This window comes from Artemia sp. Qi Xiang Cuo, chromosome 14, assembly GCF_049724085.1.
Source record: "Artemia sp. Qi Xiang Cuo chromosome 14, ASM4972408v1, whole genome shotgun sequence".
NCBI classification, from domain to species: domain Eukaryota; kingdom Metazoa; phylum Arthropoda; class Branchiopoda; order Anostraca; family Artemiidae; genus Artemia; species Artemia sp. Qi Xiang Cuo.
Window position 1 is genome coordinate 13,400,377 of NC_142807.1, and position 144,179 is coordinate 13,544,555.

General features: G+C 34.1%; 3 protein-coding genes across 8 annotated transcripts in view; 1 reads left to right on the top strand and 2 right to left on the bottom strand.

Moving 5' to 3' along the window:
• Nucleotides 1–19,963: 19,963 nt before the first annotated feature.
• Nucleotides 19,964–71,930, bottom strand: LOC148944162 (uncharacterized). 6 transcript variants are annotated; one of them, XM_089100040.1, is made up of 3 exons: nucleotides 71,707–71,930; nucleotides 21,027–21,973; nucleotides 19,964–20,103 (listed from the first exon to the last, which is right to left on the bottom strand). In XM_089100040.1, exon 2 carries the CDS (start codon nucleotides 21,827–21,829, stop codon nucleotides 21,029–21,031), a length of 801 nt encoding a protein of 266 aa, XP_088956166.1. In that variant the 5' UTR covers nucleotides 21,830–21,973; nucleotides 71,707–71,930; the 3' UTR covers nucleotides 19,964–20,103; nucleotides 21,027–21,028. The 6 variants fall into 6 exon arrangements, with proteins under 6 accessions (XP_088956166.1, XP_088956165.1, XP_088956167.1 ...); XM_089100039.1 differs by having other exon boundaries at nucleotides 21,027–21,976; XM_089100041.1 differs by having other exon boundaries at nucleotides 21,027–21,976; nucleotides 71,796–71,877.
• A 16,428-nt stretch (nucleotides 71,931–88,358) lies between these two features.
• Nucleotides 88,359–129,116, bottom strand: LOC148944163 (uncharacterized). The gene is made up of 8 exons (XM_089099728.1): nucleotides 128,986–129,116; nucleotides 119,249–119,980; nucleotides 116,642–116,797; nucleotides 111,424–111,964; nucleotides 97,919–98,207; nucleotides 94,351–94,482; nucleotides 92,348–92,640; nucleotides 88,359–88,595 (listed from the first exon to the last, which is right to left on the bottom strand). The coding sequence occupies exons 1-8, from the start codon at nucleotides 129,114–129,116 to the stop codon at nucleotides 88,464–88,466; spliced, it is 2,406 nt and encodes an 801-aa protein (XP_088955854.1). The 3' UTR covers nucleotides 88,359–88,463.
• Nucleotides 129,117–140,149: 11,033 nt separating this feature from the next.
• The window catches only part of LOC148944164 (uncharacterized), a 29,439-nt gene continuing 25,409 nt past the window's right edge, over nucleotides 140,150–144,179 (top strand). Inside the window, exon 1 of the mRNA XM_089100162.1 lies at nucleotides 140,150–140,246. The gene's annotated coding sequence lies outside the window, so the exon portion shown is untranslated. The remainder of the gene's footprint in view (nucleotides 140,247–144,179) is intronic.

A 144,179-nucleotide genomic window follows, 5' to 3' on the forward strand; every position in this document is an offset into this window, starting at 1 on the left:
AAAATTCGAATTTTTGTAAAAAAAAATTTTGACATCAAATTTTGTGTTTAAAATTTAACCAAATCAAAATAGCGTAAGTGTATCCAAGCTATCAAAGAAATTAAACAGATTTTTTTGCGAATGGTATCAAGTTTTCCATTTCAGGTCAGCTAGAGGAGGTATGAAACTAAATTAAACACCACTATTTGTGTCCAGATTTTTAAGGGGGTGTGTGTTGTTAAAAATTCCTGAAAATTTTTCTCCAGCATACAAATAGCAGGCCAAACTATAAATTCTTAAAAAAGTGAAAAGATTTAAAGAATTATTTTATTTTTCCCTGAAAAGACTATGTCAATATAAAACAAACAGAAATTAATCAAAAAAACTTTTTTCACAACATAAGCTTGTTAAATGAAAGTAAAGAACTCCATTAAACAAAAAATGAGTAAAAATAAAATTAAATAATCTACCAAGCGTTAAACTACCACAAATCAGCATTAATAAATTAAGGAAACCCAAACGAACAGAAATTATAATAAGTAACTGAGTCAATCTTCCCAAGGCCAGAACATAATTTGTAATTTACTGAAAAATACAAATGAATGTGCATTGTCAGTTTAATATACATATACTTATATTTGGTAATCAAAATGTTAATATTATTTGATTTATTAAAGTTATAAAAGTAAAAACATTTATATTTTTTTCAGTAAAGTGCAAATTAAATTTTTTTTCCGAGTCAAGCTCAAAACGAGCAGAAATTAACGTAAATAGGGCTCAAAACCCCTATGCCTTCCAAAGGCCAGAACATAATTTGCACTTTACTGAAAAAAAATACAAATGAATGTGCATTGTCACCTTAATATACATATACTGATATTCAGTAGTCAAAACGTTATTATTATTTGATTTCTTAAAGTTATAAAAGTAAAAACATTTATATTTTTTCAGTAAAGTGCAAAATATGTTCTGGTCTTGGGAAGGCATAGGGCCTTAGAGCCCTACTCAAGCCTAGTTCTGCTTGTTTTGAGTCGGCTCCGTTTTCTGTGACAATTTCTGTTCGTTTCTGGTTCATTTATTTATCGATGCTGATTTGTGGTTTTTTCACGCTTGGTAGATTATTTGATTTTATTTTTGCTCATTTTTGGTTTAATGGAGTTCTTTACTTTTTTTTGAAAAACTTATTCTGTGGAATTTTTTTTAATTAATTACAATAAATAGTCAAATCAAACTCAAAACGAGAAAAATTTAACATGAGCGGGGTGATGACCCCCCGTGCCTTCTCAAGACCAGAACACAATTTGCGCTTTATTGAAAAAACAAAAAACATGACCATGGGTTGTCAGTTTAATTGACATATGCTTATATTCCTTAAAGTTTTTATGATTTTTCATTTATCAAAATAGGAGAAGTGAAAACATTTCAAAATTATTTTGTTTTCAGTAAAGCGCAAATTGTGTTCTGGTCTTGAGAAGGCATGGTCATCAGCCCTGGTCATGTTAATTTTTTCTCGCTTTGAGCTTGACTCGGCTATTTATTGTAATTTCTGTTCGTCTTGAGTTTCATTTATTTATTGATAGTGATTTGGAGTAGTTTTACGGTTTGAAGATTATATGACTTTGTTTTTCCTTATTCTTGGTTTAATAGAGCTCTTTACTTTTCTTTGAAAAACTCGTTTTTTGGAAAGTTTTTTAAACCAATTTCTGTTCGTTTTTATTGACATAGTCTTTTTCATGAAAAAAATAATATTTTATACCTTTCCAGCTTTTTTCTATAAGAACCCATAGTATGGGTTGCTATTTGTATGTTGTAGAAAATTTTTCAACAATTTGGAATCCTGACACAACCATTTTTTTTTAATTTTATTTTATAGCTTCTGAAGTTGACCTGAAAAATTAAACTTAACATGATTCCCAACAGATTCTATCTATGCTCTATGACAACCTGGATGTATTTACACTCTTTTTCTTCTATTTAAACTGTAAGAGCGGAAGTAGTAATAGTTATCAAAATTACCACAATAATCAAAATTATCACACAAAAGAACACTACTTTCATGAGTTATTAAATTAACAATTAAAATTAACACTTCCCAAATCAACACTTCATTCAAAAATTAAATAAAATAAAATAAATTAAGCTTCGTGTGCAGCTCTACATAAATTATGAGAAAAAACATTTAAATTAGATAAAAATATCTTTTGCCTTTTCTCCAAAACATCAACAGGGTTTCTTATTTTATATGTATTCATTAAAAAAGTATTTGATTCAGATTTAGAAAAGCGGCAAAGGAACTTAGCAAAACTAAAAAATGTGGTTTTTACGTCTGCAATATTACTAATTCTAAAAAACGGGAGAAGCAATGAAAAACTAAAATTTGAGGCTCAGCGACTGTATTATATACCCGAGCCAGTGATTTCCGAGAAAGAATATCGCGAAGACATCTTTTGAACAGAGAAAGTTATACATTCGATTTTAAAAACATCGCTCCATTAGTTTAGAAAAACCCGAAAGAATAGAAATGGGTCTATAATTCGAGCAATTAGTCTGGTCACCATTTTTATATAGCGGTAAAATTTCCGCTTTTTGGAAAAAATCCGGAAAAGTTCCCGATCTAAATGACAGATTTATTAAATGACACATAACTTTATTAATACTAGGTAAAATGGCTTTAACAATATTGGTCGATGATTCATCAATCCCCGGGGAATTTCCATTCTTTAAAAGTATACCAACCTTAGCAAGCTCTTCCTCTGTTACCGGAGTTAAAAACAAAGAATTTTCAGAAGGAATTCCTAGGTACGTACGATAATTACAATGCCCATGGGACATATTACGTTGGAGCTTATTAGCTACTGACTGCCCGATTGACACGAAATAGAATTTATGTAATTTGCCATTTCTAGTTCCCTTTCAATTGTATTACCATGGGCATCCCGTATGTTTGAAGGTGAAGAAGACGTCCGCGATTGACTTAGACATGAGTTGATTAGTTTCCAAGTTTTCTTTGAGGACTTACTTACTTCATTAAAAGAATCAAAATAAAATTTCATTTTAGCATTACGTGTTATTTTTGAAAGTAGGTTTTTATAATTTTTTAAGGTTCTTCTATTTTCTTCACTTGGGAAATATATAAAAGTTTTATAGAGATTGTTTTTATGTTTTATTGAAGTCAAAAGGGCGGGCGATATCCATGGTTAGATAGGTTGATTATATTTCCGTTTTTTTTTACTCTTGGGAACGACTCATCAAGTGCAGCATTAAATCCTTCTAAACAATAATCCGTCGCAGAGTTCATTTCATCAGCATCAAATACAGAAGACCAATTAGGCAAATTCAGTTTATCCTTTAAACATATAAGATTTTTATTTATTAATAATTCGGGTTGCTGTTTCTGGTGATTTTATTTTATGAGTCAGGTATCTCACATCAGAAATTAACAAAAAATGATTATAGAAATCCGTCAGAACAACCTGTGAAGACGTGGCTGGTTTTGTTAAAAATATGTTGTCAATGAGAGTTGCACTAGTCGATGCAACACGCATTGGAATTGTACACGAAGGAATTAGGGAATTCGATGTCATTAATGTAATAAATTCTGTTGTATGGGTATTTTCTTTAAATTCCAGTAGGTTTATATTAAAATCCCCCATAACCACAACATCCTTATCGTCCAAAGATGCTAGTAACGACTCCAGAGATTGCAAAAAAGCGGTATTGGGGCTGGCGGGGGCTAATACACAACACAAACTGGATTCTTTTTAGTCCCAAGTCGACATTCAACAGCCAGTATTTCACACACTTTTTCAACATTATATTTTTCCAGTTCTGGCAGTCGCTCAAACTGCGCTCCATCATTCAAAAATAACCCAAGGCCACCTTTTTCATGGACTAGTCGATTCTTATCAATGAATTTATATCCCGGGATTTTCACATTATACTTTGTCTCATCATTAATAAATGTTTCACAAATCCCCAAAATGTCAATTTGATTTGCTGGCAAAAAATTTTTTGTTCATTAATAGAACTCATGAGCCCTTGTACATTCACAAACCCCATTCGCAATGAATTATCTTCAAGTCTATTTATTTCATCAGGAGAAATGTACGATGACGGTCTTATTTTAGAAAAAGTGTTGTTTTCTCTTTGACCGAAAACATGAAAAGTTTCAGAAAGTAAAGATAGGTTAAGGGGGTTTTCCCTCCAAGGCCACCAGTCCATTGGTCCCCCTCCGCACCTGCAAACTTTAAAGTCAACTAAATAATATTTGAAAGATCCCACCCCGTGCCATTAAGCCCGCGTGAAAAGGAGCCCGTACCACTGCCGAGTCATGAAAACCTATTATGCTTATCATCCTTCGAGAAGACCTAAGTTGAGAAGATATAAGTAGAACAGAAATAACTGGCGTAGAAATAATCAAAAGAAACTTGAACCATGCTTGCCTAAATAATACATAAAAATAAAAAATCATGATTTCTCAAACACAAAAACGAAACAATTATCAATCTAGAGCGGGATTGATCTAATATCTATACACTAGTCGCCTTTAATATCTCTTATGCTTTTGCCCACTGCGACTCAGTATCCGATTTATACTCTAGCCAGAGCTTGGCCCCTTTTTGTTTCACTCTTGTGAGTTATGCGGATCCATTCTCTCGCAGCTCCTTACCCTTAGACAGTAACTCGCTTCTAACAGAGTTTAATTTGGGTGGCAAATCCGTGTAAATCCGGACCCCAGTTCCTTTCAGCTTCGATATCGAACTGTAGATTGATTGAATATCTTTTTCTGACGACACTGTTACGAAAACTGGAGGGGCGATCGGCTTACGGCTAGATACATTTGACTTTGAGACACCCGGTAGCACTGTGATATTTGAATTTTATCCGTGATTTCCATTTTTGATGTCAGTAATGTAGCCACATTCGCGAGAACTGTCTGTTGGTTTTTCTCTTTCAGTAATCCGAAGATGATTAAGTTGAGTTTTTGGTCTTTTACTTTGATTTCCAGCAGTTTCGTTTCGATTGTATCACACTTTGACTTTTGCTCCTAAAGCTGGCTTTCTAGACTAGCAATCTTTGCATCACGAGACTTCGATTCATTTTTCAACGTCTGAACCTCATCCAAAATCGACGACAGTGTAACAGCAAACTCTTTTTGTTGGTTAATTATGAAATCCAGTTTCTTTCCCAGTGCCTTCATTCCATCATCAAACGTTTTCTGGCTGACTGACGACATATTTCTTTAGCTATAAAATCTGCTCTCGGGTGACATTTATGCTTCCATTTAGAATTTCATCAAATACAGACTTACTGGCAAGTATCCAAGCAGTATCCAAATGACAGATGTACCGTGAGTAAAATGTGATATATTTAAAATAAAAAAAAAATAAAATCTTTTTCTTTCTAAAGATACGTAATTCCGACTCTCTCTAATTAAGTTTAAATCTAGTTTCAAAAAAAGAAAAGTTCTTAATCAGCAAAAAGAGAAATTGCATTTTAGCCTCAGCCAAAGAACGACGCTATTCGGTTTTGAATTTCGCTAAGATAGTTGGTAATAAAAAAGATGCTAGACACAATGTTTCTCAGGAAGTTTAAATTATAAGAGCAATGTAAACGTTTAAATCATCGAAATATTTTAAAACAAATCATTGGATAGATAGTCCGCATAATGTAGTGAGTTTGCGAACATAATTAAAAAATAGTGGCACACTCCACAGGACTTGGGCCAATCGTGAAAAAGCTGGTGAAGCGCAGAAGTTATATTTTGTGGTATTGTGAAAAAAACTGTTTCTATTATGGATTGTCTCTATTGCCATCAACATAATTTTTGAGAGCCAATTTAATCCTTGCCCTTGTTGTTGTCATTTGAAGTGAAGCACTGTTGTACACCTAAGTGTAAGTCTCAATAAAACTATTGCTTTTCTATTTGTGTTTATTTTATTTTATATGTCTGTATCTAATCGCAGAGCTGGTAACTAATTCGTATTCCTCCATAGGTACGTTCCCAGGGATCTGATCTCCAGATAGCTCAAAAAAAAAAAGGTTACATTTATATAGTTACATATTTTATTTTCTCTCTAAGAGTGAGAGTGGCGCGGTCGCGCATTAACCTTGCTTCCTATTGCTGTGGTGCAGGCCTCGATGGCACAGTCTTTAGTGCTATAAGTGGCGCTATCGGAGAACTTATAAGGTTTAAGTTCACAGCTTTAAAGCATAATATTACTTTTGACGCGGTCAATCTTTATTACCACAATAAACACAGTTTTTTTTTATCGCTACATATGGCACGGTCGGAAATTTGGAGGAAGACACGCGAACTGTTAGTCTATAAACTTTGTAATTTAAATTTAATCATTGGAGAGATACAGACATATAAGAAAATGTAATTAGGCCTATAATTGCTAAGCTATAATATGAAAACCCTTTAAAATATCTCATAGGAGATAGTAGCCTTCCCCAAAATAGGTTAAATGAAAAAATAAATTTTTTTTGAGTTAATTCAAAAGCAAAAATGTCAGAAGAATTAAGCGAACTATTAATGGCGCAAAAATTGGTCGCGAAAAATGTAGAAATAGCAAAATCTATTCCGCAATACGATGGGCAATCAGATATCGGCAACTTTAATATCCAATTGGCCCAGTTTGTAGAATTAACAAAAACAGAGCTAGAAACGTTAGTCGGCATGCTTCTATTAAGAATAAAAGGCCAGGCCCTAACCTTCCTAAAGCAAATTGAAGATACTATAGGTGATGACGCCAGCTTGCCAATAAATATGGTAGAAAAATTGTTAACGGCATTTAAAAATAGATTTATCGAAAGTAGTTCCACAAATAAATTAAAACACTGAATGGTATGCTTTGACCATTCACAAAACGTAAGAGAATATCTTGATAATATACCGATTTCAGTAGAAGCAAAATACGGAAAAGGTTCAGGAGAAGTGTATGAAAAAGTCTTACTAAATACCTTTTTGCAAGGGCTACCCCCAAAACTATATAGAATGGTAATATCCAAAAATATTCAGACGTTAGACCTTACAATTCAGGAGGTAGGGCGATTGATCGAAGTCGATAAGATGGTGGCAAATCACAGTAAAACGAAAATAAACAGCCTAGGCGAATCAAACACAAACCTGACCTTCAAGGGCGACCTCTCAATTTCTTTTCAAGGAATAACTCCCTAGTGCCACAAAGAAATAAAACGCAAGAACCCGCTAGGCAGAAAACAGTACGTTTTCAGCCCGTCAAAGAAATTAGTCATGAAAATAACCTGACGATAATAAGTTACTATATTTGTAATTAACATGGAGACAACGCGAAATAGAGCTGTTATGTCCCCAATTACATACCGGATATTCATGTCGATTGCACACAAATTCATGGCAACCATTTTTCCGAAAAAAAAAATTTTAGTATCAGTGGTGCACTAGGCTATAGCCAGGGAAGATTGTGCCAATCAGTACCTTACAACGCGTACCAACCAAATTTGTACAAAATTCCCCCCAATAGACAAATTAATTACCGATTTGAAAACCCAAATACTCGCCAAAGCCAATATAATGCGAGAATGGTATATAGAAATCCCGAAAATTTGCCGACGGGAAATGAAAATTTTTCAAGCCGACGGCAAATAGTTAATTGGCCGACGGGAAATGAAAACTTTTCAAGCCAACGGCATTGGCAGTCAGCGCCAGCAGCCGGCACTGACGCAAGAAACCCAAACTACCGTAATAATTTATGGCAAGATCGGCAAACAAATATAAATCAATTAGCTAGAGATTCCATGAACATATCCGAATATCTATTGCAGGCACCGACGCATGAAATAAATCCGCAGGGAAACGTTTCAGGCCCCTCAGAAATATAAATTGGACCCAGAGGGCGCCTAGAATGTTTTATAGGTCCAAACCGATAGTAGTACCGTCTTGTAGTGATAGTAATAATAAGTTACCTATATTTAATGATTTTTGTGTGGCAAATATTTACTTTAAGGCTTTAATTGACTCTGGTGCTACCGCGAACATCATAAACTCACGCGTATTTAAGATGTTGCGTCCGCATATTATGCAACAAAGAAATTTTAATAATCACAGTTTAACTAGCGTGACAGGGCATAAATTGGATGCAAAAGGTTCAATTCGCCTAAACGTAAAAAGGGATAATAGAATCTTTCCGACAAATTTTATAATATGCGATAACTTTCCGTACGAAGCCATTATCGGCGAAAAATTTTTTAAGGTCTAATAGAGTGCTATTAGACGTGGCAAACGAAAGGCTTGTCTACCCGGCTAAGGTAGGGAAAGGAATTTCTACCTTTAGAAACTGTAACAGAGGTTACGAAGAGAACGTAACAGTAAATACAATTTATATCGGTAAAATGTCACAATCTTCTGAACCTCATGTCTCGCAAGGAGGACATGGCATAATCAGAAATTTTTTCAATTATTCTGAGAGACATTGCAGAAATGAAGTAAATTTAAATAATAAGTGTAGTGAATCTGTAAAAATAAAAATAGTAGATATGCGACAGTATAGGTCAAACGAAATAAAGAAAATAGCGGAATTATGGAAAAACATAGTAAAACCCAATTTGACGCCGCAAGTCGCCACATTGACGCAGCATAGCGCCAGTATGAATCTAATAGACAATAATAGTGAAGAGAAGTTGTACGGATTCACGATACGGAAAACAAAGATCGCTCCCAAAATAATGCAAGGAATTCAAATATCACAGATGATGGAACCAGTTGATAGCAAATCTGAAATATGGTTTGCGACCCCGTCAAATGAAATTCCTGAAAATCTGTTATGCGAGGAACAGATTATATCTTACGACAAAGGAGAAAGTTTTATTTGGGTAACTAATAACCACGAAAATGATACAATTACAATAAAAAAGGGGGCGTGTTTAGATCAAATCCAAATTTTATCGGAGAATGATTTAGATAGATGGGAAAATTCCAAGAGAAACCTAGTAAATGGCATTAATCTTTCAACTAACAAATACCCTCTAACTAAATTGCAATTCTTAAACAAATTTAATATGGATCTTATTACGGAATTAGAACTTAATAAAAAATTTTGCTAATTATTTTGGAACTTTAAATATGTATTTTCCGCATCTGATGATGATATTGGACTGATACCGTTTTATTAAAATTAATTTTTAACGACTGGTAATGCCGTAGCGAAGCGGCCATATCGTGTGCCGTATAAGCACAAAGAATAGTTAAAAAAAATTCATGAATTAGAAAAAAATGAAATTATACGCCCCAGTATAAGTCCTTATTCTGCCCCAGTGATCTTGGTACTAAAAAAGAATGGTGATCTTAGACTTGTAGTAGATTATAGAGCCCTTAACAAACAAATAGTCAGCGATAAATGTCCTTTACCAAGAATAGATGAAATTCTTGACTCTATTTCTAGCAAAAACAAAATTTTTACTTCTTTGGATCTTACCCAAGGCTACCACCAAGTGAAAATAGTCGAAAAAGATGTCCATAAAACTGCATTTTATACGACGGAATTGGGTTCCTACGAATATTTAAGAGTAACTTTTGGACTTAAGACAAGTTCAAGCGCACGATGTAGACCCTTATTGCATCTATTAAGAGGATTTAAAAATATCATTCATTTTGTTGATGATGTCATATGCGTGAGAGAAAACGCTGAACAACACTTAGCAACATTAGCTAATGTGTTCTAGAAATTCAGACTGAGCAATGTATAATGCCGGTCTGGAAAAGTATATTTATTTCAACCAAAAATTACATTACCAAGAGTAATGGTGGCGCAAAAAGAAATGCATTTAGACTCCGATAAAATAAAATTTGCCTAAAAGCTCAAACTCCCAAGACCTATCAAATAATTAAAAAGACATCATGGTTTCACTTTTCACTATAGAATACTTGAGTGCAAGTACGCCCAACCTATAAAACACCTCGCGGAATTAACTAAAGGGAACTACCAAAATGTTATCTGGTTCCAGGAAGCTCAAATTTCCCTACACCGTCTCAAAAAGGCACTCACTTCTGAACCAATATTGTCGCTACCTGATTTTGAAAACGGACAATTTGTGGTCACAACTGATGCCAGTTCAAAGGGCATTGGAGCTATTCTTTCGCAAATAATCCCGTTAGATAACCCTAATCTTCTAGAGGGAACGCCTAAACAAAAAAAAAGAAAAAGTTATATGCTACTCGAGTAGAACCTTATCAAAAGGCGAAAGTAGTTATTCCGCCACAAACTTAGAATTATTATCTATAATCCACCACGTGAACAAATTTAGATACTATTTAATTGGTAAAAAATTTATGCTACGATCGGACCATAAAAGCTTGCAGTACCTGCGCACATTTAAAAACCCCACGGGAATTATAGCTAGACGGATTAGGAAAATCCAAGACCTAGATTACGAATTTGAACATTTAAAAGGTAAACAAAATGCAGCTTGTGACCTTTTGAGTTGATACCCGGAAAATATGCCGTTGGAAACTGAGGAAAATGAAGTTAACGCTATCAATGTTAAGAGCAAACATAAATGTCAGAAAAACAAATTCAAAGACACAGTAAAAGAAAATAAGGATAACTATTGTCCCTTTTCTTTAGAAAATATAAAAAGAAATAAAAAAAGGACGAAATGTCTGTAGCACTTATTCAGTATTTTGTGAACGATGATCCGTTACTAGATAAATTCAAAACTCTTAGAAAAGAGATAGATAATTTTTACTATGATCTTGATGAAGAAATACTATGTAGAATCATGACCGCTGAGGCAAATAGAAACCAAATTTCATTAATACCTGTATTACCCCAAAACTTTATAACACCTGCATTCGAATATTTTCAATCAGATATAGGTGGACACTTAGGAGTAACGAAAACTTTCCATAAATTAAAACAATATTTTTACGTGCTGTCGGGAATAACAAAACTCAAGGAATTTGTAAGTACATGCGAAGCGTGTAACTTAAGAAAAAACCCCAAGCTTATCCTAATCCTCCAATGTGAAGAGTCCCGGTAGCGAGATTCCCCTTTGATATTGTCTCATTTGATTTATATGGAACCATTGGAGGCTTACCTGTTTCCAACAGAGGCCACAGTTGTATTCTTTCAGTTATAGATCACTTTTCCGGATTCACTTTTGCAAAAGCATTAAAAATTCAAGGCGGTTACGCCACGAGTAAAGCGTTAGTGAAATTATTTTTCAAATTTGGCATTCCAAATAAGGTTTTAAGTGACAACGGAAGCAATTTTGTTTCAAAGGTAACAAAAAACCTAATGAGTTTTCTTAACATAGAGAAATTGGTGACATCCCCATATCACCCACAAGCTAATGGTAAAATAGAAAATAGGCAAAAAATATTTTCGAATGTATTAAGCATTTACACAAAAGACAGCAGGAACGATTGGGATCAATTCTTACCTTATTTAACTAACGTAATCAATACTGCTTATTCAGAAACAACCAAAGAAAACCCTTTTTATTTACTTTTTGGTCGCGATTTTAGAATCCCCTATGATGAGATTATGGAATCCAGGCAATATTATAATAACTCAGAGGATTATAAACAAGAATTCATAAATAGGATGAGGAAAACTTATAAGATAGTTAGGCAAGAGTTGGAAAAATGTAAAATAAACCAAGAGTTAAGAAACCAACCCAAAGTCAAGGGGAGCATAGATTTTAAGATAGGAGATTGCGTATCCTATCTTGTCTTTTAATAGATTTCAAAGACGGAAGGCAAAAAACTTTCCAACAAACATTCTGGACCGTACAGAATAGTCAAAAAGTACGATAACGATTGTACTTTTAAAATGGAGAACCCTGATAGTGGAAGAACTTACAAGGTGCCTGTTAGCTGAATAAAAAGAACCAAATTTCCAGAAAGATGGGTATCACGTCCTCCGTCTACTGATTCGTCAGATGCAGGAAATGAGCCCCCTAAATCAAGATTGCAAGAGATAAAACCCTTTAATTTCAAGCAAGACTATTTAGAGAATGAGAGTGATGAGGAAAACTTTGAAGAATTCTTAGCTATGAAAAATCTAGTTATCTCTAAGGGAAAATCCCTAATACCAGAGAGAAAAAAACGCCAAAAGTTCCAAAAAGTTCATCATGAGAGCGCACAGGAGAATTAGATTATACGATATCTCCAAAAACCCAATTTTTCTCTGATAGAATTTCGACCCCTTGTCCCCCCTACAGATTTCCAGACGATATGGTTACCCCCGAAAGGCCAATAGAGAGGCCCCTGTCCTTACAGGAGGAATTGAACAGAACGGTAGAAACTCCGGGTATTATTGTAGAGAAAACTCCTCCCAAAGATTCAATTAAAACAAATCTGCGAGAAGCTGTGGATTTAATAAATTTCCCAGTAAAAAAGAATGAAAGTACATTGCCTAAAAATCAAAATCCTAAGGATGACCAGCAAGACCAATACCATGAAATAACTGTGTCCAAGGTCAAGCCTAAACAGTGGATTTCATGGAGGGAACCCCTAGTGAAAAGAATGTCCCATCCCCCTGAAGACATGGCTTTTAAACAGTGTAGGAATCCTGCAAAAACTTTTAATTCCTCTCAAAGCTCTCAAGAGTCTTTCAAATCTCCCGAGTTGAAAACTCAAAGCGAGGACTTAGAGAATAAACCTTCTACTTCCAGAGGAGTAGAAATTTACGACGGAAGGGGAGGTGATACCTCAAAAGTGCGAAATGTCACTTCTAAAAGTTCTAATGTGGATTTGTCGGAAACCAGTTTCGAAGAGTCTGGCGGTGAATCAGACAATATAGTAATTAAAGAAACAGGAAAATCAAAACCGACTTCAGCAGCTGCGCACGTGAAAGAAACAAAATTAAAAGGGCAAGAATTTTTGAAAAAACAATTCAAAAAATTTAATCTCATTTCGCTAGCAAAGCCTAAAAAGAAAAAACCGTAATAAACAGAAGAAAACGTAACGACACAGTCAGGTAGAAAGGTTAAGAAACCAGACAGATTAAAATACCCATAAAAATACAAAAAAAAAGATTTTTATGCTTGGGCATCACAAAGGAATAATAGCTTAAAAACTCAAGCTCACAATATAAAAAGTCTACCCGTACCATTCCAGTACGATGTATCCAGTCCAACTGAAAGAAGCCGTGATAGGGAGTACTAAACGAGAAATATTCATACACCTTAGAAATGATCTTTGGTTATTTTCTGTTCCACGAGAAACTGTTGGAACTTTGTCTTGTTATAATAATACAGAAAGAATAAATCCAAGTTACAGGACAGAATTACTATTACAAGATGTGGGTACGATAACCACAAAACAAGGACGTCGACTTGTAACTAACGAGTCAAATGTTCAAACGCCGTTAATTATCACAAGCGCAAATGTAATAAGTCCTAAAATAATCAATTTTAAGGCACTTAACCTGTCGTACACTATTCCAAATATAGAAAGTGGGGAAATGAAAACCTCGATATGGTACAAAATAGAAAAGAATAAAGGGACATTAAGGCTTACAAAAATAAGAGAAGCATTAGATTCCCAGATTCCCCTATTTACAAAAGAGGACCAGATATTAACGTATGTGGATATCAGATACGGATTATTCTCAACCAATTTCTGGTGGAACATACTACTGACCGTATGTTTCGTATTTGCGATTTCCCTGACCATGAGAATTTTACTGACTTTTAATTATGGAAAAATCCTAAGACTAAGGAGGCAAAATCCAAAGGAAGAACACGGGGAAACGGCTGAAATGCAGAAGTTAAACCCGGAACCCCATGAGAACGTCTAAGCCAAGAAAAAGGGAGAACATTAGAAAACAAGTGGGTATAGAGGTCTCCACTCGTCCTTGCTATGTCTTGTTCCCTCATAGTAAGTGTCGTTTACGTAAAACCGTGTGGCTATGACGCTGCAACATGCGTTTCTTAAACAGCACCGACGTACGTGAACAATGAAGGCATGAAATATGTTGTAAACTGAGACCTCAAATTTAACAATGTAGGGTAACTTATTTTCAAAGGATTGTTTTAAATCTAAGGGAGAATTAAATAAGTGTTGAAGAATTAAATAAGCCTTGTATCGTCGTTTCCTTTCTAAAAACGAATTAAAAGAAATCTATGTTTTAGATTTCCCAACGAAAATAGTTTTATTTGAAACTGACACGACAATGACGTTGTTTTGTCAAAATCGAATTATTTGTATCAATGTATTTGTTTAATATTGTCTTGTAGTGTAAAATTCACCACAACAGTAACCAATTATATTGCTTATTATGTATTATGACAACTTGTTTTAAAGAACGTGTGATTCTGCCTCGTTATTTTTATTACAGGAAGTGGATTGACATATTGGAAATCAATCATTACAATGCGTTGTCCAGTGCAGATACAAACTAGTAGCATCTATTTTCATCATACCTCAACCAACGAAGAGTACTCACCGTAGACTCCAGGCAATTTTCATCCCAGCTTCGTTTACGAAAATTATAGTTACCTTTTGATCGTTGTTTCGTCGACCACATACCATATTACGTATCAGGTAACACTATAATTGAATCTCCGTATCCAGTGCATTATCGAACTATATAATCACATAAATCCTGAGAACCCGATCGACCAGTACAAGATATAAGTACACAAATATCACCTTTGATAATCATTATGGATCCATATACCATACGACTGTATAGTTATGATATTTGATGATCCTAAAATTTATTTACGTGTCGCAGATTCACGCGTCGAATCCCTTTCGAACAATTCTCGGAATCCATCCTATTACTTCTATGCGAAAAGTTAATATCTCTGTTATCCCATAAATGTTACGAGATAATTTCTGAGATAAATGGACCTGGAAACCAACCATTGAATTACAAAAACCAAAATTAACCCCCAGTGACTAACCCCTCAGTGGCAATATACCCCTCCCACAAGTTAAAGACAATATTTTGAAGGAGTCACTAAAGTTGGATGTCGGCCCATTCCAAATCCAAACTTCAATTCCCCTGTGATTAACCAAAGAATCACCGCAAAAGTTAATAGACGCAAGCCAGGCACGAACAATTTTATAAGATAACTATAATCACTAAGTACACAAATGAACAATTTTATACGAGAATTACATTCCCTATGTGCTTTAAAATATCCCAAGAATGATATGCTGAGAAGAAAATGAACGCAGTCCCAGTGTTCAACCCCTTAATGATAAGACACCCTATGAACTATCCAAAAACAGCAGGTGAGAATGAACTCTGATATCAAAATTCCACACGCCTGTACCTGGGTATATCATTTCCCATTTGATAATTAGAGAAAGCTTTTCGTGCAAGATGAACATAATCATGCTCAAACTTTTCTGTGAAAAAACTATATCGTAAGTGCTTTAAAAATTTTGCCAAGACGAAAAGAGTGAAGGACCATAATTTACAACAGAAGGATTGAGTACGCTATGAGACATGAAGGTGATGAAATAGGTGTGAATTTACATATGGTACATTTTAATAACTTCGATAACTTAAAATTTCCAATATCCTATCTTTAATATTACATAGCAAACATCCCCAGTGAAAGTGCTCTAATGTTTACCAGTGAACGTGGTAAACATAATATTGTGTGTTTTAAATCGTTCTTATATGTAGTGTTAGATGTTCAGATAGAGTTATGTGTAGCTTTGTCGTATTATTCATTTAATTTAGCGTAGATAAAAAGCAGTGTGCCCTATAGTCAGCCAAATAAAAAAAAGCTTGTATTGTTTAGTATCAATAAAATGATTGATTGATTGATTGTAAAAGGTGAATTCTCAAAACATCTTAAGTAAAGGTAGAATAGCCCCAACCTTGTTGGAAATGTTAAAGTCATCAGTGTTAGATGAAAATAAAGAAAAAAATCTTTAGTATAGTAGCTAGGCTAGAACCATAAATAATCTTAGTCTAGTAGATGAACTTTAGATAGGGATGCATAATAAAATAACAAAATAATAGAGAAAATTTTTAGCACTCCTGATTAAGCTAAAATAAAAATATAAAATAATACTATGTCAACGAAAATTATTTAGAATAAATAGTTAATAAATAGCGAATATTTCAAAAACCCAAGGGCAAGCAAGTCCTAATGACGGGACGTCATTAAATAATGGGAAGGGTAATATGTACCGTAAGTAAAATGTTATATATTTAAAATACAAAAAAATAAAATCTTTTTCTTTCTAAAGATAATTTCGACTTCCTCTAATTAAGTTTAAATATAGTTTCAAAAAAAGAATATTTCTTAATCAGCAAAAAGAGAAGTTGCATTTTAGCTTCTGCCAAAAAATAACGCCATTCAGTTTTGAATTTCACTGGGACAGTGGGTAATAAAAAAGATGCTGGGTACAATTGCTATTAGGCAGTTTTAAATTATAAGAGAGATATAAATGGTTAAATCATCTAAACATTAAAAAGAAATGAGTGGATAAAGAGTCTCCATAATGTAGTGAGTCTGCAAACACAATTACAAAATAGCAGCACCCTCCACAGGACTTGGGCCCATCGTGAAAAAGGTGGTAATGCGCAGAAGTTATATTTTGTGATATAGTGAAAAAAATGTTTTTTGTTTCTATTATGGTTTGTCTCTATTGCCATCAACATTATTTTTGAGAGCCAATTTAATCCTCGCCCTTGTTGTCGTCATTTGAAGTGAAGCACTGTTGTACACCTAAGTGTAAGTTCAATAAAACTATTGCTTTTATATTTGTGTTTATTTTATTTTATATGTCTGTATCTAATCGCACAGCTGGTAACTAGTTCGTATGCCTCCATAGGTACGTTCCCAGGGATGTGATCTCCAGAAATCTCAAGGAAAAGAGGTTACATTTATATTGTTACATATTTTATTTTCTCTCTAGGATTGAGAGTGACGTGTCACCCATTAACCGTGCTCCCCATTACTGTGGCGCAGGCCTCGATGGCACAGTCCTTAGCGCTATGAGTGGCGCTATCGGAAAACTTATAAGGTGTAAGTTCACAGCTTTAAATCATAATATTACATTTGACGCGGTCAATCTTTATTACCACAATACAGGCCAGTCTATTTTTTTATCGCTACACAGAGACTGGTCTAACGCCGGTATAACTAGTGAAACAAGGTCACTCGTTGATAGATAATAAAAAGATTCTGACGTCACAGCTATAACAGTTCGCTAATACACAGTAGTGGTCAAACTAGTTGGTTACGCCAGCTAAGCTGTTGAGATTTTAAGCATGTGTTTTATCCGACTGAATTGAAACTTATTTAGCTGTTAACTCTTTGAACTCTAATTCAATACTGCCCTCCAATCACTTTCGACTATTAAAAAGGCCATTAGCCCTTTCAATTTTCAATCGAATAAACCCTTTTCGGATATTCTACGACACCTCCTTTGATAAGAAGTGCCCTGGTCTAAAACCCAAAAAAAGAAAATAATAATAATGCATTGTGCCCATATCGCTCTTTACTTAGGCAGTTCTATTGCTCTGCCTATGATTTTCATATTTCAGGCCCCCTTCATCTGAGAAATTTTGATGGGGTACAATTTTTAAGAGATGATAAAGAGCCTTCCCTAAAAGGATCTTGGTAGAAAATATTCAATGAAGTTCAAAATGTGTTAGAAAGCTAAATCCACTATCTGCAAAACGAGAGATTTTTGATTATCAGATAAAACTAGTTGTTAGTCAAGATAACTTAGTCACAACCCCCCCCCCCCCCCGCGGGTACGGCCTTGCTTTGGCTGCATGAAAATATATTCATTTTGAATCAAAATTTGTTGATTATATGCTGCTTGTTTGAGAGACTTCGTGGAAACTGCGTGTTTTATGTGTTTACGAGGAGGGACTAACGTAAGAATATTGAAAATCACTCTACCTGGTAATTTATATACAGGATTTAATAGCCCAAAATGTACTTAAATTTATTAAATGTCATTTCAATTAACTCTTTACTTTTTTTTAGCTTAATAAGTTCTCGAAGGATGTATCAACTCGATTGGGACTCTAAGAACACCGTTTTCAAGCACTTTTTTCTACTGCCTTATATACGATGTTCCAATGTGTCATTTTCCTGTATCTGGAATAAAACCTTAAGTAATCGATTCCATCATTTTTTAAATCATTTTTTCTACCAAAATTTTCTATAGAGTAAATAGTTGAATCTCGGATGTTAACTCACTTCACCCAAAGGTGAAACACATTTCGCATAGGTGATTACACATAGGTGTTTTTGGCTGCATTTTGGACAGTGGTACAGTTTGTGACGATAAAGACTCCGAAGTGGGCCCTAAGTTAATTACCAAGCGATAGTAAATTAAAAGTGGTTTAATATGGTTAAAGTGTGAGGGGTAGAGTTTCAGTTAATATTCGAAGCTAATGTACTGAGGAGTGCATAAAGCCTTTTCCTATTCCTCCTCTTTGCCTTGTTATATCAGCTTGACTGTATTGAACATCTTATAGGGACTACAACTTATATGTCCGAATAGGGACTATTTAATCTGGTAGAGATCCCAACCATTTTGGAGCGTTCAGGTTCTTGAGGCCCTTTCCTAGCGATATTTTTTTTTTTCGTGTGTCGAGGGAATTCATGTCGAAAGCCTACCTTCTTTAATTTTAACTCTCTTCATAGTTTTGATAATGATGGATGTATTACCAAGGGTAATAAACAGGGATATACATAAATCCCCCTTAAAGAGGAATACATTTTTGAAGTGTGGTTTTTCCATTGTTAAAGAGAATAGTAGAATGGTGAGATAAAATATTTTTTTATGCCTTACTTTTTTTAGTAATTAATACAGAGAAAACGTAAAAATAGAAAATAGGTTGTTACAATACTGAATAAATCCCTCAAAAACAATTCTGGACATTTTGGGAATGCTCTCGAAATCCTATTTTAATGGCAACAGACAATTAAAATTGAATAAAGTTAGCACTTCCAGCAAGTTTTATTCTATAGACTAGGTATGAACTTAAAAGAGTTGTGAATTTTGATCTGTTTCGTTATATAAAGGGTTTGCAACCCTTTTGTCCATGCTGACTTTATTTTACCGTGAGTCATGATTATTTTTCTTAAGTGTTGTTTCCTATGCTGGAAGCATGCCTAGGAGAATTTCAGATGTCGAGTGATTAGTCAGGAGTTGTCTTTTGTGATTGACTTGAGGTTAAGGGGCCAATTGGGGAAAGGGAGCAAGGAAAATCTTAAAATATTCTGGCTTTTGCCTAGATTAAAAAAAATACATTTTTTGGTATAATGCCCCTCCCCCTAGATTTTGATAAATAACCTTTTTGCTCAATTCACCTTTTTTATATCTATTTGAAAAATGAAAAAAATCCTTGACCCCCAATATTTTCGGGAATTAGCACACCTGCTTGGGGTCAGGAAATCTTCCTTCTAAGTCCCTGTGTTCTTAAATATACTCGTCAGCCTTGAATCAGCACTGTATTTATGGCAACAAATTAATTTAGTTTTACTAATATAGTATTCTACTAACCTTTCTCAGTGGCTTCTTTCGTTTAAATTTATTCCTTGCAAATGGGAAAATCATTTGGATAAATGAAGGTTTCATCTAGGTAGTGTAGCCTAATCAGCGTTGAGTAACATAGAAATGGTGCTCTTGACTTGACTTTGAGGGACTTAAGGGGGTGGTAGTGCCGATTTTGCGTGAGGTGATTTATAGTCGTTTTGCGTTTGACATCTAGTTCAAACTATTTTGTACTTGCTCTTTATTCTTCATAAGAATATTTTTCCCATAATATATTTATGGTATTCTAAGTTCTTATTTGCTAATTACCCTATTTTTGAAAGAATTTGATTATTTTTGTCAAGAAACTTCAACATCAAATTGGTAGCCAAGAATTCCTATTTGGGTAGATCGGGATATGCCCAAGTATTTATGCTTAAAGATTATTATATTTAAAGCGCAAGAAAGCATTACAATTTTTGATTTGCCGTAGAGTTGATGTCTGTACACCTATGTACAAACTATGGTATTTTATTGCACTAACAAATTTCCCATCTAAAATTTATTTTTCTAATCATCAAATAATTGCTACATTTAATTGAAGGTTTAATTGTGTGATTTCCGTCTGTGATGTCGTTTACGTGTTCTTGTTTTGCCCTTCATTGGATCTGGAAGAAAAAGAAAGATTATAAAGAACGAAAATTATCAAATTAAGTAAATAGAAAGGGTTTCACTTATGAAAGTCAAAAATAACAAAAACATGTCCCTGGACTAAAATATATTGTTATTATATGCTATTATACTCTTGTTTAGGTCTGTTGTTGTTTATATTATTTTCCTCAGTGTTGCCATGTTTAACTATCAAAATATATAGATAAAAATAATTGGTTAAATTTGACAATGCTGTTTATCCGTAAAAATTCAAACCTAAACAGTCTGCAGGTTCCCAAAGACAACTACACCCTTTAGTTTATTTATTTTATTCAGTTTATTTTTGTAGATATTTCCCCTACGTGTTTTGTCTAAATTTGGCACCCATTCGGGGTGGCACCCAAAAGTTGCATAAACGAATATGGCGCCCTTTTCGATTAAAGATTGGATTGACAGTTTTTCCTAGTAAATTAAGAAATACTTAATAAGAAATATCTAGTTGGGAAATTTCCCCTTAACCAGCTTAAGCAATCAGAATTCATTTTTACTTTGCTTGGCGCTTTAAATACTAGCTTTGACGGAAAGAAAAAATAAAAAAGGAGGCAACAGGAAGAGGGGGTTAGAGACAGAGCACGTTCAATGACAAAAAGTGCCGGAGATTTTACTAGTCAAAATTGTTTGTCAACTAGAAAAAAATAGAATCAGGGTTATTGTCACCAGCTGTCAAAATTTGTAGTAGGCCTAAGCTGTTTAGTCTTAAAAAAGGAAAAAAAATCAAATTTCTATTTTGCTTGGTAATCGGTAATTGACCCTTTTTTTTAAGAGTTGATAAATATTTTTTTTAGATGTATTTTCTTTTTTTATATATTACTCTTATATATCGCTGTTTTTAAGAGGTATATCTATTTATTACTCGATGCTATGTTTAAGTTTTACTTACCTTTAACTGCCTGTTCTTCTAAGTATCTTCCTGGTCTCTACCTGCTCCTGCAGTTGTTGCAGTAGCTGCGATGGCTCAATTACTAGACTTCCAGCTGTTACGTTTAGCATCAGTTCCGTTTCCTCATTATAATAATTTACTTCTGCATTTTTCAATGCTATAGTTTTTTTGGTTAAATCTTCATATTCAGTAGCCATTCCCAACCATTTCCATATTTTTACTTTTATATTTTGATTAGAAGCATCTTCAACATTTAGGACTATTCTTGGATATTCTTCTCCTTCGCTGAACGTTACCTGATCAACAACTACACCTTGTACATCAACAATGTCACCTACTTGGCCTGAACATACAATGTCTCCGATTCTCACAAAGTTGAATTCAAACTCGGGTATCTGGAGTATTTCTTCTTTTTCTTTTATAGTAGTAAACTCATTTGCCACTAGTTCTTTTTGAACTAAGCCTTGCCGAAAAAAAGGGCCAAAGTGGTCATAAAATCTATGAAGATTTCTCCTGATAATATCTGGGCAGCAAACCTCGTATATTTGACCCAATTGCAAAGACAGGGCATTTTCTTCTATAAGCTTTGTAACGTACTTATTCCATAAGTCCATAATGATTATACCAGTGTCATCTTCAAACGCAATTCTCACCCATTTTTCAAAACCTGGGGCAGGTCCCATTATTGGAGACAGTTGTACAAGGCGTCCAATAACCCGGAACTGTCCAAAGTTTTCCATTTGTTCAAGTTGTTTAATTGAATATTTAACAATTAACTCACTTTCACATGAAGTGGCCATCATATATCGTAATGTTGCTTTTATCAATTTAAGTTTTCTCTACGGCTCTTTTCAGACTATATGCTTGTAGTTTTATCCAACGTTGATGTGACTACAAGAACTGAGTTTATTTATTTCTTTTTGACAATGATATTCATTCATCCAGTACTACTAAAAATAGAAAATAGTAATGATAAGATGGATGATAAGAATAAGTCAGCGTTGGAAGGCATTATGATTTAAGTGAATTGAAATATTCATGGTGCAGCCTCATACATAAGAAGAGGGCCTATGGGTTTACTTCTCTCTCCAAATAAACATAATCATAAAAATGGATTCTTGCTATGCTTTATGATTTATTGTCCGTTTTTAAGTGCTTTTTTGGCAACTGGCAAAAGATTTTTTGGGAACTCAAAAACATGGCTGCTTAGAGCAGAATCAAAAGAATCATGAATACTATTAGAATTAGCACTATATAACTAAGGCTTCAAATTATTTAAGTTTTTTAGTACTTTTAAAAAAGCTTCTGATTTTGATTAAATTGTGTCTTTCAGGATTCGCTTTTAGGTAATTGGGAAAAATTTTAATTGAATTTCTGATCGTTTTTCAAATAATGTCTGGAAATCTACCCTCCCCCCCCCTCTTCTCCATAAAAATTCCCTACCCCCATGAAAATATTTCTCTGTGGAGAGTTTCTCCCGTGTAAGATCCCCCTGGGAGATTACCCCCGGACAATTCTATATTTGCAGCAAATTCCCCTAGAAAATTTCTTGCGGATATCTCCACCTGAAATATTTTCCTTAATATATTTTCGTTTGAAAAAAGACATTTTTCTTTACTTTTTCAGATTTTTTTTAGTCATGCTAGTAATTCTTTTTACGCGGGAAAATTTTACCTGATATATAACTCCTCCCCCCCCCCTTAATAGAAAGTTTTTCCTGAGAAAACATTTCCTATGGAACATTTCTCCTGGTGACAATTCCTCCATGGAGAATTTTCCCATGGAAAATGCCCAAGAGAATTCTAACCCTGCTGAAAATTTGCTCCGGGCATTTCCTACAGAAGATCTTCACATGTAAAATTAAGTCGCCAAAGAGAAAGTAAGACAAAAAAAAGTGAATTTCGTAGTTAAGTTTTGGTAAATTCCCCCCGTTTAAAATTTCCATTGCAAAGTTCATCCCCCGGAGCTTCCCTCCCAACGGAAAATTATCTCACTAGGAAATCCCTCTCCCCCTCAAAAAAGTGTTTGAACCCCCCCCCCCCCGCCCTGAAACGGCTAGGGATGTAAAGTTGAAAGTTAAAATGTATGTTCAGAGCCATGTTGAAAAAAGAATGAAGAGCAGTAGCCCTTCCATCCTCTTGCCCTTTTAGATTCTCTTTTTAACACTGATAAAGATATTAAAAACCATTTTATTCGAAATACTCTCACCGTCTAAAAGCTGAACCTCTTGGGATGCCATGCCGCTGCACCCCCAAAACAAGAAGTGTAAATTTGGCAATCTGACCCCTTTTTTACATGCAGGATTGATCATTAGAAATGTAGCGATAAAAATTTTTTTGTCATCTACCGGACTAAGATTATTCATGGTTCTAGCCTAGCTACTATACTAAAGATTTTTTTTCTGCATATAACACTGATTACTTTTACATTTCCAACAAGGTTGGGGCTATTCTACCTTTACATAAGATTTTTTTAAGAATTCACCTTAACAAGTTTTTTTTTTATTTTGCTGACTATAGGGCACACTGCTTCCTATCTACGCTAAATTAAATGAATAGTACGATAACGACACTCATAACTCTATCTGAACATCTAACACTACATATAAGAACGATTTAAAATATACAATATTATGTTTACCACGTTCGCTGGTGAACATTAGAACACTTTCACTGGGAATATTTGCTATGTAACATTACTGATAGGATATTGAAATTTTTAAGTTATCGAAGTTATTAAAATGTAACATCTGTAAATTCACAACTATTTCATTACCATTCATGTCTTTTTAGCGTACTCAATCCTTCTGTTGTAAATTCTGGTCCTTCACTCCTTTCGTCTTGGCAAAATTTTTAAAACACTTACGATATAGTTTCTTCATCGAACAGCTCGATCATGTTTAAGCTCATCTTGCTTCTCCAATTGTCAAACTGGAAATGATGCTCCCAGATACAGGTGTGTGGAATTTTGATATCAGAGTTCATTCTCACCTGCTGTTTTTTGATAGTTCATAAGGTGCCTTATCATTAAGGGGTTGAACACTGGGACTGCGTTCATTTTCTTCTCAGCATATAATTTTTGGCATATTTTAAAGCACATAGATAATGTAATTTTCGTATAAAATTGTTCATTTGTGCACTTAGAGATTACAGTTCTCTTATAAAATTGTTCGTGCCTGGCTTGCGTCTATTAACTTTTGCGGTGATTCCTTGGTTAATCACAGGGGAATTGGTGTTTGGATTTGGAATGGTTCGACATCAAACTTTAGTGTATCCTTCAACATATTGTTTTTAACTTGTGGGAGGGGTATATTGTCACTGAGATGTTAGTCACTGGGGTTAATTTTGGTTTCTATAATTCAATGGTTGATGTCCAGGTCCATTTTTCAGATATTATCTCTTAACATTTATTGGATAACAGAGATATTAACTTTTCGAATTTAATCGAGGTGATAAGATAGATTCCGAGAAACGGTCGAAAGGGATTCGACGCGTGAATCTGTGACCCATAAATAATTTTTTGGGGTCATCAAATATCATGACTATCAAGTCGTATGGTACATGGGTCCATAATGATTATCAAGGGTGATATTTATGTACATATATCTTGTACTGGTCGATGGGGCTCTCAGGATTTATGTGATTATATAGTTCGATAATGCCCTGGATACTGAGATTCAAGTATAGTGTTACCTGATACGCAATATGGTTCGTGATCGAGGAAACAACGATCAAAGGTAACTATAATTTTCGTAGACGAAGCTGGGATGAAAATTGCCTGGAGTCCATGGTGAGTACTCTTCGTTGGTTGAGGTCTGACTAAAATAGATGCTACTAGGTTGTATCTGCACTGGAGTATGCATTGTAATGATCGATTTCTAATGTGTCGATCCATTTCCTGTAATAAAAATAACGAGGCAGAATCACACGTTCTCTAAAATCAAGTAGTCTTAATACATAATAATCAATACGATTAGGTGCATTTTGGGGTGAATTTTACCCAACAAGACAATATAAAAAGATACACTGATAATACTACATAAACATTGGTTTTAATAAAACGACATTATTATCATGTTGGTTTCAGACAACCCAAGGAAAAGAGGTTACGCTTATATAGTTACACATTTTATTTTCTCTCAAAGATTGAGAGTGGTGCAGTCATAAATTTACTTTACCCCCCATTGCTGTGGCGCGATCATAAAGTTGGAGGAGTACCATAGTAGTCGTTGTAGCCCTTAACGGCACGAGATAAGCTATAGCGGCTCAGATGATGCGATCGTAAAATTCCCCGGCGGAACCTTTTAATTTTCTCATTATTTTTTTAGCTTGCCTAGCCTATTAAGTAGCTTAAAAAAATCACCCCGGAACAAATGGCACGGTCGGAAATTGGATGAAAACATGCGAACTAGTTAGGCTATAAACCTTGTAATTTAAATTTAATCATTGGAAAGATACAGACATATAAGAAAAGTGATTAGATCTATTGCCGCTAAGCAATTATAGTAAAACCCTTTCAAATATCTCATAGGAGATAATAGCCTCCCCCAAAATAGGTTAAGTGAAAAAAATTTTGACTGGTGTTAATTGTGGTAATAAAGATTGACTGCGACAATGTAATATTATACCTTAAAGCTGTGAACTTGCACCATACAAGTTCTCCAATCGCGCCACTTATAGCGTTAAAGACTGTGTCATATGTAATATTATTCCTTAAAGCGGTATACCGATCGCGTCACTCGCTTAAAGCGAGAAAATAAAATGCATAATTGTAGTAGGTTAGAAATCCTCCAACTATCAATCCGGGAGCGTGACCTCGCTTCCTCGAGTATCTTTTTGTCAATTACCTCTAATGTTATGTAGAAATCAGATTCCTGGGAGCGCTACCGATGGAGACATACGAACTAATTACCTGCCGTGCGACTAGATACAAACATATAAAATAAACACAAATAGAAAAGCAATAGTTTTATTGAGACTTACATTTAGGTGTACAACAGTGCTTCACTTCAAATGACGACAACAAGGGCAAGGATTAAATTGGCTCTCAAAAATAATGTTGATGGCAATAGAGACAATCCATAATTGAAACGAAAAACAGTTTTTTTCACTATATCACAAAAACATAACTCCTGTGCTTTACCAGCTTTTTCACGACTGGCCCAAGTCCTGTGGAGGGGGCCGCTATTTTGTAACTATGTTCGCAAACTCACTACATTATGCGAACCGGTCGTCCAATAATTTGTTTTAAATATTTCTGATGATTAAACGTTATAACTTTAGCTTCCTGAGAAACATTGTATTTAGTGATTTTTTATTACCGAACTTCTCGGCGAAATTCAAAACCGTCTCCCGTGATTAGCGCCGAGGTTTGGCTGAATCTAAAAGGCAGTTTTTCTTTTTGCTGATTAAGAATTTAGACTCTTGGAAACGGGATTTAAACTTAATTAGGGGAAGTCGAAATTATCTTTAGAAAGAAATAATTTTTGTATTTTAAATATATCACATGTTACTCACGGTACAGAAAAAGGAGTAATGTTTGATCTTGAATGTGTTCAAAAAGGCTAAAGTTATTGATGAAAAAATTCGAGAAATGTTGAGGAGAATGTCGAACTAAATAAAAAAGAACCTATGTGTATCCAAATTATCAAAAAGGCCTATATCCAAGATCTTAGGAACAAGTGAGGGTATTAACTTGGAACTTTCTTCTACTACTACTACTGTTTTTATTGCAGCTGCAAATAAGGCTAGTTGTGACTGCAGCTTTGACTACTTTCAACTGTGACCTCGACTTCTTGCAACTGCTGCTACATCTATTGGTGACTACTTCCAGAGAATCTGGAGGAAGATGTTGAGCTTTGAAATTTAATGCTGCCAAAAAAACACCACTTTAATGATTTGATACTTCGATGTTGAACTTGGAATTTTGATAATAAAACACAAGCAGAAATTAATTGAAAAAGCTTTCCAAAAATATGTTTTTCAAAGAAAAATGAAGAGCCATATCAAACAGTTCGTGGTAACGAACAGTAAGTAAGGAGCGACCCGGCTCAATAGTAACCGAAAATCTAAAGAACGGAATTTTGATACCAATAGATATATCAAAAGAATTGGATTTTTATGCAAATTTCAAATATATAAGTTTCATTAAGTTTAGTCTTACCCATCAAAGGTTACGAGCCAGAGAAAATTTTCCTGATTTTCGAAAAAAGGGGGAAAGGTCCCCTAAAAGTCGAGCAATCTCAATGAAAACTACACCATCTGATACAGCATATCAGAGAACCCTACTGTATAGAATTTAAGTTACTGTCTGCAAAAATGTGGAATTTTGTATTTTTTGCCAGAAGAAAGATCACGGGTGCATGTTTATTTATTTTATTATTATTTTTTTCCAGGCGTGATCGTAACGACCCAGTCGTCCTAAAATATCGGGAGAGGGCTCATTCGAACGGAAATTAACAGTTCTAGTTCAGTTTTTAAGTGACCAAAAAATTAGAGGGTAAATAGGCCCCCTCCCCCTTTTTCCCCAAAATCGTACGATAAGAATTTTGAGATGACCATTTTGTTCATCATAGTTAAAAGACCCAATAACTATGCCTTTTGCGGGAAAGGGCTTTAAAGTATAGGAAGTATTGTATTAATGAGTTTAACAGGCCCTATGGGGCTATTCTATAGTCATTTAAGATCATGAAGAAGGTTTAACGGCGATTTCCCCAGTGTTGCCACATACACAACCAAAGTCATAGATGGCTTTATTGTTAATTGCAGTTATAGATGGCGACAAGTTTTCTTTTCCATCAGTATATACTGTATGCACTACAAGTGGGCACTACCCCGGAATCTCTGTATGCACTACACGCGGCCAGTACCCCCTTATTGTGTCAATCTAAGGTACAAGACAGTACTCCCATCACACAAGCGGTGCCCTATTCCAAGCAAACAGTACCCTCTTATATTATTAATACGTACTAGCAGACAGCACCCCCTTATTGTATTACTACGCACTAACAGACAATACTCCATTATTTTATTAAAACATTCTAGCAGAAAGTACCCCTTACTGTGTATGCCGTTTAAGCACACACTACCCTTGGGATCACTGTATGCACTCGAACAGGGCAGTACCCCGACCTTACATGAATAAACATAACCAACCATGCATCAGTATACATAATCAAGCTTACATCAATACACAACACTATCAATACAATAACATCCACACATCCATACACATAAACATCCATTCAATAAACATCAAATAAACACCAATACCATAAACATCCTTACATTCATACATATACCTCCATACACATAAAAATTCGAATAAATACCTCACAATACACATAAACATCCATCCTTCATTTCTTTGGAAACAAATTTTATCAATGCCAGAAATGATATGTACTACGACAAGACACATAGGTAATTATTCCGACAAGAAAACATGTTTTGTAGCTTCTCAGCAACTTCCCATTGATCTTATGAAATTTTTATTTGATGTAGGAATCGAACGTGAGACCCACAAGTTCCTAAGATAAAAGACCGTTATGTTACTAAACTGAGCAAACAAGCCATTGAAAATATTATGATTTTAGAAATATATTCAGTGTAATGATTCCGGGACGTTGGCTAACTGATGTTAAGCGTCACAATATCGTAACAAGTTATTTGCAAATGTGATTTATCAATTGATTTTTTGGTAGATGCTAACAGTGATCTGTTTCGGGGCATCATTTATTGCATCCTCCTGAGAATATAAATACCAAGATGATTTGAGATGCATATTGGACAGACAATATCCACAACCCTCCCCCCTCTTCCAGGGGCCCGAAACCTCAATCCCCCCTCAAGGCCCCTCCACGCCTGCCCCTCCAGGCCCACTCCCGCACCCACCCTACTTTTTTTACATTGTTTTTTTTATTTTTTTTTCTATGTCATAAAATCACATCAAATATACATTTAGCAAACAAAAAACACCCATAATGTTTTAAAAGTAAAAAAGAAGGATTATATAAATGTGTCTGTCATGATTTTTTTCGATTAGAAAAATAATGTTTGTAGTTTCATTTACATGAGATTACCAAATCTTGAAAAGTATTACACAATCTTGTATTGCATTATCAAAGTCTTTGCAAGGTATAATGATTATCCTCTCACCTAGACACTCAGGCCTAGAGAGTGAGAGAGACAAAAACGGATACAAACACATAAATTCAGATATAAAAACCGCCAAAGACAGACACTGGGACAGGCAAACACCCAAACAGACACTCATGCAAAGACAGTGTAAGAGACAAAAACATATACAAATACATAGATTCAGACATAAAAACCAACAATGAAAGACACTGGGACAAGCAAACACCCACCCAGACACACAGGCACAGAGAGTGAGAGAGACAAAACACATACAAATACATAGATTCAGACATAGAAACAGACAAAGACAGGCACTGGGACAAGCAAAGACCCGCCCAGACACACAGGCACAGAGAGTGTGAGAGACAAAAGCACACACAAGTACATAAATTCAGACATTCAAACAATCAAAGACAGGCACTGGGACAAGAAAACCCACCTAGGCACACAGGCAAAGAGAGTGAGAGAGACGAAAACACATACAAATACTTAGATTCAGACATAAAACCGACAAAGTCAGGCACAGAGACTGGCAAACACCCGCCCAGAAACACAGGCAGAGAGAGTGAGAGAGTAGAATCAAAAATTAATAAAAGAAAAACACTTTTGCATAGAACAAACTCAACTACTTGGTAAAGTCCAAATCTTTTAATTGATTTGTAAGTATAAAAAAATATTAAAAAAAAACACTTTTGCATAAAACAGACTCAGCTACTTGGTAAATTCCAAATCTTTTAATTGATGAGTGAGTATAAAAATTAATAACAAAACACATTTGCATAGAACAAACTCAACTACTTGGTAAACTCTAAGTCTTTCATTTGGTATGTGAGTATCAAGATTTAATAAAAAAAACACTTAAGCATAGAACAAACTTAGCTACTTGGTAAATTCCGTTTCTTTTAATTAATGACATAGTATCAAAAATTAATAAGAAAATACATTTGTATATAACAGAAGTCTTTTAATAGGTGACTAAGCATCAAAAATAAAAAGCACTTTTGCATAGAACAAACTCAACTGCTTGGTAAATTCCAAATTCTTTAATTGATGACAGAGTATCAAACATAAATTAAAAACACTTTAGCACAGAAAAACTTTCCAAAATTTCAAATTCAAAAAAATTCAAAACTTGGTAAATTTCAAGTGTTTTTATTGATGAGTGAATATCTTAAATTAATACAAAAAAACCTTATACATAGTACAAACTCAGCTACTTGGTAAATTCCAAGTCTTTTAATTGATGACTGATTGACAAAAATTAATGAAAAAAACTTAAGCATAGAACAAACTCAACTATATAGTAAAAAACTATAGTAAAAAAGAACTTTAGCATAGAACAAACTCAGCTACTTGGTAAATTCAAAGTCTTTTAATCGGTGAGTGAGTATCAAAAATTAATAAAAAAGGACTTTAGCACAGAACAAACCCATTTACTAGGTAAATTCCATGTCTGTAGTGAGTATCAAAAAATAATAAAAAAAAGCACATTTGCATAGAACAAACTCTGCTACTTGGTAAATTCCAAGTCTTTCAATTGGTGAGTGAGTATGAAAAAGTCATAAAAAGCACCTTAGCATTGAACAAAATCAACTACATGGTATATTTCAAATCTTTTATTTGGTGAGTGAGTATAAAAAATTAATAAAAAAGAACTTTTGCATAGAACAAAACTCAGCTACTTGGTAAATTCCATATCATTTAATTGATGACAGAGTATCACACATTGATAAGAAAACAGTTTAACATAGAACAAACTCTACTACTTGGTAAAGTCTTTTAATTGGTGACTGAGTATCAAAAATTCGTATGAAAACACTTTTGTATAGAAGAAACTCAACTACTTGTTAAATTCCAAATCTTTTAATTGATGACTGAAAATCAAAAATTCATAAGAAATAAAATTTATGCACAGAACAAAGTCAACTACATGGCAAATTCCAAGTCTTTTAATTTATGACTCAGTGTCAGAAATTATTAAAAAGCACTTTTGCATAGAAAAAAACCCAACTATTTTGTAAATTCCAGATCTTTTAATTGATGAGTGAGTATCAACAATTAATAAAATAGCACTTTGGAATAGAAGAGACTCAGCTACTTGGTAAATTTCAAATCTTTTAACTGATGAGCGATTATCAAAAATTAATAACACATTTGCATAGAACAAACTCAACTACTTGGTAAATTCCAAGTCTTTCAATTGGTGAGTGAGTATCTAAAATTAATAAAACAGTACTTAAGTATAGAAAAAACTCAGCTACTTTGTAAATTCCATGTCTTTTAATTAATGACATAGTATCAAAAATTAATAAGAAAAGACTTATGTATATAATAGAAGTCTTTTAATAGGTGACTAAGCATAAAAAATTAATAAAAAAGCACTTTTGCATAGAACAGAATCAACTGCTAGGTGAATTCCAGATCTTTTAATTGATGACAGAATATCAAAAATTAATAAAAAAAACACTTTAGCACAGAACAAACTTTCAAAAATTTCAAATTCAAAAAATTTCAAAAACTTGTTAAATTTCAAGTCTTTTAATTAATGAGTGAATATCTTAAATTCATAAAAAAAAACCTTATGCATAGTACAAACTCAGCTACTTGGTAAATTCCATGTCTTTTAATTGATGACAGAGTATCACACATTGATAAGAAAACAGTTTAACATAGAACAAACTCTACTACTTGGTAAAGTCTTTTAATTGGTGACTGAGTATCAAAAATTCGTATGAAAACACTTTTGCATAGAAGAAACTCAACTACTTGTTAAATTCCAAATCTTTTAATTGATGACTGAAAATCAAAAATTCATAAAAAATAAAATTTATGCACAGAACAAAGTCAACTACATGGCAAATTCCAAGTCTTTTAATTTATGACTCAGTGTCAGAAATTATTAAAAAGCACTTTTGCATAGAAAAAAAACCCAACTATTTTGTAAATTCCAGATCTTTTAATTGATGAGTGAGTATCAACAATTAATAAAATAGCACTTTGGAATAGAACAGACTCAGCTACTTGGTAAATTTCAAATCTTTTAACTGATGAGCGATTATCAAAAATTAATAACACATTTGCATAGAACAAACTCAACTACTTGGTAAATTCCAAGTCTTTCAATTGGTGAGTGAGTATCTAAAATTCATAAAACAGCACTTAAGCATAGAAAAAACTCAGCTACTTTGTAAATTCCATGTCTTTTAATTAATGACATAGTATCAAAAATTAATAAGAAAAGACTTATGTATATAATAGAAGTCTTTTAATAGGTGACTAAGCATAAAAAAAATAATAAAAAAGCACTTTTGCATAGAACAGAATCAACTGCTAGGTGAATTCCAAATCTTTTAATTGATGACAGAATATCAAAAATTAATAAAAAAAACACTTTAGCGCAGAACAAACTTTCAAAAATTTCAAATTCAAAAAATTTCAAAAACTTGTTAAATTTCAAGTCTTTTAATTAATGAGTGACTATCTTAAATTCATAAAAAAAAACCTTATGCATAGTACAAACTCAGCTACTTGGTAAATTCCAAGTCTTTTAATTGATGAGTGAGTACCAAAAATCAATAAAAAAAAACTTATGAATAGAACAAACTCAACTTTATTGTAAATTCCAAGTCTTTTAATTGACGACTAAGCAAAAAATATTAAAAAAAAGAACTTCAGCATAGAACAAATTCAGCTACTTGGTAATTTTAAATTCTTTTAATTGGTGAGTGAGTATCAAAAATTAGTTAAAAGGACTTTAGCACAGAACAAAATCATCTACTTTGCAAATTCCATGTCTTTATTGGGTATCAAAAATTAATAAAAAAGCCCATTTACATAGAAGAAACTCAGCTACTTGGTAAATTCCATGTCTTTCAATGAGTAGGAAAAATTAATAAATAAACACCTTAGAATAGAACAAACTCAACTACTTGGTACATTCAAAATCATTTAATTGGTGAGTGAGAATAATAAATTAATAAAAAATAACTTTAGCATAGAACAAAAATCAGCTACTTGGTAAATTTCATGTCTTAATTGATGACAGAGTATCACATATTAATAAGAAAACAGTTTAACATAGAACAAACTCAACTAATTGGTAAATTCCAAGTCTTTTAATTGGTGACTGAGTATCAAAAATTAATATGAAAACATTTTTGCATAGAACAAAGTCAACTACTTGGTAAATTACAAATATTTTAATTGATAACTGAAAATTAAAATTAATAAAAAATAAAACTTATGCATAGAACAAACTCAGCTACATGGCAAATTCCAAGTCTTTTAATTTATGACCGAGTGTCAAAAATTATTAAAAAAACAATTTGCATAGAACAGACTCAGCTACTTGGTAAATTCGAAATTTTTTAACTGATGAGCAAGGATCAAAAATTAATAAGGGAACAAATTTGCATAGAATAAACCCAACTACTTGGTAAATTCCAAGTTTTTCAATTGGTGAGTGAGTATGAAAAATTATTACAAAATCACTTTAGCATAGAAAAAACTCAGCTAATTGGTAAATTCCATGTCTTTAGTGAGTATCAGTAAGAAAACACTTTTGTATAGAACATACTCAACTGCTTGGTAAATTCCAAATCTTTTAATAGGTAACTGAGTAACAAAAATGAATAAAAAAGCACTTTTGCATGGAACAAGCTCAACAACTTGGTAACTTCCAAGTCTTTCAATTGGTGGGTGAGTAACAAAATCTAATGAAAAGGCACTTTAGTATAGAGCAAACTCAACTACTTGGTAAATTCCATGTCCTTTAGTTGATGACAGAGTACCATAAATTAATAATAAAACACTTTTGTATAGAACAAACTCAACCACTTGGTAAATTCCAAGTCTTTCAATTGGTGAGTGAGGAACGAAAATTAATAAAAAAAAAAAGCCCTTTAACATAGAACAAACTCAACTACTTAGTGCACTCCAACTCTTTCAATTGGTGAGTGACTAACAAAAATTAATAATTAAGCACTTTAGCATAGAGCAAACTCAACTACTTGGTAAATTCCATGTATTTCAATTGGTGAGAGAGTAAAAAAATTAATAAAAAAGCACTTTAGCATAGAACAAACTCAACTACTTAATAAATTCCATGTCTTTTGATTGATCAAAGAGTATCAAAAATCAATAAGAAAACACTTTTGTATAGAAAAAACTTAACTACTTGGTAAATTCTAAATCGTTTAATAGGTGACTGAGTAACAAAAATGTCTAAAAAAGCACTTTTGCATAGAATAAACTCAACCACTTTGTAAATTCCAAGATCTTCAATTGGTGAGTGAGTAACAAAAATCAATAAAAAACACTTTAGCGTACAACAAACTCAACTACTTGGTAAATGCCATGTCTTTTAATCGATGAACAAGCAAAGCAAATTAATCAGAAAACACTTCTGCATAGAACAAACTCAACTACTTAATAAATTCCAAGTCTTTGTCTTGGTGATTGAGTAAAAAAATCAATAAAAAAGGACTTTAGCATAGAACAAATTACACTAATTGGTAAATTCCATATCTTTTGATTGATGACAGAGTATCAAAAAATAATAAGAAAACACTTTTGCATAGAACAAACTCAACTAAGGGGTAAATTCAAAGTAAATTAATTGATGACTGAGTATCAAAAATTGACAAAAAAGTACTTTTCATAGAACAAACTCAACTACATGGTAAACTCCAAGTCTTTTAATTGATGACTGACTATCAAAAATTAATAAAAAAAACGCTTTAGCATTGAACAAACTTAGCTACTTGGTAAATTCCAAGTCTTTCAATTGGTGAGGTAGTAACAAAAATTAATGAAAAAGCACTTTAGCAAAGGGAAAACTCAACTACTTGGTAAATTCCAAGTCTTTCAGTTGATGACTGAATATCAACAATTAATACAAAATCACTTTTGCTTAGAACAAACTCAGCTACTTTGTAAATTCCAAGTCTTTTCATTGATGAGTGGGTATAAAAAATAAATAAGAAAACCTTATGCTTAGAACAATTTCAGGTACATTGTAAATTCCAAGTCTTTTGATTGATGACTGAGTATCAAAAATTAATTAAAAAAAACCTTATGCATACAAACTCAACTACTTGGTAAATTCCAAGGCTTTTGATTGATGACTAAGTAAAAAAAATTAATAAAAAAAGCACGTGTGCATAGAACAAACCCAGCTACATTGTATAAAAAATTGATAAGAAAACACATTGGCGCAGAACAAACTCGACTACTTGGCAATTCTCAAGTCTTTTAATTGATGAGTGAGTATCAAAAATTAATAAAAAGGCACTTTTGCTCTAAATTGAACCTAAGGTACACGGATCCAAGAGTCGGAGAACATTTTAATTTTTTGTCCATGGTAGCAAAGCTTTCAGATATAAAGAAAAGTCTTAATTCAGCCTTAGACATATGGATTCAAGAGACGAAAAAACATATTATTTTCATGAGTATCAAAAATTAATAAAAAAGCAATTTTGCTCTTAATTCAACCTAATGTACACGGATCTAAGAGATGAAAAACTTTTTAAGTTTATGTTCTTGATACCATCACTTCCAAATACAAAGAAAAGTCTTAAAAACTAGTGTCATTGTTCAGCCATGGAGTACCATGGAGTCAGTCAAATAAAAAAGTGAGTTTTTTACACGTGAGAAAGCATAGAAGGCCACTTCTTTTCGCTATTTCAACTGCTGCCATCTTTTTACTTTACTTTATAGATGGCAACACATCCACCTACACAAACGAACATAGTGAGAGAGACTTACAAAAAGTGAGGTTCATTTAGGCTGGCTCACTTAGCATGGCACGTCATGTCTCTCTCACTCTTCCTGTCTGTCTGAGCGGATGTGCTTCCATCTATAACTTGGGGTGAAAAGATGACAGCAGTCGAAGTAGTTAAAAGGGGTCCCAATCTATGCTCTTTTAAAAGTAAAAAACTCACTTTTTCATGTGGCTGACTCCATAGTCAGCCAAATAGTGTCAATGGCTGAACATTGACACTAGTTCTTGAGACTTTTCTTTGCATTTGGAAGTGATGGTATCAAGGACATCAAATTAAGATATTTTTCATCTCTTGGACCCGTGTACCTTAGATTCAATTAAGAGCAAAAGTGCTTTTTTATTAATTTTTATGCTCTTGAAATTAATAAGTTTTTCGTCTCTTGCACCCATGTGTCTAAGGTTGAATTAAGACTTTTGATACTCAGTCATCACTTAAAAGACTTGGAATTTACCAAGTAGCTGAGATTGTTCTATGCATAAGTTTTTTTTAAATTAATTTTTAATGCTCACTCATCAATTAAAAGATTTGGAATGAACCAAGTAGCTGAGTTTGCTCTCTGCTAAAGTGCTGTTTTATTATCTTTTGATATTCTTTCATCAATTGAAAGACTAGGAATTTACCAAGGAGTTGAGTTTGTTCTATGCTAAAGTGCTTTTCATCAATTTTTATTACTCACTCACCAATTAAAAGACTTGGAATTTAACAAGAAGATGAGTTGGTCCTATGCTAAAGCGGATTTTTATTAATTTTTGTTACTCATTCACCATTTGAAAGACTTTGAATTTACCAGGTAGCTGAGTTTTTTCTATGCTAAAGTGCTATTTTAGTAATTTTTGATATTCAGTCATCAATTAAATGACTTGGAATTGACCGTGTAGTTAAGTTGGTTCTATGCAAAAGTGCTTTTTTGTTAATTTTTGACACTCAGTCACCAATTAATGGACTTTGAATTTACAAAGTAGTTGAGTTTCTTTTATACAAAAGTGTTTTCTTATTAATTTTTGATACTCTGTCATCAATTAAAAGACATGGAATTTACCAAATAGTTCAGTTTGTTCTATGTTAAAATGCTTTTTTTATTAATTCTTGTTTTTCACTCACCAATTGAAAGACTTGGAATTTACCAAGTAGTTGAGTTTGTTCTATGCCAAAGTGTTTTATTATTAATTTTTGTTAGTCCCTCACCAATTAAAAGACTTGGAATTTACCAAGTAGTTGAGTTTGTTCTATGCTAAAGTGCTTTTTTTATTAATTCTTGTTTTTCACTCACCAATTGAAAGACTTGGAATTTACCAAGTTGTTGAGTTTGTTCTATACCAAAGTGCTTTATTATTAATTTTTGTTAGTCCCTCACCAATTAAAAGACTTGGAATTTATCAATTAGTTGAGTTTTTTATATGCTAAAGTGCTTTATTATTAATTTTTGTTAGTCCCTCACCAATTAAAAGACTTGGAATTTACCAAGTAGTTGAGTTTGTTCTATGCCAAAGTGCTTTATTATTAATTTTTGTTAGTCCCTCACCAATTAAAAGACTTGGAATTTATCAATTAGTTGAGTTTTTTTAATGCTAAAGTGCTTTATTATTAATTTTTGTTAGTCCCTTACCAATTAAAAGACTTGGAATTTACCAAGTATTAGAGTTTGTTCTATGCTAAAGTGCTTTTTTATTAATTTTTGTTACTCACTCTCTAATTGAAAGACTCGGAATATACCAAGTAGTTGAGATTGTTCTATACAAAAGCGTTTTCTTTTTGATTTATGATATTCTGTCATCAGTTAAAAGACATGACATTTGCCAAATAGGTGAGTTTACTAAATGTTCGTTACTCACTCCCTAATTGAATGATTTGGAATTTATTAAGTGGCTGAGTTTGTTCTATGCAAAAGTGCTTTTTTATTCATTTTTGATACTCAATCACCTATTGCTCTCTGCTAAAGTGCTGTTTTATATAATTTTTGATATTCTTTCATCAATTGAAAGACTAGGAATTTACCAAGGAGTTGAGTTTGTTCTATGCGAAAGTGCTTTTTATCAATTTTTATTACTCACTCACCAATTGAAAGACTTGAAATTTACCAAGTAGATGAGTTGGTCCTATGCTGAAGCGGATTTTGTTAATTTTTGTTACTCATTCACCATTTGAAAGACTTTGAATTTACCAGGTAGCTGAGATTTTCTATGCTAAAGTGCTATTTTAGTAATTTCTGATATTCAGTCATCAATTAAAAGACTTGGAATTGACCGTCTAGTTGAGTTGGTTCTATGCAACAGAGCTTTTTTGTTAATTTTTGAAACTCAGTCACCAATTAATGGACTTGGAATTTATGAAGTTGTTTTCTTATTAATTTTTGATACTCTGTCATCAATTAAAAGGCATGGAATTTACCAAGTAGTTCAGTTTGTTCTATGCTAAACTGCTTTTTTGATTAATTCTTGTTTTTCACTCACCAATTGAAAGACTTGGAATTTACCAAGTAGTTGAGTTTGTTCTATGCTAAAGTGCTTTATTATTAATTTTTGTTAGTCGCTCAGCAATTAAAGGACTTGGAATTTACCAAGTAGTTGAGTTTGTTCTATGCTAAAGTGCTTTTTTATTAATTTTTGTTGCTCACTCGCTAATTGAAAGACTCGGAATTTACCAAGTAGTTGAGTTTGTTCTATACAAAAGTGTTTTCTTATTGATTTATGATATTCTGACATCAGTTAAAAGACATGACATTTACCAAATAGTTGAGTTTACTCTATGCTAAATTACTTTTTTATCAATATTTGTTACTCACTCACTAATTGAAAGATTTGGAATTTATTAATTAGTTGAGTTTATTCTATGCAAATGTGTTTTTTAATAATTTTTTATACTCAGTCATCAATTAAATGACTTGGAATTTACCATGTAGCTGAGTATGTTCTATGCCAAAGTGCTTTTTTATTAATTTTTCATACTCACACATCAATTAAAAGATCTGGAATTTAAGAAATAGTTGAGTTTGTTCTATGCAAAAGTGTTTTTCATAATTGTTTATACTCAGTCCTCAATTAAAAGACTTGGAATTGACCAAGTAGATGAGTTTGTTTTATGCATGGTTTTTTACGAATTTTTTATGCTCAGTCATCAATTATAAGATTTGAAATTTATTAAGTAGTTGAGTTTATTCTTTGCAAATGTGTTATTAATAATTTTTGATACTCAGTTATCAATTAAAAGACTTGGAATTTACGATGTAGCTGAGTTTGTTCTATGCCAAAGTGTTTTTTTTATTAATTTTTCATACTCACTCATCAATTAAAAGATCTGGAATTTACGAAATAGTTGAGTTTGTACTATGCAAAAGTGTTTTTTAATAATTTTTTATACTCAGTCCTCAATTAAAAGACTTGGAATTTACCAAGTAGCTGAGTTTATTTTATGAATGGTTTTTTATTATTTTTTTATATTCAGTCATCAATTATAAGATTTGGAATTTACCAAGTAGTTGAGTGTGTTCTATGCAAAAATGTTTTCTTATTAATTTTTTTATGCTCACTCACCAATTTAAAGATTTGGAATTTACCAAGTAGTTGATTTTGTTCAATGCAGAATTTTTTTTATTAATTTTTGATACTCAGTCATCAATTTAAAGACTTGGAATTTACCGTGTAGCTGAGATTGTTCTATGCATAAATTTTCTTTAATTAATTTTTGATGCTCACTCATCAATTAAAAGACTTGGAATTTACCAAGTAGCTGAGTTTGCTCTCTGCTAAAGTGCTGATTTATTAACTTTTGATATTCTTTCATCAATTGAAAGACTAGGAATTTACTAAGGAGTTGAGTTTGTTCTATACTAAAGTGCTTTTTATCAATTTTTAATACTCACTCACCAATTGAAAGACTTGTAATTTACCAAGTAGATGAGTTGGTCCTATGCTAAAGCGGATTTTGTTAATTTGTGTTACTCATTCACCATTTCAAAGACTTTGAATTTACCAGGTAGCTGAGTTTTTCTATACTAATGTGCTAATTTAGTAATTTTTGATATTAAGTCATCAATTAAAAGACTTGGAATTGACCATGTAATTGAGTTGGTTCTATGCAAAAGTGCTTTTTTGTTAATTTTTGACACTCAGTCACCAATTAATGGACTTGGAATTTACGAAGTAGTTGAGTTTGTTTTATACAAAGTGTTTTCTTATTAATTTTTGATACTCTGTCATCAATTAAAAGACATGGAATTTACCAATTAGTTCAGTTTGTTCTATGCTAAACTACTTTTTTTTATTAATTCTTGTTTTTGACTCACCAATTGAAAGACTTGGAATTTACCAAGTAGTTGAGTTTGTTCTATGCTAAAGTGCTTTATTATTAATTTTTGTTAGTCCCTCACCAATTAAAAGACTTGGAATTTACCAAGTAGTCGACTTTGTTCTATGTTAAAGTGCTTTTTTTATTAATTTTTGTTACTCACTCGCTAATTGAAAGACTTGGAATTTACCAAGTAGTTGAGTTTGTTCTATACAAAAGTGTTTTCTTATTGATTTATGATATTCTGTCATCAGTTAAAAGACATGACATTTACCAAATAGTTGAGTTTACTCTATGCTAAATTACTTTTTTATCAATATTCGTTACTCACTCACTAATTGAAAGATTTGGAATTTATTAAGTAGTTTAGTTTATTCTATGCAAATGTGTTTTTTAATAATTTTTGATACTCAGTCATCAATTAAAAGACTTGGAATTTACAATGTAGCTGAGTATGTTCTATGCCAAAGTGCTTTTTTATTAATTTTTCATACTCACTCATCAATTAAAAGATCTGAAATTTACGAAATAGTTAAGTTTGTTCTATGCAGAAGTGTTTTTTCATAATTTTTTATACTCAGTCCTCAATTAAAAGACTTGGAATTTACCGAGTAGCTGAGATTGTTTTATGCATGGTTTTTTTATTAATTTTCTATATTCAGTCATCAATTATAAGATTTGGAATTTATTAAGTAGTTGAGTTTATTCTATACAAATGTGTTTTTTTAATAATTTTTTATACTCAGTCATCAATTCAAAGACTTGGAATTTACCATGTAGCTGAGATTATTCTATGCAAAGGGTTTTTTTTATCAATTTTTTATACTCACTCATCAATTAAAAGACTTGGAATTTACCATGTAGCTGAGTTTGCTCTCTGCTAAAGTGCTGTTTTATTAACTTTTGTAATTCTTTCATCAATTGAAAGACTAGGAATTTACCAAGGAGTTGAGTTTTTTCTATGCCAAAGTGCTTTTTATCAATTTTTATTACTCACTCACCAATTGAAAGACTTGTAATTTACCAAGTAGATGAGTTGGTCCTATGCTAAAGCGGATTTTGTTAATTTTTGTTACTCATTCACCATTTCAAAGACTTTGAATTTACCAGGTAGCTGAGTTTTTCTATACTAAAGTTCTATTTTAGTCATTTTTGATACTCAGTCACCAATTAATGGGCTTGGAATTTACGAAGTAGTTGGGTTTGTTTTATAAAAAGTGTTTTCTTATTAATTTTTGATACTCTGTCATCAATTAAAAGACATGGAATTTACCAAGTAGTTCAGTTTGTTTTATGCTAAACTACTTTTTTTTTATTAATTCTTGTTTTTGACTCACCAATTGAAAGACTTGGAATTTACCAAGTGGTTGAGTTTGTTCTATGCTAAAGTGCTTTATTATTAATTTTTGTCAGTCCCTTGCCAATTAAAAGACTTGGAATTTACCAAGTAGTCGAGTTTGTTCTATGTTAAAGTGCTTTTTTATTAATTTTCGTTACTCACTCGCTAATTGAAAGACTCGTAACTTACCAAATAGTTGAGTTTGTTTTATACAATTGTGTTTTCTTATTGATTTATGATATTTTGTCATCAGTTAAAAGACAGGACATTTTCCAAATAGTTGAGTTTACTCTATGCTAAATTACTTTTTTATCAATATTCGTTACTCACTTACTAATTGAAAGATTTGGAATTTATTAAGTAGTTGAGTTTATTCTATGCAAATGTGTTTTTTAATAATTTTTTATGCTCAGTCATCAATTAAAAGACTTAGAATTTACAATGTAGCTGAGTATGTTCTATGCCAAAGTGCTTTTTTATTAATTTTTCCTACTCACTCATGAATTAAAAGATCTGAAATTTAAGAAATAGTTGAGTTTGTTCTATACAAAAGTGTTTTTTCATAATTTTTTATACTCAGTCCTCAATTAAAAGACTTGGAATTTACCAAGTAGCTGAGATTGTTTTATGCATGGTTTTTTTTATTAATTTTCTATATTCAGTCATCAATTATAAGATTTGGAATTTATTAAGTAGTTGAGTTTATTCTATGCAAATGTGTTTTTTAATAATTTTTTATACTCAGTCATCAATTAAAAGACATGGAATTAAAGACCATGTAGATGAGTATGTTCTATGCCAAAGTGCTTTTTTATTAATTTTTCATACTCACTCATCAATTAAAAGATCTGGAATTTACAAAATAGTTGAGTTTGTTCTATGCAAAAGTGTTTTTTCATAATTTTTTATACTCAGTCCTCAATTAAAAGACGTGGAATTTACCAAGTAGCTGAGTTCGTTTTATGCATGGTTTTTTATTATTTTTTTATATACGGTCATCAATTATAAGATTTGGAATTTACCAAGTAGTCGAGTTTGTTCTATGCAAAATTGTTTTCGTATTAATTTTTGATTCTCACTCACCAATTTAAAGATTTGGAATTTACCAAGTAGTTGAGTTTGTTCTATGCAAAAGCGTTTTTATGTTAATTTTTGATACTCAGTCACCAATTAAAAGACTTTACCAAGTACCAAGTAGTTAAGTTTGTTCTTTGTTAAAGTGTTTTCTTATTAATTTATGATACTCTGTCATCAATTAAAATACATGCAATTTACCAAGTAGCTGAGTTTGCTAAAGTGTTTTTTATTCATTTTTGATACTCACTCGCCAATTAAAAGATTTGGAATTTACCAAGTAGTTGAATTTGTTCTATGCAAAAGTGTTTTTTTTCAATTCTTAATACTCACTCACTAATCAAAAGATTTAGAATTTACCAAGCAGTTGAGTTTGTTCTATGCAAAAGTGTTTTCACATGAATTTTGGATACTCAGTCACCAATTAAAAAACTTGGAATTTACCAGGTAGTTAAGTTTTTTCTATGTTAAACTGTTTTCTTGTTAATTTGTGATACTCTGTCATCAATTAAAAAACATGGAATTTACCGTGTAGCAGAGTTTGTTCTATGCTAAAGTGCTTTTTTATTAATTGTTGATACTCAATCACCAATTGAAAAACATGGAATTTACCAAGTAGCTGAGTTTGTCTATGCAAATATACTTTTTTATTAATTTTTGATACTCACTAAAGAAATGAAATTTACCAAATAGTTGAGTTTGGTCTATGAAAAGGGGCTTTTTTGATAATTTTTTATACTGTCATCAATTAAAAGACTTGGAATTTACCATGTAGCTGAGTTTGTTTTATGCATAAGGTTTTTCTTATTAATTTTTAATATTCAGTCATCAATTAATAGATTTGGAATTTACCAAGTAGTTGAATTTTTTCTATGCAAAAGTGTTTTCCTATTAATTCTTGATACTCACTCACTAATTAAAATATTTGGAATTTACCAAGTAGTTGAGTTTGTTCTATGTTAAACTGCTATCTTATTAATTTGTGATACTTTCTTATTAATTTGTCATCAATTAAAAGACATAGATTTTACCATGTACCTGAGTTTGTTCTATACTAAAGTGCTTTTATTTATTAATTTTGATGCTCGCTCACCAATTAAAAGATTTGGAATTTACCAAGTAGCTGAGTTTGTTCTATGCTAAAGTGCTTTTTTATTAATTTTTGATACTCACTCACCAATTGCAAGACATGGAATTTAACAAGTAGCTGAGTTTGTTCTATGCTAAAGTGCTTCTTTAATAATTTTTTATGCTTAGTCATCAATTATAAGACTCTGAATTTACCATGTAGTTGAGTTTGTTCTATGCATAAAGTTTTTTTTAATAATTTTTTCTACTGGCTCATCAATTAAAAGACTTGGAATTTACCAAGTATCTGAGTTTTTTCTATGCATAAGGTTTTTTCTATTAATTTATAAAATTCACTCATCAATTAAAAGACTTGTAATTTACCAAGTAGCTGAGTTTGTTCTCTGCTATAGTGCGTTTTTATTAATTTTTGATACTCAGTCATCAATTAAAAGATTTCGAATTTATCAACTAATTGAGTCTTTTAATTGATGACTGAGTTTCGAAAATTATTATAAAAATATTTTTGCATAGAACAAACTCAACTATTTGGTAAATTCCAGATCTTTTAATTGATGAATGAGTATCAAATATTAAAAAGAAAACACATCTGCATAGAACAAACTCAACTACTTGGTAAATTCCAAATCATTCAATTGGTGAGTGAGTATAAAAAATAATAGCAAAGCAAATTAGCAGAGAACAAACTCAGCTACTTGGTAAATTCTTTGTCTCTATTGAGTATCAAAAATTTAATAAGAAAACACTTTTGTATAGAACAAACTCAACTACTTGGTAAATTCCAAATCTTTTAATAGGTGACTGAGTAACAAAAATGAATAAAAAATCAATTTTGCAAAGAACAAACTCAACCACTTGGTAAATTTCAAGTCCTTCAATTTGTGAGTGAGTAACAAAAATTAATAAAAAACACTTTCTCATAGAACAAACTCAACTACTTGGTAAATTCCTTGTCTTATATTTGATGACAGAGTATCATAAATTAATAAGAAAACACTTTTGTATAGAACAAATTCAACAACTTGGTAAATTCCTTGTCTTTTATTTGATGACAGAGTATCATAAATTAATAAGAAAACACTTTTGTATAGAACAAATTCAACTACTTGGTAAATTCTAAGTCTTTCAATTTCTGAGTAAGTGCAAAAATTAATAAAAAAGCACTTTAGCATAGAATAAACACAACTACTTGGTAAATTCCAATTCTTTCAATTTGTGAGTGAGAAACAAAAATTTAACAAAAAGCGCTTTAGCATAGAACAAACTCAACTGCTTGGTAAGTTTCAATTATTTTAATTGATGAAAGAGTATCAAAATTAATAAGAAAACAGTTTTGTATAGAACAAACTCAACTACTTGGTAAATTCCAGCTCCGTTAATTGGTAACTGAGTGTCAAAAATGAATAAAAATTCATTGCTAAAGTGCTTTCTTATTAATTTTTGATAGTTAGTCATCAATTAAAAGATTTGGAATTTAACAACTAGTTAAGTTTATTGTATGCAAAAGTGCTTTTTTTATTAATTTTTGATACCTAGTCAATTTACCAAGTAGCTGAGTTTGTTCTGTGCTATAGTGCGTTTTTATCAATTTTTGATACTCAGTCATCAATTAAAAGATTTCGACTTTATCAACTAGTTGAGTCTTTTAATTGATGACTGAGTTTCGAAAATTATTATAAAAGTATTTTTGCATAGAACAAACTCAACTATTTGGTAAATTCCAGATCTTTTAATTGATGAATGAGTATCAAATATTAAAAAGAAAACACATCTGCATAGAACAAACTCAACTACTTGGTAAATTCCAAATCTTTCAATTGGTGAGTGAGCATAAAAAATAATAGCAAAGCAAATTAGCAGAGAACAAACTCAGCTACTTGGTAAATTCTTTGTCTCTATTGAGTATCAAAAATTTAATAAGAAAACACTTTTGTATAGAACAAACTCAACTACTTGGTAAATTCCAAATCTTTTAATAGGTGGCTGAGTAACAAAAATGAATAAAAAATCAATTTTGTAAAGAACAAACTCAACCACTTGGTAAATTCCAAGCCCTTCAATTTGTGAGTGAGTAACAAAAATTAATAAAAAACAACTTATCATAGAACAAACTCAACTACTTGGTAAACTCCTTGTCTTATATTTGATGACAGAGTATCATAAATTAATAAGAAAACACTTTTGTATAGAACAAATTCAACTAGTTGGTAAATTCCTTGTCTTTTATTTAATGACAGAGTATCATAAATTAATAAGAAAACACTTTTGTATAGAACAAATTCAACTACTTGGTAAATTCTAAGTCTTTCAATTTGTGAGTAAGTGCAAAAATTAATAAAAAAGCACTTTAGTATAGAATAAACTCAACTACTTGGTAAATTCCAATTCTTTCAATTTGTGAGTGAGAAACAAAAATTTAACAAAAAAGCGCTTTAGCATAGAACAAACTCAACTACTTGGTAAGTTCCAACTATTTTAATTGATGACAGAGTATCAGAATTAATAAGAAAACAGTCTTGTATAGAACAAACTCAACTACTTGGTAAATTCCAGCTCCGTTAATTGGTAACTGAGTGTCAAAAATGAATAAAAATTTAGTGCTAAAGTGCTTTTTTATTAATTTTTGATAGTTAGTCATCAATTAAAAGATTTGGAATTTACAACTAGTTGAGTTTATTGTATGCAAAAGTGCTTTTTTTTATTAATTTTCGATACTTAGTCAATTTACCAAGTATTTGAGTTTGTTCTATGCAACAGTGTTTTCTTATTAATTTTTGATACTCTGTCAATAATTAAAAGACAAAGAATGTACCAAGTGGCTAAGTATGTTCGAAGCTAAAGTATTTTCTTATTAATTTTTTATACTCACTCAACAATTGAAACACTTGGAATTTACCAAGTAGTTGAGTTTGTTCTATGCAAGTATGTTTTCTTATTAATTTTTTATAAGTGAGTGGAATGAGTTGGAAAAAATGTAAAATAAACCAAGAGTTCAGAAATCTACCCAAAGTCAAAGGGAACATAAATTTTAAGATAGGAGATTGCGTCTACCTAAAAAATGAGGCAAGGAAGTTTCCAATAAATATTCTGGACCGTACAGAATAGTCAAAAAGTATGATAATGATTTTACTTTTAAAATGGTTAACCCCGACAATGGAAGAACTTACAAAGCACATGTTAACAGAATAAAAAGAGCCAAATTCCCGGAAAGGTGGGCATCGTGTCCCTCGTCTACCGATTCGTCAGACGCAGAAAAAGAGCCCCTTAAATCAAGATTGGCAGAGCTAAAACCCTTTAATTTCAAACAAGATTATTTTGAAAATGAGAGTGACGAGGAAAACTTTGAAGAATTTTTAGCTAGGAAAAATCTAGCTATTTCCAAAAGAAAATCCCTAGTACAAGCGAGAATAAAACCGTCAAAAATTCCAGAAAGCTTATCATCAGAGAGCGCAGGAGAATTAGATTATACGATATCTCCAAAAACCCAATTTTCCTGATAGAATTTCGACCGCTTGTCCCCCCAAAACATTTCTAGACGATATGGTTTCCCCAGCAACACCAATAGAGAGTCCTCTATCATTGCAGGAGGAATTGAGCAGATCGGCAGAAACTCCGAATATTATTGTAAAGAAAACTCCTCCCAAAGATTCAATTAAAAGAAATCTGCAAGAAGCGATGGATCTAATAAATTTCCCCATAAAAATGAGGCCAAGTACATTGCCTTGGAATCAAACTCCCGAGGATGGCCAGCAAGGGCATTTTCATGATATAACCGTTTCCAAGGTCAAACCTAAGCAATGGACTTCATGGAGGGAAACACTAGTGCAAAAAATTCCCCTTCCCCCTGAAGATGTGGTATTTAAACACTGGAAAAACCCCGCAAAAACTTTTGATTCCTCTCAGAGTTCTCAAGAGTCTTTCAAATCTCCCGAGTTGAAAACTCAAAGCGAGGACTTAGAGAATAAGCCCTCTACTTCCAGAGGAGAAGAAATTTACGAAGGAAGGGCAGGTGATATCTCAAGAATGCGAAGTGCCACCTCTAAAAGTTCTAATGCGGAATCATCAGAAACCAGTTCCGAAGAGTCTGCCGGCGAATCAGACCATAGGATAGTTAAAGAAATAGGGAAATCAAAACCGACTTCAGCGGCCGTACATGCGAAAGAAACAAAATTAAAAGTGCAATAATTTTTGAAAAAAACAATAAAAAACATTTTATCTTATATCGCTAGCAAAACCTAAAAAGAAAAACCGCGAGAAAGAGAAGAAAAAATAACGACACAGTCAGGCAGAACGGTTAAGAAACCTGACAGATGGGAATATTCCTAATTAATGTAAAGTCAAATGTTCTTGTCGTAGGGAGATTGTGCCCACAACCATTGACTAGTAGTATGTTTTTTATTAGTTGAAAGGGGTGGATTTCAAATTCCTTATGAAAAATCTGCTTATAATCCATAGTAATAATTTTAAAGGTATGCGAATAAATTAATCAAGTCAATATCAGTGAATATAAAATAATGAGAGTGATATCAAAACATTGATGATCAATGATAAAGGCCCAAAGTAGGAATCTCGTGATTGGCCGGTGATGACAAGTAGGGTTTTAGGTCCTATTTGGCACATTCTGCCTCTGCCTACTAATCAATAGAACGACCCGAAATATACCCAGTATTGAGATTAATGATAGACTTTATATCATGGAAATATTGTATTCTGTCTGCCCATAAACTGTGTTTCATTCAATTTGTAGGAGACACTGTCCCTAAATGCCTCAATGAAAATCGACTTTTAATTCTACGAAAGTAAATTATGAAACCCGTTTCCCCCTTCCAGACTGTATGATGTTATACAAAAAAATATTATTAAAGTGATGATCCATGTATAGTGGGAAGCCTGGGGTGGAACTCAAACCCCAGGCAGCATTTAGTTTGTTGGGTTTTGACGGTCTCCTCAGACTTCCTATGAAAAATCGACCCTTGTCCTAACAAAGATTGATATTATCCAAAACAAAAATTACCAGCATAAAAGTGTGTAATGATAAACTGATGACTTTCAGATATATATCAAGGCAACGGAATCAAAGCCTATCCATAAGGAGATAATAGATACTGAGTTTATTAAAATAACGAATGCGAAGGAAAACATTATATATTCAGCAGCTGTGTTGGTGGTCGACGAAAAAGGAAATCAGATAGATGCGAAAGAATAGGATTTAACCTACAACCTTAAAGGGTACGCACCCCACACTTATAAATACGGATTAGGACTCGCAAATACACCTAAATATCGTCCGACTACGGGGGAAGTTAAAACAAAATATAGAAGAAGAAACGCGAAACAACTGGGTTATTTACAATTATTAATAAGACGTCCACAAAAAAAATCTCAATATCAAATATTTCTACTCTAAGGGGCCCAATCAAACGGACCTTTTACTCCTTGATAAATGCAGAGCTCCCAAGATTTGCTATAATCTAGAGAAAAATCCTCAATGTGTCAAATATGAAGGCATATATCAGAAATCCAATATTATAAACAATTTTTATTCGACATTGAATCCGAGGAATACAAATCCAGACGCCTATAAAGATAATAATAAGAAAAGTGAAAGAAGTTTCTAAACTCTAAATTTAACAAAAGAAAACAAAAACAAAACCCCAACAATTATAATCCTCATAGAAACCTCGATAGTAACAAGTTATGTTAGCTTCACCCATAATATATCATTCTTTAAAATTAAAATCACACATTTCTAGATATACGCTGACCTCTGACGATCTCTCACGCGTATAGTCATTGCTGGCCCGGCGAAAAATCGGAAAGAGATAACCCAAATGGAATGTTGCTAACCCCATTAGGTAGACATTAATTTATTAACAAAAAAAACAACATGAAGAAATTTCCTAGTTGTCCGTAGTTAAATAAACCAAATTTAATACCATAAACATTACGTTACATGTCTCCACAGTGTTCCCTTGCATATAAAAAATGTCATAGTATGAATAACGTAAATAAATCATTGAGCGAATATGTATTAGTGAAAGTAGTAGAAGAGCTAAATTTCGTCACGTTACATTTTCTCCTAAAGTCACCTAGGAATCCCCTGGAAGATAGAGTAATCTTAAGAATAATAGCAAGTCTAGTATATTATAACTTCATTACACGGGTAATGCTAACAACAGTAGAAATAACTAGAATAGCGGGTACCAGGACATTCAGAACTCTTTTACAAAAAAATCCAATGTCCAAATATCCCCTAATTCCTGAATTTATCGTAGAAAATCTATGGCAAACTCAAGATGAAAATGGCATCACTACAATATGGCCACTTAGATTCCTTACACTACTAATAGATCGAGGGTATAACCTACTAAATGGAGGGAATTTCCTTAAAAGTTTGTACAAAACTTGCTGGAATTTTGATGGCATAAACCCTGAAATAAAATTTAACACATTGCAAGTCCCCGCTCGAGACTACAATGACATAAAGAAAATTGCACTAAGCTTTTTTGAAGAAAATGAAAATTTTGGATCCAAATTATTTCCTGGTTTTGATATTATTGTACGCGAACAAAAATGTTGTAATTCGGCGCACACACAATTAATATTTAGGGTAGTAAAAGTCATAAATAATGCGCTTTCCTTAGCTGAGCGATGTCGCAAAATAATTCGTGAGAATATGCAAAAGAAAGATACATCGAATGCGTTAAGAAACCTAAGCCTTCCGAACGATCTGTTGGTCTATTTAATGCACATAGACACTGATAAGACTAATGAAAATAACATAGTATTCGAATTGAAGTTCCTAACCACAAATGTGTCATCATGGGGAGTTCATCACCTTAATACCATGTTAGCGTTGTTAGAAACACGTAAAGTACTACCGAAAGATACGTCGATATTAAGATTGAATGTAGATGAATATGGAAAGAATCGTGTGTACAGATAAAATTATCAAAATGATGTCTTAGAATATAAGTTCACTAAAAACACCATAACCCCTGTTTTTGAAAGTTTTCCCTCTAAAAAAAATATAATAATATATATAGTGAATCAAGTGAATGAATGAACTAGCGTGTACTCTACGCAAAGTTAAACCATACACTTACCTCAATGCTCTCATGTAAAATAATTATTTTGCATTACTGCAGAATCTAATAATTCTAGTTGTAATAACGAGAATGATGTTATTAAAAGACTTATAATAAAAATAGGTTAACAGTGTATTTATATATTGCTTGCTTACTTATTTATGTGTTGCTTACTCGAAAATATAATATAAAAGAAAAAAAATACGTTGCATAGCAATTATTAACTAAGCCTTTAAGGTATATCTCAACCAGTCATAAAAGCATATCATAACCAGAGTAAAGCTAGAATTTACATAACCAGTCTAATCCTAAAATATTGTTCATAAACAGAAATTAAGTACTACGCTTATAAGTCCGTTTTGTTAACAGCTCAAAACTAAAAACAGCTCAAAAATTAAAGTAATGTAAATTATTATAATAAAATAGCCCAAGTTAAAAGTTAAAACGCCAAACTCTTTTGAAAAAAAAGCAAATAAACAAATCTAGCAAAAATAGGTAAAATTAATAATAAATTACTTCTAGAAACAAACAAAAAGGTGAGGCTTAAGAATATCATCATAATCCTCGTTGTTCACGTAGCAGCCCAAGATATTGTAAACCATGGAGTAATATTTAAGCATGAAAATTCACTCCTAGCCAGTCATAATGCATGGAAAATTTTTTATGAAATTGGATCCCAAACCCTTTGAAACCTTGTTTAAACAAGTAACAAGACTAGAAAAGAATACGAATGAACTCAAAGAATCGATATTTCAATTCCTAAGGTCTGATAAGGGATTGTAGACCAGTAAGATGATGTTTAGTAAAGATAACAAAGAGTTCCCAATTCCAGTTATTCCAAAACTAAAATCAAAATTCATAATAGATAACTTTGATAAGAAAATGGCAGAAATTGACATGGCACTAGGAACCAGTACCAAAGAAAACAGAAGGAAAAGATCAGCAACAGAACAAAGCACAACGAGAATTTTTGAAGTATTCTTTCGAAGAAGTAAACACCCAAGGTCTACAACCCTAATTTCCATCATTTGAAAACTTGCCTCCCGCCTTTTTGGTTTAACAACGGAGGAGGACTTAGATATCCTGAGGGGCGATGTAAAAAAATTGAATAATGCCATGAACGTAACGTTACACCTTCAGAAAACACAAGCAAGCGTAGCAAACTACCAAAGAGATAAAGTCGAAATGATATCTGAGAAAATCTCAAAAACTTCGGGCTTTTTGCAAGTACAATGTTAATGAGATGGATTTGAATTTCGCAGAAGTATTTTGAAAAACATAGTAGGACATTGTTTAACTTAGTTTAGAAGTATTCTTAGGAATGTGGGCATTTAATGATTTAAATACTGCGAAAAAACTATTGGGTAGTTTGTCAGCATAATGGTCTGATTTTGTCAGCATAAGCGTAAAGTGGGGAATCCTCCAACAGGAGTTGGCTCAACCGTGAAATAGTTATTAATTCTCAGAATCAGAACCTATGTTATAAGGTAGTGAAAAAATATTTTCGAGGCATTATTAGGAGATCTCTCATGAGTCGATATCCGTCATTACTCCTATTGACATTACTGAAGTTTGTCTTATATGCGCATATTGCTGTACACCTAAATATGTATGTCTAATAAACCTATTACTTTTCTATTTGTGTTCGTTTTACTTATATGCCTGTATTTTACCGCAAAGTAGATAACTAGTTCAATTTTCCCCATTGGAAACGCTCCTAAGAAATCTGATAACTCTACGAAGAATGATTACGCTCTTGGATTGACGGCTCCCCAGCCTAATTAATGACCTCACGAGGAAATTCAAATTTATTATTTAATCCATATTATTTTCTCTCTTAGAGAGTGGCACGATCCTAAAATGTTACAACTACATAGTCAGCCACATAGTGTCAATGGCTGAAAATTGACACTAGTTCTTAAGACTTTTCTTTGCATTTGGAAGTGATGGTATCAAGGACATGAAATCAAATATTTTTCATCTCTTGGATCCGTGTACCTTAGGTTCAATTAAGAGCAAAGATCGTTTTTTGTTAATTTTTTGTACTCTTAAAATTAATATGATTTTTCGTCTCTTGCATCCATGTGTCTAAGGTTGAATTAAGACTTTCCTTTATATCTTGAAGTTTTGCTACCATGGAAAAGTAGTTAAAATGTTTTTTTGTCTCTTGGATCCGTGTACTTTAAGTTCAATTAAGAGCAAAAGTATTTTTTTTTTTATTAATTTTGAATACTCACTCATCAATTAAAAGACTTGGAAATTACCAGGTAGTTGAGTTTGTCCAATGCAGAAGTTTTTTTATTAATTTTTGATGCTGTCATCAATGAAAAAATTTGGAATTTACCATGTAGCTGAGATTGTTCTATGCATAAGTTTTTTTAATTAAATTTTGATGCTCAATCATCAATTAAAAGACTTAGAATTTACCAAGCAGCTGAGTTTTCTCTATGCTAAAGTGATTTTTAATTAACTTTTGATATTCTTTCATCAATTTAAAGACTAGGAATATACCAAGTAGTTGAGTTTGTTCTATGCTAAAGTGCTTTTTATTAATTTTTATTACTCAATCACCAATTGAAAGACTTGTAATTTACCAAGTAGTTGAGTTTGTCCTATGCTAAAGCGGTTTTTCATTAATTTTTGTTAGTTATTCACCAATTGAAAGACTTTGAATTTACCAAGTAGCTGAGTTTGTTCTATGGTAAAGTTTTTTTTTTAATAATTTTGAATATTCAGTCATCAATTAAAAGAATTGGAATTTACCGCGTAGTTGAGTCGATTCTATGCAAAAGTGATTTTTCATTAATTTTTGACACTCAGTCACCAATGAATGAACTTGGAATTTACCAAGTAGTTAAGTTTGTTTTATACAATAGTGTTTTCTTATTAATTTTTTATACTCTGTTATCATTTAAAAGACATGGAATTTACAAGGTAGTTGAGTTTGTTCTATACTAAACTGCTTTTATTTTTTTATTAATTTTTGTTATTCACTCATCAATTGAAAGACTTGGAATTTACCAAGTAGTTGAGTTTGTTCTATACTAAACTGCTTTTATTTTTTTATTAATTTTTGTTATTCACTCATCAATTAAAAGACTTAGAATTTACCAAGTAGTTGAGTTTGTTCTTTGCTAAAGTGCTTTATTATTAACTTTTGTTAGTTACTTCCCAATTGAAAGACTTGGAATTTACCAAGTAGTTGAGTTTGTTTTATGCTTAAGTGCTTCTTTATTATTTTTTGTTACTCACTTTGTAATTGAAAGACTTGGAATTTACCAAGTAGTTGAGTTTGTTCTATAGAAAAGTGTTTTCTTATTGATTTATGATACTCTGTCATCAGTAAAAAGACATGAATTTTATGAAGTAGTTGAGTTTACTCTATGCTAAATTGATTTTGTATAAATTTTTGTTACTCACTAACTAATTGAAAGACTTGGAATTTATTAAGTGACTGAGTTTGTTCTATGCAAAAGTGCTTTTTTTATTCATTTTTGTAACTCAGTCACTCATTAAAAGATTTGGAATTTACCAAGTAGTATCTTCTATAAGAAAGTGTTTGCTTATAAATTTTTGATACTCACTAAAGACATGGAATTTACCAAGTAGCTGAGTTTGTTCTATGCTACAGTGCTTTTTTATTAAATGTTGATACTCACTCACAAATTGAAAGATTTGGAATTTGCCAAGTAGTTGAGTTTGTTCTATGCAAATGTGCTTTCTTTTTAATTTTTGATACTCACTCATTAGTTAAAAGATTTGGAATTTACCAAGTAGCTCAGTATTTTCTATGCCAAAGGGCATTTTTATTAATTTTTGATACTCACTCATAAATTAAAACATCTGGAATTTACCAAATAGTTGAGTTTGTTCTATGTAAAAGTGTTTTTCAATAATTTTTTATATTCAGTCATCAATTAAACGACATGGAATTTACTATGTAGCTGAGTTTGTTATATGCATAAGGTTCTTTTGATTAATTTTTATATTCAGTCGTCATTTAAAAGATTTGGAATTTACCAAGTAGTTAAGTTTGTTCTATGCAAAAGTATTTTCTTATTAATTTTTGATACTCATTCACCAATTAAAAGATTTGGAATTTACCTGGTATTTGAATTTGTTCTATGCAAAAATGTTTTCATATTAATTTTTGATACTCAGTCACCAATTAAAAGACTTGGAATTTACCAAGTAGTTAAGTTTGTTCTATGTTAAAGTGTCTTCTTATTAATTTATGGTACTCTGTCATCAATTAAAATACATGGAATTTACCAAGTAGTTGAATTTTTTATATGCAAAAGTGTTTTCTTATTAATTCTTGATACTCACTCACCAATTAAAAGATTTGGAATTTACCAATTAGTTCAATTTGTTCTACGCAAAAGCTTTTTTTACTAATTTTTAATACCCGCTCACCAATCAAAAGATTTGGAATTTACTAAGCAGTTGAGTTTGTTCTATGCAAAAGTGTTTTCGTATAAATTTTGGATACTCAGTCACCAATTAAAAGACTTGGAATTTACCAAGTAGTTGAGTTTGTACTATGTTCAACTGTTTTCTTGTTAATTTGTGGTACTCTTTCATCAATTAAAAGACATAGAATTTACCATGTAGCTGAGTTTTTTCTATGCTAAAGTGCTTTTTTTGTTAATTTTCTGATACTCAGTCACCAATTAAAAGATTTGGAATTTGTCAAGTAGTTGAGTTTGTTCTATGTTAAGGTTCTTTTTTATTAATTTTTGATACTAACTCACCAATTGAAAGACATGGAATTTAGCAAGTAGCTGAGTTTGTTCTATGCAAATACGCTTTTTTATTAATTTTTGATACTCACTAAAGACATGGAATTTACCAAATAACTAAGTTTGTTTTATGCAAAGGTGATTTTTTGCTAATTTTTGAAACTCAGTCATCAAATAAAAGACTTGGAATTTACCATGTAGCTGTGTTTGTTATATGCATAAGGTTTTTTTTTATTAATTTTTTATATTTAGTCATCAATTAAAAGATTTGGAGTTTACCAAGTAGTTGAATTTTTTATATGCAAAAGTGTTTTCTTATTAATTTTTGATACTCAGTCATTAATTAAAAGACTTGGAATTTACCAAGTAGTCGAGTTTGTTCTATGTTAAACTGTTTTCTTATTAATTTAAGATACTCTTTCAGCAATTAAAAGACATGGAATTTACCAAGTAAATGAGTTTTTCTTTGCTAAAGTGGTTTTTTATTAATTTTTAATACACAATCATCAATCAAAAGATTTGGAATTTACAAAGCAGTTGAGTTTGTCCTATGCAAACGTGTTTTTATATTAATTTTTAATACTCAATCACCAATTAAAAGACTTGGAATTTACCAAGTAGCTGGGTTTGTTCTATGTTAAACTGTTTTCTTATTAATTTAAGATACTCTTTCATCAATTAAAAGACATGGAATTTACCAAGTAGCTAATTTTTTCTTTGCTAAAGTGGTTTTTTATTAATTTTTAATTCCCACTCATCAATCAAAAGATTTGGAATTTACAAAGCAGTTGAGTTTGTCCTATGCAAAAGTGTTTTCATATTGATTTCTTATACTCAGTCACCAATTAAAAGACTTTGAATTTACCAAGTAGTTGAGTTTGTTCAATGTTAAACTGTTTTCTTATTAATTTGTGATATTCTGTCATCAATTAAAAGACATGGATTTTACCATGTACCTGAGTTGGTTCTATGCTAAAGTGCTTTTTTCATTAATTTTGATACTCACTAATTTTGATACTCAATCAAATAATCTACCAAGCGTGAAACTACCACAAATCAGCATCGATAAATAAATGGCACCCAAAACGAGCAGAAATTACAATAAATAACTGAGTCAAAATCAAAACGAGTAGAAACTAAAATAAGCTTGGCTCAAAACCCCAATACCTTCCCAAGGCCAGAACATAATTTGCACTTTACTGAAAAAATACAAATGAATTTGCATTGTCAGTTTAACATACATATACTGATATTTAGTAATAAAAATGTTAATATTATTTGATTTATTAATGCTATAGAAGTAAAAAAATATATTTTTTTTTTAGTAAAGTGCAAACTATGTTCTGGCCTTGGGAAGGTATAGGGGTTTTGAGCCCAACCTATGTTAATTTTTGCTCGTTTTGAGTTTGACTCCCATCTCTTTTGAATCTCAAAAACTGAACTAGAACTTTCAATTTCCAATCAAATTAGCCATCTCTGAAGTTTTTACGAGAATTTTTTCCATAAGAACCATATATACCCCCAGGACATAACTTACAGCGCCTTCTTTCGGGCCTTGGGGGGCCTTACCGACCCCGGGGTTTTCGTAATATGGTCTTTGAGCTATTTTTAAGAAAATGGCTATCTCAAAGTTCTTATCAGATGGCACGGGGGGGGCTAGGTGCCTTCTCAATCTCTTTTGAATCTTAAAAAGTAAACTAGAACTTTCAATTTCCAATTAAATGAGCCCTCTTTGAAGTTTATACGAGCATCGCTTCCATAAGAACCATATATGCCCCCAGGGTATAACTTACAACGCCTGCCCCCGGGCGCTGGGGGGTTGTGCCGACACCAGAGTTTTTTTTTATAATCTTTAAACACTTTTTAACAAAATAGCTATCTCAAATTTTTATCGGATGTATTTGGGAAAAAAGGGCGCGGGGAGCTGGTTACCCTCCAATATCTTTTGACGCTTAAAAAGTGAACTAGAATTTTCAATTTCCAATCAAATGAGCCCTCTCTGAAGTTTATACGAGCATTCCTTCAATAAGAACCATATATGCCCCTAGGGTATAACTTATAACCCTTGCCCTGAAGACCTTGGGGAGGGGGGAGTGTCATGCTCAAAGATATAATTTCCAGAACTTTCAACTACGTTGAACAAAATAGCTATCTCAAAATTTTGATTGGATGTATTTGGGGAAATAGTAGGTGTGGAAAGGGTGTTGGTTGTCTTCCAATCCCTTTCGACTATTAAAAAGGGCATTAGCCATTTAAATTTCCAATCGAATGGGCCCTTTTTGAAGTTTTTACGACGACGTTTTCTATAAGAACCTTATATTCCCGTGGGCATAACTTGCAACCCTTGCCCTGAGGGCTGTGGGGGGGACTGTCATCCTCAAAGACCTAATTTCCAAGACCTTCGATCACGTTGAACCAAATGGCTATCTCAAAATTTTGATTGGATGTGTTTGGGGAAAAGATGGGCGTGAGAGGGGGGTTAGTTGCCCTCCAATCGCTTTCGACTATATAAAAGGGCACTAACCCTTTGAATTTCCAACTGAATTTGCCCTTTTGGAAGTTTCTTTGACAAAGCTTTCTGTAAAAAGCTTATATGCCCCAGGGCATAACTTGCAACCCTTGCCCTGAGGGCTTTGGGGGAGTTTCCTCCTCAAAACCATAATTTCTATCTGGAAATCAACTAGGTAGAATCAAATGGCCATCTCAGAGTGGGGTTAGTTGCCCTCCAATCGCTTTCAACTATTTAAAAGGGCACTTGCCCTTTAAATTTCTAATCAAATGTGCCCTTTTTGAAGTTTCTATGACAAAGCTTTCTATAAAAAGCTTATATGCCCCCAGGGCATAACTTGCAACCCTTGCCCTGAGGGCTGTGGGGGAGTGTCCTCCTCAAAACAATAATTTCTATCTGGAAATCAACTACATAGAACAAAATGGCTATCTCAAAATTTAGATTGGATATGTTTGGGGAAATGGTGGGCGTGGAAGGGGTATTCGTTGCCCTACAATCACTTTTGACCCTTAAAAAGGGCACTAGAACTCTCGATTTCCAATCGAATGAGCCCCCCTTGAGGTTTCTACGACAAAGCTTTCTATAAAAAGTTTATATTCCCCAGAGCGACCCTTTCCCTTAGAGCTGTGGGGGAGTGTCCTCCTCAAAACCATATTTTCTATCTAGAAATCAACTACGTAGAACAAAATGGCTATCTAAAAATTTGATTGAATGTGCTTGGGGAAATGGTGGGCGTGGAAGGGGTATTCGTTGCCTTCCAATCACTTTTGATCCTTAAAAAGGGCGCTAGAACTCTCGATTTCCAATCGAATGAGCACCCTTTGAAGTTTTTTACAACGACCCCTTTCATATGAAGTGCCTCTGGTAAAAAAAAAAATAAATAAATAATAAAACATTGGAGTCGTATGGCCTTTACTGTAGGCAACGCTATAGCGTTGCCTCTTATTTTGGTGGGCTTTACCAATAAAGTAAAAAAAACAAGTTTTTTTAACTGAAAATAAGGAGCGACATTAAAACTTATACGAACAGAAATTATTCCGTATATGAAAGGGGCGGTCCCCTCCTCAACGCCTCGCTCTTTACGCTAAATTTTTTCATTGTTTTAAAAAATAAAATTGTGAGACAGAGTCTAATTTTAGCGTAAAGAGCGAGGCGTTGAGGAGGGGACAGCCCCTTTCATATACGGAATAATTTTTCTTCGTTTTAAGTTTTAATGTCGCTCCTTACTTTCAGTTTAAAAAACTTGTTTTTTTTATTTAATTTCTGATCGTTTTTTTGTTAATGCAGCTTTAATTTTGGCTCACCGTCATTGAATAAGTAAAAAAAAATTGCATAAAAATTTTACTTTTATTTTTCTAAATGGCTGTCTCTAAATTTGGTTGTGGCGTAATTTACAAATTAACTTACGTAGCGAATTTCTATATTCGTATATTTTTCTTCTGGCAAAAAATACAAAGTTGAAGATTTTTGCAGATATGAGCTTGAAATCTTTGTTATAGGGTTTTCTGATACGCTGAATCTGACGGTGTGATTTTCATTAAAATTCTTTCAGTTTTAAGGGATGTTTCCCCCCTCTTTAAAAAATCAGGTAAATTTTCTCAGGCTCGTAACATTTGATGAGTAATACTAAACTTAATAAAATTCATATATTTAGAATCAGCATTATACGCCCATTCTTTTGCTACATTTATTTACATCAAAGTTCCGTTTTTAAAAGTTTCGCTTACTATTGAGCCGTATCGTTTGTTTTTTTTATTGTTTTTTTTATTACGTACATTTTATTACGTATATGATGGGGTTCTCCCCTTAGTCAGTACCACGCACTTTACTTTAAAAGTTAAAACCTTGTATAAGTAAAACACCTCTTAATAACAAAGGCTGTTTAATTATAATATATAGTTACTTTTAAAGCACTAAAAAAAACTGTAGCGTAAAGAGCGAGGTATTGACTTGGGGGCGAGCCCCCTCATATACGTAATAATTTCTGTTCATTTTCAGTTTTAATGTTGCTCCTTACTTTCAGTTGAAAAAACTTGTTTTTTTTAAATTAATTTCCGATCGTTTTTGAAATAATGCTGGGAAATCCAGCACCCCCATCATAGAAATGTCCCTTCCCCCAAAGAAACATCATCCACGGAAAGATTCTCCCGAGTAACCCCCTGCTCCACCCCCCCCCCCCCACCATGAAAAAAACTCTTCCTGAAAATGTCTGTATACTTCCCAATAACCAATACAATATGTAAGCAATGGGCAAAGTTCATAACTTGTGGCCCTTCCCCTGGGAACTGTGGGGGATTAAGTAATCGTAAAAGACATATTTATTAGATTTTCGACTATGCTGAACAAAATGGCTATCTCAAAATTTTAATTGGGTGGCTTTGAGAAAAAAATGAGCGTGGGATGGGGCCTAGTTGCCCCTTATTTTTTGGTCACTTAAAAAGGGCACTAGAACTTTTAATTTCCGTTCGAATTAGCCCTTCCACGATATTATAGGAGCACTGGGTCAATACAATCACCCCTGGGGAAAAGAAAAAAAAAACAAAAACAAATAAACACGCATCCGTGATCTTTTTTCCAACAAAACAAGCAAAATTCCACATTTTTGTAGATAGGAGCTTGAAGCCTCTACAGTAGGGTTCTCTAATACGCTGAATATGATGTTGTGAATTTCATTAAGGTTCTATAACTTTTAGGGGGTCTTTCCTCCTTTTTTCGAAAATCAGCCAAATTTTCTCAGGTGCGTAACTTTTGATGGGTAAGATTAAACTTGATGAGACTTATATATTTGAAATCAGAATTAAAATTTGATTCTTTTGATGTATCTATTGGTACCAAAATTCCATTTTTTAGAGTTTCGGCTACCATTGAGCCGGGCCACTCCTTACTTACAGTTCGTTACCACGAACTGTTTAATAATATCTGTAGTAGTCCATGGTATTTGATATTCCCCCCTTTAACAAGTAAATGGGGACTTATCTTTGCAAGAGTAAAGTAAATTTATTATTTTAAATTATTTGTAAAAACTGCATACATATTATGTTGCCTGCAAACTGTGTTTTCATTTCGTAATAACTTTGTACTTTTCGTAGTATATTTTCACAAGAAAATATGTCTTTGATCTTAAGAAAATATCTTTTGTTCTACGGGTGTTTGTATTAATAATAAGCGGAATGGGATACCTCTAATAAAACTTACTGTTTTGACGTAAGACACCGAGCAAATGTTTGGGACATAATCCACGCAAGAAGTCACAACACCTTTTTGAACTAGTGGAGGCGATTAGATTTAAAAGGAACGTGTTTGCTGTTTTGAGTGGGTTTCCTGTAAATTATAAAATCTAGTTTATCACAGCCACTAACAATTAACACATCTGAATACCCTATTTTACTTGCATATCTAGTTTGTATAGTAAGCTGTAAATTTCTATCAGAAATATTAAGGTGATCTTAATGCGTTTTGGCCTCTTAATGCGTTTTGGCCTCTAAGTCCATTTTCCCCATAGTTTCAAGTGATACTACATAGAAAATTTATATGGATAGTACATGCATGATTTAATACACAATAAAATGGAATTATGACCTAATCAAAATGAACCAGCTCCCGAAAGTTAACAGCACAAAGAGTAAATATAGCAATAATGGATTGTTCCAATTTTTAATCAATTCAGGTAGCATGAATGAACAACTGTTGTTTTGCCAGTCTTGGCTGAAACTAAGTGAGGTGAGCCAGCTTTGGCTCTTTCAAAATTTATTTTATGATTTAGTTTTAAAATCTATTCCATTGATTCAATTTTTACGTTTAAGTTTATCTTTACTTTATTTGTTTTACATTGTATTTAGCTTATGAAGGCTTACAATGAGTTTTTCGCTCGTGGTATATTTTACCCAAAGGTCAATGGGTTTCGAAAATTACACAAGCAAGGAATCTCCTTAAGACTTATAGTAGCTTGTACAAAATCCCTTACTGCTAACATTTACTTACTTAACTCCCATCCGGCCGGGTTGGCCAATTCGAGGCTTCTCCCCTAATGGCATCATAACGATGTTTTCGCAATGCCTCCCTGTTTGTTGCAGTCCTCAGCAGTACAGGGGTGCGGTGGTTAGAAAAGTTTCCCCACCAGCGCTTGGGAAGTCGTCCCCTTGGGCCAAAGGCGTTTATTCTTCCTTCAAAGACTATTTTGGGCAGTTGTGCAGGGGACATACACTGAACATGTACTAACTATTGAAGCTGCTGGAGTTTGATGGTCTGCATGATGGTTTGAGGGTGTTTCAAAGAGGACAGTAGCTGTTTGTTTGATACTCGGTCAGGGCAAGTGATGCCACTGAGCTTTCGGACCGATTTAATTTAAAATGCCAGTAGTTGGTGCATGTCATCGGCTTTTAGAGTCCATGTCTCTGTTTCATACGTTGCGGCTGGAATCACTAAGGCACGGAAGAGACGCATCTTCAGTTTTAAGGGTAGATGTTTAATTTTCAAATAGAGGGCAGTGACTTGAAGCATGCGGTGGCAAGGGCCAGGCATCGTTTGATGTCTTTTGAGGAGTTGTTTGTGGATACAGGTAAGTAAACTGGTTGACCTATTCAATTTTCTCGTCCCAAATAGTGGCTTTGCTGAGGAAGGGGGGATCACTCCCTGGATGCAGTGATACTCTCATCACCATGGTCTTACTGGCGTTTATCTTCATTCCAAATGAACAAGCTGCTTTGTTGGTAGCGTTTGTACTGGCTTGGAACTCCTCTATTTTTCCATTATGACGATTAATGTCATCAGCATGTGCAAGTAGAACAAAAAGGTATCCTCCCAAGACTATTCCCGTGTTATTAGGGACAAGTGCCAGCACACTATTCAGGAATAGGTAGAAAAAAGTGGGCGAGAGGAGGCATCCTTGGAGAACACCTGTAGAGGTAGAAAACTCCTCAGTAGGTACTTCACTAGTCTGCACCATGCTTCTCGCCTTCTCGTACGCATCTCCTTATAATATCGTTAATTTCTAAGTGAATTCTGTTGTGAGCCAAGATATGCCAGGTTAGGTCGAAGGCTTGCTTAAAGTCGATGAACAGTTGGTATAATTCTTTACCAAATTCCAAGTGTCGTCTTATGATTTGTTTGATGACAAATATTTGGTTTATAGTGGATCTATTCTGACAGAATTCAGCTTGATACCCAAGTATAAGATGTCTTGTCATGTTTCTTATGTGGCCTAGGAGTATTTTCGTGAGGATTATAGCGGGTTGGCAAGTAAGGGATATGGGTCTGTAGTTGTCACAGTTGCTTTTAGATCCTTGATGTGATTTTGAAAGATGACAGATGTTGACCAGAACTCGGGGTAGTATTTATTCTTTCTACACAGTTGTTATTATTCGATGGTACAGATAAATGACGACGTCAGATTCTACTCTGATCAATTTTGCTTGTATACTGCCTATACCGGGTGCTTTATTAGATTTAAGGGATTTTACAGTGGTTTCTACCTCTGACCTTAAGGGTGGTGGGGGTGGTTCCTTATTTATTTGTGCTGGAAACTGAAGGACTTCAGGATCTGGATTTACTGTGAGATTTAGCTTTTCCTGGAAATGCTGTTTCCAACGATATCGGGCTCCAGGGCAAGGGTAATTTTTTGCCAATTTCTATCCAATAGATCCAGTATCTTCGTATCCTTATGATTTGCTAGCTCTTTAGCACGTTTGAACATAATATGTGAGTTACCTCTTTGGAATTGGTCTTCGCACTGCTGACACTCTTTGGTTATCATGTCCTTAAGTGCTCGGCGAGTTCTCTTCTCGATTTGGTGTTTGAGTTGCTTGAATCTATCCTTACTTTTTTGATCTTGTTTGTTTCTGAGAGTTTGTTTCGCGTTGCTCATGTCAGTGATCTCCTGGGTAATTCATATTTTGTCTCTGGGAGATTTACGGCCAATAACAAGCTCGGCTGTCTCACATATAACCCTGCTGCTGTGCAACACAAGCTGATCAATGCGGGCTGGGCTAAATACGTCAGGTTTTTCTTGCATGATCTTCGATAGTCTTTCATTTAGCTGCTCTCTCTATACTCTTGTTTCGTCTTCTGGTCCTTCATGGCTTCCATACAGAATCTTGAGGCTCTTTGATTCGATTTGACAGTAGCTTTTAACTTTAGACGAATTGATGACATAAGGAGGCTCCGATCACCGGCGAAATCTCCACCGGAGAGAGTCACTGTGTCTGTGAACAAAGATTGTTAGACACCAGTATGTTGTCAATCATTTTGGTAGTCCTTCCATCAGGGGACCACCAAGTGACTTCCCTCCTTTGCCGGTGTTTGAACATTTAGTTTTTTACAAAGAGGTCGTTGTCTCGGCAAAGTTCAATGAGCCGCTCTCCTCTGCTGTTGATCTGTCATATTCCAAATTTGCCCATGATATCTTTATTTCCGTTATTGTCATTTCCGAAGATGGTATTGAATTCTCCATGAACTATAACCAAATCTTTCTTTGGAATGGTGTCAACAAGGCTCTGAAGCTGAGAGTAAAAATGTTCAGACCCGTCATCCGACTTTGAAGAATCAGGAGCGCAGACCTGCGCTAGACAGAGGTTGCTGAACTTGCTTTAGAGTCGGATCCTTCATCAATCATTCCAAGACAGACAACACTAACACTAGAGATTTTCTTATTGTTTTCGTTAGCAAAAGGCCGACTCCTTGCCTGTGTATTCCATCTTCCCTGCCAGAGAAAGCATGTTTTTCGTTCCTGGTTTTTCATGTATCCGGAGGTTTAATCTCTCAATTCTGGTTGCAAGTCTTGTACACAAAACTGGTCTATCGTCCGTTTGAGACGGATTGGTCAAATATTGTCTAGATGGATTTCCAACGCTGTTGGCTGTCAATACATTGGTTACCCCGAATGCGGTAACCTGTCCGTCAGTTTCCTTGAACGCAATAACTTTCTCGTCAAGTTATAGAGCGTCCCGGGGCGCTCTAATTCGCTCACTGATTTCCTCGGACGCCGCAGCCATAGTTCGTGATATCATTAAATTCCCAATCATAATTTTTAAAAGAGGAAAAGTTTCTTGGCTTATTTTCGAAGCAACGGCAAGCCAATCCTCTTTGCTTCTAGCAGGGACCGTTGACACCCTCATGTGTGTCTTCCACCCTTTCACAATTCTGAAGAGGATCCTCCCATGATGGTATCCTGCAATACCATGGAATTTAACCCATTGTTTGGGGAAAGTTTCCAGCTGACGAGACGTGTCCACACACTGGTGGGCTCAACTCTGTCTGAATCAGAGGGACCTTTTTCCTCCTCCATCTGTATTTATGGCCCCCCAGGTTAGGTTGCCTCAGTTTCAGGACCCCCAAGGGCTAGGCCCCCCTTAGCCCGGGCCTGTTATCATTGAAGGTACCTTAAAAATCTGTAGGGCATTCCCTTATCCGCCACCTGGGGACGCCCTGAGTGACCTGGGGAGGCCCCTACTACTAATATTGGAAAATTGTTATACACTGCATCGCAAGGTCATCTTTTGTATCAGAACTATTATTAAAACCAGTACTGGTTGAAAATTTTACCTGCTTTTTAATTAAACTATTATAAATCGAATTGATCCTAAAATCCCCTTCATCTCTATTGATACTAATACCCCCATATATTATCTTTTTTATTTCTATAATTTCTCTGAAGCTTTGTAAAAGTCCTACAGACGTATCTGCTATTTTTGTTTGATCAAATCTCAACGCCTACGAATGTTGGGTATTATGTAATCCCCAGAGGCATAGTTATTGGACCTTTTGACTATTTTGAACAAAATGGTTATCTCAAAATTGTGATCTTATATCTTTGCAGGAAGGACAGTCAAAAGGGTAAGGGGTGCTGGATGCCCTCCAATCACTTTTGACTCTTAGAAAAATCACTAGAGCTTTCAATTTACAACCTAATGAGGCGAATTTATTATGACTCTTCAAAAGAGAACTAGAGCCTTCAATTGTTAATTGAATGAACCCCCCCCTTTTAAGTTTTTATGACCGCCCTAGCTTGATGTCTTGATGTTATAAGACGTAGAAAGATCCAGAAAAACAAAGTTTGTTTTAAATGAAAAACATCATATCTTCCTTTGAGCCAATCTTTTTTAACTCATAAGAAGGTCAATAGAGCCTTCAATTTTGAATCAAATGAAGCCTGTCCCATGTTTTTACAACCAAGCCTTCTATACTAAGTGTTAAAAAAAAGACAATGCATAGTGGCCATATTGTTCTGTGAGCTGGGGACTTGATGGACCACTGCTACAGTAAAACTACGAAAAAAAAGGCCCAATTTCGCCATTTAAGCAACAGAAATGTTTTTGGCTCCAAGATGTTCAGAAAAACTAGCTTACTAACATATCCAAAATTGGCCAGAATCGGTAGTGCAGAAATACCCCTTTTTATGGAAAAGAGGAGAAAAGGGGGGGAATCGAATTTAAATTTCTGCAATATTTTCTGAACTGAAAGGTCATTTCCTATTAAATCAAGTCTGAGGAGACCGAAACTGACATCGGAAATTTTGCGAACGGTGTTCGCAAAGCTTCCACACTGAACCCTACAGCTGATGTCAGGTTTTCTGGAGCCAGTCAGATATTTTACTGCTCTTCAGAAAACAAGGAAGAAGTGATTGCGGGAGGCGAAAACGCTCTTCTACCCTTGTACGGAGTTAGAACCAACGAATCCTTAACTGAACTTCAACAGCATCTGTTCATATCAAAAGTAGCCAGTGCTGCTAATTTTTTCCACTCTGAATGCTTACCACCCACACCTGCTGCGGCAAAGTACCACTGCCTGCATGTTTTATCCATTATGACTGATATACCCTTTACAGCCGTTATGACTGATATACCATCTGCTCCTGAAAGCTTTCTCAAACTGATTCACTGCAGCGGTAAAGGTGACTGTGATAGCTCCAATGCATTTGCAAAACGGGTGACCTTTTCTGCACTACTCCCTGTAGCCAGTGCCATAGAACCCCTATTTTTCTGGACCACCATGATCTCGTTTGCCAGTGTGATTAGGCCAAATTTTGTGTTTTATTAAATAGCTTTTTAATAAAAACCAAGTTGTGATTCTTTCCGAGTCATACTAATCGAAAACAAAGTTGTGATCGCAGTGTTCCTGTTTGCTCTTTTTTGCTTTCAATTTAACTTTTCATGCTTTTTTTAACAATAATAACCGAGTTTGTCAAATCCAAGAACGAAGTTAAAATCCAAATCTTCTGAAGTTCTTATCACCCCCCCCCCCCAGTGCGAAAGAGTGAGGATGGTAATGAAAATAAGAGTGGGAGAGTCAAGACAGACCTTAAAAAGAATTAGAAGAAAATCTTCTATTCAGATTTGCTCTCTTTAGCCCTGAAAAAAGAAGAAAGTTCTAACAACAAAAAATGTAGTTGTAAGTAAAACATACCCCCTCCGTTTGAAGTAAGATTGACACCAACAGGAAGGCTGAAATTCAGTCTAAATTTAAGTTCACGGGTGCGAAATTGTAATGAAGCATCTTTAAAACCAAAAATAGGCCAATAACAAAAAGTTCTCCCCCCCCCCGACCTCACTTAGAGTAGAAATAGGGTACTAAATGATCTAAGTTTTCACTTCCAATGCTATTTACGATTTCCCCAGACTTGACTTAACAGGAAACAATCTTTCAATCCACTAAATACTGCAAAAGTTAAGATTCTCATTTTTCTTGGTACTTCTACCGTCTCACCTTGGGTAGAAATGGGCTATTAAGCGATGTTTTTTTTCAGTTCTGATATCATATTCAGTCTCCCCAGACTTGAAGTAATAGGAAACGACCTTTCCATCCACCAAATACTGCACAAATTAAGATTCGGATTAGTCATCCCTCTTTGACCTCGCTTAGGGTGGAAATGGAGCATTAAGAGATATGAAATTTCCCAGACGAACGTTTGTAGAGCAAAGCGACAGAAATAGGGATTAATAAACTTTATCATGTTTTGCGAAAAATTTTGATAAACAAAGAATTATTTACGATAACGTTTTATCTAGAAAACAAATGCAAACATCAAAAACTTATCACTAAAGATAAGAATGCCAAAAAAAGTATGACATAGTAGGTAAACTATGCAAACAAACATATGAGATAGAGGGGGATACAATAACTCATTTTTACTGAGTCACTGAAGGACACTTCCCGTAGCTAATGCCACGAATTTCTCAATTTTGCCTGCGTATTTGAACGAAACGTTTTCTCTTTACTAGGCTGCTGAAATAGCTGAGAGGGGTAGCACTAAAAAAGTGGAACCGTAAACCTTTGGTTATCAGTTTTCGAACATGCAGATTAGTATGCTACCCTTTTTGTGCTTCTCAGAATTTCTACTCCAGACAGTGGCACAACTTTACGGGTAGCTTCAGAGTGACAAAACAGGTAGGTTTTGTGTGACGAAAAAAAAAAAACATGATTTCATAACTAAAAAGTAAATTATTGTATTTCAAAAAAAGTTTGGTTAAAAAAATGATGCTAGTTTCCGACGGAGCCCCTTAACTGCCACCACTGGTTTTTAGATTTGATTAATTAAGGTATTATAGTTTTGAAGTTATGTTAGTCTAAACAACACGTGGCCCCTCGGGTCAAGTTGATACGCCAGATTGGGGGCAGATTGATACAATATATCAACGGGCGCTAATATAATCTTATGGTGATTCCATATTTTCAATTTCTGATCATGGTGCGAACGTACAAGAGGAAGACGATTAGGGGCAAAGCACCGAAACAGTCATTTGAAAAAGCATGTAAAGCTGTTTAAGCAAAACATTGACATTAAGGGAGACAGCTACAACTTGCGAAATCGACAAAATGACATTATTTCCATTCATTAAAAAAAAGAAGATAAATTAGGTGCAAGAAACTCACAATAGGTTGTGCTACGCCAAGGCAAATATTCAGTGACAAACAGGATGAGCAGCTTAGACAGTACTGCATATACTTATCGAAGATACGTTATTGGCTGACTCCTCATAAAATTAAAAGTAGCCTACAACCCTATGAGCTAGGTATGGCTAACAGCTCAAAAATATCAGTCCTCAACACCTGGATCAACCACAAATAAGCTACACGAGAATGGTTCAGATAATTCACGAAGAGACACTATTGTCTATTTGTTAGGGAACCTGAGGCAACTAGCCTCAGACGAGCGGCGAAGTTCAAGAAGTCAAATGTTGAAATGTTTTTTGACAACTTAAAATGCGTTGCCAATCAACACAATTTTAAGGATAATGATAATTAGGATATTGATGAGGCCGGTATTCAGACTTTCCATTGACCAAATATAGCTGTAACCAAGAAAGGCATGCTTAGGTGGAAAGGTGACATAATCTGAAAGGGGAGAGGTTTTGTATTACAGTATGGCCGTAAACGCAGTCTGAAATGGCACTGCACCGATATTCATACTTCCCAGGGTGATTTTTAAGAAGCACTTTATTGAAAATCGGCCACTTGGTATTGCTGAATGATCCCCAACAAAGTGGATGACAGGGATTCTTTTAAATGTTCAGAAAAACTTTCATAACCATGTCCAGTCATAGTATTGTGATGTTATCGTTCCTACCACATACTTCTACCCACACACGACTAATAAGCATATCTGTCATTGGTCCTTTTAAAACCTTTTTTTGCTGCAGTCGATGACTGGATGACAAGACTGTCACAATCTACGTTACACCTGGAGCAGTCAATATTGCTCTTCTTAACTCTATCACGACCAAGATCATAATTTACGGATTTGAAGGATCTGCTACTGTGTCATACATTCAGCACAACTTACAGAAGCTGAATTTTTTTCCAATTCTTTCACAGACAAGCCAGTGCGGGCTAATGGACAAACTTCCATCACTAGAAAAATCATCGATGCACGATACACATAGCTCTTTTCTTGGTCCATCAACTTCAAACTAGGCCTTCGAGGAATTGTGGGTCCAGTAGACATTTGCCCGTTTCATAAAGCTGACCAAAAAAAAAAACAAAGAAAAAAAAAAGAAAGAAAAATAGCCTCTGATGTCGGCAGTTTTAATGAGCACACCTGTTAAGGAAAAATTGAAAAATAATCCAAATAAAAAGAAACTATTAAAGGATGTAAAGCGAAAATGAAGCTGTAGCCGTAGGTGTCCATAGGTGTGGAATTCAAGAATGAAGGAAATGGTTGCAACCTACGAAAGAATAAAAAACGGATACCGATAAGGCAAAATCAAAGAAAGAATAAGAGTCTGAGGAAGAAGAAGATGCTCTGCCTTTGGTTTGTTTGAAAGTGTATTCCGAGTCAAAATTGGTCGGGATTGGATTCAGTTTATTGTATGTAAGAGATGGGCACATTTCGCATGTGGAGAGGATAAGAAATTGTATACATATTAAAACTGCACCTCAGATGTGGAAACACAACCCATTGATTCAGAATAGCATTTAACACGAAAACGTTTAGGTGATTATCTTGAAGAATTATTTGTAAATTTAGCTTCTCCATACTTAATTTGAATTGCATTAAATAAAAATGTTTGTATCTTGATTTATAACCGCCTATTTACTAGAATCCTTTAAAAATACCAATCACCCTAACCACAGCACCAACTAGTCCCATATTGATATCAACTTACCCCCGTAAGGTAGGTGTATGCAGTTTGAGTAATTAAGAAAAAGGTAATTAAGATTCAAGATTGTCATTTACCTGTCAAGTTTTTCTGTACCTTTAGTGAATCTACTAGATGGATGGAATTACAAATGATTTATGGACGTTTCGTTCGCCTATAGCTCTGTACACTAAATTTCAAATTGATTGTTTAAATTATTTATAGGCTAGAATTACATATAGATTATATATAGGATATAAATTATTCAAAAGTTATTACTAACATGATTGAAAATAACCATACACCGCTAGTAAAACTGTACTTTATTCATTGCGACCGCTCCGTCTTATTTCTATTTTGTTTATTTCAATTTATTCTAAAAAAAAGAAGACATCAAAGCTCTTCTTTTAGCTTATTTTCGGTATTTGAGATTTTTAATTTATTTGCTATCATGGCATAAGAATAGAAAACTACGGAGAATTTTGATGGTCCATATATAGTAGCAAAACTGGACTTGCTACCTGAGATGCTGTCCGAGTCAGCAAAAGCTTCAATCACTTTATTGTCTTGTGGTTTGTTTTTCATCTAGCTGATTGTTTTCATTTTGGTGCTTTTATTTTGGCCCACAAAATGGGAGTAAACTCTATTTTGTTGTAGTGCAATCTCTTTTCCTACTTAAAAGGGCACTAGGACTTTCAACTCACATTTAAATAAATCTTTTCTAATATTCTAGGACCATTGGTTCGATGCGATCTCCCCTGAAAAAAACCTCATTCGTGACTATTATTCTCGAGATTTTTTTTCTTTTTCATTTCGGTGCATAGGGATTGAAAGCTATAAAGTAGATTTATCTGATTTCTTGAATTTGATTGTTTAATTTTCATCTGGATTTTACCTCTTTTTCTAAAATTCGACAAATTGTCTCAAAGACGTAACTTTAAATCTAAAGCTTTTAATATGTGTAGAATCACCATAAAAAAATGATTTTTTAACTTTGAGACAATGTAGAAGAGATCTTAAATTACTTTTATCAACATTCATAGAATACAAACAGAATACAAACTTTTAGAGTTTCGGCTACTGTTATCCCGAGCCACTCTTTACTTGCAGCTTGTCTTCAGAAAACATTTGATACTTGAAGAATCATTTTACCTTCTCATTAATTTTAAGAATATCTCTAAGTCCTTTCAAAACTCTGGAGTAGGATCAACGTTTCTTACCCCTTAGAGCTATACACTGAACTTGATAATGTCTTGAATGGTACTAAAGCCCAGCGACAGAAATGGGACGATAATATACTTTTTCACATTTTGCACAAAATTTTTATAAGCAAAGAATTATTTATGATAGACTTTTATCTGGAAGAAACTGGCAAACATTATAAAACAACTTATCACTAAAGATTAAAATGCCAAAAAAGAAGTATGACATAGTAGGTAAACTATGCAAACAAGTATATGAGATAGAGGGGGATACAATAACTCATTTTTACTAATTCAGTTAAGGTCACAATAAGCAATTTTAAGTCAGTTAACTTGTGACAGTCGCTTATCAATAAAAAATTATCTACCCGTCAACAAATGTACCCAATATTATTTATAAAGTATATCTGTATACTCGATATCTTGTAACAAATATTTGCTGCCTTTTTACAAGAGACCTAGTTTATTTCATTGTACTAAAAATTTGTATTAAAGTCCTAAGGTTTATTACGGTTTGAAAAATCTTTAGGTTTCCACTTTCAAATTCAAATTTTCAGAAAATTAACATACTTTTTCTGAGAAATATACGGGGAAGGGAATAACGGGGAAGTATCAATGTCCATAAAGTCTCTAAGGGTTTTTAACAGTGACAAAGTTACTAAATAATTCATTTTTTTTAAATTGTCAAAAATCTTGGTGGGTTAGCGTGTTTTCTTTTCTATTTTTTTTAGCACAGCTGACTTTCTATACTTTTTCGCCGTGTCATCGACATATTTCGCTTAAAGAGTTGATTTGAAAAAAAATATATATATATATATATATATATATATATATATATATATATATATATATATATATATATATATATATATATATATATATATTTGAATTATGTTGAAAATATATGACATAATATACTAAATTATTGATGACATTCCTGGAGTGGACAGGGTGAGAAGCATGAAAAGGGTACCATTATAATCTACATGGTCGAAAACCCTAAGCATGGGGCTCACAATCTCCCTTCTTAGTTATTTATTTGACGAAAAAGCTCAAATAATATAAGCTTTTTTTCCCTTCGCGTGCAGATGTTGGCTATAGTTTCTGGCTAAATAAATGATCTTCAACTTTTTTTTTGTGTTGAAGGACTGAACCACTAAAGTAATTTTGAATATATTCTATAGCATTTCTGTTCCTAATATTGAAAGTTACCTATTCCCCCCCTCACCCTCCCTAGAGTATATCTTAGAGCCCCATTGGTTACATCATACCTGGAATATCCCTGAAACGTAGCCGCCACGGTTTTGTTTTTCTTTATTTCTACACATAAATATGTTGTTTTTAGTACATCAAAGTTTGCAGCAACAACTCCAACCTAGTAAAGAGCGAGCTATAGCCCACTAAAAGTTTAATAACTATAACCTAACTAAGAGTTTAAAAATGCATTTTGAAAGAAAAAACTGCTAAGTGGTAAAAATTACCATTCGTAGCTGATTCAGGAATGGTAACTATTATTTCGATTAACCTTTATAGTAAAAGTTTATTCCGAAAAAAATTATAGAAATTCCGAAAAAAAGAACCGAAAACAGCTCGAAAATGTTGTCGGGTCAAAATAAAATGTGCACCATTGGAACCATTATGATTAAAAGCCCTTTTCAAGAAAATTACAGCCCCCACCTTGTACAACAAGGAAGTCACTTATTTGCCAGGAAAGTAGTAATGTTTCCTTTTTTCATCTGCTTTTTCTTTTTTTTTCTTCACCGCTATTTAGGTACTCAAACACAATAGAGAGCTATCTAAAAGGTAGAGAGTGACCATGGCCATAATAATTGTCAAAAACACTAAGCCTGAGGTTTAACCCCCGCTTGTGTACTCCCCATCCCAGCCCCCTTATGACTAACTTGTTGGTTTGTGTTATTTTTTGGACTTGTTGCTTAGGGTACCAATATAATCTCCATGGTGGGGCAACCTTAGCAGGAGGTTTAGAAGTCCCCCTGCTAGTCCCCTAAGCGAAAACTAAACATTTTTAAACAAAAACCCATATTGAAAGCATTCTAATAACTTCGGTTTTGGAATAGGAACTGTTATCTATGAAGTATAGCAAAAGTTAATAACTGAAACACTTCTACAGAATTTGTGAAAAGAAAATTTTAAAACTGATGTTTTTCTTTTCTTCCTCAGTACTAGCACGCTACTAAACCATCGTCAAAATCTATGATCTAATTTGAAAGTTAGTGCTTACATGTATGCATTACATGTAATATATATATATATATATATATATATATATATATATATATATATATATATATATATATATGTATATATATATATATATATATATATATATATATATAGATAAATTTGTCCAATAAACGCCATCATAATACATGGCAAACTGTACAATATATGCATGAAATAGATTCGTCCCGCAACCTCCATCATAAGGTATTATATGGCGCCACATGGATTTTCACGTCATTTCATGTGTGGATAGGTTGGAAACATAAGCAGTATAACATTAAAATCTCCACGGCTAAAATCCTTAACCAGATGCTTAAAATCTTGCTCTTGAATGCTCCACCTACCGGTTCCTTTAGTAAGTGAAAATTAAAAAATGAGTTAAAAAAAAACAACTCGAAATCATATCATGTGCAGCGCAATAGCGCTGCCTAAATAAAGAGCGATCTGGGCACAATGTATAGATGAAGTTGTCGTAGAAACTTCGAAAGGGAATCATTTGTTTTGAAATTGAAAGGGCTAGTGCCCTTTTTAATAGTCGAAAGTCATTGGAGAGCAACGAGCCCCCTCCCATGCCCAAGATTTCCCCAGCACAATCAATCAAAATTTTGAGATAGTCATTTTGTTCAACGTAGTTTAAAAGTCCGGAAAATATGTCTTAAAGGGTGACATCCCCCCCCCCATCCATCAGGGCAAGGGTTGTAAGTTATTCCCTGAGGGCAAATAAGTTTTTCTTTGTAAAAAGCGGGTCGTATAAGCTTCGGAAGGGGTTCACTGGACTAGTGATCAGAAGTTCTAATGCTCTTTTTAAGAGTCACAGTGATCGGAGGGCAGCAACCTCCCCCCCCCCATATTTTCTGTTCGTTTTAAGTTTTGATGTTGCTCCTTACTTTCAGTTGAAAAACTTTTTTTTATATTTAATTTCTCATCTTTTTCTTTAATAATGATGGAAAATCCGGCGCCCCCTTCATAGCAATGTCCCTTCCCCCATGAAACTTCCTTCATGGAAAGATGCTCCCATATAACATATAACTCTTGCTTTGTTTTCATTTAAAACAAACAGATGTTATATACAAATTAGACCTTGTCCATGGTATAGACAAGATAAAGTCAAAAAGCTTAACTATAATGTGGTTACAATTATGATTTCTAGATCCCCTCTTGGTATATGTAACTGTGGACAAGATGTGCTTTTTAAATGAAAATTTTGGGCTAGTTCTGGCATACTTTGAAGTTGGTTTGTCGGAAGTTTTTGGCTTGCTGAATGTTTAAATGTTTAAACCCCCCAAAAAATGTTTGTTTTAAATGAAAAACAAAGTTTGTTTTAAATGAAAAACATCATATCTTCCTTTGAGCCAATCTTTTTTAACTCATAAGAAGGTCAATAGAGCCTTCAATTTTGAATCAAATGAGGCCTGTCCCATGTTTTTACAACCAAGCCTTCTATACTAAGTGTTAAAAAAAAGACAATGCATAGTGGCCATATTGTTCTGTGAGCTGGGGACTTGATGGACCACTGCTACAGTAAAACTACGAAAAAAAAGGCCCAATTTCGCCATTTAAGCAACAGAAATGTTTTTGGCTCCAAGATGTTCAGAAAAACTAGCTTACTAACATATCCAAAATTGGCCAGAATCGGTAGTGCAGAAATACCCCTTTTTATGGAAAAGAGGAGAAAAGGGGGGGAATCGAATTTAAATTTCTGCAATATTTTCTGAACTGAAAGGTCATTTCCTATTAAATCAAGTCTGAGGAGACCGAAACTGACATCGGAAATTTTGCGAACGGTGTTCGCAAAGCTTCCACACTGAACCCTACAGCTGATGTCAGGTTTTCTGGAGCCAGTCAGATATTTTACTGCTCTTCAGAAAACAAGGAAGAAGTGATTGCGGGAGGCGAAAACGCTCTTCTACCCTTGTACGGAGTTAGAACCAACGAATCCTTAACTGAACTTCAACAGCATCTGTTCATATCAAAAGTAGCCAGTGCTGCTAATTTTTTCCACTCTGAATGCTTACCACCCACACCTGCTGCGGCAAAGTACCACTGCCTGCATGTTTTATCCATTATGACTGATATACCCTTTACAGCCGTTATGACTGATATACCATCTGCTCCTGAAAGCTTTCTCAAACTGATTCACTGCAGCGGTAAAGGTGACTGTGATAGCTCCAATGCATTTGCAAAACGGGTGACCTTTTCTGCACTACTCCCTGTAGCCAGTGCCATAGAACCCCTATTTTTCTGGACCACCATGATCTCGTTTGCCAGTGTGATTAGGCCAAATTTTGTGTTTTATTAAATAGCTTTTTAATAAAAACCAAGTTGTGATTCTTTCCGAGTCATACTAATCGAAAACAAAGTTGTGATCGCAGTGTTCCTGTTTGCTCTTTTTTGCTTTCAATTTAACTTTTCATGCTTTTTTTAACAATAATAACCGAGTTTGTCAAATCCAAGAACGAAGTTAAAATCCAAATCTTCTGAAGTTCTTATCACCCCCCCCCCCCCAGTGCGAAAGAGTGAGGATGGTAATGAAAATAAGAGTGGGAGAGTCAAGACAGACCTTAAAAAGAATTAGAAGAAAATCTTCTATTCAGATTTGCTCTCTTTAGCCCTGAAAAAAGAAGAAAGTTCTAACAACAAAAAATGTAGTTGTAAGTAAAACATACCCCCTCCGTTTGAAGTAAGATTGACACCAACAGGAAGGCTGAAATTCAGTCTAAATTTAAGTTCACGGGTGCGAAATTGTAATGAAGCATCTTTAAAACCAAAAATAGGCCAATAACAAAAAGTTCTCCCCCCCCCCGGCCTCACTTAGAGTAGAAATAGGGTACTAAATGATCTAAGTTTTCACTTCCAATGCTATTTACGATTTCCCCAGACTTGACTTAACAGGAAACAATCTTTCAATCCACTAAATACTGCAAAAGTTAAGATTCTCATTTTTTTTGGTACTTCTACCGTCTCACCTTGGGTAGAAATGGGCTATTAAGCGATGTTTTTTTTCAGTTCTGATATCATATTCAGTCTCCCCAGACTTGAAGTAATAGGAAACGACCTTTCCATCCACCAAATACTGCACAAATTAAGATTCGGATTAGTCATCCCTCTTTGACCTCGCTTAGGGTGGAAATGGAGCATTAAGAGATATGAAATTTCCCAGACGAACGTTTGTAGAGCAAAGCGACAGAAATAGGGATTAATAAACTTTATCATGTTTTGCGAAAAATTTTGATAAACAAAGAATTATTTACGATAACGTTTTATCTAGAAAACAAATGCAAACATCAAAAACTTATCACTGAAGATAAGAATGCCAAAAAAAGATATGACATAGTAGGGAAACTGCAAATAAACATATGATAAAGAGGGAGTTACAATAACTCATGTTTACTGAGTCACTGAAGGACACTTCCCGTAGCTAATGCCACGAATTTCTCAATTTTGCCTGCGTATTTGAAAGAAACGTTTTCTCTTTACTAGGCTGCTGAAATAGCTGAGAGGGGTAGCACTAAAAAAGTGGAACCGTAAACCTTTGGTTATCAGTTTTCGAACATGCAGATTAGTATGCTACCCTTTTTGTGCTTCTCAGAATTTCTACTCCAGACAGTGGCACAACTTTACGGGTAGCTTCAGAGTGACAAAACAGGTAGGTTTTGTGTGACGAAAAAAAAAACATGATTTCATAACTAAAAAGTAAATTATTGTATTTCAAAAAAAGTTTGGTTAAAAAAATGATGCTAGTTTCCGACGGAGCCCCTTAACTGCCACCACTGGTTTTTAGATTTGATTAATTAAGGTATTATAGTTTTGAAGTTATGTTAGTCTAAACAACACGTGGCCCCTCGGGTCAAGTTGATACGCCAGATTGGGGGCAGATTGATACAATATATCAACGGGCGCTAATATAATCTTATGGTGATTCCATATTTTCAATTTCTGATCATGGTGCGAACGTACAAGAGGAAGACGATTAGGGGCAAAGCACCGAAACAGTCATTTGAAAAAGCATGTAAAGCTGTTTAAGCAAAACATTGACATTAAGGGAGACAGCTACAACTTGCGAAATCGACAAAATGACATTATTTCCATTCATTAAAAAAAAGAAGATAAATTAGGTGCAAGAAACTCACAATAGGTTGTGCTACGCCAAGGCAAATATTCAGTGACAAACAGGATGAGCAGCTTAGACAGTACTGCATATACTTATCGAAGATACGTTATTGGCTGACTCCTCATAAAATTAAAAGTAGCCTACAACCCTATGAGCTAGGTATGGCTAACAGCTCAAAAATATCAGTCCTCAACACCTGGATCAACCACAAATAAGCTACACGAGAATGGTTCAGATAATTCACGAAGAGACACTATTGTCTATTTGTTAGGGAACCTGAGGCAACTAGCCTCAGACGAGCGGCGAAGTTCAAGAAGTCAAATGTTGAAATGTTTTTTGACAACTTAAAATGCGTTGCCAATCAACACAATTTTAAGGATAATGATAATTAGGATATTGATGAGGCCGGTATTCAGACTTTCCATTGACCAAATATAGCTGTAACCAAGAAAGGCATGCTTAGGTGGAAAGGTGACATAATCTGAAAGGGGAGAGGTTTTGTATTACAGTATGGCCGTAAACGCAGTCTGAAATGGCACTGCACCGATATTCATACTTCCCAGGGTGATTTTTAAGAAGCACTTTATTGCAAATCGGCCACTTGGTATTGTTACATGATCCCCAACAAGATGGATGAAAGGTGATTCTTTTAAATGTTCATGAAAAACTTCCATAACCATGTCCAGTCATAGTATTGTGATGTTATCGTTCCTACCACATACTTCTACCCACACACGACTAATAAGCATATCTGTCATTGGTCCTTTTAAAACCTTTTTTTGCTGCAGTCGATGACTGGATGACAAGACTGTTATAATCTACGTCACGCCTGGAGCAGTCAAAATTGCTGTTCTTAGCGCTATCACGCCCAAGACCATAATTTAGGGATTTGAAGGATCTGCTACTGTGTCATACATTCAGCACAACTTACAGAAGCTGAATTTTTTTCCAATTCTTTCACAGACAAGCCAGTGCGGGCTAATGGACAAACTTCCATCACTAGAAAAATCATCGATGCACGATACACATAGCTCTTTTCTTAGTCCATCAACTTCAAACCAGGCCTTCGAGGAAATGTGGGTCCAGTAGACATTTGCCCGTTTCATAAAGCTGACGAAAGAAAACCAAATAAGAAAGAAAAATAGCCTCTGATGTCGGCAGTTTTGATGAGCACGCCTGTTAAGGAACAATTTAAAAATAATCCAAATAAAAAGAAACTATTAAAGGCTGTAAAGCGAAAATGAAGCTGTAGCCGTAGGTGTCCATAGGTGTGGAATTCAAGAATGAAGGAAATGGTTGCAACCTACGAAAGAATAAAAAACGGATACCGATAAGGCAAAATCAAAGAAAGAATAAGAGTCTGAGGAAGAAGAAGATGCTCTGCCTTTGGTTTGTTTGAAAGTGTATTCCGAGTCAAAATTGGTCGGGATTGGATTCAGTTTATTGTATGTAAGAGATGGGCACATTTCGCATGTGGAGAGGATAAGAAATTGTATACATATTAAAACTGCACCTCAGATGTGGAAACACAACCCATTGATTCAGAATAGCATTTAACACGAAAACGTTTAGGTGATTATCTTGAAGAATTATTTGTAAATTTAGCTTCTCCATACTTAATTTGAATTGCATTAAATAAAAATGTTTGTATCTTGATTTATAACCGCCTATTTACTAGAATCCTTTAAAAATACCAATCACCCTAACCACAGCACCAACTAGTCCCATATTGATATCAACTTACCCCCGTAAGGTAGGTGTATGCAGTTTGAGTAATTAAGAAAAAGGTAATTAAGATTCAAGATTGTCATTTACCTGTCAAGTTTTTCTGTACCTTTAGTGAATCTACTAGATGGATGGAATTACAAATGATTTATGGACGTTTCGTTCGCCTATAGCTCTGTACACTAAATTTCAAATTGATTGTTTAAATTATTTATAGGCTAGAATTACATATAGATTATATATAGGATATAAATTATTCAAAAGTTATTACTAACATGATTGAAAATAACCATACACCGCTAGTAAAACTGTACTTTATTCATTGCGACCGCTCCGTCTTATTTCTATTTTGTTTATTTCAATTTATTCTAAAAAAAAGGAGACATCAAAGCTCTTCTTTTAGCTTATTTTCGGTATTTGAGATTTTTAATTTATTTGCTATCATGGCATAAGAATAGAAAACTACGGAGAATTTTGATGGTCCATATATAGTAGCAAAACTGGACTTGCTACCTGAGATGCTGTCCGAGTCAGCAAAAGCTTCAATCCCTTTATTGTCTTGTGGTTTGTTTTTCATCTAGCTGATTGTTTTCATTTTGGTGCTTTTATTTTGGCCCACAAAATGGGAGTAAACTCTATTTTGTTGTAGAATAATCTCTTTTCCTACTTAAAAGGGCACTAGGACTTTCAACTCACATTTAAATAAATCTTTTCTAATATTCTAGGACCATTGGTTCGATGCGATCTCCCCTGAAAAAAACCTCATTCGTGACTATTATTCTCGAGATTTTTTTTTCTTTTTCATTTCTGTGCATAGGGATTGAAACCTATTATCTGATTTCCTAAATTTGATTGTTTAATGTTCATCTGGATTTTATCTCTTTTTTTAAAATTCGACAAATTGTCTCAAAGACGTAACTTTAAATCTAAAGCTTTTAATATGTGTAGAATCACCATAAAAAAATGATTTTTTAACTTTGAGACAATGTAGAAGAGATCTTAAATTACTTTTATCAACATTCATAGAATACAAACAGAATACAAACTTTTAGAGTTTCGGCTACTGTTATCCCGAGCCACTCTTTACTTGCAGCTTGTCTTCAGAAAACATTTGATACTTGAAGAATCATTTTACCTTCTCATTAATTTTAAGAATATCTCTAAGTCCTTTCAAAACTCTGGAGTAGGATCAACGTTTCTTACCCCTTAGAGCTATACACTGAACTTGATAATGTCTTGAATGGTACTAAAGCCCAGCGACAGAAATGGGACGATAATATACTTTTTCACATTTTGCACAAAATTTTTATAAGCAAAGAATTATTTATGATAGACTTTTATCTGGAAGAAACTGGCAAACATTATAAAACAACTTATCACTAAAGATTAAAATGCCAAAAAAGAAGTATGACATAGTAGGTAAACTATGCAAACAAGTATATGAGATAGAGGGGGATACAATAACTCATTTTTACTAATTCAGTTAAGGTCACAATAAGCAATTTTAAGTCAGTTAACTTGTGACAGTCGCTTATCAATAAAAAATTATCTACCCGTCAACAAATGTACCCAATATTATTTATAAAGTATATCTGTATACTCGATATCTTGTAACAAATATTTGCTGCCTTTTTACAAGAGACCTAGTTTATTTCATTGTACTAAAAATTTGTATTAAAGTCCTAAGGTTTATTACGGTTTGAAAAATCTTTAGGTTTCCACTTTAAAATTCAAATTTTCAGAAAATTAACATACTTTTTCTGAGAAATATACTGGGAAGGGAATAACGGGGAAGTATCAATGTCCATAAAGTCTCTAAGGGTTTTTAACAGTGACAAAGTTACTAAATAATTCATTTTTTTTAAATTGTCAAAAATCTTGGTGGGTTAGCGTGTTTTCTTTTCTATTTTTTTTAGCACAGCTGACTTTCTATACTTTTTCGCCGTGTCATCGACATATTTCTCTTAAAGAGTTGATTTGAAAATATATATATATATATATATATATATATATATATATATATATATATATATATATATATATATATATATATATTTGAATTATGTTGAAAATATATGACATAATATACTAAATTATTGATGACATTCCTGGAGTGGACAGGGTGAGAAGCATGAAAAGGGTACCATTATAATCTACATGGTCGAAAACCCTAAGCATGGGGTTCACAATCTCCCTTCTTAGTTATTTATTTGACGAAAAACCTCAAATAATATAAGTTTTTTCCCTTCGCGTGCCGATGTTGGCTATAGCTTCTGGCTACATAAATTATCTTCAACTTTTTTTTTGTGTTAAAGGACTGAACCACTAAAGTAATTTTGAATATATTCTATAGCATTTCTGTTCCTAATATTGAAAGTTACCTATTCCCCCCCTCACCCTCCCTAGAGTATATCTTAGAGCCCCATTGGTTACATCATACCTGGAATATCCCTGAAACGTAGCCGCCACGGTTTTGTTTTTCTTTATTTCTACACATAAATATGTTGTTTTTAGTACATCAAAGTTTGCAGCAACAACTCCAACCTAGTAAAGAGCGAGCTATAGCCCACTAAAAGTTTAATAACTATAACCTAACTAAGAGTTTAAAAATGCATTTTGAAAGAAAAAACTGCTAAGTGGTAAAAATTACCATTCGTAGCTGATTCAGGAATGGTAACTATTATTTCGATTAACCTTTATAGTAAAAGTTTATTCCGAAAAAATTATAGAAATTCCGAAAAAAAGAACCGAAAACAGCTCGAAAATGTTGTCGGGTCAAAATAAAATGTGCACCATTGGAACCATTATGATTAAAAGCCCTTTTCAAGAAAATTACAGCCCCCACCTTGTACAACAAGGAAGTCACTTATTTGCCAGGAAAGTAGTAATGTTTCCTTTTTTCATCTGCTTTTTCTTTTTTTTCTTCACCGCTATTTAGGTACTCAAACACAATAGAGAGCTATCTAAAAGGTAGAGAGTGACCATGGCCATAATAATTGTCAAAAACACTAAGCCTGAGGTTTAACCCCCGCTTGTGTACTCCCCATCCCAGCCCCCTTATGACTAACTTGTTGGTTTGTGTTATTTTTTGGACTTGTTGCTTAGGGTACCAATATAATCTTCATGGTGGGGCAACCTTAGCAGGAGGTTTAGAAGTCCCCCTGCTAGTCCCCTAAGCGAAAACTAAACATGTTTAAACAAAAACCCATAATGAAAGCATTCTAATAACTTCGGTTTTGGAATAGGAACTGTTATCTATGAAGTATAGCAAAAGTTAATAACTGAAACACTTCTACAGAATTTGTGAAAAGAAAATTTTAAAACTGATGTTTTTCTTTTCTTCCTCAGTACTAGCACGCTACTAAACCATCGTCAAAATCTATGATCTAATTTGAAAGTTAGTGCTTACATGTATGCATTACATGTAATATATATATATATATATATATATATATATATATATATATATATATATATATATAGAGATAAATTTGTCCAATAAACGCCATCATAATACATGGCAAACTGTACAATATAAGCATGAAATAGATTCGTCCCACAACCTCCATCATAAGGTATTATATGGCGCCACATGGATTTTCACGTCATTTCATGTGTGGATAGGTTGGAAACATAAGCAGTATAACATTAAAATCTCCACGGCTAAAATCCTTAACCAGATGCTTAAAATCTTGCTCTTGAATGCTCCACCTACCGGTTCCTTTAGTAAGTGAAAATTAAAAAATGAGTTAAAAAAAACAGCTCGAAATCATATCATATGCAGCGCAATAGCGCTGCCTAAATAAAGAGCGATCTGGGCACAATGTATAGAAGAAGTTGTCGTAGAAACTTCGAAAGGGAATCATTCGTTTTGAAATTGAAAGGGCTAGTGCTCTTTTTAATGGTCGAAAGTCATTGGAGAGCAACGAGCCCCCTCCCAACGCCCAAGATTTCCCCAGTACAATAAATCAAAATTTTGAGATAGCCATTTTGTTCAACGTAGTTTAAAAGTCCGAAAAATATGTCTTAAAGGGTGACACCCCCCCCCCATCCATCAGGGCAAGGGTTGTAAGTTATGCCCTGAGGGCAAATAAGTTTTTTTTTGTAAAAAGCGGGTCGTATAAGCTTCGGAAGGGGTTCACTGGACTAGTGATCAGAAGTTCTAATGCTCTTTTTAAGAGTCACAGTGATCGGAGGGCAGCAACCTCCCCCCCCCCGAAAGTCGCATTTTTTCAAAATACATCTGATAGAAGTTTTGAAACAACCTTTTCTTCAAAAACATTTCAAAGGTCACATAACAAGGCCTTTGGGTTGAAACAACCCTCCTGAGTCTTGGGCCAAAAGGTTGCTAGTTATGCCCCGAGGCATATAAAGTTTTTATGGAAGGAGAGGTCATGTGAACTTTAGAGGAGGCTCATTTGATTTGAAAAGTATAGTTCTAGTTCCCTTTTAAGAGTCAGAAATGATGGAGAGTAACTAGCCCCCCTCCCCTCCCTGACATCCTCTTTTCTCCAAACGGATCCGATCGAAATTGTAAGATAGCCAATGTTTTTCACAATAATCCAAAAAGCATATAACAATGTCTTTAGTGAGGCATAACCTTCCAAAACTTCAGATTGGATGGGGCTTATTTAATTGGAAATCGGAAGTTCTAAGTGCCCTTTTTGTGAGTCAAAAGCGAGTGGAGGGCAACCATCCCCCCAGCCTATCATTCCCAAAAACACATCCGATCAAAATTTTAAGAGATCTAATTTGTTCAGCATTGTTGAAAGATCCAGTAATTATGTCTTTGGGGATGTTAACCTCCCCACAGTCCTCAGGGCAATTCGTTCATTGTTTACACATAGTACATGTTATTGAGGAAGGTATGTATTTTGAACTTTACTTTCCAAAAAAACAAAGGGCGTTCAGATGAGCTTTTCAGACAATGTTGAGTAGAGTCTTTAACTAAATCTAAACACATTGTGTGTATACGGATTGTCAAAACGGCGTAACTCAGGAATGACTGAGTGTATTAATTTTGAACTTTCAGGAAATGATAAGGGATGTGATAAAAAAGGCAATATTTGTATTTTACCACCACTACTACTACCAAACTACTCCATTTGTAATATTGAGGGGAAATTCGGACTAATGTGCATGTACATTGTCAAAAGAGAACATCTCAAGAATTGACTTGGGGATTAAGTTGGGACTTTCAGAGAATGCTTAAAGAGGAATATCATCTGACCAAAAGGCAATATATGCGCGCTACTACTAATACTACAATCACTGCTTGGAGGGCAAGCAACCCTTCTCCCAAGGCCATTCATTTTCCAAACACATCTAGTCAAAATTTTGAGACAGTCATTTTGTTGAGCATAGTAGAACGATCGAGCAACTATGTCTCTAGGGATATTCGGTATGTCAATCCCCCACAATTATGTTATTGACCCATTATGCGTGAACACTAAATGTTTCTTTAAAACTAAATCGAAAAGCACGATGGGTCAATTATGCAATTGACCCATTATGCTTGAAAACTAAATGTTTTTTTAAAACCAAATCAAAAGGCACTGTGTGTATAGTTTCCAATAAGACACGCAATATCTCAAGAAGAACTGGGGATATTAAGTTGAAAGTTTTAGGGCTGCTACTATTAGGCCTACTCTTGCAATTTCAATAAATCAAAAGTGTGTGTGTGTGTCCAGGTTGTAAGAGAGCATAGATAATTTTTTTTTGTAATGGTATAAAGTTTATTTTTTAGGTCAACTTGAGGAGGTATAAAACGAAATTGAACAATTCTGTTTGTGTCAGGATTAAAAATTATTCAAAAAGTTTCTCTAGCACACAAATAGCAAGCTAAGCTATGGATTCTTATAGAAGAAAACTGAAAAGATATTCCAAGTGTAAAAATACCACTAATCACCATACAAAAATAAATGAAACTCAGAACGAACAGAAATTACAATAAATAATTGAGTCAAGCTCAAAATGAGCAAAAATTAACATGAGTCAGGCTGATAACCCCCATGCCTTCTCAAAACCAAAATATAATTTGCACTTTACTGAAAAAAAAATTGACTGTGGATTATCAGTTTAATACACATATACTTATATTTATTCCTTAAAGTTTTAGTAATTTTTTATTTATTAAAGTAAAAATGTTAAAACATTTAAACTGTGTTTGTTTTCAGCAAAGTGCAAATTAGGTTTTGGTCTTGAGAAGGCATGGGGGTTGTCAGCCCTACTCATGTTAATTTTTTGCTCGTTTTGAGCTTGACTCGGTTATTCATTGTAGTTTAAGTAACGAATAATGGATTTTCTTTTTGTCATTAACTCCTCGGGAATACCCTTCTGAGGGTATAATAATATATCTAATATATAGATCTATAATAATATATCTCTTCGACTCTTCATGTTAAAAAATCACATATTGTTTTGAGAGAAAGGTTAGAGGTGCGAATTAAAATCTATATATGACACACTGTTTAAATGAAAACTCCGTTAGTTTCTTTGCCTAACTCAGAGAAGAACTTTTTCTAACATTTATCATGTATATCTAAAAAAAAACTAAAAACAAACAGAATTAATTTTTTTTTAAAGTTTCTCAGATGGAAGTAAAGAGTGAAGTTAAAATTTCAAAGAAACAAATAGCCAATTTCCAAAAAAGAAAATCCTAGAAAGGCGCATGACTAAAATCATTGGTTTTGGCATCTGCAAAAGTCTTTTTCTTAATAATTAAGCTACAGCAAATTACGCAAGCAAGGCCATTAGTGGATCTAGTGAGGGGCCATACCCCCTCCCTCTGGTTCGAAACATGCCCAGGACAAAAAATAAGTTCGATTAGCAGCTGACAATAAACTTGTTAACTAGAATGATTAAATAATCTTAATTATATAACTTAACCCAAATTCTGGAACTCTTCAAGTTTTATACCAAGTTTGCACGTAGCCCGAAACAGGAAAGATAATGACAAGTTTTACGTAATTTGCAAGTTCGTGGCAGAATATTTACAACAATAATAACAACAAGCATTACTTTATATTCTTCTTATAATAGACAGAAAATTCTTTTGATGCCCTTCAATTTTCTGAAAACTCACTAAGAATTTCAAGACAAACAGTTCTTAATAGACGTTTGGTATTTTCTTGGATAGGGCTATTCCACCAGTTATTAGAAGAAGAACAAAGGTCCTACATCAAATTTCGAAGGACATTTTTATGGCAAAAAAAAAAGAGTATAAAAGAGGAAAAATTCAAGGGAAAACATTTTTCCTTACCAAGAAGAAAAAAGTTTTGACACTCCATGGCGCAATATTACTATCTAAAACCAAAGATTATTAATAGATAATTTGATAATTAATAGATAGATAACTAGTTATCTATTTATTATATTATTATATCTATTTATTATTTATTATACTAGTTATCTATTAGTTATATATTATCTATCTATTAATTATAGATAGATAATTAATAGATAGATAACTAATAGATAATTTGTGGTAAAAACTGTTAGGTTGCCTCTTTCTGGTAAAACATTTTTTCTTTGTGGTAAAAAACATAGGTCCCTTTGTGGTAAAATATTTTGTGGTAAATTTCAAATAGTCTCACCACTTTGCGAATATTGTGGATCTCTCTCCCACTATTTACGAAATTCCAGCTATTTCCCTGTTGCAGTGTTGATTAGAAGTTAGCACTAAAAATTTTGTATTTTCTAAACTTCAATCCAAACCCCCCTTTTAGAAATCCTGGATAGGCCACTCAGTTGAGTCATACCTGTGAGATGGGACAGTAGCAAACCACATCGCCGGATCACCCCATTTCTTTCTGCTTTCACAATCATGAATAATATAAATTTGCATCATTCAGTAACTGAGATATATACGCTGGGTCGTTGATGGGAGAGAAACTGGGAGGAGATTTTATATGCACCGAAACTGTAGTAGACAAATATTTTTGAGGATGAACATATTGGTTAAATTTCTCTAAAGTGAAGGCCGCTGACAATTTTTTTTTTTTAAGTTGTTTGCGATTGGATCCCCAGTGCCATCTATCTAGTATCGAAATTTTATGGTCATGAACAATATGTCCCGGAAAGTTCCTCAGTCTCCTTAAAAATTTTGAAAATCCAAGATACGTGGTTTTGCCTTTACGCCGTCAATTTGATGGTTAAAATTATTTTTCGAAATCACTCTTATTTCTATAGAATATCTTTCTGAATATAAAAAAAAACTCTAAGAGACAATTTTAACGTAAAATATAAAAAAAAGAAACTAATCAATTTGACTTCTAATCTGCAAAAGTTCAGGAATCTGTTGTTTGCATTAACTGAACCTAGTCAATTCTGGTCTATTTTTAATTGGATACGTTCCAGAAAATTATTTAAAAAGGCAAACGTTTATTTGAATCGCTTGATGGTCTTAAGACTATAATTATAATTGTGATAGGAGAAAGAATAAATCAGGCCTTTTTACTTTTTTGAAAAATTCAAATCATCCTATAAAATCACATACAAGAAAAACAGTAAACAAAGACTGTTACACATTAAGCTAGTTCACTCTGTCTTTGCGTCACTTTGATGATGTTTAATGAGCTCGCCCAAATACACAGTAATAGTCTTGATCTTCTTGCCAAGCCAGTTTTGCTCAACCTCAATACAGCTTCCAGGACTAGCCAACTGAATAACCTGAAAAAGAGAAACATAGAAAATTAAAAGAGAAAAAGAAAAGAGAAAAGTAACAAGAGAAAAACTTAAACAAGAGAAACTTAAAGTACAAAGGAGACTGAAAAGGAAATATAATTGCTTGAATTAAGTAGAATAACTGAATAACTTGAAAAATACGTCGATGATCTGTCCGCCTTGCTCGAATTTCTCGTGGATAAATCCCAAGCAATACCCCAGTTCCAAGGTGAATTGGAAAACAGTTCCACTGATCAGTGCGGGAATAATGGACTTTAAATTAATGTCAATAAAACAAAAGTGTTGCGTTTCAATCCACTCAAAAGGGACGTAGCTTGTTCTGAACCGTGGTTCCCTACCACTTCAACTGCAATTATTTTTGGTGTGACTTTCAGTACTGACTGTTCTTTCAGCTACCATGTTCCTAACTTCGTGAAAAAGGGCAACTATACCGGAAGTATCGAACCGTTTAAAGAAATGACAGGTAAATTAAGAGTGTTCCTTGCTAACAGTAACCAAAATAAAAATTTGGCAAGAACGGAAAGAACGAACAGAAGGTAGATAATAAAAAATGTAAAGAACAAAATTTTGGCAAAAATAACAGTTTTGAAAAAAAACTGCCAAACAAGTTACTTATAACGTCTGAAAATAGTGGGGACATAATTGAGAAAAAATAAGGTCGTAGAGTATTCTTAAGCACTCTACTTTTCCTCTCAAACCTTTGAAAAATTCAAAATGTAGTATAGTCTACATATTTGCGTCCCAAATCACACCTTTCTTTTACGCTTTACAATCTCATATATGCACTCATTATCAGCCTCCTTGGAAAAAATATCTGATATCCAGAAGATTCAGGCTGTCTCTATACCTCTACAAAGGGAGTATGGGAGAAAGACCTTCCTCCTAGACTTCATTCCAGGGCAGGGACTGCATGCACATAAAATCATGCTCAGCTCTCGTAAGGGTTACATTGAGAATCCTCTCAACAATTCTGCATGGGTTTGTCTAATAATATTTTAATTAAAATCACATGAATGCATGAAAAATCCAAGAAACCTAGAAAAATCTTCTGGTCCTTCTTTAAAGGCTTAACGCTGTAAATCAATGGCTACACTGTCGCATTACAAACCTGCTTTCTTGTCTTGTGATATAAAATTGAATTATTCTATTGGAAGCTAATAACACGTGTTTTTTTTTCAAATATTGCAAAACTCTGAAAATAAACATTGTTGTTTGTTGATAAGTTCCATTTCTAAGGTAATAAAATAGCGTAAACAGATAATTAAGACAAATACAAGCAAGGCATACTGTAGCAAGTATATTATTCAATGTTCACTTAAACAAAGTCAGAGAGACTGTCCTCTTTATGCATTATGTCCTCTATAGGCAGTCTTCTAAGAGTCTGTCCAATCAGTATGTCTTTTAAATTTTTTCCATACCCCAAGATCTTGTTATAATCTCTACCAGATACCCAACTCAAAATGACTGTTGGAACCAGGTTGAAACGTTCTAAATGTAGTAAGCTGATGCCAACGTTGAGTGTGATTGAGGGGCTCTGTACAGAGTTCCTGAATCAGCCTCAAATGAAACCTCTAGAGTAGGGTTCTTTGAGTTGCTGAATCTGACGGTGTGATTCTTATTGAGAAAATTCAGGCCTTTTTTCGAAAATCAGGTAAATTTTCGAAGGTAATAAAAATAGTGTAATAAAATGAATAAGACATAAATAAACAAGGTTTTTTATTAAAAAAAGAAAAACACCCTAAACCATTGTTCTGTATACCCATTCTAGCCTTTAAAAGACCAGATGAACATATCTTCTCTTTTGTCAGTTGATATCATTTTAGCATATTTTCTTTAATTATCACTTCATTGTACGAGCTCCCTAGTGGTAAACGATTGATCTACCGAGCAAGACAGCCCAGTAATAATATAACACATATTATAAGAAAAATAAATTTTAATAGTAGGTTTAATTAATTAATTTTTATTAATTTAAATCACCATTAATTAACTAATTTTATAATAAATTAAATAATTGATTTATTTTAATTTATTATGATATTTATTTTCACTATTTATCTAAATAAACAATAAAGCCAAATTTAATATCGTAAAATATTAAAACATATAATCATAAGAAGAATTTTGAGTTTCATGGTCCCATGGTAAGCCGTTAAAAACAGGACCCAACTAAGACCTTACACATTTAATTTTAAAGAGGATCAACAAAATGAAATTTTCCTTAATTTTTTTCTTCCATGGATAACTACACAGCCATCTTAAAATAGTCTCTAATTTTTAATTTTGGAAAATAAAAACCCCAGTAGTTAGTCAATTGTTGGGTACTTTTCTTAGTCTAATGTTCCACATTTTACGGTTTGCTTACGCCTTTGAATGATAGAGAGAGAGAAGAATTTATTGAAAAAAATATATCAACAACGAATTATTGTAGATAATTTTTTTTACTACTGGTGACGGTCACTGTATATGTGACCAAAATATCTGGTATTTTTTGTGAAATTTATTACACACTGTCTATTAAAAGGATTTTATCCCTAGTTTATCGTAACGAATTACTGCTACTTACCCCTTATCCGTGGGGGAGGTAGAGAAAAAAAATATCCTTGCAACAAGAAGAACACTTGGCCATCGACACCACCAATGCCACCACACTAAACAATAAATACAAAATACTATCATATATTATACTTCCTCCGGGAACATCATATCAACAAAACATCACAATAAATCAATCAATCAGTCAAACCTCATATTCAGCAAAAAGCAGTTGCTTAATAGTTTTTCTAAATATATTGGGGTCTCCAATAATCTTAATATCACTATTTAAACTATTCCATTTCCGCGTACCTTTATAAAAAAACAGAAAAACATGAACGGGAAGAAATACCTCTAGGTACATAGAAGTCCGCACTACCCCTTGTATCGTGAGAATGAACAGTAGACCTATTGGACAATAAATCACCAAACCAACGAGGCTGAATACCCTGCTGCAGTTCAAAAATAGACCACAATACGTAGAATTCATGAAGGCCTGCAGCCGGTAAAATTTTTAAAGTTGGGTAAATTTCCCGAACAGACTTGCGTGGAGATATACCGGCTAAAATTCTTACTGCACGATTTTGTAGAACTCTTATTGATTTTAGGATAGAAGAAAAAGTAGAGAGCCAAATACTCGAACAATAAAGTATATACGGGTGTATTCAAGAAAAATAAAGATGGCGAAGGACAGATTTGGGAATTTAATGTTGGAGTTTCTTCATTATACCTTGATTTGTTGCCAGAATTTTGCTAGTTAAAGTTACACGTTGCTTAAAAGATAGAGTTTCATCTATTACAATCCCAAGGTATTTAAAAGAGACAGTCCGTTTTATAACGCCATTGGACATACTAATTCCTTGATCCATGGGTAAAAATTTCTTGATAAGACATGTTTTAACTGTGATCAAAAGTTACAATGGGTCAGCTCTGAGTAGGCATTTTTGAGGGAGCATAATTTAATAGAATTAAACCCAAGAATAGACTGATTAAACAGAAAATATAAGATGTCATAGGGAAGTGGTAGCTATCTTAAGGTTTAAGGGCGGGCACCAGTTTGAAGTCCCCTTCCATTAAATAAGCGCCTACTCCGAATCCAGCTCTAAAACCTTCATAGCCTTGACTCCTAAAGCAGAAACAAAAATTAATTCTGACTCAATGCCTTAATGACAACACTGCTAGTTGGTGAACATTTAACTTACCTGTTTAATATCAGAATTTCTCGGTAAGTACACTGCAATGTTTTCCGTTATCTTCCTTGAGTGTTCCACGGCTGAAAACACATCAACTGGCATTTTTCTGATATCAAAAAACTTATTCTTCAAATATGCAGGCCCACCCCAAGGAGGGCTGAGGAAGACAACATCACCTTGTAAACTACTAGACAGCTCAAAAAAATCACCAGTAAGAAACTCAATTCTATCCTCGACTCCATAGACTGCTGCATTTTTTCGTGCCATTTCAATCTTCACAGGATCTATATCGACAGCAATCACTGAAAAAGAGAAAAAGTGTGTCGTCTCCCAGAGTACTGCTATTTATACAACTTAAACCTCAAAAAAAAAAAAAAAAATCGATCGTATGCTAAACAATGGTCTGCACAGCGCAGGTACCAATCTCCAGATTTACCGCCTTCGGCTAGGAGTGTAATGCATAGTTAAAGGCAAATCATACGATACTTCCTGTTTTTCCCAAGATTTCTCCAGGTACCCATTTGAAGCTAGGTCGACTTCGACTGAGCTTACACGGTCACGCCGCTAACATTGTTCCAAACCGAATAGCCCCCTACGCCAGGACTAGAACCCCTGTCCTCAAACGATATCAAATCTAGCGCGATTTCAAATGTCGTCAAGGATTTCAAATCCCTGACGAGGACTAGACCTACACCAGGACTAGCACCCCTGTCCTCATAGACAAAGGATTTCAAATCTAGCGCACTAATCACTCGGCTAATACGACTCTAGGGATTAGGTATATTTAAACAGTCTACCTTTAAATCTTACAATGGTGATCTAGGTCTTTTTCCCAATGGATTCTCAGACGTTCATTACCTTGAAGACTTCATACCTTAAAGACACGTGATTTTTGATACACATCGTTTCTCTCATTCCTTTGCTACAATTTAACATAATTGTTTAACATATGCAGTTGCAGATTTTGCGCAAAACAGATTGTGTTTTGCCAAGATCTTATCTGTAATGTATGTGTTATGACAGATCACCAGCTTTCTAGGAGGACAAAGAATAATTCTTTTAGTGTTTGTATAATCTTAATACACAGAAATGAGGTCCCTTCTATTTTTAAATAGGTCACGACTTGTGAATGAAATATTCTCTTAAAACCTTAATTTTGTAAAGACGTTTTTCATATGAATGGCGTCAAGGGTGGTCGTATCGAACCTATGGTTCTACAAGATCGGGAGAGGACTCATTCATGACATCATGCAAAATTCCCATTAAAATAGATTTTCATAAATCAGGATAATATATACATATATTAATATTATAACATATAATATATAAAACATAAAATCGCGAAGAAAGAAAAAAAAACGAGGACAATTAACAGCCAGTCAAAAAATTGAAAAATTATGCAAATATTTCGGTCAAGACCTCCGCTTGACCGTCCTCAGTGCAGAATAAAGTTACCCTTTCCCCGTTACTGAGAAAGGCTCGTCCAATTTTAGTTTTGTGTTTTTATTTTAAGGTTTTATTTTTTATATTTTTATCAGTTTTATTCTGCACTGAGGACGATCAAGCGGAGGTCTTGACCGAAATATTTGCATAATTTTTCAATTTTTTGACTGGCTGTTAATTGTCCTCGTTTTTTACTTTCTTCGCGATTTTATGTTTTATCATGATTAGCCAGTGTGGTCTCAGAAATTATTTATAAATAATATATATATATATATATATATATATATATATATATATATATATATATATATATATATATATATATATATATATATATATATATATATATATATATATATATATATATATATATATATATATATATATATATATATATATATATATATATATGCCAGGCACTGATACGCGGCTATTTTACTATTTTAAGGTTCCCTAAAAATATCCCAGCCTTATCAGAAAAACAAAATAAGTAAAAAAGAAAAAGAAAAGATATAAAAAAGAAGAGCTCAACAAAACACGCTGATCTTTTTTCTTCTTCATTTTCTAACCTCTTTCACAAGTCCTTGCCAGTTGAATTGCATTTCCACCGGCACCACAAAATGCGTCAATAACCAAGTCACACCGACACCGTTCAGCAATATGTTCTGCTATGACTTCAAAAGTTGTTGAGTACCACGCTTCTGAAAAAAGGAAGATATAATGAAAAACAATACTAAAATTATATTCTGACTGACTGAATGGTTCTCGTGCCAAATCGACTTCACATGTAAATTAAAAATTGAAGCAAGACCGTATCTGAGGTTTTAGTTCGGGGGGGGGGGGGATACAGAAAAATTCAAAAGTAGTTGAGTACCATGCTTCTGAAAAAAGGAAGACATAATAAATAACAACACTAAAATTATATTCTGACTGACTGAATGGTTCTAGTGCCAAATAAACTTCGCATGTAAACTAAAAATTGAAGCAAGACTGTATCTAGGATTTTAGTTCGGGGGGGGGGGGGGGGGGTACAGAAAAATTAAATACCGTATCAAAAATTAAAGTCTCATTAGATACAAAAATGTTTCCTATTTTACGCCTATTCATACCTAAACTTCGTTTTCTTCTTTAGGTTATTTCAAAGTTTTTAGGGCAGTACCACATTTTCACCAGTGTTGCCATGTTGGGCCAAGACAATAAATTGGTAAAACTAAGTAGCTAAACTTGACAAACGCTTACCTTTTGAATAATTCAAATGCTAGCAATCTGTTGATTTCCAAAGACCCCTTCACCTTCAAAGGGAAGTGACACCTTCTTCAGCTGCTTGGCATATTATGTTTTCACCTTATTTTGATGATTTCCTATCCATGATTATCTTCTTTAAGATTTTGAGCCCGCTACTACCAAAAACTGAATAACTGCGTGTGAAGATTTGTTTAATTAAAATTTAATTCCCAGTATTCCCCAATTTTAAAGATAGATACATGTGGTTGTGTAGTTCCCATTTAACCAATTCAAACATTCAAATTTCATTTTTACTTAAGACATATCTTAGAAATTTTCGGTAACGAATATACTGAAATTTGATCAAGCAATATACACATTTACACGCTTTCAGATACTTTTTATTCTTATGGAAATTCTAATTCTAAATTCTTTTCTAATTCTAAGAGTGGAAAATATTTTTCAAAAATACCGCTTATCTCACTTAGTAAGGACGGTTCTTATTCGAAATTCAGCTTAACGTTACGAATTGCAACGTCTATCACATATACACCTTTATGAGAAAACATCCGTACATTTTTAATTTCTTAGGAAATTTGAAAAATAAAAGAGCACAAATGTCACGGTAGAATAAAAATTTCCACTACTGTTCTATCATAACATTCATGGTATTTGCCTGTCTATCACTTTTTCTTACGTAATCTTTACTATCGAAATGTTCTCCTTTCTTCTTTATTGAATTGGGACCAAATGTCCAATTGGTTAGACATCAAGAAAAAGGAAGGAAAGGAGTCTGGAAAAATATCTGTTAGGCACATAATTCAAATTTCGGAAAGGGGTTTGGAAATTTCGGCATTCAGACCTTCCTCAAACTTTCAGAGTATCCCAAAGTTAGGTTTGGGGTAGGCATAAATCTTGGCATGTCCAGCAGCAGCCTATCACTTTTTGTAACGCCACAAATGATTTCTTGAATAGGAAGAAAAAAGGAAACACAAAAAATGCATGTAAACCCATTGAAATCTACAATCCTAACAATTAATTTTCTAAACACAACCCCCTCATTTACGTCTATTATTCCAAGTGAACTTATGACATAAAAAATACAACTTCTAGGGGTAACTATAACTTCCGATCTTAAATGGGAAGCCCATATTTCAAACACAACCAAGCAAGCCAATATTTCCCTAGCTTTCATTAAGCATTTGGCAAAATATAAATGCCCGGCTTCTCATATTTTGAAATTTTACATATCTTTCGTTCGCCCAACCCTTGAATATGCTTGCCCTCTATGGCATTTCTCATTAAATGAGAATCAAACCAAAAGGTTGGAATCTGTTCAGAAAAGGGTTTAAAAATAATCGCACGTGAAGGGAAGTTGCCATACTCCTACTTCTTACAAAGTTTAAAATGAAAACCATGGAAATTAGACGACATGACCTGTGCCTCCATTTTGGTGATAATGGGAGAACTAACATCCGAACTCAAGACCTTTTTCCGTCTCCCCATAATCCTTGAACGGATGCCTCTCCCAAGAGAGGCAAAAATCCCATCCCCATTCTAGAATCTGTAAAAGCCAAAACAAAAAAATATTTAGATAGCTTTATTCCAACCTTCACTAAGATCCTTAACAACTCCAATACCTCTTAATGAATCCTTCTTTTTTTTTAAACTCTTTTGACACTTGTTTTTTTTTTACTTATTTTATTGTATACCGTTTTATGACAAAATTTTTACCTTTAATGTAGGACCTGTTTGCTATGACATTATTTTAGTCACTTTAAAATTTTTCTTAATTGTTTAATTTCTATTTGTCTATATTTTGTCGGTTTATATTCCTTAATGTTTTGTTGTCCGTGAACCTAATTTCATTGAAGTGTTATGAAAACTAATTTCATTTATTTACTTCATTTTTTTTTTACACGAACTTATAGTCGGCGATATATCGCTTGTGAAAAGTTTTAAAATAAAGCATTATTCTATTCTATTCTATTCGGACATATCATGTCCGTAATGGGGAAAAATGACTTGTACGTTGCACAGTTTATAGATCGTAGCGTCATCAAATTCTAGTGCCAAAAACGCTATTAAAAAGGCAAGCAGGACTTCGAAACATTAGATGGCACTGAATAAGCTTCTCTTCAGACAAAAGAAAGATATAAAAGCATGAACGTCCCCGCAGGCAATTTCCCATTCGTGCTTAGCAAGGCGGTTTCAGGTAATCAATGTTTGTTTCACTTTCATACATAAACTAATTGGTCAAAGGGCGTATTTGTAATTTAGCGATATTTTACGCTGAGATTCACATTGGACAAGATACTGCCATAATTATGATTATTGCGATTCCCACTAGAATATCTAAAACCTTAATTTCAGACATTCCAATAGGAATCAAATAACCATAGTTGCGGTAGTATTTTGTCCGATATAGTATTCTCAGCGTAAAACATCACACAACTACTAGCCCGCCCTCTGACCGATTATTTTATCTTTTTTCTATGATATTTTCTTATGTTTTTGTCTAAGATATTTTTTAATGCCTAGAACATCGTCTCGAGTCCATTTTCGTCTTAATTTTGATCTTGCACAGGCAAAATACAGCATTTGCTGCTTCAAGTGTATGACACCTGATTTACCTTCTTTTTTAATTGGTCATAATTATGCCCCACTACTGCAGCCAGTGCAATAAGAGGCCGAAGAACCTACCCCTAGTGATAAAACTTCCTGCTTTATGAAGAAGAAGCACTTCCTAAAATGGCAACCCAGCTTGTGAAAGCAGGGCAACTGAGACCGGGTAGTCCCTTTTTTAATAGGGAAGGTATAAATAAGCCTTTTGTCGTTTCTTTCCAAAGCCTTAAATTATATGGTTCTTGCTTGCACTGAAATTTATTAACCTTTGTCTTACAGAAAGCTTACCTTTGTCTAATACAATTCCTTCGTCGAACTTCGCAAAAATTCTATACCTCTGCTGCCAATATTTCAAACATTCAGGCTCAGCTTTCATCCACTCCGGCATCCCTTCTTCGAGGAATTCCTCTTCTTCAACGAAGAGAATGGAAGAATCACCTTTCATGGCCTCTAATTCTGCTTCCACTGATTCAAGATCTTCCTTATTGATAACTAAGTTACTCTTGCTCTTAAGATCAATCTCTTGAGAGTTGCTGATCCATTCTGTTTCTTCAATTGAAGATAAAAATTGTTTTGCCTGGAAATTTACAATAAAAATACCATATAATTTAATATGTAAAATAAAGGAAACAGGACTATGGGAGAGAATGGGCAATAAATGCAAGAAAAAATTCTTTCTATAAATACCATGAAGAAAATTTCCACGGTGCGTACATAAACCCTCCCAGGAAGTCTTCTAGTCTCCTCATTTAAAATTCTGACAGTACAAAACTTCAATAGCTCGATTTTTTAATAGCTTAAATCACGAACGTGAGTTCAAACCCTTATATAGATGACAGGGTTAATTTTATTTCATTCCTGTGTATATTGAAGATTCAAATACTCTGAAAGTAAGAAAATAGCAACAAATACAATAATCTGTTTCGTACCTGAACATATGGGTGGGAGGGAGGTGGGTAAGACGAGAGGGTCCAACTTCCTGCACGGAGAGTATACTAACGTTCAACAGTACCAAGCCAGGAAGTTTCCATACAACTGTCCTGGGAAGCTTCGAAAAATATACTAGGATAAGAATGAGAACTATCACGACTGAAAAAATTCCATTTAGACAACTGGTACTTAAGAAAAGAAAAGTAGGATCAAGTCTAGAATATGGTGGGCAGCAGTTAGAAACTAATCAACTCAGTCAAATAAGCTGAATGCCTTACATGAAAACAGTAGGGGAAATATAGGGGGAAACCCTCCACTTAAGGAATTGTCAATTCTACCGTGTGGCTGTTGATCATTTTTTCATCATGCATGGCTTAATTTTTGAAAAAGCTGCCAAACAAGATACTTTTAATAACCGAAAATAGTGGGAATATAATTGATAAAAAAAAATAAGATCGTAGGGTATGTTTAAGCACTCGACTTCCCCTCCCGCAACCTCCCAAAAATTAAAAATGTAGGGTAGTCTACATGTTTGTGTCTCAAATCACACCTCTCTTTTAAGCGTCACAATCTCATATATGCACTCATGATCAGCCTCCTTGAAAATATTATCTGACATCCAAAAAATTCCGGCTGTCTTTATGCCTCCACAAAGGGAGGATAGGTGAAAAACATTCCTCCTTGACATCATTCTAAAGGCAACCACCCTCCTCAAAAAAATATTAGCCTAAATGCACCATTTTTGAATGTTTGACCTCCAACCTTCTAAGGGTAGGAACTACATGCACATATAATCAAACTCAACTTTGTCTGCTATCGTAAGGGTTACATTGAGAATCTTCTCAACAACTCTGAATGGATTAGTCTAATAATATTTTAATTAAAAGGACATGAATGCATGAAAAATTCGAGAAACCTTTCATAAAAATCTCCTGGTTTTCCTTTAAAGGCTTAACGCTGTGAATCAATGGCTATAGTGCCTCATTAGATAAGAGCCATATTTGCAGAGGCATGACATTCAGAAAAGGAGGTATATGGAGGTACCGGAAATACGTTACAAAGCCCTTGAGGTCTACCTTTAACAATCCATAAATACTGACTGGTTTTCTTTTTGGGATGGAGACACGTTGTGTACTCTGATTGTTCAGACCAGATATGGAAAAACTTCCAAAGCTGCTAGTAGCACAATTCGACAGAATTCCAAAATCTACTAAATCTGCCAACAAATTTCACTAGATCATGAAAACTGCCGAGTAGCAATGCTACTTTAGTACACCACTTTTTCCACGGCGGGATCAGACTAAATTAAGCTTACATAATTTGGAATCAGTTTTTGGTTAAGCGTTGTTCTGAAAGCTAGTTAAGCCTTTATTGAAAATTATTTGAAAAAAACTACGTTTTCTAAAGAGTTAAAGAGGCTGAGTTACAAGGTCGAACCTTAAAACGTACAGGGATTAGGAGGCACAGTTGGGGGGCTGCCGCCCCCAAACCCCCGCTTTCGCAGCCTTTAAATAAAAAAAAAGTTTTTTAAACTGAAAGTAAGGAGCGACATTAAATCTTAAAACGAACAGAAATTATTCCGTATATGAAAGAGGCTGTGCCCTCCTCAACGCCTCGCTCTTTACGCTAAAGTTTGACTTTCTCACAACTCTTTTTTTAAACAATAAAAACTTTAGCGTAAAGAGCGAGGCGTTGAGGAGGGCACAGCCTCTTTCATATACGGAATAATTTCTGTTCGTTTTAAGATTTAATGTCGCTCCTTACTTTCAGTTTAAAAAACTTTTTTTTATTTAAAGGCTGCGAAAGCGGGGGTTTGGGGGCGGCAGCCCCAACTGTGCCTCCTAATCCCTGTACGTTTTAAGGTTCGACCTTGTAACTCAGCCTCTTTAACTCTTTAGAAAACGTAGTTTTTTTCAAATAATTTCTGCACGTTTTTGTACAGTTTATTACTTATTATTGCTTGACTAACTGTTAGCTGATCGTGTCAGGAGTTGAAGTTGGGGGGCTGCCGCCCCCAAACCCCCCGCTCTTGAACATTCTTGTGTTAAGGCTTTTAATTCCTGAATACTCAAATCACGTCGTACAGGGTGCCTCCTAATCCCTGTACGTTTTAAGGTTCGAACTTGTGACTCAGCCTCTTTAACAGCCCTCCCAACTGTGCCTCCTAATCCCTATACGTTTTAAGGGTTGACCTTGTAACTCAGCCTCTTTAACTCTTTAGAAAACGTAATTTTTTTTCAAATAATACACATAAACAGGTTAGACATGCTTTGTTATGAAAATTGACGCGCAGATATTTTCATAACAAAGCATGTCTAACCTGTTTATCTGTATTATTTGAAAAAAACTAAGGTTTTTCGTAAATGTAAATTCGGTGGATAATTTTTTCGGTCTGAAAATATCAAAAGGCCCTAACAGGTCAAATTCTGCTTCAAATGAGTCCTCATTCACCCGGATCCGTTGCCAACTGTGGCCTGTAGGCGTGGATAAGAAAAAAAAGAGAAATGAATTTTAAGTGGATATATTTGGTTTTTTCAAAACAGGGAAGGAGTGATCAGATTGAGCTGAAATTTCGAGGATAAGCTCCCGGGCCCTAGGAAAGCTTAACTTCTATATTTCAGCCCAATCGGACAACGTTAAAGGGGGCTGTGGTGGGAGGGTCCAAACTTCCGGCCCAGTTTACCCCATGAAGATAAAGTCGGAGGAGGATGAAATTTTGCAAGTTTCTTAGTTTGAGCTTGGGCTACAAAATGCGATTACCGCCGTCTCTCTGCGACCTCTAGGACCTGAAATCGCTTAACATTGTGGTGGGTCGCCTCTTTATAGAGGCACAAGTGTGCCTCCTTGATGGTTTCGGATTTAACTGATTTCAAACAATACCGTAGTTGATTCAAACAATACCGGGTATATCGGTTATGGTGTTATAGTATAATTATTTGAAAAAAACTACGTTTTCTAAAGAGTTAAAGAGGCTGAGTTACAAGGTCGAACCTTAAAACGTACAGGGATTAGGAGGCACAGTTGGGGAGCTACCACCCCAAACCCCCCGCTTTCGCAGCCTTTAAATATAAAAAAAAATTTCTTTAAACTGAAAGTAAGGAGCGACATTAAAACTTAAAAAGAACAGAAATTATTCCGTATATGAAAGAGGCTGTGCCCTCCTCAACGCCTCGCTCTTTACGCTAAAGTTTGACTTTCTCACAACTCTTTTTTTAAACAATAAAAACTTTAGCGTAAAGAGCGAGGCGTTGAGGAGGGCACAGCCTCTTTCATATACGGAATAATTTCTGTTCTTTTTAAGTTTTAATGTCGCTCCTTACTTTCAGTTTAAAGAAATTTTTTTTTTATATTTAAAGGCTGCGAAAGCGGGGGTTTGGGGGTGGTAGCCCCCCAACTGTGCCTCCTAATCCCTGTACGTTTTAAGGTTCGACCTTGTAACTCAGCCTCTTTAACTCTTTAGAAAACGTAGTTTTTTTCAAATAATTTCTGCACGTTTTTGTACAGTTTATTACTTATTATTGCTTGACTAACTGTTAGCTGATCGTGTCAGGAGTTAAAGTTGGGGGCTGCCGCCCCCCAAACCCCCGCTCTTGAACATTCTTGTGTTAAGGCTTTTAATTCCTGAATACTCAAATCACGTCGTACAGGGTGCCTCCTAATCCCTGTACGTTTTAAGGTTCGAACTTGTGACTCAGCCTCTTTAACAGCCCCCCAACTGTGCCTCCTAATCCCTGTACGTTTTAAGGGTCGACCTTGTAACTCAGCCTCTTTAACTCTTTAGAAAACGTAATTTTTTTCAAATAATTTAAAAAAGAAACTGAGTTTCTTTTCAAAGTATATAAAAAAGTTGCTCTGATGGTGAATCGAACCCGAGTTTTCCGCCTGAAAGTCTGAAGTCTCAGCCGCTGGACTATACAAACACAATAGTAATTGTTGTTTAGCAAATAGAAGGTATTTTCGACGCAAGCAAATTCCCAAAAATCTTGATATGTGGTTTTTGGAAAACAGGGAAGGAGTGATCAGATTGAGCTGAAATTTCGACGATAATCTCCAAGCCCCAAGGAAAGCTTATCCTATAAATTTCATCCCGAACATACAATGATAAAGGGGGGGTTGTGTAGGGAAAAATTAACATGGGCTAATATAGGTAAACGAGGTTTTTCGTAAATGTAAATTCGGGGGATAATTTTTTCGGTCTGAAAATATCAAAAGGCCCTAACAGGTCGAATTCTGCTTCGAATGAGTCCTCATTCAACCGGATCCGTTGCCAACTGTGGCCTGTAGGCGTGGCTAAGAAAAAAAAAGAGATGAATTTTAAGTGGCTATATTTGGTTTTTTGAAAACAGGGAAGGAGTGATCGGATTGAGCTGAAATTTCGAGGATAAGCTCCCGGGCCCTAGGAAAGCTTAACCTCTAAATTTCAGCCCAATCGGACAACGTTAAGGGGGGCTGTGGTGGGAGGGTCCAAACTTCCGGCCCAGTTTACCCCATGAAGATAAAGTCGGAGGAGGATGAAATTTTGCAAGTTTCTTAGTTTGAGCTTGGGCTACAAAATGCAATTACCGCCGTCTCTCTGCGACCTCTAGGACCTGAAATCGCTTAACATTGTGGTGGGTCGCCTCTTTATAGAGGCACAAGTGTGCCTCCTTGATTGTTTATCTTTTATAGTGTAAGCGAGATCTCACATTAAGATATTTTTGACGGAAATTTTTTATAATCTAACAAAAAAGTGACGGGACTGCCCAACATGACCAACATTAGGGAAAGTGTTACGGCTCAACCATGAGAGTGGAGCTAAAAAATTTAGTCACAGTTGAAGTTAACTGTAAGTAAAGAGCGATTCCTGCCAATCTGAACAATAATTCAAAAATTTTCAATTTATTTCAATTAATTGATTTCAATTTATGCATCAAAAAGAATTGGCTTTTCATGATGTATGTAAATTTATTGAGTTTAAAAGTACTTCTGAAAACTTTTGAATCTGAGAAAATTTTTGAAAAAGAAGAGAAACAACCAAAAATCAGGAATGATCTTCATAAAAATAATACCATCATATTTAGCATGTTAGGGTACCCATTAGCAGAAATTTCAAACCCCTATCCGCAAAACAACAGAATTTAATTTTTTTTTTTTTTTGAGAAGAATCGTCACGGACTCATTTTCATTTTTTTTGTGTATTTTTTTCCAAGGCGTTGTCATACCGAACAAGCGATCTTAAAATATCTGAAAGTGAGTCATTTAAGCGTGAATTGAAAGTTCTAGCACTGTTTTCAAGTAGCAAAAGAGACCTCGCCACAGCAAAGTAGCGTTTCCCGCCATTCTGTGGCACAAAACAAGAATTTAAGTCAAAAGGGGTCAAAATACTATCAAGCTAAAATCTTGAGACTGCCAATCGACCTAGCACCATCAAAAAACTATTGAAACCCCCCAAAACCACCCAAAAAATCTTTTTTTCGAGGTGAATGTTCCTATTTTTCATAATATAAAAAAAAACATCATAGCCAAGATTATTGAACAAAACAACAAAATAATGTAGACTTGCATTCTAGTATATATATACTAATATTTATTCCTTAAAGTATTAATAATTTTGGATTTACAAAAGTTAAAAAAGTGAAAATAATTTAAATGTTTTTTTCAGTAAAGTGTAAATTATATTCTAGTGATCAGAAGGATTGGCGGGCGTCAGCCCCGCCCATCTTGGTTTCTGCTCGTTTTTAGTTCGACTTGGTTATCTATTGTAATTTCCGTTCGTCTTGAGTTTCATTTATTTATTGATGGTTAATTTTTGGTAGTTATACGCTTGAAAAAATCATTTAACTTTATATCTGCTCATTTTTGGTTTAATGTGGCTCTTTAATATTCTTTAAAGAACTTATTTTGTAGAAAAAGGGTCCTAAATTAATTTCTGCTCGTTTTTTATTGACTTTTTTTTCATTAGAAAAGAACATTTTAAATCTTTTCGTTTCTTTCTATGTGAATTTATAATTTGGTTAACTATTTGCAAGTTGGAAAAAATGCATCAACAATTTTTAGTAACATCCGTCATTTTGAAAATGTGGACACACATAGTATTGTTTGATTTAGTTTTACACATCATCGACTTTTCCTGAAAAATAAAATTTAATAAACTTCCCAGAAAGTTGTATCTATGCTATTTTGACAACCTCGATACAATTACACTATGTTTTAATTTATCCCAACAAACCCCTCAACAGTCCCTAAAGTTCCACATTAATACCATAAGCCTAAGTAATATTAGTACTAACAGCAACAGTAGTACTACTACTAGTAGTAATAGTATGCGCATAGTGTTTTTTTTATTAGCTCAACATACCCCTTAGCATGCTCCAAAAATTACAACCTAATACTCTAATCCCTTCAACATTCCCTGAAAGTTTCACAGTAATACTCTTAGCTTCAGTAGCGCTAGTAGTAGTAGTTGTAGCAGTAGTAGTCTTAGTATCAGCAGCTGTAATAGCAGTAGTAGTATTAATAGTTGCAGTAGTATACACACTTTGCATTTTGTATAGTTCAACATCGCCCATAACATGACCTACAAGTTTTAACTAAATACCCTAGGCCATTACTGGGATACTGCTGCAACACCCTTTTGATAACTGCTTGTACCGAGTGTGCTTTTATTTAGTTCAACATCGCCCTAAACATTCCCTGAAAGTTTCACCATTTTACCCTTAGCCTCCTCAGTAGTAGTAGTAGTAGCAGTATCCACAGAGTGCTCCCAGATAGTTTTACCTTAATGTACTTAACCTCAGTAAAAATAGAAGTTGTATCAGTCGTAACAGTAACATTACGGAGACATGCACATAGTGCCTTTTGGTTAGTTCAACATCTCCCTGAATATGCACTTGGTCAATTGATCATCCCCTTCTTTAGTCCTTTAAAGTTTCAAATTAATACCCTCAGTCATTTGACAACTAATATGTACATATCATGTTTTGATTTAGTTCAACTTTCCCCTGAATGTTCGCTGAAAGCTTCACTTGATCTCTCTTTCCCAATAACAAAAAACTATATATAAACAATGGGCAAACTGCATAACTTACAGCCCTTGCTCTGAGGGCTCTGCGGGGTTAACATCCCCAAGTACCCAGAGACATAGTTACTAGACCTTTCAACTATACTGAATAAAAGGGCTGACTCAAAAATTTTATTGGATGTTCTGAGAATTAATGGGCTTGGAAGGGCGGCTGCTTGCCCTCCGATTATTTTCGACTCTAAAAAAGGGCACTAAAGATTTCAATTCCAATTGAACAAGCTCCTTTAAAAGTTTCTATGATAGTGCTGCCTATGATAATGCTTATGTGCTCTTTTCAAAAGCTGCACAAATATAGTTTTTCCCGTTTAATTGCCCCCCCCCCCTCTTCCAATAAAAAAAAATACCAAATAGTGTCACCGTATTACCCCTAGCCTAATTAGATACAGCAATCGTAGTAGCAGTATTTGTAGTATACACATAGTGCCTTTTGATTAGTCCAAAACCCACCACAACAAGTCATGAAAGTAGGATCCTTTAGTAGTAATAATAGTAGTAGGATGCGAATATTTTCACCTAGTTACTTCAAATTTCACCTTAATATACTTCGACATAGTTGTATTAACAGTCAAAGTAGTAGCAGTAGTAGGGGTACTAATAGCACTAGTAGCAGTAGTAGTATTAACATGTTGCCTTTTGGTCAGTTGAACATTTCCATCATCAAGCCCTGGAAGTGTCAACTTAATACAGTAAGTCTTCGCTATGATATTGCCGCATGCACTCTTCATAACCTGTATATTCATAGTGTTTAATTTAGTTTAACTTCTCCATCAACACTTCCTGAAATTTTCATCTTAATATTCTTATCGTTGGTAGTAGTTGCAATAGAAGTAGTAGTTGGGGCAGCAGTAGTAGTAGTAGTAGTATTAGTAGTAGAGGAATCATATTGCCTTTGGTCAATTGACCTTCCCCTTTAGGCATTCCCTGAAAGTTCCAACTTAATTCCTTCATCCATTCCTGAGATATCCTGGGCCGAACATTTTGAGAACTTGCTTAACCGAGATAGAGTTGCAGGAAAAAATATAGAGGATAAAGAAAGAGTTTGTGATACCTTGGATGCGAAGGAAGATCTGTTGTGTGAGGAGGAATTAGCAACAGTACTAAAAGGATTAAAGAATAATAAGGCCCCAGGTGCTGATAGAGTGGTAAATGAGTTTTTCAAATATGGCGGCTCTGAGGTTAGAAATAAGTTACTGAAGATTATCAATATGATTTTTGAAAAAGGGGAAGTACCTAAAGATTTTAGGAAAACCTTAATTAAGCCACTTTATAAGAAAGGTGAGAAAAGTGAGTGTGGTAATTATCGAGGCATTAGTCTGGTCTCTGTAGGTAGCAAATTGCTTAGTAATATGATACTGTTTAGACTGAGAGATGCCATAGACAAAGTTTTAAGAGAAGAGCAGTGCGGTTTTAGAAAAGGTAGAGGATGTGTTGACCAAATTTTCACTCTTAGGTTAATAATTGAGAAGTGCCTAAGTTTTCAAACACCTTTGGTCCTGAGTTTTATAGATTATGAGCAAGCGTTCGATTCTGTTGATAGAAGAGCTTCAGTAAAGGTTTTATCCTTGTATGGTATACCAGACAAATGCATTAAAGTGACTAGTGCTTTGTACGAGAATAACACTACTGAGGTTAAGCTAGGAAATGAGGGTAGTAGCTGGTTTTGTATTAAATCAGGAGTTAAGCAGGGTTGTGTTCTATCCCCCTTTGTATGGATTATTTTGATGGACTTTGTTTTAAGAAGCACAGGAAAGGTAATGGGAGACCACGGAATCAAATGGGGAGGAAAAAGTCTCTTGGTCTTGGATTATGCTGATGATTTAAGCATCCTAGATGAAAGTGTGAGCAAAATGAATGAGGTTTTAGAGGTTTTGCGAGTTCAGGGTGCTAGAATTGGTTTGAAAATTAATGTTAGGAAGACTAAGTCACAAAGGCTAGGAATAAGTGAGGATGAAAAGGTGACGTTGGGTAATGAAAAGATTGATTAGTTGGGCAGCTTCACTTACCTTGGTAGTATTATTAGTAAAGATGGTGGGAGCAGTGAAGATGTTAAAAGTAGAATAGCTAAGGCTCAGGGTGTTTTTTCACAGTTAAAACAAGTTTGGAAGAATAGGAAAATAATTCTGCAAACCAGGATTAGAATATTAGAAGCTACAGTGATGACAGTGGTCAAATATGGCTCTGAAGCATGGGCGCTCAAAAAAGCGGATGAAGATTTGCTAGATGTTTTCCAGAGAAATTGCTTAAGGATTGTTCTGGGTACCCGGCTGACTGACCGTATTTCAAATAATAGGCTATACGAAAAATGTGGTTCAATACCGCTTTCTAGGTCTATAATGAAAGAAAGGTTGAGGTAGTTAGGGCATGTTGTGCGGATGAAGGATGACGGATTGCCGAAGACTGTTCTTTTCGGCCAACCATCTAGTGCTAAACGGAAAGCAGGTCGTCCCCGTCTGGGGTGGGAGGACGTCACAAAGAAAGATTTAAAGGAAATGGGAACTTCGTGGGCGGGTGTAAAAAGGGAGGCTTTGAATAGATTGGGTTGGAGGAGGAGCGTGCGTAGCTGTGTTGGCCTCAGGCGGCTTGGTGCTGCGATGAGTTGTTAGTAGTAGTAGTAGTATTCCTGAGATACACCCTTTTGACAATCTGCAAGCACATAGTGTGTTTTGATCTAATCCAAGTTTTCCCACTATATTTTCTCAAATTTTGACCTTCCTACCCTTAGTCTTAATAGTATTAGTATCAAAGTAGAAGTGGTAGTAGTAGGAGTAGTAGTAGCAGAAGTATTGTTGCATTAGTAGTATTAGTAACAGTAGTAGCAGCAGTATTAATTGCAGCAGTAGTATGCACATGTTGCCTTTTTATCAGTTGAACATCCCCCTCGTGATGCCCTGGAAGTTTCACCTTGATACGGTAAACCGTTCCAAAGATATTGCTGATTTGCCTTTTTGACAAACTGTATGCACATAGTGTGTTCTGATTTAGCTCAACATTCCCCTTAACATTTTCTCTTCACCATCCATAGCCTTGGTATTACTTGCTGCAGGAGCAATAGTTAAAGTGGTAGTAGCAGTAATAGTAGTAGAAGTAGTAGCGCGCAAACATTGCCTTTTGGTGAATTGATCTTCCCCTTTAACCGTTCCCTGAAAGTTCCAACTGAATACTCTAATCCATTCTTGAGATACGCCCTTTCGACAATCTGCATGCATGTAGTGTGTTTTGATTCAGTTCAAATTCCCCCTCGTTATTCTCTTAAAATTTTCAGCAGTCCTATCATCATACTAGTAGAGGTAGTAGTAGGAGCAGTAGTAGTGTTGTATTAGTAGTAGTAGTAACAGTAGTAGCAGCAGTATGAATAGCAATAGTAGTAGACACATGTTGCCTTTTGACCAGTTGAACATTCCGTCATGATGACCTGGAAGTTTCAGCTTGATAAGTTTAGCCGTTCTAAAGATATTGATGATTTGCCCTTTTAACAACCTTTATGCACATGGCATGATATGATTTAGTTCAACTTTCCCCACAATGTTTCCTCAAATTTTCCTTCAATATCCTCAGCCTTGGTAGTACTTGCTACAGAAACACTAGTTATAGTGATTGTAGTGGTAGCAGTAGTTGTTGTAGTGGCCGTCGCCACTCAAAATTTCCCTGTGCAATTTCCCCGGAACATTTTGCCCACATGTAGAATTGAGCTGCTAAAGAGAAAGTAGGACAAATAACAAGAACTCCGTAAATAAGCTACGGAGAATTTCACCTATAAAAATTTTCCCTGGAGACTTCCTCCTCGTGGAAAATTGTACCCGTGAAACACCCTCTCCCTTCAACAAAATTACTTTATTTCCGAATAATAAATACTATGTACAAACAATGGACATATTTCATAACATACAGCCCTTTTCCCAGGGCTGTCGAGGGTTATGCCATTTCCAGAGGTATATTTATTGGATTTTTCAACTATGCTAAGCCAAATGGCTGTCTCAAAATTTTGATCAGAAATTATTGAGGGAAAATGGGGCGTGGGACGGGGGGTTAGTTGCCCTCCAATCTTTTTGGTCACTTAAGAAGGACACTAGAACTTTTAATTTCTGTTCGACTGAGCCCTTTTCCGTTCTTCAAGGACCATTAGTTCAATAAAATAATCCCTTGAAAAAAAAAGAAAAACGAATACACACGCAGTCATGGTCTTTCTTCTGGCAAAAAATTCAAAATCCCGCATTTTTGCAGGTAAGAACTTGAAACCTCTAAGAATTCTCTGATATACTGAATCTGGTGATGTGATTTTTATTAAGATAGCTAGACTTTTTGAGAGTGTCTCCTTCCTTTTTAGAAAATCAGGCAACTATTCTCAGGCTCGTAGCTTTCGATGGGTAGCGAATTTTGTATATCTGGAATGCAAATTCTTTTCATGTATTAATTTCCTATGAAAATAAATACATGCCAGACTTTGAACTAAGATTCAACTATCTCCATTTAGGCCAGGCCAGTCCAAAAGATGCTAAGCTACAAGACATAGATTTTACGGTAGTAGAAGCAAGTTCAACAGCTTCGGGCTTATTAAACGACAAAACGAAAAAAAAACCGTAAGGAAGAGAGAAACGAGGATAATTTGTGACACATTTGGGCTTGTTTGTAGAATGCTTACATTCAGAACTTAGGGCACGCCTTCCAAGACATGGCAGAAGCGACGTGGGCCATAAACTTCATATTACAAGTCGGCCAAGCCCCAGAAGAAAAGGAAAAGAGCGCATAGCACCATTTGGAAAATTTTTTAGGAAGCTTGAAAATCAAATCATATGAACGATAGATTTACTTAGCGAAAAGATTTTACATACCTCGTTAAAAACAGTAAAGGAAACTTTCTGTTAATTTTGTTATACACGTCACATGCAACCATTCCTGTGCATATATTTATATAAGTCATCATGACTAATCATAAGGGTCTAGCCCCTACTCTAAGAAAGATCCCCGGACCACAATCATACCCTCTCCCAAACAAGCCAGACCTCTGAGCACCTATGACATGAATGATAGACTGGATATTCCTAAGAGTTTATGTCTATACCATAAACCAGCCGAGAAGGCTTTTGGTTAATTTTGTTATATAAGATACAACCATTCCTGTGTATCTGGGGAATTTGTAATTTTTACCAACAAATGATAAGGGTTAATATGTTTAGAATCGGTTTCAAATCTCTAATAACCATCAAAACTGATATTTAAATCGAACATCTGATTTTCTTTTTATAATTTAATTTATTCGCTCAATTAAAACTAGTTTTTTAAAAAAAAATTTACGCATAAAAGAAGCTATATGGTAAGATCAATTGTATTTTAAAGCCAGCACCACTGGGTACACAAAAAAGCCTAAAAAGTAAAAACGTACATCAGCGATCTCTACTCTTCCCAATTCCTGTCACAATGAAAACCCTTAAATGAAACATTACATTTACTTAATAAGCTAGGATTTTCTTTTAATAAACAGAATCTCCAGATACCTCCCTATAATATACATTAAATATGGTGGCGAATATTTAAGACATCTAGAAGTATAAGCTCGGTTTCTCCAAATAAAAAAAAAGCTATATGGCTTCCCCCTATGAAAAAAATGAGCCTTATGCGGAAAACTCCATATCTAATTGCAAGTGTTTTATGCTTGGAGCAATATTTCTTATAAATTAGTAGAAATGTCTTGCAGACATTACGAGCTTTAAAACGCTTTAGATCACGTCAAGATAAAACTTAAATTAATCAATCTTAACCCGAACTCCCCCTTCTCCCTAAGAAAAGAAGAGAAAGGGTGACTAACCTTAGCCAAGATGCCATCAGCAATATCTCCTATCTTTTCAATTTTTGGCTTCTTCTTCTTCCTCTTTGATTGCTTATTTCTACTGAAAGATAGATGCCTTTTTGTTGGTATTTCCTCAGGTGGACTGCAAGAAAACCCTTCGTTTTCCAAAAATTCTGTGACCGATTCAGTATCACTAATTTCCCCCTTTTCTTTGTCACTTTCTTCACAACTGTCTTTATTAAACTCTCCTACAATATTTTGTTCAATTTGGCAAGCTTCATGTAGATAATCTCCATTGTTTTTAAGAGCTTCGTCATACTCAGTAGTTTCATCATGGTCGTGTCCTTTGCCATAGCTCTCATAGTTAGTTGTATCTACAGTCTCTTCCAAATTTCCAACAGTTCTAGTTCTGGTTTCTTCCTCTGTTTCTGGCTCTCCAATTCCTCTACTTCCGTCAATTCTAGTTTCATCCTCTCCTTCTTTGCTGTCAGTTTCAATATTTGCAATGGCTTCACGTTTTTCTCCACCTTCCTTTTCTCTAATTTCAATTTGATGCATACTAAATTTGAAAAAGAGAGTTAACCAATCAATTTCTTCAATCAATTGATTCACAACAAAAAAAACACGTCAGCATAGTAGGCTATCCCCCGTAAGGCTCTGTGGTAGGAAAAATGCAAGGATTCATTTATATCATTTACATAATCATCCACCTAAAAAAAAACATACACACAAACTAGGCAGAGGACTACTGCATGAACCAAGCCACGAGAGATGCTGCACAAAACAAATGTAGTTAAACATGATGGCCACACAAAACATAGTGACAACGTGACTATTTCTGGCTATTATGGCTGCATTAAATTTATGATTCTATAGTTTATATAACAATTTTGAGATGATATATTATATATGTACATTAAATGGTATACAAGTAACAGAGTATGTAATTATACTGTATGTTGCAGCGTATTATAGGTATGCGGCTTTATAATTATAACTTACGTTTTATATATTATATTTATATAGTGTACATTTGTAGTTTCATATTTCTGAAAAATTTGAAATTTTCTCAAAATGCGAGGCTGAGCTTAGGCAACAAATAGGTACTATTTGGAAGATGAAGATGGCATTAAACGATTGTTTGCCTGTTTTTTCAAGCAAATTAATTGTCCAATGTCAGTTCTAAATTCTTGGTCAACCTTCCTAAGACCATAGGCGTGCGTGCATTGTTTGCCTCTCATTCCAGGCAATCTAATGGCCCTATGTTAATTTTAAATTCTTGGTCAACCTGCCTGAGACTCTAGTTAGGCGTGCCTTTCCAAAAACTAACAAACAAGTATTTGTCCAACAAGAGAGTCATACTTACTCCCGCCATTTACCCGTGCCGCAGCCATTTAAACATTTGCCTCTCAATTATTTCGACTATCTGTCTTGGATTTTCTCTTTCTACAATTGACCATGTCTTGATGTAAGCTATTGCAAAATACCTGATAACTTCAACTCAAAATATAAGAAAAAACTAAAAAAAAAACACGAGAGATGCTGCATGAACCAAGCCACGAGAGATGCTGCACAAAACAAATGTAGTTAACCATGATGGCCACACAAAACACAGTGACAACGTGACTATTTCTCGCTATTATGGCTGCATTACATTTATGATTATATAGTTTATATAACAATTTTAAAATGATATATTCTATATGTATATTAAATGGTACACATGTAACAGAAAATGTAATTATATTGTATGTTGCAGCGTATTATAGATATGCGGCTTTATAATTATAACTTACGTTTTATATATTATATCTATATAAAGCACAATTGTAGCTTCATATTTATCTTCGTCTTCTTTTTTCAAATTTCAAACCGCCGCACTCAAAATTCCAAAACACAACTATTTAAGACTAGAGGCTTCACATATAGGAAGAGAAAGAACAGTGGACTCACAGAGACAGAGCTTTTCTCACAGACAGAGACTCTCACAGAGACTCACAGAGATAGAGCTCCCTTGGCAAAAAATAAACGATAACCTAATCGTTTTATTTTGTAAATCTATTAATGACCTGTTTTGGATTTTAGACAACTAATTCAATAAAAAAAGATGAAAATCTGACTTGAAATAAGCCTAAATTTCGACCTCAGTCCTCGACTGACCTCTTGACCTCAATCTCTTTTACAGGAATAGGACCCCTTGGGGGGTTATCACCATCTATTCTTCGTATAATTATTTAATTATGAATATACCTTATCTTATTTTACTCACTGGATAGTTACTCCATCAAATACAGAGTTCTACATTTTCCCTTGAATCTTTAATACTTTGCACAGAAGATGCGGCATTCACATGTAGTTTTAGTGGATCAGTGCTGCCCCCTCATAAGGTTCTGCGTATGCTCTTTATAACTGATGAATTATACTATAATATAAATTAAAATAAATTCTTAACACAGATCCCAAATCAATTTTAAAATTCTTTGAAATTCAAAACTTCAGGCTTTGATGAAATTTTAAATACAGGTTAGAGTTTAACCATTTTTCTTTTTTGGTTATGCAAATTTGGTACGGAAGGTCTGTTAACATGACTTGCCAGTCAGTACAACCTTACAAACCTGCATTACTACAACCCCAAATAATAGTAAATTACGTTAAAAACCCGGAGTTAGTTTTTTTATGGGTAGCATGTGCATGATTGGCTAATTCAGTCAATACACCACCATTTATAAGTTAGTTATAAAAGACTCTATTGAGGGGACACGAAGGCTTAAGGTTTGCTGCTCATGAAAAGATGGCATATGGAAATTACTTTAAACACCGCTTTTTTGTGGAGTTTGATTTTTTTTTTTTTTTTTCGAAATATGCCCTTCGATCAGGTTGCTGTAGCCTGCCTTATTTTTACTTCTTCTGGACTCTACCATCTATCGAGCGATTGTCTACCCTACCCAGTGTCTACAGACTTCTTCTAACATCCATCATACCCGTACTCTATCATCTTGACTTTACTGTATTCCCTTTTTCTGTCCGTTCCTGATCTTACCTTTACCATTACCTATAGGTAGCCACTATTGAAAGAATGAAACTATGACACCTAAGTGTTCTATTTACAGATCTAGTGTTGTCTCATTAGTTAAATATTGTCAAGCCACATGTAAGCATGAGAAAAATAAACTAAAAAGGAAATTGCACGTACCTGCCTTAATATTAAGTCTGAAGATCTAGTCGGATATTAAATGCTCACCATGTTCATAGAGCCCAGAGAAGTTTTAGAATAACTTAAGTAACATTACAGGGAAAAAATTATTCCAGTCCCATCTCAAAGGCCTGGGACATACGGTCAGACATGTATCTCTCTTATAAAAAAAAAAAGAAAATGTAGGTGAGACTTGGGCTATTTTGACTAAAATCTATGGCAGTGCCCCGTTTGACCGCGTTAACACCTAAAGTAACTACATAGTGCCAAAGATACAGCTATCAAGGAAATTTTTGAAACAATCATAGAAAGTCCTAAGCTTAAGCAGTTCAAGAAGTAATACGAAAAAAAATTCATTTTTGGCTTTTGTACGGACTAAGACCCGGTCACATGGTTAATTTTTAGACGAACTGGAGCACTTTGATGTCTAATATAGGAAAATAAGATAGGAAGCTTATATTTTGCTTCAGATATACAGTGAAGTCAGTTACGCGGAGTGAAAATTTACAGGGGGAAGAAATACAGACACCAAATAATTACAAAAAAAAATTAGCTAAAATTATAACACGAAGGTGAATCGTTTTTGATTATTTCGGTTCAACCTGTAGCTGATGCACCAGCAGCAGGCATGCAAAAAGTTTCAAAGCTGACAGTAGTAGAACTCAAAGAAATGGCCATTATTTGCCATTTAATGGCAAATTATTTACAAGTCATACATATCATACTTCATAATTTTAAATGTACCACTCTATCAGAAGTACAATGTCATGTTTACTGTAGTGCTCCTATTGGAGCATAGTATTCAAAGTCTGAAGTATACTGCATATAGCTTAATGATTTTAATTTATGGATAGAGTTGTACAATCAATTGATGGATGGATGTCTGTTGATGGTTGTTATTAGTAGTATGTAAATAATGCATAACCAATTACATGACTGGTACTCATTGACCACTATAACTGTAAAAAGCACCACTTTATGTTCTGGGAGAACAATCATGATTGGCAGCCTGGCAGTCATATGTATTCTAAAGCTGTGATATTAGTGTTGCCCTAATCTAATCCCCAAAAGACACAGAGAAGTGCTGCTACATTGTAGTGTGGCTGTTTTGGGCTACTAATCTTCCATGTTCCAGCTTTCCTATTACCTGCTATAACTGTATGTATACCTTGATATCTGCCAGCCCTTTTTAGTTTCTTTCTATCTGAAGAATTATCAGTTTTGAGAGAATTTGGCTAATTGTCTGAAACCACAAAACCTGTCAACAAGAACGAAGCATGAAAACGGCTTAAAAGTAACTTTTCACATAGCATAATTGTGCCAATTATGGCATATATAATAGCATAGGCCAATTAGGGATTTTCTGTAACATACTACAGAACTGAGACATGGAGAAAAAAAAATTCTGAAAGACTAGAAATTTGGTTGTTTTTTTTCTAAACAACAACACAGTGTAGAACTACCATACTGCATCTGAAGAAGATTTGATAGACGCCAAAGCTCGCTGCATTATCCAGATCTTCAACGATGTTACCCTTTGTGTACTTGCGCTGTCCGATAGCTAACCCCAGTCACACCTATACCAAAACAAAACATAAGGGTAAAATAAAAAAGAAAGATAATACAAAGTACCATGTCGAGGGGGGAGGGGTAGGAAGACTTTATTCACCATTACCCAGTCTAAATTGAGGGCGGACTTGCTCTTGGCCAAAATTTCATTTCTTTTTTTTTGCTTGAGCAAGGACATTTGGTAATACGTTGTTGCATACACGTCTTGGGGTGGCAGAGTCAGATGGATAAATAAAAAAGAGTAAAAGGACACTCTGAAGGGAATTTTTTTTCCGTTTTCCAATGAAGTAAAATGTTCAAATCCAAAAATATATCTGTGCAAAGGATTGTGCAGTGACAATCAAAAGGAACAAGAGCATCAGTTCCCTCAGTCCCCACCCCACCCCCTCCAACAAAAATAGTGATTATCAAAATGTTCCTAAGGATCAGTTATATATATGCCGCTTCAGGTTTAAAGGTAACTGGGATTCTTACCTTGTTTTTCCGTGAAGCCCATCCACATTTTGATTTATATGATTGAAAGAGGCAGAGCCTTTATCATCCTCCTCTAAAGAAGTTGATTGACTAGGACTTATCCATATTCTTTCTTCTTGGCAACGTTTAAATATGTTTCCAATGGCAAGGCTTGTTCTATAAAATCATCATTTGAAATCACGAAACATGCTATGAACATTACCATGTATAAAAAAAATATAGAAACTTGAAAGAAATATAGTCAGACATAATTATAAATTGATGGGAAAGAAGAACTAATGCCCAATTAACGATTTTCTTAGATCCAGAGCTAATTAAACCTCTATGGGTACTAAGACCACAAGAAATAAATTCTTATAATTGGGGTATCTACTAGACTAACCTGTCAGATTAAAAAAAAAGTGGAGATTGAGCAACGATTTCCAAAGTGTGGCTTCTTGAGGCTAGGATGCAACCTGATTTCTTTTGGGGAGTGGTCCCAAATTTTTGTTGCAGAGACATCTACTAGAAATGGTTGCTTGTAGAAAAGTACACGTATTGCACTTTGTTCAAAACAGAAGCATGCGAGGATTTGTACTAATGGAGGCAAAGATTGGTCACATTCATAGAACACCCACCCCCCTCTCGATTTTCTTCCTACTCCCAACTTCTTATCAAAAAAATAGCAAGGTTACTCCTGGTTTGGACCAGAATCACCCAAGGATTTTCTACCTAAAATATTGGAGAACATAATTGGGACAGTTGACTTTCCAACAACTTCTTTTTCAACCCACCCCAAAACCCACTTTTTAGCAGAAAGGTATGCATGTTGCACCTTGTCTAAATTGGAATATAAAAAAACACTTCTTAGTGTTTTTGAAATGCTTATCCTCTACAAAAATTTTATTACTCTCTACAAAGATATTTTTATGTTTATCCTCTACAAAAATTTTATTACTCTCTACAAAGATATTTTTATGTTTATCCTCTACAAAAATTTTATTACTCTCTACAAAGATATTTTTATGTTTATCCTCTACAAAAATTTTATTACTCTCTACAAAGATATTTTTATGTTTATCCTCTACAAAAATTTTATTACTCTCTACAAAGATATTTTTATGTTTATCCTCTACAAAAATTTTATGACCCTTGGTATACACCAGCGAAGTACACTGTCACCAGCTCTCTATAATAAAGCCTTTTAATATTACAGGACAAATTTAGAGGTAAGGACCCTTCTTGATTTAATTATGGTGAGCATATTCTGAACTTTTGCTAAACATTTTCATGAACTGAGAAAAATTTGACTGTGCTTAATTGCACTCAATATATTTCAGAGTGACATTTTTACTGGTGACTGGTCTCAAGGAACAACAGGAAGAATGCAAATACTAAGCCAACTTTATCCCTGTCTCAAGATAGACTAGTATCTTGGCTTTCCAATTGGCACTAGTGCCAAATTAAGACACTCCCTCCTGGTTTCACATGTTGGTGAAAAGTTGCAAAAAGCTTATTATTTGTTCCAAAGCATAATAAGCTGGTGTATACCACCCAGAGTCAGCAATCCATTGGCACTTTGGCATTTTTTTGCTCTTTCCCCTTTTAGGCGCATCTAGCGCAAACACAGACAAAAACAGTATGTGGCCTATGTATTTCAGATATGCAAAGTTTATCTTGGAAATCCCCCTATGGTCAAGAAAAATAGGCAGCTGGTTGCCACTTATGATCAGGCCTAATTTAATTTGATGATTAGTCTAAAAAAAAAATCTTTAGACAAAGAGAGATTACAGAGTAGATTGTCTCCTGCCTTCAAATGAATACAAAGAACACCTCTCATAAATTGAAAAATTTAGGGAATAAATATACTCTTTTTGATGGTTCTGCTGTTAGTTTTAAAAGATGGTCTTCCTTGAATATGTTGTCTTGAATATACTTGATAGAAATGATTCTAAGAAAATAGGCATCATGTAACCAAATTTTTAGAAAGCCAATATCTACTCAATTGCCACTCCCTTGTGCAGCAATTCTGGTCATTAAAATTTCCTGAAATCTCAAAGCAGAAGAACCTTCAAGGAAGCATTTGTGGGAGGGGGGTTAAGCCTATTGATGTTTTTTAGGGTAAAGCAAACTATTGTTGTATTTATTTTGAATATTACAAATAAATATTTTTAAATGTGTTTTTGACCTTAAAAAAGAATATCTACTCCATTGTACTTTCAGGCACACAAAGCATTTACTTTATCACAATCTTACTCTATTCTATATCTAAATTTTTGGCAAATCAAAAAAAAAAATATTTGGTTTTTAGACCAAATTTTTCAATTTAAAAGTGACCACAATCACTGATTTAGGCCTAGTATCAAAGTAGCAAAAACGCAAACTCAATTTCAAACTATAAACATTTTCAAATAACAAAATATAAAATACAAGCTTTAATACACAACCTTAAATTAGCAAAAACCTGTTCAAAAATATCTTACACTATCAATACCCTTCCATTATATTGACACCTAAAATGTCTCCAGCAGGCCTTTAAGGAGTCCAACATTTTGACTTTCTCATTTTTGATCTTTTTTAGTTGAGCTCAAAAGGGAACATTAGTGAATGACAAAAAAACTAACTCACCTAGGCTTCTTTTTCTTTGTAAATCTTTTACGTTTCATCTCACTTGACTCTTTTGTGTCAATGGTATCAGAAAAACTTTCTTTTATGTCCTTTGTACTCACAGGCGTTTCTCCTATACCGCTAACTGCAAACTCACTACTTGCTTCAACATCCGCCTCTTCAATAAACGCGTTTTCAGCAATTTCGCTTCCACTCGGAATCTCCTTTAGGGTGTCTGATTCTCTTTTTGATTCAAGTTCAACAGTCAGCAAACTGAGACACTCATCTTTGATCTGTAAGTTATCAATTAAATTAATTACTTGACAATCTACAGAGTCTGCAATAGGCAAATCATCACTGGTTTCAACTGTTTTAGCTGAGGACACTTCACAGTTGTCATAATTATTGCTTAAACCTGTCACACCATCAATATTGGATATCTGCCCACTATAAAATAGATCACAATACTTATAGTATATTTCATTACAATGTGTCTCCCAGAGAGATCCCCAATCAGTTGAACTGTTTTCAATAGCTGGTACTGTGTCTAAAGTACACGAAGTATCCTGGCTTGAAGTGTTATCACTAATAACATAATCTTTATACAGAGAAGTCCAAGAATCCAAGATTAGCTTTTCACCATTATTATTCCAAAATTCCAGCCACGAAGTTTCAAGGTCAATAGCTTCCTCAAGTTCTATATTTTTTTCAGAGTAATCAGTAATTTTCGGCTTGTTGTTTGGGGATTTGCTCCTGAAAAAACTAAAGATGTCAAAATACATACTTGTACATAGGGGAAGGTTCAACTTTCCTCTCAGATTGATCAGAAGAAAGTCAGAAATGAAAATAATTTAAAGGCAGTAGGATTACAAAAGTTAGAAATATCAGATAAAACCAAAAGTAAAACTATAGCAAATGGTAATAAATAAGTGAAACATATAAATAAAAACAGATTGATGTAATTTGACAACAACTGCTAAAATGCAGGAAAAATAGAGTTTGGTACCTCACAGGTGGCACTTTGTTTTTTCAATCTTGTTTAGCAATGAATTAAGGGTTTTTAAGGATTCAACCCTAAGGGTTGGACCTATCTACACCTATGTTACAAAATTTAATCCTTAAAGTAGCCTAATTCTTTATTGACATATAGCAAGGGACTTCAAAAAGGCTCTTGATAAGATTGGATCATAGATTGGAAAATAATAAAAGAAAAGCACTACAAAGGGAGTCTGCATTCCCTTGGTACCTCTGCCTTTGATAATAGTTACTATGAGTTCCATATTTTTTGTTAGGGAACAGGATATGGTATTCCAAAATAAGTTACTTTTAGAACAAGTTTTTAGGTTCCATTTTACCTGCATCTAACAGCATTATAGATGTAGGACTAATAATTCTACAGAATAGTAACTAATAATTCTGTGGAGAGCTGGCACTCTTGGATTCGAGGCTCTATTAGCTGCCACCATCCAAACTTCTGAAAGTTCATGGAAATCCTGAAAGGAATATAGGACTACATGAGTAGTGTTGTCACTCAGTTAGCCTTCTGGACTTCCTACTGAAATTATTAGGACTTTCTATATCAACAGAATTGTAGTGACATTTGCCTAGGCTATAATAAAACTTTATCCAACAATTTATGTCATATATCACACACATGAAAAAGCCTCAACTTCTTCTAAGCTTGATATAGTAAAGAACAAACTGAAGGAAATCAGGCAGCAGATTCTATCAAATACAACATCATACCCAACATAACATGATTTTGTACATGAAGATGCAGTTTTTGAAAAAATTGTATTTTGTTTAAATATTAGGTTTAACTAATTACAAAAAGCATTAGATATAGAAATTTCCTTTCAAATAAGCCTTTAAACAGCTCTCTGTGATGTTTTAGTGCCCAGCTAGCAGTAGAGAAAGAAAAAATGTAAAAAAAAGAGGACACATCACTACTACCCATGTAAAAAAAAATATTTTTCCTTGTTGTTCAAGCCAGGGAATATAAGTTTCCTGTACAGGATTTTCAGCCATGGAGATTCCAAGCGTGTACTTTTTGTTTTCCTCTGATGCCATATTTAAGTGCTAGGTTGCAGCTACTGCTGCAACCATGATCAGAACCTATGACTTATCAAGCAAAATCCTTTTTTTTAATTTTGGTGATACAAGCACCAAATTTTGATGAACCACGCAAAAGGTGGATCGAAAACTTTGACCGACAATGCATTGCCCAACTATCCCAAACCGCACTTGACAGAACAGCATATTGAGCCCTAGTTCATCAGATTTCTTTGAAAGGAGAGGCCCCAAGACGTCCCATGAGGACGGATGGGACTTAAGTAAGTAAGATACTAGCAGTGAAGTACTTAAGCATTTTGACATATTTCTGGTGCACCTTTTGTCCCATGTTGTTCAATACCAAAATGCAAAGCTGACACTTCCTGAGTTTGAATAAAAAAGTATAGCCTTGATCTTGTAACACAAAACTCTTGTTCTTTTCTTTTGATTCAGCTTCTAAGCAAGCCAGAGAGGCACATCTAAATCATCAGTAAAGGCCTAATCAGTTGCCTGTATTTGTTATTTTTACTATGTAATCAAAATTTCTGAAGTTAGTTTATAATTATTTTGAATAAAAGTTCCCTTTAAATGATCAAAGTGGTGCAAAAAGGTAGAAACTCTGTACTTGAGCCCTAAAATAAACCTTGGCTATTCTCAAGAAAACTTTGGAGAAAAACTGTTGTACCACAGTGGAAAAATAACCAAAGTGCTGTCCTGCACTTTTGTCATAATTATTTTAGCAGCAAAAAGGATGAACAAAAATGTTGGACCCATTTTTTTACCTAGTAAATTTCACCTAACAGGACTAAAATTCTACCAACACATCTCTCTAAGCATCAAGTTTAAACTGATGTTTAATTTGTTTTCTATCTACCATACATTCAGCTCCATGAATTCAGTTCCTTGAAATTTATAAAAGTGTATATATGATCTTGTACTATCAACCAGCTAGTCAATAGTGGTTTTAGGCCTCATAATCTGGGGAGGTGGGCAAGGTTACCATGGGGTGTTGGTACCCAGTAAGGTGTTGGATTGGACCCAGTAAGTACCATGGGGTGTTGGATTCCAGCTAATGGCAAGAAAAATATGAACTTTATGAACCTTTTTTCTAAATTATGACCCATTTATGAACCTAGGTTAAAAATATGAACCTTTTTCATAATTATGAACCCAGTGGGAGGACTGCAATTAAAGCAAAAACCCTATTATTGACCTTGTCAACACTTTTTCTGAACTATTCCTGCAGAAATTTGCAAAACCTCATTTTGAGAATCTTTAAACATATGAGTATAGTAGTCTTTTATGGAAGATAATCAAAAACTAACTTAATACTGCTAGAAACACATTTCAGTAACTTCACAAGTTCTATTAAATTCCCTTTATTTTGCTTTCAAATTTGTCATTTTTAGTTTCTCTATGCCCTTTGAAACTAATTTCCTGATGTGCAAAAAAGTGCTACTCTACTAAGAATGCTTACTGTCAGTATTTTCAGCAACTTGTTAGCCTAACTTTGCTGCATCTGTTCCTTGAGCTTCTGATGCTAATAACTACTATACATTGTAATTGAATCCTTATGAGCCTCAGATAGTTTGTGCTTTTTCCCTTTCTTACTGATATTTTTTGAATGGAATTTGAATAAGCCTGTGCAGATAAATGTGTTTTGCTGTTTCCAAATGGACTAGAAAAATAACTGCATGGAAAGCAAAACATTAAATCATGTTCTTTGGAGTACTCAATGCAATAAATTTGTGGTATCAAATTCTACTAAATGATCTAGAAAAATTGCCAATGTCTTTTTAAAGACAACATCATAAGGCTGTGAAGGTCCATCAGATACTGACTGACTTGTTGCTAGATTTACAACAGGCACTGGCCTACCAGATTCACATGAACATATACAAGCCCCATTATTTTGAGAAGAGATTGTAAAGTCAACTTCAGCACGATCACTATCCAGTTGTCTTGCTTTTAGTGGGAGTTTGTCTGAACTACTGATGTTGCTGGTTCTGTTCTAATAATAATAAAAAAAAAATAATAAATAAAAAAATAAAAAAACTAACAATTGAAGTTGCTTAGGCATCTTTGATATAATATAAAACTTGAATATGTAGTAGGTACTTCAAATAACAGTCATTGATAGACAACAAAATTTGCTATCACACTTATCACTGAATGAAATTGTATGGTTAACCTGAAATATCACATTCATAACCTAAATGACTACTAAAAATTATAACCCTATAACTTGCAAGCAATAGACAAAACTGACAGATCCATGCTGGGAGTATTACTAACTAATAACAACAAAATTCCCCATGACTCACAAAATCACAAGATTAGTGCTGGGAATTTCCTATACTTTGAACAATAATGATGTTTTAGCAACAAAAGAAAAATTGAAATTAAGAGTTTGGTAAATATTTTTTGTTTATATTATTGACTTATGGACAAAGCAAATATACCACTCAATGTCTTTTTTATGCTCTATCTAAATATAATAATTGCTTCTCTCACAAATTCGAATTCAAGCCCTTTTTGAACCCTTGAAAATGACCAAAAAATTTCTAGTTTTTGGGTATAAAAGGGCATAAATCATGGATTTCAAACTTACCATTGGATTATAAATCCATTTTTTTAAAGTTATATAATCCACAAGCATTGATTTATCACAATTAAGTTGGATAAAATATTCAGAACAGTTTCTCCATTTTTCTGTCCACCATGTTTCTTCTGTTGGCTTAGATATTTTTCAACAAATAGGTAAAACTACAGTTTTTAATTGGCCTAACAGAACAAGAAGAAAACATGACAGATTTGTTTTGAATTTTTTTTTAGCCAACTTAATCTTGACAAACAAATGTTTGTGAATTATTCACATTTTACAAAATGGATTTATAATGAAATAGTAATTTTGGAACAAATGTTATAGCCCATTTTTATATCCAAAAAATATAGAATGAAATTATTATTTTCAAGGGTCCTAAAGGGGCTTAAAATTGAATTTGCAAGAAAGGGGATTATTATATTCAGAAAGATCATAAAAAATGGCATCTAGTGGTACCAAATGTTCAATTTATTTTTAGAGCAGTAATATGAACAATGAAATATTTACCAACAATTTTTTCATCAATTAAGTACCTTAATAGGAGCCAAAATAAGCCAAATATAGGAGAAGTTATCATCTTTAAGAATAAATAAAGGACTTAAAATCAAATTTCCAAGTAAAATGACTATTATATTTCAAAAGAGCATAAAAAATGGTATCAAGTGGTATATTAACCTATTTTGGAAATATCTAAAATTTTACCAAACACAACTGAAAATCAAATAATGGCCCTCTTTGTAGTGGAAATACCTCCTAAACAAAGCCTGAGCCTAATTATTAACTTGTGTACATAGTTCATCCACTTTGCAAAAGAAACTAGAGGTATGAATTTTGGGTTCTATCCCATCATCCGGGCCTCTCAGCTTAAGGATTATACAGACTGGCAATGATAAAACCTGTTTTGTGATGTCTTAACTGTTGTAGAGCAGGCAATGATAGCAAGGTTTTCATTGCATATACAATATTAAACTGTGTTTTTTTTGGATTTTCGGGGGGGGGGGGAGGTACCTAGGTTAGGTTATGTATTTAATATATACAATGTTTTACCAATGCTTTAAATGTTTATATTTGAGTTGCCTAATAAATAAGGTTTGAATTGTTAGCCTATAAATAAGCAGCCTATTTTTGGAATAATATGGGAAGGTGCCCAATGGATATTCTTAAAAAAATTATGTTCTATAGAATGTAAAAATAATATCCAACTACACTTAGTATCAAGATAAAATATCATCCTAGACAGATAATAACATTTTTAAGACTCTTACACCTTTACCTACCTAGCAGAATATCTGACAGTCTGTGCAATATACAGAATATCTACCTAGTTGGATAATAAAAGAGCTTTGTGTTTTTGATATATATCCAAATAGCCGGAAAAAAAGATTCTCTCAGCAGTTTTGGGTTAGTATCCAACGAGCCAGACAAATTGTTTCTCTTAGGCACAGCAAGAATATCTACCTAGTTGGATAATAATGTAGCTTAGTGTTTCTGATATATATATCCAACTGGGCAGATAAGAAGATTCTCTAAGCAGTTTAGGGTTAATATCCAACTAGCCAGATAATTCATTTCTCTTAGGCACAGCATGAACATATAACTAGGTGGATAATACCAAGTCTTAACACTTCTGATATATATCCAACTGGGAGGATGAGTAAAGTCCACTACACAGTTTTCAGATAATATCAAACTAGCCAGATAAATTGTTTCTCTTAGGTACAGAGAATATCTACCTAGTTGGATAATAATGTTTCTTAGTGTTTCTTATGTATATCCAACTAGGCAGATAAGAAGACTCTAAGCAGTTTAGGGTTAATATACAGCTAGCCAGATAAATTGTTTCTCTTAGGCAGAGAGAATATCTACCTAGTTTGATAACAATGTTGCTTAGTGTTTCTGATATATATCCAACTAGGCAGATAAGAAGATTCTCTAAGCAGTTTGGGGTTAATATCCAACTAGCCAAATAATTCATTTCTCTTAGTCATAGCATGAACATCTAACTAGGTGGATAATACCAAGTCTTAATACTCCTAATATATCCAACTAGGAGGATAAGTAAATTCCATTATACAGTTTTGGGATAATATCCAACTAGCAAGATAAATTGTTTCTCTTAGGCACAGCAAGAATATCTAACTAGGTGGATAATAATGTAGCTTAGTATTTCTGATATATATCCAACTAGGCAGATAAGAAGATTCTCTAAGCTGTTTGGGGTTAATATCCAATTAGCCAGATAAATTGTTTCTCTTAGGCTGAGAGAATATCTACCTAGTTGGATAATAATGTTGCTTAGAGTTTCTGATATATATCCAACCATGCAGATAAGAAGATTCTCTAAGCAGTTTGGGGTTAATATCCAACTAGCCAGATAATTTATTTCTCTTAGGAACAGCATGAACATCTAACTAGGTGGATAATACCAAGTCTTAACAGTCCTGATATATATCCAACTAGGAGGATAAGTAAATTCCGTTAGGCTATGCAGTTTGAGGTTAATATCCAACTACCCAGATAAATTGTTTCTATTAGGCAGAGAGAATATCTACTTAGTTCGATAATAATGTTGCATAGTGTTTCTGATATATATCCAACTGGGCAGATAAGAAGATTCTCTAAGCAGTTTGGGGTTAATATCCAAATAGCCAAATAATTCATTTCTCATAGTCATAGCAAGAACATCTAACTAGGTGGATAATGCCAAGTCTTAACACTCCTAATATATCCAACTAGGAGCATAACTAAATTTCATTATACAGTTTTGGGATAATATCCAACTAGCCAGATAAATTGTTTCTCTTAGGCACAGCAAGAGTATCTAACTAGGTGGATAATAATGTAGCTTAGTGTTTCTGATATATATGCAACTAGGAAGATAAGAAGATTCTCTAAGCTGTTTGGGGTTAATATCCAACTAGCCAGATAAATTGTTTCTCTTAGGCTGAGAGAATATCTACCTAGTTGGATAATAATGTTGCTTAGTGTTTCTGATATATATCCAACTAGGCAGATATGAAGATTCTCTAAGCAGTTTGGGGCTAATATCCAACTAGCCAGATAATTCATTTATCTTAGGCACAGCATGAACATCTAACTAGGTGGATAATACCAAGTCTTAACACTCCTGATATATATCCAACTAGGAGGATAAGTAAATTTGATTAGGCTATGCAGTTTTGGGATAATATCCAACTAGCCAGATAAATTGTTTCTCTTAGGCTGAGAGAATATCTACCTAGTTGGATAATAATGTTGCTTAGAGTTTTTGATATATATCCAACTAGGCAGATAAGAAGATTCTCTAAGCTGTTTGGGGTTAATATCTCACTAGCCAGACAATTAATCTCTCTTAGACTCAGCAAGAAAATCTACCGAGGTGTATAATACTAATTCTTAAGATTAATGATTTATATTCAACAAGGAAGATAAATAAATTCAACAATTCTCTTCAATTATGGGATAATATCCAACTTGCCAGATAAATTGTTTATTTTAGGGACAGCAAGAATATCTAACTAGGTGGATAATGCTGAGTCTTAAATCTTTTGATATATAGGCCTATTTAACTAGGCAGGAAGTTACTTAACTAGCCTACCTAGTTTGATTAATATCAGAAGGGCTAGGATAAAGTATTATCCACCAAGTTAGATGTTTATGCTATGTCTAAGAGAAAAAATTGTCTGACTAGTTGGATATTATCACTAATTTGTATGAAGAACTGACTTATCTGTCTAGTTATAGGCCCTATATCACAAACATTAAGTTAAAGAATGATCCACCTACTTAGAGATACTAAGTTGGCTCTTATGCTTTATTGTATTTGGCTAGCAAGATAAAACTATTTTTCTTTTGAATTTTAATTATTTTCCTAGTTGGATAATTTCTTATTTGCTTAAAAGGATTTTTCAGATAGCTAACTACTTGGATAATTTTGGCAATAACTAAGTATGGTTGGATATTATTTTTACATTCTATAGAATAGAAGTTGGTAATATTCTACTTGAGCTACTTCTGAATATCTTGGAACGGGGTTAGGTTAAGAAGATGAAACTTTTAGGGATGGGCCTACCGGTTTAAGTATGTTCTGGGACGGTACTTTGAAGTATCCACCTCTACTCTTTCTCTCTCTAGAGAGTCCTAACCTTTGATGAACTGTTACAACATATGATTCATATAAATTAAACCTTATAAAACAAATCTTCTGCGGAAATGAAGTACAACAAAATGGTTTTTAGCTGCAAAACTTTGTTCAATCTCAATTTATAAGGTTTTAAAGATATTCAAATACATTTCCTAAATTTTGGAAATAAACTATTTATAGGCTATGGCTTAAAATTCTGCTCAAATAATTGAAATTGCATTTTCACAGCTAAAACCAGAGAAAAAGAAACTGATAACTGAAAATTAAGGTAAAATGTTGTTTTGTCAAAATTCCAATGGGTATAGACCTGTCGTGTAGGCAAATTTCATGACCCTCTAGAGGGAGAAGGAGTAGAGGTAGGTACTTCAAAATACCTTCCCGGGACATACTTTAGCCTGTAGACCCATCCCTGAAAGTCTCATTTTCCTAACCTATCCCCTTCCCAAGATAGCCAAAAGTAGCTAAAGTAGAATTTTACCTAGAATTTTTTAGATAGCCTAATATCCATTGGGTATACTCCCTATTATTATTGAACAACTCATTTCAAAACTAGCCTAGGCCTAGTGGTATGTTTTTAACCCCTTTTCAATAGGCCTAACTTAGCTAGTGTTGATAACTTCTTTGTGTGGTTACAAAAATGAAATACCTTTGGAGTATTTATAAGGGTTCAAGATGCAACTAGCACCAGAAGCAATTATGCCTATTGAATTAGCCTATGAAAGAGCACAAAAAAGGCATCAAATTACATATTCACTTCCATCTTTTCTAAGTTATATGGCGCACTAGAAATTTAACAGAAAATTTACAATGTATTCAGAGCCCTATTGATAGCTGACTAATTCATCCCCTAAGCTACCCTACATGGCAGTTATGATGCCTAGACTGCAGCTTTGAAATAAATTTATAACTATAATTAGTGCTTATATACAAGGAAAAATTTCGCTCTCATAGTAATACCTCAAGAAACAGCGAGTTAATAAAGCAGTTACAGAGAATTCTTCAGCTGAAAAAACCACATTGCCTATTCTTTGAAACTTCATTGGATCCACGATTTTGTTAATATAAATATGGCGCTTTAAACACGGCATCTAGAGTTGTACTATCAGTCACCGAAGCGTGTTTTGAACGGAATCGGCAAAAGTCGTTTTTCAGGTTCCCCGTGTTCAACCCAGCAAAACCTTAAAGCGTTTTCATCTTACGGGTGCCAAGCGTGTTGGAAAAGGGTTCTTCAAAATTGTAATGCGCTAGAATGGCATGGTTGAACACGGGTTCTGAGAAGTCATTCACCGTGTTGGCAACGAAATTCAAAACGATAATCTGCAAAACTTATCTCAAACTCCGTGTTGGATATGGGTGGCCTGAAAAGAAGGCTAAGGTTACTTCTCAAATGTTTGGACCACAGACAAAATGTGTGTAATACAGCCGCCCAACTGAATTTTATTGCACCAATGAATTTGGTGCTTGTGCTCGTCTATTCTCAATTTCCCAGGCTCCTATCATGCATGAGCGTCATCTTACATGGCTTAAAGACACCCGAGTACCTTACCCTTTTTTAACATAGTAAGATAGGGTACTAAGAATTCTGTATCATATAATTGCCATTTCCTTACCACTACTAGTGGTTGTAACTTTTTTGATCAGTGGAAAGTACAGTTCCTAAGTACTGTTCAAATTCTCTAATTTCTGTAGGATCAAAATTTCAATTATTTTTGCAGCTGACTAACAATGTTAATTTTAGGTAATCTAATTAATTGAAACTTAATTCGAACAAAGATTAATATTAATTAATAAATGAAACCTACAACAAACAAAAATAAAAATGAATAGTCACATCCGACATAAGGGTTAAAGATGCTGCTAAAGATGAATAAAGATGTCTAATATTGAATAAAAATTAAGCAAACGATCAGCTCAAACTTCTAACAACGAGGAATTATGACACATATGAGTAAGATTGCGAAACCTAAGCCCTTTAATGGCCAAAGTGTTTTATTTCAGCGGAATGTTAGCAATGTGTTCTACATTAACTGTAACAACCTTAACAATAACACAACGAAAAAAATGTATCAAGAGGTGAATCAAGGCTTATAAATAATGTCGTACCAACCCCTATCTATCCCAGACTGTCTAATCAGCTTGATTTTTTTTATATTTGCGTCTTATTAAAACAGGATATAACAGTGGGATTTTTATTTGTCAACAAATCCAATAAAAAGGAGAAAACCCCTTTGATAATAAAGAATACGGGAAGGTTCTTATTAAAATTGAGCAATTGCTTAATGAGTAACAAAAATATTTCTTGGAAGAAGATTTTCTGGTTGTATTTTTTTTTTTTTTTTTTTTTTTTTTTTTTTTTTTTTTTTAAGCTATGATCGTGAAAAGAAAGCACCTAACTTCATGATGTTTTCAGCAATGCGTAAATGAGAATCTAACATTTAGAAGGTTTTGAGGTGGTAACTCTATTTCCCTTTGTCATAATTTCTGGTCGTCTAAGAATGACTTGATTATTTGTTTTGATTTATGCTCGTGTTAGGATTTATTTTTCAAATATGGTAGTATCTGCTACGATTAAATGTGATGTGACTATTATTTTCAATGTTGTTTGTTTTATGTTTCGTTAATTCATTGATGTTAATTTGTGATCGTTTTAAGTTAAAATTAGTATAGACTGTATTACTGCTCAGCTTATGCTTTAGTATGTTTCAAAGGATACATTTTAATGCCCAAATATGCCAAATTTCATTGAGCCTTCTGACAAATTTTGAATGAGTTTTGGGGAAGGTGGGGGTGAGGTAGAAATTAATATGATTTTGATTTTATCATGGTGTAGGCCACTTACCTTTATACTAAAAGATTTTGTGATGAAAGTGCTGCCCAGGCCCTTTGTATCTCTAATCATAAGATTGATGACTCTTGCTTGATTATAATTCAAGTTAGGTAAAACATGCCTGCTTGTCTTCAAAATAAAATGGTAGGGAAAGGTGATAGAGTTGAAGGGCTACATGCAAACTTTAAAAAATTTATAACACCAATTGTAAGTCCCTGTCATGATTCTTGCTCAAGTTAGATGCCAAATCACTGACTTTTTACCGAAAACTTGGTGGTTGGGTGCGAAGAGTTGGAGAGGCCAGGGGCCTTTTTGGTTCTCAAGTCCTATAGAATGAAAATACTTCAATGATTTTAATTCAAACAAGGTGCAACACGTCTATATGTCTCCTAAAAAGTTGATAGTGGGAAATGCGCTTGGAAAAAGAGTACTGAAGGGGCCCCTTGCTCACGTTGGCTCTTCAATTTCACAGATTACACTTTTGTCCTGTGGCTCGACGTCTCAACCTGATTACATTGTAAGAAAAATACCGGTGGTCAAAGGCTATTAGCCCATGTTCCACCTCCAATATTACAATTTGAAAATGCTTGCGCCATTCTGCTTCAAACTAAGTATAGCATGGTCACATTTCCCTTAAAAAACTGTTAGGGAAAAGAGGAAATTAAAAGAGGAGCACAGGCCAAATTTGTGTCTTTGAGTTTTTGGTCCAAATCAGGACTTTGGTCGTTTTTTGCAAGCTCATTATCTGAATTTTCTTTTTCCGAAGCATGCCGCAGAAATAACATAATAAGAAAAACAATTTATTTTGAACCCACTGTATAATACGTGTAAATAGTTGAGTTACGTAGAAAAAAATACACAAAATAACAACTAAAACACAAAACAAATTTAACAGCAAAAACATTTACTAATGAAGAAAATTGTGAAAAGACCAAAATGTGGGCCCAGCCGAAGACTAGCATTTTGATTGAATCTTGGTAGCATAATTTTACGCGAAGACAAAATTTGATTGAGATCTCGTTTCGTAAAAAGCAGATACAGCCCACGATTCGATAAAATCGTATGATCACAAAAACTACAGTACAGTTATTGCAACAATTTTTCAGTAGCCGGTTTTAAGCTTGTCTTTTGAATCACAAATAAATTTTTACCGGATGCTGCGTACGGATTCTCATATAGAAATACCAAGCCATTTGATTACAGGGACACTAGGTGTCACAAAAGTAATGGTATGCAAAGGGGATAGCAGGATTAACCATGTTAAAATTAAATATTTACATTTCGAAGCATTTAATAGCAGCCTATCATAGGCAGTGCAATAGCGCTGCCTAAGTGAAGAACGATGTTGGCACAGTGTATTATTTTTCTATTTTTTTTCTCCATACCCTGGCACTTATGGACGTATCGAAGGAGTTGTCGTAGAAACTTTGAAAAGGGCTCATTCGATTGGAAATTGGAGTGGCTTGTGCCCTTTTAATAGTCGAAAGTGATTGGAAGGCAACTAACACCCCTTCCATGCCCACCATTTCCCGAAAGACATCCAATCAAAATTTTGAGATAGCCATTTTGTTCAGCGTAGATGATTTCCAGATATAGATTATGTTTTTGGGGAGGATACTCCTCCACAGACCTCAGGGCAAGGGTTGTAAGTTATGCTCTGGGGGCATAAAATGTTTTTATAGAAGTTGTTGTCGTAGAAACTTCAAAAAAGGCTCATTCGACTGGAAATTCGAAGGGCTAGTACCGTTTTTAATAGTCGAAAGTTGTTGGAGGACAACTAGCCCCCCCCTGCCCATCATTCTCCCAGACACCTCCAATCAAAATTTTGAGATAGCCATTTTGTTCAGCGTAGTTGATTTCCAGATAGAAAATATGTTTTTAAGGAGGACACTCCCCCACAACCCTCGGGGCAAGGGTTGTAAGTTATGCCCTGGGGCCATATAAGGTTCTTATAGAACGCTTTATCGTAGAAACTTGAAAAAGGGCTCATTCGAATTGAAATTGAAATGGCTAGTGCTCTTTTTAATAGTCAAAAGTGATTAGAAGGCAACTAACACCCCTTCCACGCCCACCAATTCCCCAAACACATCCAAAAATTTTTTTGATATAGCCAATTTGTCCCACGACGTTCAAAGTTCAGGAAATCATACCTTTGAGTAGGACACTCCCCCCACAATCTTCAGGGCAAGGTTTATAAGTTATGCCCTGGAGCATATAAAGTTTTTATTAAAATCTTTGTCGTAGAAACTTGAAAAAGGGCTCGTTCGATTTGAAATTCAAAGGGCTAGTACCCTTTTTAATAGTAGAAAGTGATTTGAGGGCAACTAACCCCCTCTCACGCCCACCTTTTCCCCAAACACATCCAATGAAAATTTTTAGATAGCCATTTTATTAAACAAAGTTGAAAGGTTTGGAAGTTAGGTCTTTAAGGATGACAACCCCTCCCCCCAGAGCCCTCAAGGCAAGGGTTGTAAGTTATGCCCTGAGGCATATAAAGGTTGTATTGAAAGCTTTGTCGTCGAAACTTCAAAAGGGCTGATTCAATTGGAAATTGAAAGGGCTAGTGCCTTTTTTAATAGCTGAAAGTGATTGGATAGCGACTAACGCCCCTCTCACGCCTAACATTGTCCCAAACACATCCAATTAAAATTTTGAGATATCTATTTTGTCCAACGTAGCTGAAAGCTCTGAAAATTAAGTCTTTTAGGATGATAACCCCCTCAGAGCCCTCAGTGCAAGGGTTGTAAGTTATGCCCTGGGGGAATGTAAAGTTTTTATTGAAAGCGTTGTCATAGAAACTTCAAAAGGGCTCATTCAATTGGAAATTAAAAGGGCTAGTGCCTTTTTTAATAGTTGAAAGTGATTGGATAGCGACTAACGCCCCTCTCCCACCCACCATTTTCCCAAACACATCCAATCAAAATTTTGAGATATCCATTTTGTTCAAAGTAGTTGAAAGTTCTGGAAATTAGGTCTTTTAGGATGATAACCCCCTCAGAGCCCTCAGTGCAAGGATTGTAAGTTATACCCTGGAGGCATATAAGGTTAATATAGAAAGTCGTTGTATAAATCATAGGCAGCGCGATTGTGCTGTCTATGTAAAGAACGATGTTGGCAGAATTTTTTTTCCATACCAGGGCACTTCGTATCGAAGGAGTTGTCGTAGAAACTTAGAAAATGGTTCATTCCATTGGATATTGGAGTGGCTAGTGCCCTTTTTAATAGTCGACACTGATTGAAGGGCAACTAGCCCCCCCCCTACGCTCATCATGCCCCCAGACACATCCAATCAAAATTTTGAGATAACCATTTTGTTCAGCGTAGTTGATTTCCAGATAGAAAATATGTTTTTGAGGAGGATATTCCCCCACATCCCTCAGAAAAAGGGTTTTAAGTTATGCCCTGGGGGCATATAAGAACGATTTTGGCACAATGTATTATTTATTTTTTTTTTCCTTTAGAGCAGGGCGCTTCGTATCGAAGAAGTTGTCGTAGAAACTTCGAAAAGGGCTCATTCAATTGAAAACTGAAGTGGCTTGTGCCCTTTTTAATAGTCAAAAGTGATTGGCAGGCGACTAACACCCCTTCCACGCCCACCATTTCGTGAAACACATCCAATCAAAATTTAGAGATAATCATTTTGTTCAGCGTAGTTGATTTCCAAATGGAAATTATGTTTTTGAGGAGGATAGTCCCCCATAGCCCTTAGGGAAAGGGTTGTAAGTTATGCCCTGGGGGCATATAATGTTTTTATAGAAGATGTTGTCGTAGAAACTTCAAAAAAGGCTCATTCGATATGAAATTCAAAGGGCTAGTGCTCTTTTTAATAGTAAAAGGGGATTAGAGCGCAATAATCAAAACTTCGAGATAGCCATTTTATTCAACTGGAAATTAGGTTTTTGAGGATGAAAACCAACCCCCCCCCCCCGCCCACAGGGCAAGGGTTGTAAAGTATGCCCAGGGGGGAATACAAGGTTTTTATAGAACGCATTGTCGTAGAAACTTTATAAAGGGCTCATTCGATTGGAAATTGAAATGGCTAGTGCCCTTTTTAATAGTCGAAAGTGATTGAAAAGCAACTAACACCCCTTCCATGCCCACCATTTCCCCAAACACACCCAATAAATATTTTGAGATAGCCATTTTGTTTCACGCAGTTAAAAGTTCAGGAAATTATACCTTTGAACAAGACACTTCCCCCACAGTCTTCAGGGCAAGGGTTATAAGTTATGCCCTGGGGGTGTATAAGAATCTTATTGAAATCTTTGTCTTAGAAACTTGAAAAAGGGCTCATTCGATTGGAAATTCAAAGGGCTAGTGCCCTTTTTAAGAGTCGAAAGTGATTTGAGGGCGCCTAACCCCCCTCTCACACCCATCTTTTCCCAAAACACATCCAATAAATATTTTAGATAGCCATTTTATTCAACCTAGTTGAAAGTTTTGGAAATTAGATCTTTAAGGATACCAACCCCCCCCCCCACTGCCCTCAGGGCAAGGGTTGTAAGTTATGCCCTGGGGGCATATAAGATTTTTATTGAAAGCGTAGAAACTTCAAAAGGGGTAATTCAATTGGAAATTGAAAGGGGTAATGCCTTTTTTAATAGCTGAAAGTGATTAAAGAACGACTAACGCCCGTATCATAGCTATCATTTTCCCAAACACATCCAATCAAAATTTTGAGATATCCGGTTTGTTCAACGTAGTTGAAAGCTCTTGAAATTAGGCCTTTTAGGATGATAACCCCCTCAGAGCCCTCAGTGCAAGGGTTGGAAGTTAGGCCTTTGGGGCACATAAAGTTTGTATAGAAAGTTGCGATAGAAATTTCAAAAAGGGCTCATTTGATTGGAAATTAAAATTGCCCTTTTTATAGTAGAAAGTGATTGGAGAGTAATTAACCCCCCTCTTACGCCCACCATTTCCCCAAAAACATTCAATCAAAGTCTTCAGATAGCCATTTTGTTCAATGTAGTTGAAAGTTCTGGAAATTATGTATTTAAGGATGACTAACCCCCCAGAGCCCCAAGGGCAAAGGTTGTAAGTTCTGCCCTGGGGGTATATAAGGTTCTTATAGATAGAGTTGTCGTAAAACTTCAAAAGGGGTTCATTCAAAAGGAAATTGAGAGGGCAAGTGCCCTTTGTAATAGTTGAAAGTGATTGGAGGGTAACGAACACCCCTCTCACGCCCACCATTCCTCCAAACACATCCAATCAAAATTTTCAGATATCCATTTTGTTCAACGTAGTAGAAAGTTCTTGAAATTAGGTCTTTGAGAATGACACCCCCCCCCTCCCAGCACTCAGGGCCAGGATTGTAAGTTATGCCCTGGGGGCATATAAGATTTTTGTTGAAAGTTTTGTCGTAGAAACTTCAAAATGGCTCATTTGATTGGAAATTGAAAGAGCTAGGGCCATTTTTAATAGTTGAAAGTCATTGGAGAGCGACTACCGCCCCTCTCACGCCCACCATTTCCCCAAACACATCCAAAAAAAATTTTGAGATAGACATTTTGTTTAACGTAGTTGAAAGTTCTGGAAATTCGGTCTTAGAGGATGACAACCACCCTAACAGACCTTTTGAAGCGTTGTCGTTTCAAAAAGGGCTCATTTGATTGGAAATTGAAAGGCCTAAAGCCCTTTTTAATAGTCGAAAGTGATTGGAAGGCTTGACATTTTTATAGTAAAGATTGATTTGGGTATAATGTATTATTTTTTGTTGTTGTTGTTGTTTAGACCACGGCATTTCGTGTAGAGGGAGCTATCGTAGGAACTTCTAAAAGAGCTGATTCAATTGGAAATAAAAAGGGCTAATGCCCGTTTTAATTGTCGAAATTGATTGGAGGGCAACTAATTCCCCTCCCACTCCCACCCACCCATTCACCCATTATGTTTAAAAACTAAATGTTGCCTTAAGATTAAATCAAAATGCACTGTGTTAATCCTAATTCCCAATAAGGCATCTCAGCAGTATCCCAAGAACTACTGAGAGTATTATGTTCAAACTTTCTGGGTTACTTCTGCTCTTAAAATTTCACCAAATGGAAATAGCATAAGTGTATCCAAGCTATCGAAGAAAGTAAACAGATTTTTTTTTGTATGAATTAGAACACCAAAAACGTAACTGAGGTTTAGTCGATGGACATAAAAAATAATAAAGAACGTAAAGAATAAACAGAACAGAATAACGAAAACATAATATAAAAATAAAAAATATATAAAGAATAAAAAGCCCAAGTATGTACAATACTATCAAAAGCTTCAGATATATCTAAAGCACAGATGTATAAGGATTGACCTCTTGTTTGCACATCCCTTAAGAAAGAAAGCAAGCATCCAATCTGCATGTTGAAATGAAATCCCCTTTCTGAACCAGAAGTGATAAGACTCATGATTAAGATAAATATTAATATAAGGAAGAAGAACAAAGTCAAGAGTTTGTAATATTGCAAGTAATTAGCAACTATTTAATAGAAATCTATTAAATGAATATGATAGAAATCATATTTATTTACATTGTTTGAAGTAACATTCTTTATTGACGTGACTGTTCCATATGGGAAACTATCAGGCACTTAAGAAGAGTAAAAACACACTTGAAAAAGTAGTTGCAAATGGTTTACTAGTTCCCAACAATCCTTATGTAAATCAAATACACTTGTACGATTAATACTAATAGTTTGAGACTTCCACCGCTTGATCAAACCAGTGGTTGTATCAGATAAAACAGAAGGGATATGCTTTTGATGAACTTCTACGGGAAGGTACTCGGCAAGGAGTTTTGAACATCGGTTGTGCGCTTCGAAACTAACACGGGCAAAAATACTAGAATAATGATGAATCCAAGCTGATTGCAGAATATTATTATCATCGGTAGACTTTGAAGAATTCACACGAACTTCTAACCTCTCAAATCGCAACTCCAGTTTCAAAGATAGACCACTGATGATTTTTCAACACCGTTTCTATTTTATGCTGAACATAAAAAAGTACCATGAGAGGAAAGCGCACAGGCAATCCAGATTTGTAGTCATAACCAAAACGGCCTGATTTTCGTTTTCATCCAAAAGGGGATCATGATTCCAAACGGACTTTCGCAGATAAGACCGAATACATTTATTTAAATAGCTTCTTGTTCGGCTTTTTTCAAATATGAAATGATTTGATGATAGTTGGCGTTCAGTTGCTAATGAGCACTGGGCGAGGTAGCTTTGCAACAGATGAGGTTATAGAGTACAGCTATGGTACTAAGCATTCTCCCAAGTGTAGTCAAATATAAAGGCCAGTCCGAAAATTTCACCGTCTAAACCCCTTTTTTTGCGGATTGGGGAAATGACGTTGAAGCTGTCAGTGACAATGACAACTTACAATGAAGTTGTTAGGTTCTTGATGTTTTGAAAATAGTGCATGTCAAGAACGAACTTTTGCACAAAAACTAATTTCATATTCATAGAATCTTCGAGGATCATTTATTAAAGTTAAAAAAAAAAATTACCCTCTTTGCCCAAAAGTTAATTTCTTTACCCAAGGCAAACATTCTAATATCACTACAAAGAAAATAGCAAAGTTAAACAACCAATGCTTCATTAATTAGATAGCTGTACAAATTCTAAGAGATATACTCTATATCGTTTCCCTGCCTCAGTTCCAAGCGTAAAAATACAAATGCTTGTAAAAGTATGGCAGCACTTTCATACTCCTTTTAGAATCTCTAAATATTTCGATCTATGATTCAAACAAAACGTAATTTAGATGGGGCCAATGGATTGTTGCATATTTTAGGCACTTTCAGATGTTAATCTAACTCCAACTTGACGGTGGTGCCTGCTTGAATAGAAAAAATAACCACTCGAAAGCTGAAAAATTGTTCAAACAAATCCAACGTAGGTGAGACGACCTTACATACTATTCTACAATGTAGACTATAAGACTCCAGTTAAACTCGCACACTGTAGGCTCTTGTTCAATGATAAGATAAAACCTTACATTTGGGTCTCCTACAAAAATTATGCATATCTTTCCAAAATTTTAAATTATGCTCATCAATCTAGCGGGAGGTCAATATTTTCCATAAAATTGTACAGGTTAAGACCTTGCCAGTACAATCATTATAAATGAATAAATTAGATTTAAAACAAACACAAAGTAAAATGAAAGATCAAGTTTGAAATTATTTAATACAAAATTAAACAGAAACTGTCCGAAATAAGAATAAGACTAAAACCCCTTAAATCTTCTTAAACTTAGTTGCTCTTTGAATTTGAATTAAGATGTAAAAAAAAATATTGATTTCAAAGAAATAGAAAAGAGCAACTACAACCGTACAATGTCAAATAAAGAAAAGCTATTCTGATCAGAATTTATGTGCACAAGGAATAATATTAATAATAATAATAATAATAATAATAATAATAATTTATTATAAGCCAAAAAAAACAGGCCATACAGCACATTATTCTTAAATACATTCCACAAGAAAAATAACATAAATATCAAGTTTCACTTATTGTTGTCAACACTTCATTTACATATTTACATAACTGCCTGATTGTCCTTTTTACAGTCGTCTTCAGGATCCCCGGGAACTCCAAGTTACCACCCTCAAAATACTCTCCCCTTAATAAAGAAATTTTGCAGGCACTCGGCGAGAATGTGGACCACATCCTCAATACCTAGGTTACATCTGATGCAAGAGTAATCCGCGTCTGCATCTGGGGCCACCCTTTTTCTTTCAAATACTCTTTTTCTATTTTTTAGTGGCAGGCAATTCGCTTGGATCCGAAACCAAGTCCTTAATGTCTCCCCCGGTATTGACCTGATATTCGCAATTGGTTTGAGAGTATTTTTATCTGCAAAGAAAATAATATCAAAGGTATAAATATTACAATATGCCGGATATCATAAAGTTAAGTCACAAAGTTATTTTTAAAGATACAATGTATTTTGGCACCGTCTTGAAGCGTTCTATTTGTTTTTCTTTTATCTAAATGCATTCCCCTCGAAACACACTATGATAAAGGTTCAAAGGAATTAACAACCACGGCACTCCACTGATGGTGAACAAATAAAATCTACGTGTTGCTCCTGCAACATTTTGCCGGTGCAGCCATTTAAAGACTGCCGCAACAATTCACGTTACTAGCAACATAAATCTAGTTGCTCTGATTTTTATTTTGTCCTCTTTAAGTTTTTATTGCAGGATTAAGATATATGACTTTTGATAACATTCCAATTTCATACACCATAGTTTTCAAAAATTATTTATAAAAGTGATCTCAGTAGCTGATAAGTATTGCAAGCAAAAAACAATAATTGAAAAACATTTCCTAAACTGAGTCGCTTCTCAAATATAGTGAACGCTACAAAATTGGTGGAATTTAATGTTAACTAGATTAAAGTAAGTAAAAGTAAGTTAGCGTAGGTTAAATAAGTAGGTTAAACCAAGTAAAGTAAGTTAACTATACTAAATGGTAAGATAAATTTAAGACAGTTGAAGATCAGATAAAGAAATTTTATCCTATAGATAGGTTAGAAGATATTAGGCTACTTGTTTGATATATCCCCTACATAATATTCTTTTAATATGTTTCTCTGCCGCTCAATCCTAATGAAATATACCAAAGTAAGATAAAAATATAATGATTTATAAACAAATTTGGGCTGTATATTTGCACATTAGGGAGTGGGGGTAAAGTATAGCGGGTCTGCATGCTTAATGTGTTAGGTATAATTAATCTCTATATTATGCAGTAAGAATTGTTTTCTAACTTCAAACTGTCCAAATACTTTGTCCCCCCCCCCCTGTAGTGTGCAAATATATAGCCCAAATTTTATATTTTTCATCTATTATGTCACTTTTCTTTGTCTTGTCTTACGCTAAGCTGAAAAAAAAAACTAAAGAAAAAAAATGGTTCTATAATGTGTTAATGAATGAACAACTTGAGTAGTAGGGGGTTTATCATACAAGTTCCGATAGTAGCTATAAAAGTACCATTTCGTTTTTCTGTAAGGGATAAAAATGTACCGTTTCTGTTATTCGAAACGTGAATGTTGATTCATTATAAGCATATCTAATATAGAATCTTGGGAATTGGGGAATGAGTTCGTTTCGTTTGTTCCGCCTTAACACCTCTTTTTTTTTTAATATATTGATTTTTTATGCAACTACAATCTGAACTGGCCTTTGCAATATATTAAATAAAATATTTTTTTTTCAACTGAAACTAAGGAGTGATATTAAAACTTAACCGAACATAAATTATTCCGTAAATGAGGGGGTTTGTCCCTAACCAATACCTTGCCCTTTACGCTAAAGTTTTGAGTACTTTCAAAAAGCTTCTGTATCTAATTTAATGACCCTTGAGTTTCAGGAGTCGTTAAAAAGTTGAGACAAAAAGTCAAACTTTAGCGTAAAGAGCGAAATATTGAGGAGGGGGCAATCCCAGTCTTATTCGGGATAATTTCTGTTCATTTTATGTTCTAATTTTGCTCCTTTATTTCGTTTTAAATTAACCTTTTTTTTAAAATTTAATTTCTGATTCTTTTTTTAATGTCATATAAAACTGGCCCTCATGCCCTCTGTTTCCCAAATACATTCGATAAAAATTTTGAGATAGCCATTTTGTTCAAAATAGTCCTAAGATTATATAAAAATACCTCAGGGGTGGACACAACCCTTCAGAGCCTTGGGATAAGGATTGTAAGTTATGAACCGAGAGCATAAAAGGTTTTATGGAAGGGGTGATCGCATAAACTTTGGAAGAAGCTCTTTGATTAGAAGTTGAAAGTTCTAGTTCCGTTTTCAAGAGTCGAAAGTGATCAAAGGGCAATTAGCCCCCCCCCCTCCCCACATCCTCTTCTCCTCGGATGCATTCGATTAAAACTTTGAGATTGCCATTTTTTTTCAAAACAGTCCAAAGATCATATAACAGAAATCTCCGGGGTCGACACAACCCCCAGAGCCCGACGCAAGTGTTGTAAGAAATGTCCCGGGGGCATATAATTTTTATGGAAGGGGTGGTCAATTAAACTTATAGAAATCATATGAAACATGTAAACGAAGAAGTAAGCGATATCTTTTTGCATTCGATTATTACATAGAGGTTTTAATGTAAATATCTTGTTTCTTAGAGCCAATACTATGCATTCCTGGTTGACAAGTGCATATCTGAATAATATTTTTCATTGTATTTCGCATAATCTCGTTAGAGTTAAATTTAAGCTATATTAAGAAACATTTTGAGAGCTTTTAATAAAAATGTTCCGTTTCTTTGATAGGGTGTTAGATTTAAGTCGCCTTCGGTCAAAAAAGTCTTTTAACACCGCCCATCTTTACCTTAAACTACATAACGTGTTCCGCCCCATGGCATTTTACGCCACCATGGCAAACTACGGACTGTACACGACACCCTCTGGCATCCATTCTTACACCTAAAGCATTTTCGGACATTTTCCTACAAAAACAACCGTTTACACTAGAATCGATCATTTAAACTCAAATGAAAATTCCCAATAGTGTTTCTTCTGATGACTCCTAGCAATTGACACCAGCGTGGTACTCAATGGATGGCATTCGGCACCCTCTAGCGTGTATTATCATACCTAAGGCATTTTCAGACATTTTCCTACAAAAAAAACCGTTTACACTAGAATCGATCATTTAAACTCAAAGGAAAATTCCCAATAGTGTTTCTTCTGATGACTCCTAGTAATTGACACCAGTATGGCACTCAATGGCTGGCATACGGCTCCCTCTGGCGTGCATTATCCTACTTAAGGCATTTTCACACATTTTCCTACAAAAATAACCGTTTAAACTAGAATCGATAATTTAAACTGAAAGAAAATTCCCAATATCGTATCTTCTGATGACTGCTAGTAATTGACACCAATATGGTACTACATGGCTAGCGTATGGCACCCTATTGCGTGCAATATCCCAGCTAAGGCATTTTCAGGCATTTTCCGACAAAAATAACCGTTTACACTAGAATTGATCATTTAAACTTAAAGGAAGATTCCCAATAGCGTTTCTTCTAATGCCTCCTAGCGATTGACGCAAGCATGGCACTCAATGGCTAGTAAACGGCACTTTCTGGCGTGCATTATCCCACCTAAAGTATTTTTAGACATTTTGCTACAAAAATAACTGTTTATAGTACAATCGATCATTCAAAACTTAAAGGAAAATTCCCAATAGCGTTTCTCCTGATGACTCCTAGTAATTGACGCAAGCATGGCACACAATGGCTGGCATATGGCACCCTATGGCGTACATTGTCACATTTAAAGCATTTTAAGACATATTACACATATTAAACACACACACATATATATATATATATATATATATGTGTGTGTGTGTGTGTGTGTGTGTATATATATATATATATATATATATATATATATATATATATATATATATATATATTTATATATATATATATATATATATATATATATATATTTATATATATATATATATGTGTGTGTGTGTGTGTGTGTGTGTGTGTATATATATATATATATATATATATATATATATATATATATATATATATATATATATATATATATATATATATATATATATATATATATATATATATATATATATATATATATATATATATATATATATATATATATATATATATATATATATATATATATATATATATATATATATACATTTATATATTCATATATTCATGATCTGAAAAGCGTTGGTTAACGAAGGGGAAATTATTAAAACTGTTACTTTTCTGCACTTGAATTAATTGACATAGGGGTTAGGGGAAAAACTACTAGAACCTAAATAATGGATTTTATTCAACCACATATTACCATTATCTATTGTTTTCCAAAAGAAATCTAAGACTAGTAGCTTCTCGGATGACTTGGGTATGGTATGAAAAAGAGGCATCTACCCCTGCATCATTAACAACCTCAAAGCTCTCCAAACGTGCCAACGCTGGTAGTATGAATTTCAAATCATAGTTTGAATTGTGTAAGTAAACCGGTAGAAAGTACTGCTTTTTAACGTTTAAATTATAAGATTTATGGGCCAGTCAACGAAAGTTATTCCTTCCAATAAAATTGGATTGATTAAATGATCATGGTCGAGCACCGCCTCCACACCTTCATTAAAAAAATTACCTGATAAATTCAACACTTATCCCCCTCTTTAATGGCCACCTCATTCTCTGGTGATAGAGTCATACCTTGGGTTGTATTGCGCAGCCGTGACGTTGACTTATTAAGCATTGTAAGCTTGACTTATAAACAAGTTTTAATAAGCATTGTCATTGCTGTGCCCATATAATCCCAA

What these genes read in the sequence shown, in the direction of transcription:
- LOC148944163 (XM_089099728.1), bottom strand. Translation starts at nt 129,116, where the DNA reads ATGCCGTGTTTAAAGCGCCATATTTATATTAACAAAATCGTGGATCCA. An exon ending in CTGATGGCATCTTGGCTAAG is followed by an intron (nt 98,208 to 111,423) that starts GTTAGTCACCCT and finishes GTAAATTTCCAG; the next exon opens with GCAAAACAATTTTTATCTTC. An exon ending in AGGAATTGTATTAGACAAAG is followed by an intron (nt 94,483 to 97,918) that starts GTAAGCTTTCTG and finishes TCCTTTTTTCAG; the next exon opens with AAGCGTGGTACTCAACAACT.
- LOC148944162 (XM_089100040.1), bottom strand. Translation starts at nt 21,829, where the DNA reads ATGATGGCCACTTCATGTGAAAGTGAGTTAATTGTTAAATATTCAATT.